General features: G+C 42.0%; 5 protein-coding genes across 11 annotated transcripts; 2 read left to right on the plus strand and 3 right to left on the minus strand.

Moving 5' to 3' along the window:
• Positions 1 to 6,510: 6,510 nt before the first annotated feature.
• On the minus strand, positions 6,511 to 17,973 carry LOC139562795 (IST1 homolog). The gene is made up of 10 exons (XM_071380847.1): positions 17,840 to 17,973; positions 17,085 to 17,181; positions 13,873 to 14,053; positions 11,909 to 11,996; positions 11,426 to 11,509; positions 10,286 to 10,396; positions 9,926 to 10,093; positions 9,471 to 9,596; positions 8,852 to 8,897; positions 6,511 to 8,719 (listed from the first exon to the last, which is right to left on the minus strand). Exons 2-10 carry the CDS (start codon positions 17,170 to 17,172, stop codon positions 8,547 to 8,549), a joined length of 1,065 nt encoding a protein of 354 aa, XP_071236948.1. The 5' UTR covers positions 17,173 to 17,181; positions 17,840 to 17,973; the 3' UTR covers positions 6,511 to 8,546.
• A 713-nt stretch (positions 17,974 to 18,686) lies between these two features.
• On the minus strand, positions 18,687 to 23,483 carry LOC139562793 (U3 small nucleolar ribonucleoprotein protein MPP10-like). Its single transcript, XM_071380842.1, has 11 exons — positions 23,345 to 23,483; positions 22,287 to 22,962; positions 22,011 to 22,171; positions 21,711 to 21,891; positions 21,433 to 21,574; positions 21,222 to 21,289; positions 20,481 to 20,618; positions 20,247 to 20,357; positions 19,616 to 19,723; positions 19,197 to 19,427; positions 18,687 to 18,970 (listed from the first exon to the last, which is right to left on the minus strand). The coding sequence occupies exons 1-11, from the start codon at positions 23,428 to 23,430 to the stop codon at positions 18,821 to 18,823; spliced, it is 2,052 nt and encodes a 683-aa protein (XP_071236943.1). The 5' UTR covers positions 23,431 to 23,483; the 3' UTR covers positions 18,687 to 18,820.
• LOC139562796 (methylmalonyl-CoA epimerase, mitochondrial-like) lies at positions 23,452 to 24,813 on the plus strand. 2 transcript variants are annotated; one of them, XM_071380848.1, is made up of 3 exons: positions 23,452 to 23,521; positions 23,973 to 24,316; positions 24,442 to 24,813. In XM_071380848.1, exons 1-3 carry the CDS (start codon positions 23,452 to 23,454, stop codon positions 24,592 to 24,594), a joined length of 567 nt encoding a protein of 188 aa, XP_071236949.1. In that variant the 3' UTR covers positions 24,595 to 24,813. The 2 variants fall into 2 exon arrangements, with proteins under 2 accessions (XP_071236949.1, XP_071236950.1); XM_071380849.1 differs by lacking the exon at positions 23,452 to 23,521 and adding an exon at positions 23,586 to 23,718.
• A 2,688-nt stretch (positions 24,814 to 27,501) lies between these two features.
• Positions 27,502 to 110,184, plus strand: LOC139562792 (amyloid-beta A4 precursor protein-binding family A member 2-like). Of its 4 annotated transcripts, none has more exons than XM_071380838.1 (14): positions 27,502 to 27,633; positions 52,461 to 52,509; positions 86,652 to 88,019; positions 89,906 to 89,986; positions 94,287 to 94,326; positions 95,267 to 95,412; positions 98,981 to 99,016; positions 100,256 to 100,342; positions 102,449 to 102,634; positions 104,029 to 104,208; positions 104,568 to 104,780; positions 104,971 to 105,090; positions 105,986 to 106,126; positions 106,398 to 110,184. In XM_071380838.1, exons 3-14 carry the CDS (start codon positions 86,673 to 86,675, stop codon positions 106,467 to 106,469), a joined length of 2,649 nt encoding a protein of 882 aa, XP_071236939.1. In that variant the 5' UTR covers positions 27,502 to 27,633; positions 52,461 to 52,509; positions 86,652 to 86,672; the 3' UTR covers positions 106,470 to 110,184. The 4 variants fall into 4 exon arrangements, with proteins under 4 accessions (XP_071236939.1, XP_071236942.1, XP_071236940.1 ...); XM_071380839.1 differs by lacking the exon at positions 27,502 to 27,633 and adding an exon at positions 27,730 to 27,842; XM_071380841.1 differs by lacking the exon at positions 98,981 to 99,016.
• Positions 110,185 to 110,272: 88 nt separating this feature from the next.
• Positions 110,273 to 116,870, minus strand: LOC139562794 (sorbitol dehydrogenase-like). Of its 3 annotated transcripts, none has more exons than XM_071380846.1 (10): positions 116,825 to 116,870; positions 116,553 to 116,602; positions 116,082 to 116,115; positions 115,801 to 115,965; positions 115,490 to 115,649; positions 115,244 to 115,362; positions 114,388 to 114,453; positions 114,010 to 114,188; positions 111,501 to 111,622; positions 110,273 to 111,006 (listed from the first exon to the last, which is right to left on the minus strand). In XM_071380846.1, the coding sequence occupies exons 4-10, from the start codon at positions 115,949 to 115,951 to the stop codon at positions 110,841 to 110,843; spliced, it is 963 nt and encodes a 320-aa protein (XP_071236947.1). In that variant the 5' UTR covers positions 115,952 to 115,965; positions 116,082 to 116,115; positions 116,553 to 116,602; positions 116,825 to 116,870; the 3' UTR covers positions 110,273 to 110,840. The 3 variants fall into 3 exon arrangements, with proteins under 3 accessions (XP_071236947.1, XP_071236946.1, XP_071236944.1); XM_071380845.1 differs by having other exon boundaries at positions 116,453 to 116,602; positions 116,825 to 116,853; XM_071380843.1 differs by lacking the exon at positions 116,825 to 116,870 and having other exon boundaries at positions 116,453 to 116,806.
• Positions 116,871 to 144,179: the final 27,309 nt, after the last annotated feature.

Here is a 144,179-nt window from a genome sequence, read left to right on the forward strand (position 1 = left end):
TACATTTTAGTCATTTAGCAGACACTCTTATCCAGAGCGACTTACAGTAGAGTGCATACATTTTATTACATTTTTTACATACTGAGACAAGGATATCCCTACCGGCCAAGAGCAGACGCTCTTATCCAGAGCGACTTACAGTAGAGTGCATACATTTTATTTTTTTACATACTGAGACAAGGATATCCCTACCGGCCAAACCCTCCCTACCGGCCAAACCCACCCAAACCCGGACGACGCTATGCCAATTGTGCGTCGCCCCACGGATCTCCCGGTTGCGGCCGGCTGCGACAGAGCCTGGGCGCGAACCCAGCACAGCCTGGGCGCGAACCCAGAGACTCTGGTGGCGCAGCTAGCACTGCGATGCAGTGCCCTAGACCACTGCGCCACCCGGGAGACCCAATTACAAAATTACATCAACCCAACTCTCAGTATTGATGAAGGGTTTTACAGAGAGAGAAGGGTTACAGTCAGTATCTTAATATGGGACTGTCGTAGAGAGAAAATGCAATTTTTTTCATGTCCATGCCTACTCTCGTGCAGATATACAACAAGCCTTGGATATGAATGGCTTCTGTCAAACTATTGAAACCTGTCTGTTCTGCAAAATTAATGGTATATGCATTTTAGACTGGAATAGAGCTGTAAGTCTGTTTTACTCTCAGATAGTAGGAGAAGCATAGTATTTTGATGCCATTTTGGCCAGGCCTCTAGTGTAAAATATATGTTTAATATCAATGAGACTAACCTGGTAAAATAAAGGTACAAATTTTTAAAACCTGTGTTAGTATGCCACACCATGTCAGGCTCACAGGGATTCTGTTGAGCTTCCCTTCTGAGATGTTGAAAAGAAAAGTCCTCACAAAGAGACCTGTCTTATCTGTTTTACAGAACAACAGGAGATGTGTAAATTGTACTCGGGTAGGGAGATACACTGAAGAAACACAATTTAGCTCTACATGCTGTCTCCAGAGGGTCGATGGGGTTGGAAGGCCTGATGCCCTACAACAGACATCCTCTGCTCTGCTGCACTGACTATCAATGTGGCAAACTGAGAATATAAGTTATTTGAAAATATAGTTGTTATGATTTTATTGAATACTTGTTACTCTTATCTTATAAGAAATGTATAAGGCATAATATGTATGAATGTACTGAAAACTACTGTATCATTGAAATTGTAATATTTAGTAATAAGCTGATAGTTAGAAACTTTTATTCTTGTGGATTGTATGAAGTTACTCAATGTATGGAATTACTCTGTTATATTTATTTAATCACAAACCGCTGATATATTATTTTACACTGTACATTTATATTTACTTTTAAGTAACATACAGTCACCTCCAAAATCATTGTCACCCTTGATAAAGATGAGCAAAAAAGACTGTATAAAATAAATAATAGAAAACCAGAGCTATATTGAATCTTTTCTGAGATTAAATAACACATTGGGAACGATCTTAGACCATTCCTCCATACATAATCTTTCCAGATCCTTTATATCCTTCGGTCTGTGCTTATGGACTGCCCTCTTCAATTCAAACCACAGGTTTTCAATGGGGTTCAAGTCCGGAGACTGAGATGGCCTTTGCAAAATGTAGATTTTCTTGGTCAATTAATAATTTCTTTGTGGATTTTTACGTGTGCTTGGGGTCATTGTCTTGCTGGAAGATCCACTTGTAGCCAAGTTTCAGCCTCTTAGTAGACCAGGTTTTGGCTAAAATGTCCTGGTACTTGGTACAGTTCATGATACCGTTCGTTGACCTTAACAAGGTCCCCAAGACCAGGAAGCAAAACCGCCTCATAAAATCAAAGATCCACCACCGTATTTTACAGTAGGCATGGGGTTATTTTCTGCATATGCATCTTTCTGTCAAAGCCAAACCCACCACCGGTATGCGTGGCAAAAGACCTCTATTTTCATCTCATCTGACCATAGCACCTGGTGGCAACCCTTCCAAATAGACTTTTGGCATGGAAGTGGCATATAATTGTAGATCTGGAGACTTGGTGACCCCAAGATGCGGTTATGTTCTGTCATTCTCCAACTGTGGCCCTTGGACATTTATTTTCGTCCCAAACCATCTTCATCACTGCGAGTAGGGACACGATACACTTGGGTCCTTTACCAGGCAAGTTCACCACTGCTCCAGTGGTTTTAAACTTCTTAATTGTTTCCCTAATAGTGATTAGTGGTATTTTTGTTTTTTTTGTACCCATTGCCTGATTTATGAAAGCCAACAGCCATTTGTCTTTTTTCATTTGTGAGTGCTTTGCCTTTCCCCACGGTGATGGATGACAAAGGGATTTTACATGTGTGTTACCTCTTTTTTATACCCCCGTGAAATGGGAAGCAATGGAAGATACAGTTCCTTAGACTGAGATTATAATTTTTTTAAGTAGAACGTTAATGCAAATTGATTTTATTGATAAGAATCTTTACGGGTGCCAATAATTTTGACACCTACAGTATCTTTTTTAGATTTTATTTTTACTTGGTAGCCCTTCCTGCAGTGAAATGATCTAGTGGCCTCATGGGTGGAATGTTATTCATATTTTATTATTCAAAATTTCATAAATAATAAAAAGCCGTCAAATCCGGTGTTTCTATGTCAAACGGTTTTGTTATATTTCAGTCTTCTGTGATGTATATTGGGATGCAAACACACAATGTAATACATTTCAACTCTATATCTCGCTATTTTAAGCCCATAACCATGTGTGTGTGGTGTATACTTTTGTTTAAAAGTAGATTTGTTTAAGACTACCAAGAAACACTGTGTGACCCTGATTTAGCCCACTGCAGTAAAAGGTTCAACAAAATCTCTTTCAACTGTATTAATATAAAATAATATCTATATTTTTTTAATATGAGCATACAATAAACCTCAGTATTTGTATTATTTATTTCATACAGTCTATTTTGCTCATCTTTGTCAAGGGTGCAAATACTTTTGGAGGTGACTGTATCTGTGGGTTCACTTAGTATTATATATTTATTGGAATACATTAAAAAAATTATTAAAACAAGGTATGTCTTTGAAACTGTTTTTCCCTAAATAAGGTTATATTCCAGTGTTCTCCCCTCATCATCACAACGTGAGTCCTATGTTCACTGTGCTCAGCAGATTGTTATGAAAGAAAGTGTAACACCCATTAGTAATACACTCATATCACCCCAGACAGTTATCTAAGTTACTGTATCTCAATGCCATGGCAGAGATTGTCTAAGAACTCCTCTGACTCATGTCCGTAACTCTGTGTGTCACTGCAAGCTATGGAGTTGATCACCAACAGCACATGTGAATAAACAGCTCTGTCCATGTCAGTTTAAATTGTTAGGTTCTAACTTTCTGGTACAAACTCCAGGCGGACACAAAGAATGCTCAAATTAGATTCATTTCACCCAATTGGACGCTTCGGCTGAATGACATAAGGACACATAGTTACAGTCTTTTAGCTACAGTACAGTAGATGTCACAGTAGGATGATCCAGTCTGGGTCAGATGGCGGTCTGGCTCTGTCCTTGAGATACGACTCCGCTATCTGCATCCGGTTGTCTTCACTCCACTCCCCTGCTACGACGTGGAAAGCCATCTTCCCACAGAAACTAGACAGTTGGATAGTAACTTAACCGTGATCTTATCATAAACCAGACAGGTGGTTTCTATAAATTTTTGCAAAACATGTTCTAACCCCAGACAAATGGCTCCTATCCAACCCTTATGGAATCATTCTTGCACTCAAGAGACAGGCCACTTTTGTACTTTCCCTATGCCTCAATACAATACACATAGATTATTCAACCTAACCCATAACAGAATAATTACTACTGATTTGCTAATTATACAAGAAAGGGTGCTTAGGTCATAACGATCTCCAAAAAACTCACTGGGCAAAGACATGTTGGAGTTGTCAACAAATGGTTATTCAGTTTAAAATCAAACTGTTGATTTTTGGATCACAATTCTTTGATGTTGGTATTGATAATGGTAACAATGTTGACTGGACCAATTGAGTCACTAACTCCTCATTCCCGACATCAGAACTGACAGCTGATAAGGAGCTGAAAAGGAGGTGACAGTTTAACAGTCTGATGTGACAAAGAACAGAACTCTCCTCTCCTCATCAGAAACCTATTAGAGTCTGTATAGTTGTCTTTCTCTCTCTCTCAGTCCACAATGTTAATATGTTTTTTCCTCTGCTAGTTAGCACGCACAGTGTAGTGCACAAACCCCCTGTAAGGAAAGTATGCAAGGTCACATTATCTCGAAGACTAAGAATGCTAAATAAAACAACAATCTATGTCCTTGCATGCCTCCCTGGGTAATGAGAAACAGGCAGCTCCACCAAAACATGACATTTCTGCTGAGTGCTTTGAGATCCATTGTGCAGTACATGCAGTTGATAATGTGTTCATTCATTTTGTGAGTCTCCATAGAACTGAAGGCTGAACCTGAGAAAATGTGTGTGTTTGTGTAATCCGTCATTTAATCTCTGCAAGGCTTCAGTATCAATGGAGATTGCCATAGAGGTAAATCCCACTGCAGCAACAATGGTGGTCCAATGGTCAGACAGAACGTTATCCATTCCAAACTAATATCTGACCCCAGTTAAAATGATTTGGGCCCTCCGCAGAATAGGTTTTTAATAAAAAGCACAAATTAATGAATACAAGTCTATGTGAGAAATTAATTTAGTACATTTCTTGGGGAATTGCCAGCTAATAAAATGTTGGAAGAGGGGATATTAATATTCTCGGAACCTAAATTGAGTCAGTCAGAGTTTGGCCATGAGCAGAAAGGAGAGGGCTTCAGGGCTTCAACCTCCGCTTGGGTGACTCATGGCAGGGAAGCAGCCTTCTCCAATTGGTTGTTGTCTTTTTATTCTTGCTATTTTAAAACCCTTCGCTAAACTCTCTCCCCTCAAACTCTATACTCTGCAGAGAGAGGGTTGTGTTGTCCTCAGGTAGAATGTAATAAGAATAATATTATATTGTGCACAGTAACTTAATTGTCTTAGTTGATCTTTGTTGTTAGGTCAAACCAACCTGAGAAACCAGGACTTATTCTGCTTAATTTCCCCTATGCGCTTTACTCAATACTCCAAACAGCGGAAAATCACTGAAAATGTAATTAAACTTGAAAGTGTTTTTCGACAGTAACCTCACTCATCACCAGGTGCGAATGTAATCGTATGTGGCATCAGAGGACCTTTTCACAGAACATTATTAAAATGGGGCCGGTGGAGAGCATTGGCTGAACCGGGGCCAAACCCCAAGACCCATCAAATGTTCTCTCAACATCAACAAAAAATCCAGCACTGAACAAATCCTAGTTCTCCAGTGCGCAAACATGTAAGCCTATGTAGTGAGCAGTTTGAGCAACTTTAGGCTTATGTTTACTGTGAACACTCGGGCTGTACCCCGCAGCCATTCCTACACCACCAGACATGTATGTGCCCCTGTCTCTCTATCCCCTATTCTGCCACATACAAACTGCATGACCCCTGTCTGTAAACAGCACCATGCAGAGCTGAACACCATTGGACTCTTAAAGACTATCCTCTGCCCTATCCCTATCTCAGAAGGGGGTAGCAGCCTTTATTGCCACCGGGGAGAGGAGACAGAGCTGTCAAAACAGCTCATCATCGTCCACAGTCAGAGACGTTTAGTGGCGATGCACAGTGACTCACCTAGCTGGGTCCGTTTGACACTCTCAGAATAAGCAAATTCATGCAGCTACAGACAACTTAGAATAGAACCTCTCAGACAGCCATCTGGACAGGACGCTCTGTGATGTGACCATGAATACAATAGGAGAGCCACAGATCAAAGACCACTCTGATGTAGCATCTCCTCTCTTTGAAGTTATAAGGACTCTGAGCACTGTAGGCCAGTGGCAACTTAATTGGGGAGGATAGGCTCATAGTAATACCTGGAACGGAGTTCATGGAATGGTATCGAACACATCAAACACATGGTTTCCAAAACACATCAGACAAAAGGTTATGTCAGCATTGACAAAAGCCTCAAGCTCCTGAGAGTTCCAGGAAAACACCCCATTGCGATGCTACAGATCTACACAAGACAATTGTCAAACAAGCCTCCCTCTGCAGGAACCTGGGTTGTGATCTGCAAGCACACATCTTGGGAAACTTCCTGAAAAGGAGCTTCCACTGAAGTACACTTATTTTTATTTCTGTTTGTTTCAAGGTATTTTCAAGGTCATTGAATGAAACCCTGCTCTCTTGGAGATGGGTCCCTCAACACTTAGGAGACACGTTTCTGTGTGTCCTTTGTTTAACACTTTATCTGCCACATCCACTGAGGCATCCATATCAGTCAAGCTTCACTGTTCATGTAGTAATTTACCCTCTCTAGTGGCAGTACTAGAATCTACACTGCACTACCAACTGAGTTCCTTTGATTACAGTAGAACTGCTTCACTTGACAAGATATGACAACACCGAAACAATTACATCTAAGAAAATTAGCCACCCCAGAACTTCAATTAGAAAGATGTCCTTTATTAGACAGAAAAAAACATAGGCTATTATCTGTTTTATGTGACAAGATATACGGTACACTTGCTAATCAAAGTTGGTATCAAACATTCTTCAAACAATCCTACATTACACCTTAGAGGATGATCAGTCAAAGCAGTGAGCGGGTCACTGTACACTAGTGTTAGTCTCATTTTAGGATGGTGGAGTAGACAGCCCTAACTTCCACCCATCATATATTAGTGAAAGCAAGCTATAAAACAAGAACAGCAAATCCACCCCCCTTTCTCACCCTCATCAAAACTACTTCTTCCATCACCAAGATTCAACACATTTTTATCAAACACAAAATCAAAACTTTGAACAACTTTTAAGAAAGATTATATATGTTACCAGTGATGTAAAGTACTTCAGTAAAAATACTTTATAGTACTACTTAAGTCTTTTTTGGGGGTATTTGTACTTCACTATTTATATTTTTGACAACTTTTACTTTACATCCCAAAAAAAAAAAAACAATGTTTTACTCCAAACATTTTCCCTGACACCCAAAAGTACTCATTACATTTTGAATGCTTAACAGGACAGGAAAATTGTCAAATTCACACACTTTTCAAGAGAACATCCCATGTCATCTCTACCGCCTCTGATCTGGAGGGCTCCCTTAACACAAGCTTATTTTGTAAATTATGTCTGAGTGTTGGAGTGTGCCCCTGGCTCTCCGTAAATTAAAAAAACACAAATATTGTGCTTTCTGGTTTGCTTAATATAATTAGAAATTTATACTTTTAATACTTAAGTATATTTAAAACCAAATACTTTGACTTTTACACAAGTAGTATTTTACTTAAGTAATTTTCTGTTCAGGCATCTTTACTTTTACTCAAGTATGACAATTGGGTACTTTTCCCACCACTGCATGTTACGTGTACATATTTGAATATACTTTAGAATGGGAAGGCCTCTGATGATGGTAAATGCAGTGTGGCACATATAGGACACACATACATAGATAACATACTGAATCACACTATAAACCTCTTTTACACAAAGAGGAAGAACCCATTACATTTTGAGGGCCGTATTTACATCAAACTTACATGGTCAAGTGGTTTTTCATATAGAGTATAATTTCTGTCACTAGTCAAATCTTGCATTCCATTTGTCAATTCACTGCATGGGTTATATTACACAAACACGGACAGTGCATGTATAGGGTTAAACTAAATACTCTTTAAAAAAAAAAAAGGATTTTATTATGAGAAAATATGTACAAAATAAACATATTTTCCAACTCTTGCCTTCAACCTACCAACATATTTTGGCTGTACAAATAAAACAATTCCTGTAAATAGCATTGTGTATTACATATTTAAATTTCCTACTTTATCAATCAAGTCTGATTGAATCCCTCCACCCCATGTAAAGTAACAGATCGGTCATAGAACTGGTTTCAGACGTCACCAAAGGTTTAGAGCCAGAGTACTGAGAGTAAAACCCAACATAGACAGGGTGCTACGGCCTTGAATATGTCCTAGGCCTGAATTTTGACACAATGGGTGTGCCAGAAAACAGTTTTTTCTAGTATGCGATTCAGTGACCGGTAAAAAATTGTTTCATGAAACCCACAACGACAAACTATTGAGATCCTGTATTACTCAATCCAGTCTCTGGACGAGAGACACTATTAGATTATTCGACTATTCGATTATTAACCAAATATTGGCTCATACTGTGAGTCAAGGGGATACGTGACAACCATAGCAGCGAGAAAGATTGAGGTGTTACATAGAGTACTAGTAACAATCAGGAAGGCCATTTTATATCCAAAGTGCTCATATAAAGATCACATCTATACGGCCCAGTTTTGATTGGACGTAGTCGATAATACAATATACTTCAAAATGTACTGTCAAATAGCCCTCTAAAGGGCCTTTACCTGTTTGAATGAGGTACAGTTAATGTTAACATCAGTGCCAATCCAAATATTTCCTGATACTGTAGCGACTGACAACACAGCATGATGGGATACTGGAGGACTAGGTCTTCTTCTTCAGATCCTCAAAGCGGCGTGACAGGTCATCAAAGTCGATGTCATCAGAGCTCGCAGTGTTTCGTCCAACTCCAAAGGAGGAAGTGGGAAGCGTGTCGGGAACTGAGGGCAGCTCAGGGAGAGCGTTGTTATCGTAGATCTGGGATGAAGGCCCGGGGCCTGTGGAAAGAACATAGGTTTAGAATGACATTACAAATACACCCCAATACAACCCTTATGCAAGAAGCAAGCAACAATATCGTTGAAGAGATTGACGTGTAGAAAATGAAATATTATTTGAAAACAACTTACCAGAGACCTGGGATCGATCAGAAGGTTTAATAGACAGCTCATCAATCTAAAAAATACACACACATATCATGATCTCTCTACCCTGCCTGCATGTTGACATGTTAAAGTTGTATAGATACATGAGAAGGCAGAGAAAAACAAAGTTTGGATGTTAGTATGTGATTGGGGGAGGAATAATCATTGAAGTAGTGCATTGCAGAGAAAGTCAACACCGCTGGGGTAAGAATTAGCTCTTGCTTTTTGCTCATAATATAACTAACCTCAAATTGCATTCACTTCACTATGAAGAACATTGCTTCCCTGCCACATCCAGTAACATACTAGTTTGACAGCAAGCAGATCTGTTTCCGCATATTATAAATCACTCAGAGCATTCAAAAGACAGTCGTATGCAGTTCAGCACAAGGTAAGTGATTAGCAGTTAATGTGGAAACGGCCATAGCTGGTATTCTATCTGTTCTTATCCAATCCCTATCACGTCCCTGAAGCATAGCACTGTGCTGCAGAGACAAGCGATGGCACAAGCAAACTATAATGAACTCCTCTTCCCTGAAAGGTGAACTGGCCGTCTGTCCATCTGTCTGGAGAAGCAGAAGGGGCAGGGGGCTCTGACACTTACAGACTGGTAGGTGGGAGGGCAGCTCGGCAGCTCAGGGGGCGGCCCTCCTCTCATTGGAGGCTGGAAGTTGTTAAAGGCATCATATGTGCCAACAGAGGGGCCGTTGAACCCTATGGGGCCGGGCATCTAAAGAAAAAAAACATACATGTATAAAAACATCACATTCACATCAACATCTCTACATTTCTTAAAGCTGGAATCCTTAATGGTGAAACAGCCATGTCTGTTGGCGGTATTACAACAACAACGAAGTTACTGCAAACAACTAAGACTGTTTTCTTCCGCTCTGACATCGTCGCACACGTGGAATAGAAAAGCACAATATGTACTGCTGCACGACCAATAGCGGTCAGCGGCGCTGTTTCCCCCCTACTGCGGACTCCATCTGTAAGCAACGATCTCGCCAAACAAGAGTGGTGTCATTCAAGACACTATTGGAAAAAAGATGGTCTTACGGCTCCTTTGGGTGTTGGGTAGCTGAACGCTGATGGGGGGCCCATGGGCATAGGCATGGCTCCAGCGGTGAAGCCGCCGCCGCCGCCGCCACCACCTCCTCCGCCTGGCTTCTTGAAGTCAGAATCCACGTCTATGAGGTCAGCCTCCTCGCCTCTACACACCTCTGGCTGCGGGGGTGTAATTAAAATTAAATGTTATTCATCACATGCCTAGTTAACTATTTAGCAGTCTTAACGCTTGGGGGGGGGGGGGGGGCTTTCAGGGTCCTGTTGGTTCCAGACTTGGTAGTATATAAATAGTAGAGTCAGTCAGGGGGTGGGCACAGGGAGACAGACAGGTTATCATCATCAGCTACTCACTCTGACCATGGCGTCTGACTCGTAGGGCACGTTGTAGTTCTTGGCAATCTCAATGAGGTAGCGTTCCACCAGGATCTTAGGAGGAGCCTCTACACTCAGTTTGTGCATGAGCTATGGGGTAAAGTAGGGAAATATACCAATCAAAAGTTTAGATAAATTTAGATTGTAGAATAATAGTGAAGACACCAAAACTATGAAATACCACACATGTAGTAACAAAAAAAAGTTAAACAAATCTAAATATATTTTAGATTCTTGGCATTCTCTCAAACAGCTTGATGAGGAATGCTTTTCCAACAGTCTTGAAGGAGCTCCCACTTTCCACCGGTCTAATGTCCAATGCTTGCGTTTCTTGTCCCAAGCAAGTCTCTTCTTATTATTGGTGTCCTTTAGTAGTGGTTTCTTTGCAGCAATTCGACCATGAAGGCCTGATTCACACAGTCTCCTCTGAACAGTTGATGTTGAGATGTGCCTGTTAAGCATTTATTTGGGCTGCATTTTCTGAGGCCGGTAATTCTAATGAACTTATCCTTTGCAGCAGAGGTAACTCTGGGTCTTCCTTTCCTGTGGCAGTCCTCATGAGAGCAAGTTTCATTATATTGCTTGATGGTTTTTGTGACTGCACAAAGTTCTTGAAATGTTCCGTATTGACTAACCTTCATGCCTTAAAGTAATGATGGGACTGTCATTTCTCTTTGCTTATTTGAACTGTTCTTGCCATAATATAGACTTGGTCTTTTACCAAATAGTGCCATCTTCTGTATACCACCACTACCTAGTCATAACACAACTGATTGGGATTTCTTTCCTTAATGCGTTTGAGACACAAATTAATTTTAAGGAACACCTGTTAATCGAAATGGATTTCAGGTGACTACCTCATGAAGCTGGTTGATAAAATGCCAAGCGTGTGCAAAGCTGTCATCAAGGCAAAGGGTGGCTACTTTGAAAGATCTCAAATAGAAAATATATTTAGATTTGTACACTTTTTTGGTTACCACATGATTCCATGTGTGTTATTTCATATTTTTGATCTACAATGTAGAAAATAGTACAAATAAAGAAAAACCCTTGAATGAGTAGGTGTCCAAACTTTTGACTGGTACTGTATCTTGAAGCAGACCATCTCAAAATGCATACCCTATCATTGACTGTCCCGATTTGGTTTGTCCTACAGAGCTTCCCATACTCCTTGCTGTATTTGGCACACAGCTGATCAGACACCTGTATGGAGAAAGCACAGTATCAAGGATCACAATACAGCAAAAAGTGTACAAACTGCATTACATTTTTTTTTACTGAGGACTAGTTTCAAGTTTTATTAGTCGTATGTAAGGGATACGCACTGTATATATGGTCCAACTAAATGCTTACTTGCAGGTTCCTTCAACAATGCAACAACAATAAATAATAAAAGATAAGAATACGAACATCAAGTAAATGGCTCAGTAGAATAGAATAATACATAGCATAAGTATAATACAGAAAGGCACAATTTATAGTCCAATAGTTACATGTGTATTGGGGAAGGGGCAGGGGTGGGATGCAAGGGTTTAAATTAGGCAGTATAATAAGACTAGTCCAAGCGACTAGACATGTTAACGCACATTGCATACTACTCACAATTTTAAGCTCGTTGACCTCAGACTGCAGACGTGGGGCTGCCCAGATGAGAGTGGACACAGCCTCCTGCAGGCCAGGGTCCAGCTCCCTGTCAAGAAACAGACAAATAGGTGTTAAGGACATGGCGTGACAGATCTTTTCACTCGTCTGAAAGCTCAAATGAAAAATGGTCTGTAACATCATGGGCCAAAAGGGAGACATAAAATTGTGTTGTATGATGCAAGGAACCACTTTACAAAATACCTTTATCATTACCATACAGAGAATCGTAAAAATGTAAGCCACCCTCCGCCTATTGACTTCTTTGCATATGTCTAAAAAAAATAGAACACAGCCCCTTAAAAAAAATACATGTTTTGTCACATACACCAGATAGGTGCAGTGAAATGTGTAGTTTTACAGGGTGAGCCATAGTAGTACTGCAGCCCCTGGAGCAAATTAGTGTTAAGTAACTTGCTCACGGGCCCGTCTACAGATTTTTCACCTTGTCGGCTCGGGTATTCCAACCAGCAACCTTTCGTTACTGGCTCAACGCTCTAACCTACAGGCTACCTGCCGCCCTTTTAAGGCTCTCCTGGAGAATGGTTGGCAATCCTTAAAATAGCGTAAATCATTTTTACACTTACAAACAAATACTATTTAATGAATAAGGGATCAAATGGCTTATGTCGGCTACTTCAAAGCAAGGTAAATTACTAACCATATGAAGGTTTTCGTGGAGAACTATTGACAGGATAGGAGTAATTTCAAAATTAGGCTACTCTTAGGGCCGGGGCGATACTCGTTAGTACCGTGGCATGGAAACAAAACACAAAGCGGATTTAACGTCTTTAGGAAAACAGCCCTGATGTTGGAAACAAACATTATGTTGTCATCCAGTCATTTATGTATTTTCTAAGCTACAGCACACAATATTTTACATACAGCAGGTTTTTAAAAAGGAACAAAGAATTGGATCCGCTTCGGGTTTTCATTTTTGCCATGGAAGAAATATTGCGCCACTGGTATCGTCCAGGCCCTAGCTATTCTAATAATATGTTTTAACACTGTCAGAATGACATGCCCAATGTTGAATAGAGGGGAATAGAGTCAACTCCCAATTGAGTGTTTGAGATGCGTTTTTTATAACAGGAGTAGGTTAACGCTTTCATCTGCGTGAAGGTAATTTATTCAAGAGCGCTAGACAACATAGGTCATCGGGACCTGACATTAATACATGCTATTAGCTAAATACTTAACTACCAAGATACCTAACTAAATAATAACTAATGTTTTGAATTGGCTAACTAGTCTGTTTGTTTGTCTATCATTATTTTATAGGCCATAGTCTAGCTGCTGCAATCTCTCCCCGCAGGCCCAATGACACTGGCATATACTCATGGGATGCACACATGACTTTTCCAGGATTTTCATGGCCGTATGATCTGTTTGTAAACCAAAAATGTACTGTCTCTGGGCAAATAACTCACTAACTAGCAAGGAATATCAACAAATACCCTGTCAATGCAATAATTCTGCTCCGATGCGCTTTGCAGAAATTGGGAGAACAGCGCGCAACACATTGCATGCGGAAGACACTGGTCCAATTCTGATCGGAGCAATTTTAGGATTTAATTTTTTTGCATGTCCATCCAGACAACTTACAGTAAATCTATATTCTTCTGGTCCAACTACTTGTTTTACATGTCCCGGACAAGCATTAAATGTCAAGCCCTGAAGGATAAATTCAAACACCGATAATAGGGCAAGGAGTTTTTCCTTGACCAGGAGAAATTGTCTCTTCTTTCAATTGCCTTTACTCGATCCTTGCATCCTCTCTCGTCTCGGTCTCAAAACGCATTGGAAGAGAAGTCCCAAGGCTTCTCCCCTCATCCAATGTGTTTTGAGGAGGCGGCAAGGGGGCAAGGAAATAAACAATTGAGAAAGAGCCTCCTTGTCCGAGTCCTCTAGGCTGGCTCATTTACTTCATGGACTGGATGAGGCCAAAGCGAGCCAGCAGCAGGTCACAGTACAGTTCTAGGATCTCCATGGCCTCTACCAAGTAGTCCTCTCTGATGATGTGCTCCACACGGATCCGTGCTCGCTCATCCTTCCCTGTTGACAGGTAGTCTGCAATTTCCTTCCGCGCCTTCTGAGCTAGCTCAGCTACAAAGAGACAGAAGATCCATTCTGTAAGCATTTATTTTAAAGACAACCCGAGATACAAAAATGTCAATTAACAGAGACGAGGCTACAGCTTGCACGTTGTTTGTGTGTATGTACAGTACCAGTCAAGAGTTTGGACACGCCTACTCATTCATGGGTTTTTCGTTATTTTAACTATTTTCTACATTGTAGAATAGTGAAGACATCAAAACTATGAAATAACACATGGAATCATCTGGCAACTAGAGGTCGACCGATTAATCGGCCGATCATAACAATCGGAAATCGGTATTTTTGGGCGCCGATTTAATTATTATTTTTTTTAACACCTTTATTTAATCTTTATTTAACTAGGCAAGTCAGTTAAGAACACATTCTTATTTTCAATGACGGATTAGGAACGAGGCAGAACGACAGATTTTTAACCTTGTCAGCCCGGGGGATCCAATCTTGCAACCTTACAGTTAACTAGTACAATGCTCTAACACCTGATTACATTGCACTCCACGAAGAGCCTGCCTGTTAGCGAATGCAGTAAGCTAAGGTAAGTTGCTAGCTAGCATTAAACTTATCTTATAAAAAAAAAATCAATCAATGACTGTCATTGCTCCAATGTGTACTTAACCATAAACATCAATGCCTTTCTTAAAATCAATACACAAGTATATATTTTTAAACCTGCATATTTAGCTAAAAGAAATCCAGGTTAGCAGGCAATATTAACCAGGTGAAATTGTGTCATTTCTCTTGCGTTCATTGCACGCAGAGTCAGGGTATATGCAACAGTTTGGGCCGTCTGGCTCTTTGCGAACTAATTTGCCAGAATCTTACGTAATTATGACAACATTGAAGGTTGTGCAATGTAACAGGAATATTTAGAGTCATGGATGCCACCCGTTAGATAAAATACGGAACGGAATAAACGTTTTGTTTTCGAGGTGATAGTTTCCGGATTAGTCAAAGGTATATGGTTTAGAGAGAAATAAAGAGAGACGCGTTATAATTCCTGTAATAACTTGCGGCTGAACTTGAAAGGGGTTCCTTAGTTATTTTACCGTTCATGTCTTCCATAGAGAATGTCTTGATCTACTTCAAATAAGGTCTTTGTTTTGTGCAGGCTTAAACCGCCTCGACGTTTTGATACCCGTGTAAATCTCACTAGGATAAGGTAATGTTTGTCAACATATTTTCATGAATCCACTCTACAAAACTTTTTATCTTCGCTTATATTTAGCCAATATTGATCAGAGTTACCTTGTCCTATGGATATCTACACAGTTATAAAATTGGCACGGTGGTGTAAGCCTACACGAAACACAGACCTTATTTTAAGTGAATCTAAAAATATCCTATGGAATAAATGAAGGAACTGCTTTTCAGAGTTTGCTAGAAGGTGTCATGAGAATTATGACTCGCACTTTGGTTGTCAATTCTTACCATGCCCATTATTAAAACAGGATTTCCTGCATATAGAAATTAAAGTTTTTGTTTTCAACATTCATCACAGGTAACTTAAACTCTATTTTTATTCAAACAGTTGAGAGTATTTGTCTCCTAAGCAGACTCTTCAGTATCATTGTCACTTCAGAGCTGTGTGTGTGTGTGTGTGTGTATTTATGTATTATATTAAGTTAAAATAAAAGTGTTCATTGTTCATTCAGTATTGTTGCAATTGTCATTATTACAAAAATGTGTGTGTGTGAGATATATATATAAAAAAAAAAATTCTAATAAATCGGCTGATTAATCGGTATCGGCTTTTTTTGTCCTCCAATAATCGGTATCGGCGTTGAAAAATCATAATCGGTCGACCTCTAGTGGTAACCCCCAAAAATGTTAAACAAATCAAAATATATTTTATAGTTGAGATTCTTCAAAGTAGCCACCCTTTGCCTTGATGACAGGTTTGCACAGTCTTGGCATTCTCTCAACCAGCTTCACCTGGAATGCTTTTCCAACTGTCTTGAAGGAGTTCCCACATATGCGGGGCACTGGTTGGTTGCTTTCCCTTCCCTCTGCGGTCCAACTCATCCCAAACCATCTCAATTGGGTTGAGGTCGGGTGATTGTAGAGGCCAGGTCATGTGGTGGGAACCACACATGCAGAGATCAGCCGTTCACCTACTCCGCGTCTCACAAAGACACGGCGGTTGGAACCAAAAATCTCAAATTTGGAGTCATCAGACCAAGGGACAGATGTCCACCGGTCTAATGTCCATTTGCTCATGTTTCTTGGCCCAAGCAAGTCTTCTTATTGGTGTCCTTTAGTAGTGGTTTCTTTGCAGCAATTTGACCATGAAGGCCTGAATCACACAGTTTCCTCTGAACAGTTGATGTTGAGATGTGTGTTACTTGAACTCTGAAGCATTTATTTTGGGCTGCAATTTCTGAGGTTGGTAACTCTGATGAACTTATCCTTTGCAGCAGAGGTAACTCTGGGTCTTCCATTCCTGTGGCGGTCCTCATGAGAGCCAGTTTCATCATAGCGCTTGATGGTTTTTGCGACTGTACTTAAAGAAACGTTCAAAGTTCTTGAAGGTTAGTCAATCCGGAAAATGTAATGTTTTAAAGTAATGATGGACTGTTGTTTCTCTTTGCTTATTTGAGCTGTTTTTGCCATAATATGGACTTGGTCTTTTACCAAATAGGGCTAAATTCTGTATACCACCCTTACGTTGTCACAACACAACTGACTGGCTCAAATGCATTAAAAAAGAAAGAAATTCCACAAATTAACTTAAGGCACACCTGTTAATTGAAATGCATTCCAGGTGACTACCTCATGAAGCTGGTTGAGAGAATGCCAAGAGTGTGCAAAGCTGTCATCAAGGCAAAGGGTGGCTACTTTGAAGAATTTCAAATATAAACTGTAGATTTTAACACTTTTTTGGTTACTTCATGATTCCATGTGTTATTTCATAGTTTGATGTCTTCACTATTCTACAATGTAGAAAATAGTAAAAAGAAAGAAAACCCTTGAAATGAGTAGGTGTGTCCAAACTTTTGACAGGTACTGTAGTTGCCAGACTCACTTTTCTTTTTCTCCAAGAGCTTCAGGCGATTGATCACCAGTCGGAGATTGACCCGGAGTCTTTCTGCTTTGAATCCTCCACCGAGCATGATGGCCAGCTAAGGAAACAAAATAAGTTGGTATTAAAAAGAGGAGCCAATACATACAGGCAAGTCTGACTATTTCTTTGCCACACTGACATCACCCACCATATTGTTTTCACCTATCCTTTGATCAGAGAACGTGAAGATGAAGGAGGTGAGGGAATAAGGAGAGGGAATAAGGAGAGGTTTCGACCCTAGTGAGTCATCACCATCGTATGAGCGTGTTGATGGCCACACCAGTAACTACAGGCAGGTAGGACTGAAGCGGGCATATAAAACAGACAGCCATTGAGCTAACAGTAGTATCCACCCTCTGAAACGAATAACTGGCTAACTTACATCGCCTCTATCAGCAATTCAGAAAGCATACACATTTTACTTAGTTTAATTAACTAAATCCACGTTCATGGATCACATAGTAAAGGAAATGGTTAGCTAACTAGCTAGTTTGCACAACAAGGATGAAGAAATCTAGTTAGCTAGCTACTAGTAGTTATGCTAGCAAGATAGCTAGCTAACGTCAGCTAGTTTGATAAACAAAGTAGTGATGTTAGAATCAAAACGTTTCCAGCTAGCTACAGTAATGTTACCTATAAAAAACGATCAACCAATAAAAGCATAGTATATATAATAATGTACATTTTATATCTAATACACAATTTGTTTACATTACCTGTTAGGATCGTTAGCTAGGTAAACAGCAACTTGGCGAGTTGCTTGACTTCCGTGAATGTGAGCCTTCCTATCCCACAAAGAAACAGATGACAGTGACGTCACGGGACATTTTCAAAACGTGGCCGGTTTACACCTGCTGTTTACACCACTAGAAGGCGATGGTGGATTGGAGAGGCATAAAATAGATTTCAAAGAAATTAGACCCAATGCCATAAATGTACAGTACACTAGCTACATAGCCAGATATGTTTTGAGAAAGACAACCACAATATAGCTGGTCAAACTGCACAGGGCAGCAAGACCGAGTTTCAAAACTACACCCCGCAGCTCTTTTTTCTTTAGATCATAAAAGCCCTTTAAATATTCACTCACATGAAAAAGAAGCTGCAAGTAGTAGTGGTGTGAACTTTGAACAAGAAGCACTAATTTAATCAATTATTTAGCTAAATAATAATAATACACGTTTTTAATCACGTACACCGGAAGTGCAGTAAAATGTGGTTTTACGGGATGTCTACTCATTCCGAATACCTGCGGGTTTTCGCTCCTCCCTTGTACTTGATTGATGAATTAAGATCACATTAGTAAGGAACTCCCTTCACCTGGTTGTCTAGGTCTTCATTGAAACAAAAAAAAAACAGCAGACCTTCCATGGAATGAGTTTGGCTCCAGTGTTACAGGGTCAGCCATAGTAGTATGGTGACCCTGGAGAAAATGATGGTTAAGTGCCTTGCCCAAGGGCACATCAGCAGATTTTTCACCTGATGCTCACAGATCGATTAGCTGAACAGATTAATAGTGTGAATCTAATTGGTCACAAAAAGTTAGAATAAATTACATTGTGACAAGTTTAGCTTTTTTTATTGCAAATTACAAACTTGCGAGCACTGGTTAACATAAATTGCAGCTTTCTCTTTAAAAATCTGTACAAAGAAATACGCATTACCATAACACATACATCATCATAACAATCTAAATGTTACAACTTGAGTTTGCTGGCTGAGACTTCTTTGTGTTTCTTCTTCTTGGAGCCCGGGTCCTTGGCTCCTTTGATCTGGCTCTTCACTTGGTCTTGTAGTTGGGAGAAGAAGGCGGAGGAGGAGCGGAGAGCTTTATCCTTCCCCTCATCCTTGAACAGAACAAATAAAAAAAAGCTCAACATCTATTTTTAAGAAACTATTTGCAACTGTGACAGCTGAATCCTAGCTATTGTAATAAATACAAATGAAAATGTGTGGAGTACACAATGGCCTTATCAGTCTATATTGATCACACAAATATAATGGAGGGGCTTTCATTTGAAAAACAATGTTAACTAAATATAAAAACGAGACATGCAGAAAGAAAACACTGACCTTTAATAATGTTGCTTTGCCTCCCTTTGTGAGTTTCTTGAGGTTTTCTGCCACCTCTGCTTTTGATTGTTTCTTATTCTCTCCAGTTCTGTTAGCCTCCTTCAGTTTCTGTCTCTTCTCCTTCTCGTGGATCTTGACGCGCTTCACCTTCTTCTTCTTGCGTCTCTCTCGTTTCTTGTCTGTGGGGGTCTTTTCAGAGTCACCCAGCACGTCTCCAGCCTTGTTCTTCCCCTAAGATCAGAAAGGAAACGGATGTTACCCTGGCCTCAGAAGCATCTCCTAAAAGGCTACTATGATGGAAAACATAGTAGTTCATTGGTTGTCTTCAACCCTTGAATGCTTTTGTACACGTCAGTATACTCCACTAGAATACGATTTCCCATAACATGAAACATTATGGAGAGGAATGCATGACAAACCTTGACTTCCTCTGGAGCCAATAGAGTGGCATTACTGGCACTGACTGGAGCAACTTCCTCCATAGCAATAGAAGGCAAATTGGAGACAACTTTCACTTCAGGAACAGGCTGCAGGACACAAAGAAAAGGTCAAACATATCAACACTGTGCAAAAGCGTTCCCTTCATTATAAACTGGGTGGTTCGAACTCCGAATGCTGATTTTCTGACAGCCCTGGTATAGCACTGTATTCAGGTATGACAAAACATTTATTTTTAAACCACGGCCCAGGGCTGTATTCAGGCAGTCCGCCATGCATAACAGCCCTTAGCCGTGGTATATTGGCCATATACCACATCCCCTTGAGCCTTATTGCTTAAATATAGCATCTTTAAAAGACAAGCATAAATTCTGGTTGTCATGCAAATGCTACAGTTTTCCACATAAAACATACAAATACATGACAAAGTACAGAACAATAATAGACAAGAACATCATAACATATTACATTAAATAAATAAGTTATATATAGGAAAGACAGAGACAACAAAAATACTACTTACGCACTATTCTTATATACAGTACAGTTAAATTAGATCTTTAAAAAGATTAGAGATGCTGTGATACAAGATGCTTTTTTAAAGCAACTCACCGGTTTGGGTGTGAAGTGGAAGTTAGAGAGAGCGTCAAGTTTAAGGAATAGAGAATCCATGAGCTTTTGAATTTCTGCATGGGCTGGGTTTTCTTCATCCTCTGTCTTTTGCTGAAATACAAGGGAAATAGATAGAAATAATATAAATAATTCATTCAACAAACAAAAAATGCTTTAATTGCAATATAGAAAAAAGCCAAGTATGTTCACACTAAAATATAATGGAATAACTACCTGATTCTGCTTGAGGTACTCTTGCTCATAAACCTCTGCAAGGCTCAGCTTGCTCTTCTCATGGTCCAGAGTCAGCCTCTTCTTGTACTCAAATACCTCTTCCTTAGGCTTCTCCTTGCGCACCACATCATCCCACACCTTCGAAAAAAAATACAAGACAGAAAATAAAATCACCTTTGAAATGTGCCAATGTGGTTACATCGGAACTAAATACTGGATAGACCTATACTTGTTCTACCCATTTACTCAATGAAACGATGATGACACATTCAGCTGGATCCAACTGAGAATAGTTGTTCAGTTTGTCAAGATTGAGTTATGTCTCTAGAGACGGGTTAGCTAACAACGTCACGAAAACGATGCACGCGATTCAATGGTGCAGACGTTCGTGTGATGTTGTGATTCTGAATGGCCAGATACAGTAGCTAGCAACAATGACTGACGCTGCCATGTGGAGAATCATAGGTGGCCCTTTTCAGCTAGTTTTATCTTGTTCTTGATACTATGTCTTGTTTTGAATGATGTCTATGCTAAAATGGCTCAAATTCACTAGCTAGCAAAAACTATAACAATGTACTTGAAAGACAAGTTCTCATTGTGCAAATGTATGTTTTCAATAAACAGTGGAGACGAAATATAGTTTACATGTTGTCAACAATCTAAGCCAACCCAGTCTGTTTTGCCCCCTAGTTGAGCATTGGTCAGTTTCGTTGCTAAACAACCGACCGTCTATACACTGACCTGGTCTTTAATCCTCTGCTTGATTATGTCCTCCAGCTGCAAAGTGGTTTCCTCTGTTACAGCAGGGGCTGAGAGAAAACAGAGCAAAATGTTACCTGACTGAACAAACACCCTCTCTAACACACACAAACTTGCAGTAAGTAAAATACTAAACCATCTCCAACGGGACTGACAGCTAAACTGAACAGACTGACAAGCATGTGGTACGTACCCATCCTGGAGGCTGAGTCAAATGCCACATCCACCTCAAGAAGGCTGTTCTCTGGACGAGTCTGAGCAGACACCTCTCCTGTTAGTTGCCATGGCTTTTCTCCCATGGCAGCCTTTTCCAAATCCTGTATCTTTTCAGCCATCTGTGTAAGGTAAGAATTTACCATTTCATTAGTCTGCTACATAAAGTTATATATACGGCAGATGAAAAAAATAGTAAATTAAATGACACCCAACCCAATTTAGATATTCTAAAACAGCCCCTGAGGAAAAGCTTGCCTTGTCTTGTCGTTTCTCAAAGGATGATTTGGGTTCAGGTTTTGTTGCATTTTGAGACTTTCCTCCAAAGATGTCCACCATGTCTTCTCCCTCACTGTCATCACTTTCTGCAGGTAAGTTAAAGGTCACCCGTTTCAAAGCCTCCTTGGCTTGTCTGCACTCTTCATCCTCAACGAAGTCCCTAAAACAGCAAAGGAACAAACAACTCTTATCTTAAGTACAAAATTAATATCCCTGCCCTATATTCCTTTTTGATTCCAACCATGACATTCATATGAGATTCCTGCATCAGCCACTTACTCATTTTCTTCTTCTTCGTCATTATCATCACCTTCTTCTTCTTGCATCCCATCTATACTGTTTTTCTCATCCTCTGCGTCTGATTGGTCAGCTGTTTGTGCAGGATCATCATCCACAGCATCAAAGAAGTCTTTGTACTTCAGATTCCTGGAACTTTTCAGCTACAGAAAGAACATAGTACATTAATAGGAATTCAGTGTGTTTGTCTACAATAATGACCAGAAACACCACAGAACAGTAGCCAGGCCTGGCAGAGAGAAAATCTATGATACATACTGTGCTTGTTTTTTTTGTTTTTTTGGAAGAAACATCTTCACAGAAGAGGCCTATGTCATCATCATCTCCAGAGGGCAAGTCCTGGAAGTAGTCTACATCACCGTCCCCCTCCTTCCCCTCCCTTCTGTCCATATCGTCCAGAAAGGACTCCATCTCTGAGAGCTTGAAGAACCTGTCATCAACCTCTGATGGAGGACCCAGTGGTTTTGACTCTCTCACCGCTGAGCATTTCTTCTGTTTAGCTTGTTTTTCTAATGCGTCCACATCAAAATCTAGATCAGAGTCCTCGTCTGTGTTATCCCCTCTCAAGGCATCCATAGCAGTTTTAAGCATGGGTGGTTCTTCTCCTTGCCCATCATCTTCCAAATCCCCATCTCTCGTCTCCTCTTCACCATCTTGTTCAACCCCTTCATCTGGCTCCTCATCAGCATCCTCTTCATCAAACAGGATACTCAGAGCTGTATCCAAGGCAGCCTGACTCACTGCTGTCTCAAAGTGCTTCAGCACTGCAGTATTCTGGAGCTCCAGCTCCTGCCATATCTGTTCCTCGTCAAAGTTCTCAACCACCAGCTGGTCCAGAGGGCTTCCCTTTGAGCCTGCTGGCTCGTGGGTTTTGTGTAAATCATACAGGGTCTTCGTGAGATACGTGAAGTCTGTTGCCACGGCACCCTGAAGACTATACACAAAGAAAAAATACAAATAGCAATGTTTGTTAGTATTCTTCAAGTAGTACAGCGGTTAGTAACGTTAGCAGTCTTCTTCAACCAACTCTGGCCTTGAAAACCCACGGGGTGTGCAGGGTTTTGTTCTAGCCCAGTACCCATACCTGGCTCAACTAATCAAGTGTAGCTAAATTACTAGAATCAAGTTTATCGGTGCTGCTGGGCTATCTTTAAGAATATTTGATGACGTGGTCTGGCTAACCAAACAGGGAATGCTTGCAGATGTTTGCTTGCTATATGCTAGCTAGCCTTAGCATTGTGTAACGATGGCAGCAAGTACATTAATTGATTTAAGTTAAACATATCTGGATATTATTATAAAAATGTTGCACTTACCTAAGAAAATGTTCTGGATGTGCAGTTTTTATGTTAAGTAGCGTTAGACAGCACTCCAACGTGTTACCTATGTCCCCGGTAGCCATCGTTGTTCCTCACATGTGGACATGTGTGTAACAAGAAGATATGCTCCCCCCGGAAACAATCTCTGTTGTGCTACAAAGATCCGGATAGCAGGTCAGGTTAAGATTTAGCAAGCTGGATAGACAACATTAATATCTAAAATAACTGTATTTACAAATGCAATGTACGGGTTTTAATTGAAAAGCAATATAAGTGTGCTCTATCCCATTGTCTTGACATTCAAAGCGATTCGCTATCCTAAGTTGCACGATTTTTCGAAAATATGGCGGCGTCCGTGTTGAAGGTTGCACGTAAGTATAGATAGCTGATATGTGATAAATATTGTTTCACATGTCAAAAACAGTCTCGTTAGACTTGATCTCAGGCTACACAACAAAGTAAGCTAAATCCTCCGTTGTTAGTGCAGATGTACTTTTAGCAAGTGTTCCCTGTTGCTAGCTGCTTGACTTATCCAGGTAGCATATTCAATCAAATATGACCCGTACTCCGGAAAACAAAACAGCATGGTATGGCTGTACTAAACACTTAATTAATTTTGTTACAGGTCTCTCAAAGTGTGTTCGTCACACTTATTCTCCAACCCTGAGGACACTTTCAACCTCAACACCACTCTGCCAAGGTATTCCAGGATCTGTCTGGAAACTGGGAAGGCTAAATCACATCGCTATAGCTGTACCAGACATGGAGAAAGCCACTGCTCTTTACAGAGATGTGCTGGGGGCTCAGGTCAGCGATAAAGTTCCCCTTCCTGAGCATGGAGTCTACACTGTCTTTGTGGAGCTGGGTAACACCAAGCTGGAACTGCTGCACCCACTCGGGGAGAAGAGCCCAATCACAGGCTTCCTACAGAAGAACAAATCTGGTGGGATGCACCATATCTGCATTGAGGTGAGTCAGTCTGAGCAATGGTGCATATGCTGTTCAGCCCACGTGAATGGGCTGTATTCACTCACTCTATCCTTGTCTCCTCATCTGTTCTCTAATGGAATTGTATGTTATTTTTGTGATTTCAGGTTGATGATATCAATGCAGCGATAGTGGATCTGAAGGCTAGGAACATAAGAACCCTGTCAGCTGAACCACGGATAGGCGCTCATGGGAAACCTGTCATGTTCCTCCACCCAAAAGACTGCGATGGAGTACTTGTGGAACTGGAGCAAGCCTGAATACCCACAGGTCTCAAAAACTCTGTAGTTCACAATTATGCGGTTTGGAAATTGATTCATTATAGCACTTTTTCAACCAGTAATAATGATAGCAAAGGTAGATTTTAAAAAATATGTTTAATACCAGGGTTTTGATCCATTTAAAAAAACATCTTTATCTTCATTAAAAGTAAGTGTCTATTTGCCTCTGCTGTGAATAAATTATATGATTGACTCTAAGCACTGTATGGTGTGTAAAAAATGTCAAATGTATTAATTAATTTCACGTGCAAGTCAAACGTGAAGTGTACATAGATAAATGTTTTTTATGTGAAACAACTCAACATTTATTTTCACACTGATTTTAACTGAGATTATAGAGCTGCTGGGAAATATTTATTAGGAGCAAATTCAATAATCATGCACCTTTCAGCTGGCTCTCAGAGGAATGCTCTCTCTCATTGTGAAGAAAAGCAAAATGGCCTTTTGATTTGCAACTTCTGATAATTTAATTTGAGCTTGCTATGCAACAGGGCAAATGTCTTAATATAAAAATGTATAAACAGATATGTTAAGCATATATTGAGTGTAATAAGGTTGTTTCAGTGTACTAAAAGCATTTAAGTTTAATTGCATGGACATTTTAAGCAGCCTGTCCAGTCTTATCTTTAGTGTTGCAGCAGGCTTTTCTTATTTCCTCAGTGCCGTAGTTCCCCAGGCTGTTGGGAATTGGAGTGAAGAAATGCAAAAGGAACTTCCTCACAGTTTCTGCATGAATATAAATTCATAGCCTTTAGCATATATTCCTAATGACATTAGTCAGGCTCTTGTTTTGGAACTACATTTCAGGCAATATGTTTATGTCGGTGACTTTCTGCAGTGTTAAACATGTAATCGTTTAATTTGCTGTGAAATAGGCACATTCAGTAGCTTTGCCCATCATTTGTCACCAGTCTGGTGCCTAGATCAACTCATCCTCTGCAGCAGAGATAACTCTGGGTCTTCCATTCCTGTGGCGGTCCTCATGAGAGCCAGTTTCATCATAGTGCTTGATGGATTTTGCGACTGCACTTGAAGAAACTTTCAAAGTTCTTGAAATGTTCCATATTGACTGACCTAAAATAATGATGGACTGTCGTTTCTCTTTGCTTATTTGAGCTGTTCATGCCATAATATGGATTTGGTCTTTTACCAAATTGGGCTATATTCTCTATACCCCCCTACCTTGTCACAACTGACTGGCTCAAACGCATTAAGAAGGAAAGAAATTCCACAAATTAACTTTTAAGAAGGCATACCTGTTAATTGAAATGCATTCCAGGTGACTACCTCATGAAGCTGGTTGAGAGAATGCAAAGGGTGGCTTTTTGAAGATACTCAAATATGAAATATATTTTGAATTAACACTTTTTGTTACTACATGATTCCATATGTGTTATTTCATAGTTTTGATGTCTTCACTATTATTCTATAGTGTAGAAAATAGTATAAAGAAAAACGCTTGAATTAGTAGGTGTTCTAAAACTTTTGACCGGTAGTGTATCTTGATTACATAACTATTCAACCCTCTGACAGTGATTACAGCTGTGAGTCCTTCTGGGTAAGTCTCTTAAGAGCTTTGCACACCTGGATTGTACAATATTTGCACATTATTCTTTAAAAAAATATTCAAGCTCTGTCAAGACATTTTCGTGTCTTGCCATAGACTTTCAAGCCGATTTAAGTCAAAACTGTAACTAGGCAACACAGGAACATTCAATGTTGTCTTGGTAAGCAACTCCAGTGCATATTTGGTCTTGTGTTTTAGGTTATTGCCCTGCTAAATGGTGAATTTGTCACTTAGTGTCTGTTGGAAAGCAGACTGAATCAGGTTTCCCTCTAGGATTTTTCCTGTGCTTAGCTCTATTCCGTTTATTTTTATTAAAAAAAAGTCCTTGCAACTTATTATGTGACTTGTTAAGCAAAGTTGTACTCCTGAATTTATTTAGGCATGCCATAACAAAGGGATTGAATTATTATTGACTCAAGACATCTCAGCTTTTCATTTTTTATTAATTTGTAAAAATGTCTAGGAACATAATGTCAAAGTGGAATTATGTGGTATTGTGTGTAGGCCTGTGACACAAAATCTCAATTTATTTCGTTTTAAATTCAGTCTGTAACACAACAAATAATGTGGAAAAAGTCAAGGGGTGTGAATACTTTCTGAAGGCAATGTAATTCTTTCATAACTTGCCACTGGAGCAAAGATTAATGGATTCTATTGCGTGATATGAAGTACGATGGTTTCCAATTTCGTCCTCATTCTGTTATGTAATGTCATTTTGCTAAATATGATCACTCAGTGAGCTGCACACGGATGCATTAGGAATTATTACTGGCTTATAGATACATTCACTCCCCATTCAGTGAAATTTCTTTAAATTCGTTTTTAAACAAAAATGTCACCCTGTTATATGACTGGTTATCTTAGGTAAAAATAATATAACCTCTCATATCCAATTATGCAACAATAACATTGTAGTTACTTTTGCCACTACCATAAAAGTGAAGAAAATATGATTGAGTTTTTTTTCTCCCATCTATGCATAATTTCTGTTAGGCTATAGATTGGCTATAGATTGGCTATAGATTTGCTATAGCCTATTAATTGTGACCAACACAAAATAAATAGGATGTCAAATTATGGTGTTTTGTATGGATCGCACTGCACTCTTTGTAAGCCTATTTTTTTTTCTCTCCATTACCTTTTCCGTCTCGGTGATCGGGTGGGGTTTGAGTCTAACGCCTCTGGATGCCGCCACTCCACCGTAACGACCAGAGAAACACCGATGTTTTACAAACTCAGTGGGAAACCCAATGGGGAGAACTGCAGTGGGGTCTTTATACACGTTCCGGGGCCGCTTCAACTGGTACTTATATTTTTCAGATTCCGGGGCTGGTCCGCTTTCTCTCGATGTAATCTGATCCCGTGCAAGTGTCTTGGAAGCATCATCAGCTTTTACAATTCTAAAAGGGAGGTGACTTGAGCGACCGAAGAACATACGTTGAATTCAGCAGGTAAGATAGTGTGGCCTTCATTTAACTACATAGAAATGTTTGATTTATCATTACCGGTGTGTCGAAAAGAAAGGTGCTTTTTGGTCCATTATTCCTAGAGCATCTTTTGAAGAGAGCGGACAGCAACCATGGCATAGGCTCATCATCTGCAACTAGCTCATTCACCAATATGGATTTTTAACCGCCTGTTCGACACACTTTTAATGCGGGTAAATGTGTCTAATTATTCAATACATGCTGCGTTCTCATTTGCTTAATTGCTGGGAATGTAAACCTAATCTGAACAAATTGATTGTCAAAATTGTATCTGTAATTTATGGTGTTATATGGAGAAAAACATTCCGTGGCCACATCTACCTCAGATGTTGTCAATATCGTAGCATAAAGTAGCCTAGCCATTGATAAATATTGAAAAAAATATATTTTGTTGACTTGTGTAATTGTAAGGTGATCTATGCCTTCTCTGTCTGTCTCTCTCACACACTCTGTCTTTCTTTCACACACACACACACACACACACACACACACACACACACACACACACACACACACACACACACACACACACACACACACACACACACACACACACCAGCTCCATAACCATGAACAAAAAATTGACTGCTAATGAGAACTGTCTACTTTTGATGCTCTTAGGGTTGATTTATTTTGTCTGTTGTGTACCACTCTGTTCCAGAGCTAGCCATACAAGAGGACAGAGCAGACAGCACACTCACTGTAATTATTTTTGGTGTGTTGTTCTATAGAAACTCAAGGAGACATGTCAGGGTTGGTAAGCTCAGTGGAGTCAACTCATGTCCGGTCTGTCTGATGCTGCTGCATATTGATAGAAATGTATTTGAAAGCCAACATAAAAGAAAGCCCAACTAAATCTGAAATTGGCCTTTAAATTAGACAAAACCATGTTCTGATTACATTTTGATTGTCCTTTAGTCAGGCTTGGTAGGAATTATAACTGCTTCAAGGCTGTAGAATTGTAAGATGACAGCTTAATGACAGCATGTTTGGAATTTTTGCCTTAGGGGTTTGATGTCAGTCTTAGCTCAATACAAATTTTAATGAAGGTCTTGATGTTTTTATTCATTTACACTATATATACACATATGTGGACACCCCTTGAAATTAGTGGTTTCGGCTATTTCAGCCTCACCCATTGCTGACAAGTGCATCAAATCGAGTACACAGCCATACAATCTCCATAGACAAACATTGGCAGTAGAATGGCCTTACTGAAAAGCTCAGTGACTTTCAACGTGGCAAGTCCGTTCGTCAAATGTCTGTCCTGCTAGAGCTGCCCCGGTCAACTGTAAGTGCTGTTATTGTGAAGCGGAAACGTCTAGGAGCAACAACTGCTCAGTCGCGAAGTGGTAGGCCACACAAGCTCACAGAACAGAACTGCCGAGTGCTGAAACGCCTAGCGCGTAAAAATCTTCTGTCCTCGGTTGCAACACTCATTGCCGAGTTCCAATTCCAAACTGCCTTTGGAAGCAACGTCTGCACAATAACTGTTGTGCTTCATGAAATGGGTTTCCATGACCGAGCAGGCGCACACAAACCTAAGATCACCATGCACAATGCCAAGAATCGTCTGGAGTGGTGTAAAGCTCGCTGCTATTGGACTCTGTAGCAGTGGAAACGCGTTCTCTGGATTGATGAATCACGCTTCACCATTTGGTAGTCCGACGGACGAATCTGGGTTTGGCAGATGCCAGGAGAACGCTACCTGCCCGAATGCATAGTGCCAAGTGTAAAGTTTGGTGGAGAAGGAATAAGGGTCTGGGGCTGTTTTTCATGGTTCAGACTAGGCCCCTTAGTTCCAGTGCGGGGAAATCTTAATGCTACAGCATACAATGACATTCTAGACCACATATGTCAGAGTCAAGGCCCGCGGGCCACATCCGGCCCGCGAGAAGGTTTTTTACGGCCCCTGGGATGATCTTGATTTATTATTAGAACCGGCCCGCAGACCGCAGCAAGCCGGCAGCCCGCAGATCTTTTACACGCACCAATACTACATTTCCCACAATGCAACGGTGACGCACCGAGCAGTAGGCTGCTTCATTTCAATATTTATTGGCACAGCAGTCGTCAGCATCACAGTCAAATTAACTTTCAGATACCCATCAAAAATGGCAAAACGGAAGGTGGACACTGAGAACCGGGGGTTTCAAACAAGGTGGGAGTCGGAGTATATGTTCACGGAGGTAGCTGGAAAACCTGTGTGTCTTCTGTGTGGAGAAAGTGTGGCGGTACTGAAAGAGTATAATCTGAGACGACATTATGAAACGAAACACGCGGACAAAAACAAGAATATGGACATGGAACAAAGGCTACAAAAGGCAGAGGAATTAAAACGAGGCCTCAAATCTCGACAGGCTCTGTTCAAAAAAGCCAAATCACAAGGCCAGGCTGCTGTCAAGGCCAGTTTTATTTTGGCAGAAGAGATCGCTAAATCAGCCCGGCCATTTACGGAGGGGGATTTCATCAAAAACTGCATGATTAAAGTTTGTGACGAAGTTTGCCCAGAAAAAAGGCAACTCTTTTTAAATGTGAGTCTGAGCAGAAACACCATTGCCGAGAGAGTAGACCAGTTGTCCATCAATCTAAAAGAGCAGCTTGTGAAAAAGGGAAAAGATTTCATTGCATATTCCTTGGCTGTGGATGAGAGCACCGACATTTCTGACATTGCCCAGTTGTCAATTTTCATCCGCGGAGTGGACTCCAGCCTAAGCGTGACAGAGGAGTTTTTGGCTTTACGTCCTATGCATGGCACAACTACGGGGCATGATTTGTATGAAGAGGTGTCAAGATGTGTAAATGAGATGGAGCTGCCTTGGGAAAAACTTGTGGGTTTGACAACCGACGGAGCACCTGCGATGTGTGGACACAGGAGCGGACTGGTGGCGAAGATACGGGAAAAGATGCAAGAGGAAAACGCGACAGGTGAGCTGACAGCTTATCATTGTATCATACACCAGGAAGCGTTGTGCGGTAAAGCCTTGAAAATGGAGCATGTAATGAGCATCATCACGCGCACAGTTAACTTTATCAGAGCCAAAGGTTTGAATCACCGCCAGTTCAAGGCATTTCTGACGGAGTTAGAAACGGAGCATGGTGATTTGCCTTATCACACAGAGGTGCGATGGCTAAGCCAGGGAAAGGTGCTTCAAAGATGTTTCGAGCTTCGTGAGGAGATTTGTCTGTTCTTGGACAGCAAAGGGAAAGACACAACACAACTCCGAGACGAAATGTTTCTGTGTGAAATGGCTTTTCTGTGTGACATTACGAGTCATCTGAATGCAATGAACTTGCAGCTGCAGGGTCGGGATCATGTCATCTCTGATATGTACAGTACAGTGAAGGCATTTAAAACCAAACTGACTCTGTGGGAGACGCAGATGCGGAAAGAAAATTTGAGCCACTTTCCCAGCTGCCAGACCATGAAAGAGAAGCTCTCTACCAGTGCGTTCCCGAGCGCACAGTTGGCTGATAAAATAGGTATGCTTGCCGCTGACTTTCGACGCCGATTTGCTGACTTTGAAGCACAAAAAAGCAGGTTGGAACTGCTCGGTAACCCATTTGCTGTTGACGTGGAAAGCTCACCACCAAACCTCCAAATGGAGTTGATTGACCTCCAATGCAATGATGCACTGAGGGCAAAATATGCGGCAGTGGGTGCTGCGGAGTTCGCCCGTTTCCTCCCCGACACAATGCCCCAGCTGCGCATCCAGGCTGCTCAAACGTTGTCTATGTTTGGCAGCACATACCTGTGTGAACAACTGTTTTCTTTGATGAACCTGAACAAAACATCACACAGAAGTCGACTTACTGCTGAACACCTCCACTCAATTCTGAGGATTTCCTCAGCTCAGAGCCTTACCCCGAACATTGATGAACTTGTGGAAAAGATGGGACACCACCAAGTATCACCCTCAACCTCAAACAAGTGAACATTACTGTGCAATCACATATTTAGAGTTTTTACTCAGTTCAAGTTTAAAAGTTAAAGTTTAATATTTGTTTTCACTGCATGTTACTTCTCCTTAAACAAAGTGTTGTTTTTGATTAATAGATTTTTGCACTTTATTTTATTGTATTTCAATCCAATTATATTTTAAAAATATTTCAGTTGAGTGGATGATAGAAAATTGCTATTATTGTTTTTTTCTTTGAAGTAAATTTAGCCCACTTTTGCTAAAATAGAAAATATAGGCTACTGATGGTGCCTTGAATACCGGTTTCTTTCATTTAATGTTCATGTTATGGGGATTTTTATATAAAGGAAATTTGTCTTTTGTGTCTGTTGAAAATTAAAGATTACTGACAGAGCCATAAGAAAATATTGCTTTATTTATCTGATCATATTGGAATATATTTGTTAGGTTTTCAGTAGGTTCAATTAGGTTCACTAGACTATATGCGTCATTTAAAAAATTTTCAATGAACATTCGAACAGTCCGGCCCTCGGCTTGTAGCTAAATTTTTTATTTGGCCCTCCGTCCATTTGACTTTGACACCCCTGTTCTAGACGATTCTGTGCTTCCAACTTTTTGGCAACAGTTTGGGGAAGGCCCTTTCCTGTTTCAGCATGACAATGCGCCTGTGCACAAAGCGAGATCCATACAAAAATGTTTTTTTGAGATTGGTGTGGAAGAACTTGACTGGCCTGCGCAGAGCCCCTACCTCTGTCTCATCGAACACCTTTGAGATGAATTGGAACGCTGACTGCGAGCCAGGCCTAATTGCCAAACATCCGTGCCCAACCACACTAAAGCTCTTTTGGCGGAATGGAAGCAAGTCCCCGAAGCAATGTTCCAACATCTAGTGGAAAGCCTTCCCAGAAAGTGGATGCTGTTATAGCAGCAAAGAGGGGACCAACTCCATGTTAATGGCCATTATATTGGAATAAGATGTTCAACGAGCAGGTGTCCACATACTTTTGGCCATGTAGTGTATCTTCCTTTCAGAATGACTGTAAATTAGATTACAGTAACATGATGACTGATTTTGAAGATGAATAAATACCGTTTTTTGGGTTGTTTTACATAATACATCATTTCAATTAAATTACGTTGAACCAACGTGGAATAAACATTAAATTGACGTCTGTGCCCAATGGGTAGTGTCATATCATGAGCAAGTTCATCACCAAATAACATTTGCGTGATAATACTTGCACTTTGTTGTGATTTTACATGCACATTTGGAAATTCTACTTAGTAAATGGGCATTCTGTCCTAGATTAGGTGTCTTGTTTAAAAAGGTCCCCCTGGGGAGCCTGGGGAAGGTGGGCAGCTCTGGAGGGACCTTGGTCCCCAGCAGGTGGGCTCACTCCATGGCCGAGACCTGCTTCACGTTCTGGCTGGCTGGCGCCTGGCGGCCTGCCTTCTCCTGACCCTCTCCCAGCTGTCAGAGAGGGTGCTTCTCTACTCGTTCCTGTTTTATGTGTGCCACAGGAGCTGAAGGACAAACACTGTGTCGCAGCAGCCTGCTGGGATGCTATTCATGCAGCAGCAGGAGAATTCTAAATTGGACTCTTGCGGATGAGAGAGAGAGCCAAGAGAGAGGTTGTACTTGGGGATCATGTTTCCCTTCTGCTCAGGCTGACCAAGGTGACGATTATTATGACTGGGACAAATTAATCAGCTAGGCTTGATCTCTGATTTAATAGATAAATAAAATCTCTGCTTTAATAGATACATGGCTATTACCTTATTTACAGCAGCATACTGTACACATTATCAAGATAATTCGATTCGGCTGTGGTCCTGTAAATGACAGAAGCAAGTGATGTCTCCATAGTTCACATATTATGTTTGAACAGAACTGTTTTCACCTCAAAAGCTACTGTCACGCATAGCTGTTTAGGATGTAGGATGCGTCCTTTCATTTCTTTGCAAGCCAGACATGTAGGCTACTGATGTCCAAGGCCAGTCAGTTGCCCTCTGGCGGTGGGTTGTGTACAAGATGAGATGTGTTGAAGGTTGGAGAACTCTCTCTACTGCCTCTTGTGGTGTTTGTAGACACGTCTCTCAGCCTGCAGCGATCCCAAGGAAATCAGTTTGACAGTTGATTAATGTAGGAACTCGTTTGAGAGATGACAATCACCACCCCAGTTATTGCATGGTATTACTGCCCGGAACATTAGTGTATTTTTGTAGCAGTACAAATGGAAACCTTTTATCAGTAGTCTTTCTATTTTCAGATCATTTAAATATCATATGCTATTTCAAAATAAAAAAAAACCTATGGTTCAGGAGTAATTTGGATAAAACAGTCTTTGTGATCAGATTTTTCGACCATTTTCGTGATTTGTAACCTGGCCCAGAAAGTAGCAAAAAATATGTTTTATATTTGACACACAGACACCTCTGTACGAAGTGTGTCTGTGAGCTGACGTTTTAAACCTGTGGTAATGTTCCTTTAGTACAGGATGTTAACCCTGCAGGAGAGCTGTCAGCCGTGTGCTATCACTGTGTTATGAATGATGTGAATTTGGGATGAGGAGAGTATAATCAGAGGCTACTCTTTGATCTCATGGCATTGGGACAACTTTTTACACTCTAAAACATCCCTGTATGGCCCCATGCATTTCCTTCCTTCAGAATAGCTTAACTGTTTAGGGGGAATCCATCACATGGCCACTTTGTGTTGTTGCTTGTCCACAGTTAAAAAATGCTCTTGAATTGGGATTGGTGTGAGTTTTCAATTTCCATGATGGTTGTAGTATGTCATCAGGATGTGTATGTTGGAAAGGGGATTTGCATGTCTTCTAGAAGTCGTTGCACCACAGAGACAAGCTGTGTGATTACAATCTTTCATGTTTTACATTTTCAATGCATTTTGCTGGGGAACTCAGCCAACATCCAGCCGTGTGATGGCTTCAGAATACTCTGCTCATCTACCTTCACTAAAGCGACATAACAAACTCCATCTCAGTCGAATGCTAAAAGTGAACAGAGAAATACAACTTTGGAACATCATTAAAGAACTCAACGTTGGATTATTTCCGTCTTTTTAAATCAGAATTGTTCATTCAAAAACTGTGGCTATATATTTGTCTTTTGAGGCACTTATGTTCATTAATATGAAAGCAAAGTTAAAAACAGAAAGTCAGCAGGTGTTTTAAATGCTCTAGTGGTTAGTGAGTGATGATGGCAGCCACCATTATGCCCTGCTAGGAAGATTAGGTAATTAGCAGGGCCACCCGACCTACCTGCTGTGGAGGGATGGGAGGGACGCTGGTTACGTATTTTTAGACACTGCATTTACCATTCCTTACCCACTAGGTGTTCAGTTAGCACAGTCTAGTCTAATGAATGATGGGGCTCTTCAAGGGGAAATCATTTCCCGGTCCACATAGAGGTTTGATTGTTCAATCAAAGTCATAGCAGGAAGGATGATTTAATACCAAGTCGTGATACCATTGACTAGAGCCCCCCCCCCCAGATCTTTTACTTTGTGTTGAGGACGGAGAGGGCCCAAGACAGTCAAGGCTGGTTTGGTTAGTGGCATATTGATTCAACACCCTTCTCGTTGATAATTTGTAACCATCATCCTTCAAAATCTAATGCCTTCTTTAAAGTGTGCTGTTTATCTGCAGGGATGAGAAATGAGGAGCACTCTGATATTCAGCCTTTTGAGGGTTTCATAGCTAGGGTGGAAAGCCTTTTGATGTGAGCTGAGCAGTTTCCTGGCAGAGGGAAAACACAGAGAGCCAGCCCCCCTGCCTGTGAATAACTCCCACAGTGTGTGTGACTCATATCTGTCTCTAGTAGAGAGGATGTTCCTCCTCATGCTCCTCTGTCAATAACTGCTTTACACTGCTTGCCTGCCACAGTTATTTCCCTTCCGTCTGTTGTTGGCGTCACACTGAACGTAATCACACCCACCTACTCTCCCCGACCCCCGGCCGAGTGTGAAGTATGAACCGAGTGTGCTGCTGGAGGAGAATGGTCTGTCTCGTCAGTGACCTCTAGCCCTGGTGGATGACCCAGATGAAATGGTTTTCAGCTATGAGAGATGTGGATGTCTGACAGTCCTCATATACCAGGAGGGCATTGGGTCATATAGGCTTTGCTGAGTGTGCTGAATGAATGCTGAGACATTTACTTTAGATTTAAGGGCCAAAGCTACCAGGACATGGCACTTTAATCTTTAGAGCAACAAGGGTATGCCATACAGCTGGAGAGAGTCACACACTGTGTGGAGTGAAAATATAGATGAGTGTCTAGGTATGTAGGCTTTGTATTGTAAGAATTTGAAACCCTTACTAGATATAATCTTAAAGAATTAGTCACTTGTTTTTGAGAAACTTACCCCAGCCGCAATGGACTTCCTCATTGCTCATTGTGCAGTGTGGGGGCGTGCAACAAAAAAAAAATGAACAAAAGCTTCAAAAACACCCAAGTACTGTTATAAACGGACACACTGTCTGTATATTGATGTAGGTCTTTAGATATTGTACACATGACATTGTTTCCTTCTGAACCTTATCCTCAAGGCTATATTCCATTTTGTGTGACTTGAACGGTTTCCCATACTCAGCTGGGTCATTCTCCGTGTAGCCTGCTACTAGAGTGGACGGGAGAGATATTTCAAACATACAACATGCAGATAAAGTTCAGAATGACCCAATTTTATGTGTACAACGTCTAAAGACCTGCCTCACTATAAAGTGTCTGTTTCTAAAAGAACGTATTTTGGTGGGTTTTTTTAAAAGCTTTTTTTCTTGTTTTTCAAAACCCCCACAATGCACAATGAGCAACAAGGAAGTCTATTGGGGTAAGCTGGGATAGTGTTTCTCAAAAACAAGTGAAATCGCCAAAAAAGTGTTTGTACCCTTCTATAACATGCCATTTAGTGAACCACTCATTTAACTCCATTTTACATGTTAACTACAGTACATTATAGGGCTGGCACAGTTACCGTATAACCGACAGTTATGGATGAAGACCGTCATGATTTCTGACCGCGTCACAACACCAGTACATTATATTATTTGCTGGTTTTATCGGCAGGTATATCCGTGTCATGTAGGCGGAACGAATGCTTCTGTTGAATTATCTGAGCTTTAAGGAGCCCTGATTCAAATCTCTAGACATTATGTTAATGGCGAGCTGGTGTCTCTCAGAATCAATGAGGTGATATCTGCATGTAATTTCCATATACATTAGCATTTAAATGAACTAAACCCAATTACACAGACTTTCAGAGGCTGAATGGAGCCACCTTTTGGAAAAATAAAAATTGGCAACAAAAAAAAACCTTGAAACCCCTAGAGAATGGCCCATTCAAGCCTGTATAAATCATGGGTGGCACTAAAGGAAAGCTTATTAACACCCCAAGAGGGAGGCAAGGAGAATTCTCCTGTGCCTTCAAAACACCTTCAATTGAGCAAAGCGTGGAACGAAAAGCATGCAGACCGACAATCCATATTACTCTTTCATCTCGGTTCGATTCATTCTTTTGTAAAGTAACGGGGGGCTGTAGCCTAGAGATGCATAATTTATCATTAGTAGTGACGGCAGCTTTGTGACAAGTCCGAGAGAAACTTTAGCTCCTGCCTACATTTTGTCTGAAAGTCCCTGTTATCTACATACTCTTGTTTCTCATAGTAGTTAGTATGTTTGTCTGCTTCTATTTGTCCTTGTGAATATGTAGGCCTACATTATGTAGTAGGGTTAAGCCTAGGCTACTACATTATGTGTAGGTGGGTATAGTGAGGTTGCAGGTGTGTGTGTGACCTTGCTATACCTATTACCAGTCATCCTTTACATTGCTGCAGTGTTGTGGGTAGTGGTGGAAAAAGTACCCAATTGTCATACTTGAGTAAAAGTAAAGATACCTTAATATATAATGACTAAAATAAAAGTGAACGTCACCCAGTAAAATACTACTTGAGTAAAAGTCTGAAAGTATTTGGTTTTAAATATACTTAAGTATCAAAAGTAAATGGCACTTCTAAAATATACTTAAGCATCAAAAGTAAAAGTATGATTCATTTCAGATTCCTTAAATAAAGCAAACCTGACTGCATCATTTTTAGGCAGGGGAATACTCCAACATTCAGACATAATTTACAAATGAAGCATCTGTGTTTAGTGAGTCCGACAGATGACCAGGGATGTTCTCTTGATAAGTGCGTGAATTGGACCATTTTCCTGTCCTGCTAAGCATTCAAAATGTATGGAAGCATTTTTGGTTGTCAGGGAAAATGTATGGAGTAAAAAGTACATACTTTTCTTTAGGAATGTAGTCAAGTAAAAGTTGTCACAAATATAAATAGTAGAGTAAAGTACACATACCCCAAAAACGACTTAAGTAGTACTTTCAAGTATTTTTACTTAAGTACTTTACACCACTGGTTGTGGGTCAACAAAGCCCACCTTCATCTTTGTGTGCTTCCTACGTTATATCATTATTCCTACTTTGGCTTGACTGTATTCAGTGGGCCTGCTCATTAGCCACTGTGTTTCTGGGAGGATTGCATGACATTAGCATTTAGATGTAGAGAGGAGAGAGGGCTCTGGCTATCTGCTACAATACAATGCTTACTGGCCACACAGCTGGATTGTTTTCTCTCTCTCTGCAAGAGATGGATATTATAAACGAAAACTACCATTTCTACAGCAGCCATGAAAACATTTACTTATTTTAAGTTGTGATTTAACATGATACATTACACTGCAAAGGGCTAGCCTGCAATCGAATTTTATGTGTATCAAAAAAAAAACATGTATTTTTATTCTGGTTGACATGTTGCAGTAGCTCTTGTGTCTTTGGCAGTTTGAGACATTTCAGATGATGGTTAATCAATGCCATGATGGAATTAATTTAGAAACACTAGCTGAGGGAGTATGATCGATGGCATACACTGAAAAAGCTCCAACAGCTTCTGCATGACGGACAGAGAGAGAAAGAAATGTCAAGCAAGCCATCACTTCCACTGTTACCTTAGGCAACCTCTTAAAATACAATATAAGAGTGCCCAAACAATCACAACTTTGTTTGCAAACAGCCACATGTCCCCTTCATTCTTAACCCCCAAAGGTTGATGTCCGCGGCCGCGCAGAAATTGAATTAGCACAATAAAAAATCGGCATTAAATTTCTGTCAGTTTAAGATAGAGATGTTTTTTGCATTTGGATGCGTCTCAATCCACCGCATCCTCCCATGTAACACTTCCGCATCTGTCTGTGAAAGGTGACAGAGCTAGAGCGTTGTTTGTAAGACCATGAGACGTTCCGAAAATCGGTTTTCTCACAAAATTGTCTGTAACGGTTTGGCCTACAAAACTATTACTGACCCCTCTATGGAAAGATGAGGATCACAAACACGATTGTATTCTCAGTTTTGCTCTACGACCATAAGCGTCTTGTGGCTCATCTGAAGTCGGTACAGCCGATATGCCCACTTCTGTTTGTAGTTTCCCAACAGTTTGGGTGACACACTAATATGACTCCTCTGTACAAAGGTGGGACTCTCACGTACATGTCGTTTGTTTTGCTCTAAGATGCGCACAGGCCTTACAAGACTCGTCTGAAGGTCCCAGGTACCAGTTTTAAAAATATGGAAGTACAGTGCATTCGGAAAGTATTCAGACCCCTTGACCTTTTCCACATTTACATTAGAGCCTTATTCTAAAATGGATTTTAGAAATATTTGCAAATGTAAAAAAAAAGTTTTTTTCATGAAATATCACATTTACATAAATATTCAGACCCTTTACTCAGAACTTTGTTGAAGCACCTTTGGCAGAGATTACAGCCTCGTGTCTTCTGGGGTATGATGCTACAAGCTTGGCACACCTGTATTTGGGGAGTTTCTCCCATTCTTCTCTGCAGGTCCTCTCAAGCTCTGTCAGGTTGGATGGGGAGCGTCACTGCACAGCTATTTTCACCCCCCCCTCCTACCCCGGCTTAGACAGGGCTTAGAGTCTTTTAATGGAGAAAGGATATAGATTTATATTTCATGTGAGGACTGCTGGGTGATGTAAAAAGGCTGCAAAACACTGTGCTGTTGCCTTCAAATGGAATCCAATTTAGTTTGATATCTTTAAAAACCATCAGAGAGAAAGCGAGGGTGGGAGAGAAAAAGAGAGGGATGAAGAAAGTGAGTAAGCGAGAGAGAGAAAGAAAAGGGGGGGGGGGGGCTAAGCCTTCATGAGACAGACTGCCAGTACAGCCTAAGCTCCTCAGACATCTAGCCCTTACATCCATCTGAATGTGATCTGTTCTATCTTTTGTTTGACCAAATATTTCAGAGAGATTTCACTTGAGCTAGGCATCGTAGGCATCATAGCACAAAACGTTATGAAACCTGAATGTACAATTTTACTTTGTCAATAGTCCTACTTATGAAGTGCACCATGTTATCCTTATGCTGTTCAGCACCTTGGACAGTTCCTTTCTGGAGTCAGTTGTAAACACATTGTGTTGTATCTGATATCCTGGTGGAACAGCTGCTTTGAACTACTGTCTTGTGAAATATCATTAGGTTCCTCACTGGGACGATGGGCAGATACCCCCTGAATTGTCACACAGATGGAGTGTCAAACAGCAGACACATCAAAACCCTAGACGCATCAGGGGTCCTGATATGGGAAAGGGAAAGGGGGATACCTAATCAGTTGTACAACTGAATGTATTCAACTGAAATGTGTCTTCCGCATTTAACCCAACCCCTCTGAATCAGAGAGGGGCGGAGGGCTGCCTTAATCGACATCCACGTCTTCAGATTCATTCGTTGTAATGACTGGGGTTAAAACACTCATATCAGGGTATATAATGATAAAGGGGATGTAATGGTAGAGTAGAAACAAAGATGGATATTACAAATAAGAACAAATGTTTTTTATGTCAACTCTGCATCACATCAAATTGATGTATTCCATCTCGGCGTTAAGGTTTGACTGAACAAATATTATGCATCATTATTTTTCTACTGTACGTATCTGACGCATCGCTGTGGTTGGGAATAAATTAATATAAATTGAAAAGTCTGACATGCCTCTGTCTTTCTCGCAGAAGTAATTATTTTGAACAACGTTAAAAAAAATATTGGATTGCACTTTAGAAGACAGTGGGGGTTTTAGGTCTGACTTAGAAGTGCTTCAGCCCATGTTATTCTCTCTCCTGCTCTGAAGTCTCACACTGAGAGGCAACACACAATGAAGGGGCGACGACTAAGGCATAGAACCCTGAGAAGTCTCAGCTTCACTTGCAGTGCTGTAATTTATATACCCTCCTACTGACTCGTCATGTATATCAGTTGTCAAACTCTGCTGACTAATATAGGGGGAGACAGGAGGGTAGAGCTGACACAGAACTGTCTGGGCGCTGAAGTAAGATAGTCAAAATATGAGGATGACACAGGATGGGTGTTGAACAAGAAGAGTGGCACTTCTTGACAGGGCATTCTTCTTAGTGCTTCTTAGTTTCAGAATCCGAACATCAGAATAACCTTGCTTTGTTTTCGTCATGGTGAAGATTCCACCTCATGCATTCTAATGAGGGAATTAAGTGAAGGCTTTTGAAGGGAAGAGATAGTGACTGAAATAATATTACAAGCTCTAGTGTCAGCACTTACAGTGTTGAACGTACCCGACCTGTATGTCACCCCTGGTTTAATTCTAATCACATTCACTGGAGCAAGATGTTAATAGCCAGCCTCTAACCTCTATAATGTATTACCTGGTGTCGCAGTCATACTGCCTGGCCATGTACAGTTGAAGTCGGAAGTTTACATACGCTTAGGTTGGAGTCATTAAAACTAGTTTTTCAACCACTCCACAAATTTCTTGTTAACAAACTATAGTTTTGGCAAGTCGCATGACACAAGTAATTTTCCAACAATTTTTTACAGATAGATTATTTCACTTATAATGCACTGTATCACAATTCCAGTGGGTCAGAAGTTTACATACACTAAGGTCAGTCACCTGCCTTTAAACAGCTTGGAAAATTCCAGAAGATGTCATGGCTTTAGAAGCTTCTGATAGGCTAATTGACATAATTTGAGTCAATTGGAGGTGTACCTGTGGATGTATTTCAAGGCCTACCTTCAAACTCAGTGCCTCTTTGCTTGACATCATCGGGAAAATCAAAAGAAATCAGCCAAGACTTCAGAAAACAATTGTAGAACTCCACAAGTCTGGTTCATCCTTGGGAGCAATTTCCAAACGCCTGAAGGTACCATGTTCATCTGTACAAACAATAGTACGCAAGTATAAACACCATGGGACCGCACAGCCATCATACCGCTCAGGAAGGAGATGCGTTCTGTCTCCTAGAGATGAACATACTTTGGTGCGAAAAGTGCAAATCAATCCCAGAACAGCAGCAAAGGACCTTGTGAAGATCCTGGAGGAAACCTCTACGAAAGTATCTATATCCACAGTAAAACGAGTCCTATATTAACACAACCTGAAAGGCCACTCAGCAAGGAAGAAGCCACTATGGTTTGCAACTGCACATGGGGACAAAGATCATACTTTTTGGAGAAATGTCCTCTGGTCTGATGAAACAAAAATAGAACTGTTTGGCCATAATGACCATCGTTATGTTTGGAGGAAGAAGGGGGAGGCTTGCAAGCCGAAGAACAACATCCCAACCGTGAAGCACGGGGGTGGCAGCATCATGTTGTGGGGGTGCTTTGCTGCAGGAGGGACTGGTCCACTTCACAAAATAGATGGCATCATGAGGTAGGGAAAATTATGTGGATATATTGAAGCAAAATCTCAAGACATCAGTCAGGAAGTTAAAGCTTGGTCGCAAATGGGTCTTCCAAATGGACAATGACCCCAAGCATATTTCCAAAGTTGTGGCAAAATGTCTTAAGGACAACAAAGTCAAGGTATTGGAGTGGCCATCACAAAGCCCTGACCTCAATCCTATAGAAAATGTGTGGGCAGAACTGAAAAAGCGTGTGTGAGCAAGGAGGCCTACAAACCTGACTCAGTTACACTAGCTCTGTCAGGAGGAATTGGCCCAAAATTCACCCAACTTATTGTGGGAAGCTTGTGGAAGGCTACCTGAAACGTTTGACCCAAGTGAAATAATTTCAAGGCAATGCTACCAAATACTAATTGAGTGTATGTAAACTTCTGACCCACTGGGAATGTGATGAAAGAAATAAAAGCTGAAATAAATAATTCTCTCTACTATTTTTCTGACATTTCACATTCGTTAAAATAAAGTGGTGATCCTAACTGACCTAAGACATGGAATTTTTACCATGATTAAATGTCAGGAATTGTGAAACTGAGTTTAAATGTATTTGGCTAAGGTGTATGTAAACTTCCGACTTCAACTGTATATACCGTAGACTCCAGGCTAAGGCAAATACATCTGGAGGTCAATGTGTACTATTTTATATTTTAATAACCATGTGTTTATCACAGTTCTTGCCTCAAAGCCCTTTAATTTCCTTTCCTGCTGATTGCTGCCGATATGTGTCTGCAATATAGAGGAGAGTCCAATGATTGCTTTGGGATGCAAGGGCATGGCATCACAGAGGTGGGAAACCTTGTAAAAGGTTGATGGGGTGTAAAGTGGCCTTGGAAAAGCTTAGCAAGCCTTTAAAATGAATTGTCTGCTGAAAAGGAGAGGGTAGAGGAGATCGATGGGAATAGATTTCCTTCTGGACCTCACCTGTTGGGGGGGGGGGGTGCGTGCGCATGCGTTCCTCAGGACTGCGGAGGTGTCCATGTGCTGAGTCAGGCCTTATGTAGAGGATAGTTGACTTTCACTTATTCACCCATTTAGAATGGAGAATATTTCTGTGCATGCAGAGCAATTGAAGCCCTGTGTGTGTAATTAATGATGGCTGATTGCATATATTCCTGTGATTTGTCTGATGAATCTAATGGAGTGGACCGAGTGTTACGGCAGAGATCAACGAGCGTCAGCTCCTGGCATAGTATGCAGCTAAGAGGAGTTATTGACAGACAGCAGTGTGCTCCTCAATGTCTTATCTCCTAGAGGTGTCGCCCACACCGCAGCCTATTCTAGGGTCTTAACATTGTCTGCAGAACACTGGGAGAAGATCAACACATAACCTGTCTGTCACCTTTCTCAAAACGGATAAGAAGGGCAAATACCCTACACTGTTAGCAGACACTGAGAAGCTACTACACTGACTCATACTACAGTCATCACTTCCTAAGGACAGTATATGATATGTTCAACCATGTACAGTTGTAGGATCTTCATTTGAGCCAGTTTGCTACAGCAGGAAAATAATCTGGCAGCAACAGGAAATGTTTAAACAGGTTAAACATAGGGAGATGAGCAGATGCGTGTTGTGTAAAGTGCTGTAAAATCTAAAAACTAATTATTGGCTCGTCATCTCAGCTAAGGCTGGAAATAGCTAATAAGAACCTTGATAGTGCTGCTGCAAGTATTTGTGTGTGTGTGTGTGTGTGTGTATGTATGTATGTATGTATATGTTTATATGTGTGCATGTACAGTGGGGAGAACAAGTATTTGATACACTGCCGATTTTGCAGGTTTTCCTACTTACAAAGCATGTAGAGGTCTGTCATTTTTATCATAGGTACACTTCAACTGTGAGAGACGGAATCTAAAACAAAAATCCAGAAAATCACATTGTATGATTTTTAAGTAATTAATTTGCATTTTATTGCATGACATAAGTATTTGATCACCTACCAACCAGTAAGAATTCCGGCTCTCACAGACCTGTTAGTTTTTCTTTAAGAAGCCCTCCTGTTCTCCACTCATTACCTGTATTAACTGCACCTGTTTGAACTCGTTACCTGTATAAAAGACACCTGTCCACACACTCAATCAAACAGACTCCAACCTCTCCACAATGGCCAAGACCAGAGAGCTGTGTAAGGACATCAGGGATAAATTGTAGACCTGTACAAGGCTGGGATGGGCTACAGGACAATAGCCAAGCAGCTTGGTGAGAAGGCAACAACTGTTGGCACAATTATTAGAAAATGGAAGAAGTTCAAGATGACGGTCAATCACCCTCGGTCTGGGGCTCCATGCAAGATCTCACCTCGTGGGGCATCAATGATCATGAGGAATGTGAGGGATCAGCCCAGAACTACACGGCAGGACCTGGTCAATGACCTGAAGAGAGCTGGGACCACAGTCTCAAAGAAAACCATTAGTAACACACTACGCCGTCTTGGATTAAAATCCTGCAGCGCACGCAAGGTCCCCCTGCTCAAGCCAGCGCATGTCCAGGCCCGTCTGAAGTTTGCCAATGACCATCTGGATGATCCAGAGGAGGAATGGGAGAAGGTCATGTGGTCTGATGAGACAAAAATAGAGCTTTTTGCTCTAAACTCCACTCGCCGTGTTTGGAGGAAGAAGAAGGATGAGTACAACCCCGAGAACCCATCCCAAACGTGAAGCATGGAGGTGGAAACATCATTCTTTGGGGATGCTTTTCTGCAAAGGGGACAGGACGACTGCACCGTATTGAGGGGAGGATGGATGGGGCCATGTATCGCGAGATCTTGACCAACAACCTCCTTCCCTCAGTAAGAGCATTGAAGATGGGTCGTGGCTGGGTCTTCCAGCATGACAACGACCCGAAACACACAGCCAGGGCAACTAAGGAGTGGCTCCGTAAGAAGCATCTCAAGGTCCTGGAGTGGCCTAGCCAGTCTCCAGACCTGAACCCAATAGAAAATCTTTGGAGGGAGCCGAAAGTCCGTATTGCCCAGCGACAGCCCCGAAACCTGAAGGATCTGGAGAAGGTCTGTATGGAGGAGTGGGCCAAAATCCCTGCTGCAGTGTGTGCAAACCTGGTCAAGAACTACAGGAAACGTATGATATCTGTAATTGCAAACTAAGGTTTCTGTACCAAATATTCAGTTCTGCTTTTCTGATGTATCAAATACTTATGTCATGCAATAAAATGCAAATTAATTACTTAAAAATCATACAATGTGATTTTCTGGATTTTTGTTTTAGATTCCTTCTCTCACAGTTGAAGTGTACCTATGATAAAAATTACAGACCTCTACATGCTTTGTAAGTAGGAAAACCTGCAAAATTGTCAGTGTATCAAATACTTGTTCTCCCCACTGTATATATATATATATATATAACAATTTTTTATTATTATTTTTTTTATTTTTTTTTATTGTCACATCTGTGAATGTGGAATGTGTTTGGTTGGTTGATTGAAAACTTAATAAAACTTTAAATTGAAAAAAAAACAGGTTAAACATAAGGCTGGGCAATATGGTCTAAAAATCTTATATAGATTTTTTCCAAAATGATGGGCAACTAATGATATGTATAAACAAAAATATATATAATAATCTCTAGAAGCGTTGTTGTACAATTAAAGTTAATATACACTGCATTTCAAACAGTCAGCAAGTCTAATGAATTCAGGGCTTGTAAAGTTACAGTGGGGAGAACAAGTATTTGATACACTGCCGATTTTGCAGGTTTTCCTACTTACAAAGCATGTAGAGGTCTGTAATTTTTATCATAGGTACACTTCAACTGTGAGAGACGGAATCTAAAACAAAAATCCAGAAAATCACATTGTATGATTTTTAAGTAAATAATTTGCATTTTATTGCATGACATAAGTATTTGATACATCAGAAAAGCAGAACTTAATATTTGGTACAGAAACCTTTGTTTGCAATTACAGAGATCATACGTTTCCTGTAGTTCTTGACCAGGTTTGCACACACTGCAGCAGGGATTTTGGCCCACTCCTCCATACAGACCTTCTCCAGATCCTTCAGGTTTCGGGGCTGTCGCTGGGCAATACGGACTTTCAGCTCCCTCCAAAGATTTTCTATTGGGTTCAGGTCTGGAGACTGGCTAGGCCACTCCAGGACCTTGAGATGCTTCTTATGGAGCCACTCCTTAGTTGCCCTGGCTGTGTGTTTCGGGTCGTTGTCATGCTGGAAGACCCAGCCACGACCCATCTTCAATGCTCTTACTGAGGGAAGGAGGTTGTTGGCCAAGATCTCGCGATACATGGCCCCATCCATCCTCCCCTCAATACGGTGCAGTCGTCCTGTCCCCTTTACAGAAAAGTATCCCCAAAGAATGATGTTTCCACCTCCATGCTTCACGGTTGGGATGGTGTTCTTGGGGTTGTACTCATCCTTCTTCTTCCTCCAAACACGGCGAGTGGAGTTTAGACCAAAAAGCTCTATTTTTGTCTCAACAGACCACATGACCTTCTCCCATTCCTCCTCTGGATCATCCAGATGGTCATTGGCAAACTTCAGACGGGCCTGGACATGCGCTGGCTTGAGCAGGGGGACCTTGCGTGCGCTGCAGGATTTTAATCCATGACGGCGTAGTGTGTTACTAATGGTTTTCTTTGAGACTGTGGTCCCAGCTCTCTTCAGGTCATTGACCAGGTCCTGCCGTGTAGTTCTGGCTGATCCCTCACCTTCCTCATGATCATTGATGCCCCACGAGGTGAGATCTTGCATGGAGCCCCAGACCGAGGGTGATTGACCATCATCTTGAACTTCTTCCATTTTCTAATAATTGCGCCAACAGTTGTTGCCTTCTCACCAAGCTGCTTGCCTATTGTCCTGTAGCCCATCCCAGCCTTGTGCAGGTCTACAATTTAACCCTGATATCCTTACACAGCTCTCTGGTCTTGGCCATTGTGGAGAGGTTGGAGTCTGTTTGATTGAGGTTGTGGACAGGTGTCTTTTATACAGGTAACGAGTTCAAACAGGTGCAGTTAATACAGGTAATGAGTGGAGAACAGGAGGGCTTCTTAAAGAAAAACTAACATGTCTGTGAGAGCCGGAATTCTTACTGGTTGGTAGGTGATCAAATACTTATGTCATGCAATAAAATGCAAATTAATTACTTAAAAATCATACAATGTGATTTTCTGGATTTTTGTTTTAGATTCCGTCTCTCACAGTTGAAGTGTACCTATGATAAAAATTACAGACCTCTACATGCTTTGTAAGTAGGAAAACCTGCAATATCGGCAGTGTATCAAATACTTGTTCTCCCCACTGTATATCTAGGCTAAATATAAGCCTTCCACAACCATAAGACCCACTAATAATTGCATTATTTTATCAAAATAGTTGAACCTGCTTTTTTTTGCAATAATCAATTATCTGGCTTTCAAGTCTGTCTATGAAAATGCCCTTTTTAGTTACAAATGTAACTAGAACCATGCATAATGCACATTAATTAATAATGACTAACATCTTGTAGCAGGCATTAGGCTATAGAGAATTTGCTAGCTAACAAGTTTGAACAGTTGAATTGTTATGAACTTTTGTTCTGTCTGTCTCCAATTGTTTGAAAAGCATGAGAGCCTGTCCACTTTGTTCAGATGTTGAAATCAAGTGGCCTACCTTATTTCTCAGGATGAGAATGAGTTGCCAATTCCTTATATAATTGTGTTTTATGCTTATTGCACATTTATAAAACACAGACTAGACAGCTAGTATAAGTTTTTGGCTAAAATGCTGCTAGCGGTACGTGGTACCTTAATGCCGCGCGCGACAAACTGATTCTGTAAAGTGTATGCTCAATGTTCATTGATACCCTTGTTTTAGTAGTGTCTGCCCTGCTTGCAATTTGATAGTTGAGACAAAAAGGGTATCGTTCGAAAAGTTATCTTCTCCTCTAGTACAGTAAAATGTCTCAATGTGTTTTGGTGTCCACATGACCGATTCTGCAAATGAAAGTAGCGAGTTGAAACCGCTTGTCAGAGAGGAAGACGAGATCTCTCAATTTTGTTGGTGTGAGAGGCAAGAGGGGCTTGATGTGTGTGTGTAAACCATAGAAGAAGAGTTTCACTCCCGCTAAAATCTGTCCAAAAATAAAGCCAACTGCGTGTCTATGGGTTTATTTTGGACCGAGTCTTGTCGCCTGCCTTCCCGCCTTTGGGATAACAACTCCCATTGTTAGGGCAGAGAGGTGCATCTCGTCATTATATACAGACCTCTGGTGTAAATGGGGAGGCGCACACATCACAGAAGGATCGAAAGAGACGAGACCAAAAATACAATACGGGAACAAGCGGACATAAACACTCATAAAAACGGAAAATAACAAAACCTAGATTTTTGCGATACAGGCGTTTGGAATATCGCGCAAAAACATAATTTAGAATTAATCCAATTAATTTGATATATCGCCCAGCTCTAGTAAAACAGGTTAACATCCACAAGGTCGCAGGGCTTGGTGGATTACCATGACGCCTACTCAGAGCGTGCGTTTACCAGCTGGCAAGTGTCTTCACTGACATTTTCAACATCTCCTGACTCAGTCTGTAAAACGCCAAGGTAACCTGTCTAAATGACCATCGCCCTGTAGCACTCACATCTGTAGCCATGAAATGCTGTGAAAGGCTGGTCAGGGCTCACATCAACACCATCATCCCAGACACCCTGGACCCATTCCAATTGCATACCACCCCAACAGATCCACAAATGACGCAATCTCTATTGCACTCCACACGACCCTTTCCCACCTGGACGAATGGAACACCTATGTGAGAATGCTGTTCATTGACTACAGCTCAGCGTTCAACACCATAGTGCCCTCCAAGCTCCTCACTAAGCTAAGGACCCTGGAATTGAACACTTCCCTCTGCAACTGGATCCTGGACTTTCTGATGGCACGCCCACAGGTGGTGAGGGCAGGCAACAACACATCTGCCATGCTGACCCTCAACACGGGGCCTCTCAGGGGTGCGTGCTAAGGCCCTTCCTGTACTCCTTGTTCACCTGGATTCAGCTGGTCAGTCTATGTCACGGAAAGAGCAGTTCTTAATGTTTTGTATATTGTTACTCATTGTGTGTCTATTATTACTATTATTATTATGTGTTTTACTTTTAAATTATGTCTCTATTTTCATTCTCTCTGCATTGTTGGAAAGGGCCTGTAAAGTAAGCATTTTACTGTTAGTCCACAACTGTTGTTTACGAAGCATGAGACAAATACAAATGTAGATATGTTTTTGTAGGGGTTGATACATTTTACATTAGGGCAAATCAAGTCTGAGATTTTTAAGTGGAAATTAGAAACTTTAAAAGCCTTTTAAAACCTTACACTGCAAGTTTGCATATCCTGCTATGCAGGACATTTTCATCAACAGAAGGGTGATACAATTAATATCCTACATATGTAGCTAGCTACTATATTAGGCTATATGTTCTCACCACATGTCAGATGTAACCATTTGACAGGCCTACTGATACTGTAAGTTTGGCACAGTATTTTGGTTTTTCATATTGCTGTAATGTACTGTAATTGGTTATTTCTAGATAATGCATGCAGATTGATTGTGAGTTGTTGCAGGTGTTGGTAACTTTCCTCCCATCAACAGAACAGGTGTCATTTGTTGGCGTCTCCTGTGACTGATCAGAATGGTCCTATGCAGAGAAGTAGCAGCTGCAGTGTACTGCAGTGTGAGTGGGGCCTCAGGGACCAAACGGAGCCCCAGGGCATGAGATGATACTGCAGCCAGAGCACAATGTGACTGCGTGGCTGAGCGGGAGAGACAGTGGTGTTGCTGACACTTTATCTGTCTGAGAAAAGGAGAGAGTGTGTCTGCATGCTTGCGTGTGTTTGTGTTGTATGTGTGTGAGAGCGCCGGACACATTTCAGTCGCCGGAGAAAACGTGCTGATTGTTTTGTGCCTTGAGAAGTTGAGCAAACCAGAGGAAATGTCCCAGATAAACGTCAAATACCTGAAGAGGAGGTGATAATATATTAATAACTGGCATAACTGGCACTGTGTTCTCAGTAACTAACACAGTTGGTTGGTTTCTGTGTCGTCCCCTGGGAGGATGAGTCACACAGCGCTGCTTACTATTGGTTCAAACAGTTTAATCGTCAGATGGAACGTGGGCATTGTTTGGTAGATAGTTCAGCTGTGTGCTACTTGCTCATATATTTATCACCTGGTAATGCTTCTTCTGGCTCTATCAGTTCTCCTAAGCATTTAGATATGCTGCGCTTATGTTATAGATTTTTCTTGATTCGATTTCTCTGTGTGCCACACATAACAATTATTTGTTTATACCCCGTCTTAAACCAAATGATGGTTGATAATTAAAATGGCTGAACAATGCCATTGAGCACAGGCATGGGGGCAGGGGGGCACAGAACAACACTTAGACTATTCCTAACCAGCACACCTGTCAGACTGCGCCAGGGGTTTTGACATAGGCTAATAGCAGGAGTGAGCCCACATGGCCCCTGAGAACCCGTGATGGCTGACAGTGAACATCAGCACTCTATAGTCATGGCATCTCCCACATGCTCGTTGAGTGACACTCAGGTCTCCATGCTGTCAGCAGGCTCTCCTCATCCCTCCTCTCCTCATCTCTCCTCTCCCCCTGACAGCTCCCCTGACAAACTAACTGTCCCTCTGAAGCTGGATGGATCCTCTCTAGGCTCTAATTGTGGAGTGGAACATTGAATGTGGATGTGGAAGCGTTCCTTCACAGAGAGGATGTGGGGCTGAGATTTACACTGGCTGGACTCTGCTACAGTAGCCTATCGGGCACAGCTTGTGACTCCAGCCATTTGTCAAGATTTGCGGGAGAATCTGCCCTGTTTCCACCCAGACTGATCTTAGCTGCCGATGGCAACCTCTCCTGGAAGGAAAAGTAGAATGCGACTTGTTAGAATGCAGTAAGCCTATGCCCTTATCCTTCTGTATCCGAGATGGAGGCAAACACCCCAGAAAACAATTCTCTCACTTCACACTGAGGGCCCAGGGGATCAGTCTTGTTTCCTCTGGTGTTGTTTTACTTTGAAGCACCTCTCCCCTTCAGTATCAGCTGATGTTGGTAAAGGGAGACAGGCTGTTTTAGAACATCAAAGAAGCAGCCCAGCTTTAATCAGCACTCCAGCCTGAGCACGAACAGAAGCTATCTCTGGATAGGAAGATGTGGTAAGATAACATTAGCGTCTCTGTGCTGTGGTGTTAGCCCTGATTAGTGTAAGGAATCTCTTCAGTGAGGTTGGCGTGTCCAAATTAGTCTTGGTAACAATACAATGTGCAAATCACTTCCAGTGCCACCTGAAGCCTTGAGGGGAGGAAGGATGTGTCGGCACAAGGCTTATCATGTCAGAGGGAGGTGTGTTCCTAAAAGAGATAGCATTATGTGTGTGTGTGTGTGTGAGTGAGAGAGAGTACAGTCAAGCAGCAGCATCCTCTTCCTGTGCTGCCTGTCTCAATTGGCAACCCTCTCTCCTTCTCTCCCTCCCTTTCTGCCTCTCTTCCTCCCTCCATCTCTGCTCCCTCTCCCCATTATGGCGGCAACAAAATAGAGCTACTTAATGAATCAGAATCTTTGTGAGCCCGTACTCAGTAATCATATCACACTAAACTGAGTGACAACTTTTTTTTCTTCTCTCTTAAATGTGTTAGTGCTTGGGTTTGTTGCTAATCTAATGACATACCAGTTCCTTTCAGGATGCTCCCCTCCAAGCCAGAGATAAGCTCAAAGTGCTCTTTGTTGAGTGCATTGGCATGAGGATCTGATCAGCTGTGACAGGAAGTACCCTGAGAGCATGTGATGTCTACATGTGCTCACTGCTCTAACTCTCCTGTTTAAAGATTGGGCTTTTTGAGCTTCTCGTCTTTATTTGTGCGGTGTTGCTTAAAAACCAATTAGGAAATCTTGCTGTGAGTGGCGCAGTAATGATGTTGTTTTGGCCCAAAAGCCAGACTACTTTATTACCAAGGGACCGAGGAAGGAGGGGGGTGATAGATCAAGGCTTTACTGTCTGAGCTGAACAAGTTGCCTCTTCACCATACTCAGCCTTGTACTCTTTTTGTTTCAGGAGTGCACCTGGGAAATAGACCACATCAGCCAGCAACCTACAGCTATTGGTGAGTACTTATTTTGGGGTTACTACTTTCCAGCATTAATGAGTTTCATTCTCATGGTTGTTATAGATGTGCTGCTGTTGTTTAAACTAGGTGGCTTTATTAGATGGGAAGGTGGGATCAGGGGCACATCTCAATGACAATGTGTGCTTTTAAAAAGGCTGTTAGTCATATCCTCTGTCATTGAATGTTCCGGTTAAGCTAATTAATCGGAGCTATGCACATCTCAACTCAAGGCTCCTCTGTGCTGTAGTCTTTTCTGTTTGAATGCTCATCACTGTCCTATGATCCTACTGTTTACCATGTGATGTGTTGCCGTTGTGAGAGAGACCTGTAGGGCACAGGGCATCCTCTGGGACCACCTGGGCTCTCTGTAGAGAAGTGTGATATTGACACGGAAGAACTGTGTGAGGGAGGGGTAGATGAGGATGCACAATGATCGAGGAGGAGGAGGGAGGTATCGTGGGAGAAGTCTTTGAAGACGTTGCAGGGCCGAGGAGAAAGAAGAAAACTAATATTTGATCAACCCAAAACGCTGTGAACCTCTTTAAGGCAACCCTCTCCTCGTCACCTATTCATCTTCAGCTGGAATATTTATACACAGCCATCCTTTGAGATAGACTGAGCAACAGTTACATTTTTTAGAGGAGAGGACCAAGCTGCCTGTCAGTAGCCTTGCAGGTCGCTTCACAGTGGGAGTCGTGGGTGACTGTGGTATTACAGCTGCTAGACCTTTAGCTTGGCAGTCAGACACTCAAACATCCAGTCATCATACTAGTATCTCATGGTGTGAGTAGGACCATAGCAGCATAAGGCTTTTGTATCATTAAACAGAATGTGCAATAACTGAACTGCTCAAGCAGTGAGGTAGACCGAGAACATGTCAGCTATACAATACTCTATATTTGCCTGGCTACCCAACCTCCTTGCTCCGGCCAAACGCTACGCCACGCCCATGGACGTTATTTTCTTCTCCGCAATGAGTCTGGATCTGAGTACCTCCCCGGCAATTTCAAGAACGCAAACACATTCTGACCATTCTGATTGGTCCCAGAAACCAGTGGGTTGGGCCAGAGCCAGAACACACATGGGTAAAGCGGCGTTTTGAAAATGTGTCGTTGGCTTTGATAATCTGATTGGTTAGAGAGTACAACACCCCTCATTGTGACGTCACCACAAACGACTTCAACGATGACAGTCTCAGACCTGAAGTATGTAGCGAACATAGAGCAGTGGAAAAATTCAGTTTGAGTCTTCAGGCGAAGTCAGCTGTCATTCTTCTTCTCATGATGTGACATTTCATTTCAAGAGTAGTTCCATATGGTATAGGAAGAAGAAGCACCATGTTGATGTGTACTCTGTTACTGTCAGAGCAGAGAAGTGACAATAGTAGGTGAGACACCTCCAGGAGGAGGAAATATGTTATTGTCATTGAAATCCTGTATGTTATTGTCATTTCATAAAATTGTAAATGGATACATTTGCATTGTAAAATATGTTATAGAAATGCTGATCAATATTTTATTTTCGCTTTTGTAACACGTCATTAACATTATTCAAACATACTGCACTCATACCCACAGAGGTGAAAAACAGAACAAACTATGATTGTGGTCCTGCTTGCAGATTGGCCGAGGAGTGTTCGAGCTGGAACAATATTGTGCCAAGGATGGAATGAAATGTTCACATCTGTTTCAGTATCACTTAGCTTTCGATTAACATGCCCTTGACAGAACGACGGTTAGCCAGTTTGGCTCTGCTTCGTGCCCCACAACATCCCTAGTCTTGCCATTAGTGATGACATACCATCAGAGTTGGGTAGTAATGGATTACATGTAATGTAATCCATTACATGCAACAACAAAAAAATCCATTACTTTACCAGCAAAAATATTGTAATCAGATTATAGATACTTTTGAAAAACGATGATTACTGCTAGGATTATTTACAAATTCATACAGGGTGTTTGCAAAAATAATCTTTGATACCTTGCTGTTTTCTCAATTCTGTCAAATCAGCATTGAAAAAAGGATTTAAAGTTTGTTCCGCTTGAGCGAATCTGACCACAAGTCAGAGACCACTAGGATGACACACCAAATGCATTTGATGGATCGCAGGAGAAGGGCAGGAATAGGCTTTTTTAGGCTACAGTCCAAGCTATGTCTTCTACAGGTGTGACTGCTGTCGGCATCCAAAGATTATCCAACTTGAATAAACGCTTGGAGGTAAGGATGACAGCAGTGCTGTAGCCTAGAGGGCGATACGGATATCACTTGTTATTGATATCTACATTGATGTGAATCACACTGCTGCTCACTCATTTAGCTATTTACACCTTACAGATTGTGGTTGTGGATGGCTGTGCACAAATGTATTCAGTTCCTTCGGAAAGTATTCAGACCCCTTGACTTCTTCCACATTTTGTTAGGTTACAGCCTTATTCTAAAATGTATTAAATTGTTTTTTCCCCCTCAGCAATCTACACACAAAATATCACATTTACATAAGTATTCAGACCCTTTGTAAAAGCACCTTTGGCAGTGATTACAGCCTTGAGTCTTCTTGAGTATGACGCTACAAGCTTGGCACACCTGTATTTGGGGTGTTTCTCCCATTATTCTCTGCTGATCAAGCTCTCTCAGGTTGGATGGGGAGCGTTGCTGGACAGCTATTTTCAGGCTTCTCCAGAGATGTTTGATTGGGTTCAAGTCCGGGCTCTGGTGAGCCACTCAAGGACTTTCAGAGACTCGTCCTGAAGCCACTCCTGCGTTGTCTTGGCTGTGTGCTTAGGGTCGTGGTTCTGTTGGAAAGTGAACCTTCGCCCCAGTCTGAGGTCCTGAGTGCTCTGGAGCAGGTTTTCATCAAGGATATCTCTGTATTTTGCTCTGTTTATCTTTGCCTCGATCCTGACTAGTCTCCCAGTCCCTGCCGCTGAAAAACATCCCCACAGCATGATGCTGCGTGCACCATGCTTCACCATAGGGACGCTTGGCATTCAGGCAAAAGTGTTCAATCTTGGTTTCATCAGACCAGAGAATCTTGTTTCTCATGGTCTGAGAGTCTTTAAGTGCCTTTTGGCAACCTCCAAGCGGGCTGTCATGTGCCTTTTACTGAGGAGTGGCTTCCTTCTGGTCACTCTACCATAAAGGCCTGATTGGTGCAGTGCTGCAGAGATGGTTGTCCTTCTGGAAGGTTCTCCCATCTCCACATAGGAACTCTGGAGCTCTGTCAGAGTAACCATCAGGTTCTTGGTCACCTCCCTGACCAAGACCCTTCTACCCCGATTGCTCAGTTTGGCCGGCTGGGCGGCCAGCTCTAGGAAGAGTCTTGGTGGTTCACCACTTCTTCCATTTAGTGATGGAGGCCAATGTGTTCTTGGGGACCTTCAATGCTGCAGAAATGTTTTGGTATCCTCCCCCAGATCTGTGCCTCGACATAATCCTGTCTCTTGAGTTTTACGGATAATCCCTTCAAACTCATGGCTTGCTCTGTCAACTGTGGAACCTTATATAGACAGGTGTGTGCCTTTCCAAATCATGTAAAATCAATTGAATTCTCCACAGGTGGACTCCAATCAAGTTGTAGAAACATCTTAAGGATGATCAATGGAAACAGGATGCACCTAAGCTCAATTTTGAGTCTCATAGCAAAGGGTCAGAATAATTACGTAAATAAGGTATTTCTAAAAACCTGTTTTCTCTTTGTCATTATGGGGTATTGTGTGTAGATTGCTGAGGATTTTTTACATTTTAATACATTTTAGAATAAGGCTGTAATGTAACAAAATGTGGAAAAAGTCAAGGGGTCCGAATACTTTCTGAAGGCACTGTATGTGTATTTTAACCCAATAATGGTTGAAATTAAGACGTTTAAGCTGCCTATCAATCATTGTTGTGACCAGTGGACAGCCAGTGAAAAATGCGCACTTCCAACAGCTGCATAGTGCGGATCCCAGCCTATAGAATAAAAGTTTGATTGTGTTCCTACCTTCTAAACTCCTCCATGGTATTGTGCTCCATACTTTCAACAACTAGCTTAATTTAAGAAGACCACGACTGGTGATTTTATTGCTCAATCTAATTTGTGCTGATTCAAAACAAAATATCCATATGCTCAAACTCGGACACTTTTGACAGATAAAGGGGCAATACGTAGTTGCTACATCCATTTTTAGACTTATAAATTAATGATATACTGTATACTCATTGATTCTTAAAGAATATAACTTATAAATGCCTCATTAGTTCAACTGTCACAACCCATGAGAACCCAAAATATAAGCTTGTTTTAATCCACTGTTTGTAAATGTAAACAAACACTATATAGCCTCAAAACATGGTTAAAACGATACTTTTGACATCATAGATGGTCAGACCTTGCATCCTTAGCTCTGTCTATTAGTTTGAGAGTGGTTACAGGCCCATCCCTCAGCTTTTTACCAAAACAGAGTCAGGGTGGCCCTTGGTTATTGTTTCAACTGTGGATTCTCCCATTAAACAGCTGTAAATTATCGAGATATCAAAGTGTCACCAACAACAACAAAAAATAAACAATAGGCCTATAGAAAATGCAGCATATGGCATTAATCTTTCACATGCAAATAGCACTTTTTGGTAGTGCTCAAGGCATGCCATTCCATGAGAGCAGCATTTATTTTTCAACTCGAAGCAATGAGCCTAATCAGTCCTCCATGACAACAAAATCATAAACAGTTTTTGGGTTATGCTCAGGTAAAACAGTTTGGCTAATCTATATTTCCATATTTCCAAGTGCTATTCTTGAAGATCAAGGGGCATAGCCATGGGAAGTAAGGGTGCTGAGGATGCTGCAGCATCCCCTGAAAAATCTGAATTCAAAAACAATGTTAATACAATTATTGTATTTTTTTCCTCATAAGAGCAGTGCACTGGGCCTTTACTAGTCCTGTATATTTACTAGTCCCCCCCATACCCCCGTCAGCGAAAAAAATCACTCCACCCCCAAACGTATTCCCACAGCTATGTCAAGGGGTATTACACTATTTGGAATGACTGGAAATCTGGCAGGCTTTGGTTTTTTAACCTGATCCTATTATTATCTGTAGTAAAATGAAGTGGGTTAGAAGCCTACATAACCAACCCATAAAGTCAAATCCATTTATGGCCAGCTATGTAAACTCTAACATTGATTTATCCTGCAATAGATGTTGTTCAATTGTTTATATTAATTTTTGTCTTCTAGTGCCTCTTAAGTGGAAAGTAATCAGATTACGTTACTGAGTTTGGGTAACCCAAAAGTTACGTTCCTGATTATAATTTTGTAAAGTTAACTAAACGGATTCCATTTAGAAGTAACCTACCCAACCCTGCAGACCATGGCCTCTTGTTTATTACCACATTAGGAGAATCAGATGCATACACAGGAAATTGAACTCTAATTGAAGAAAATGTAACTCTGCCAGAGAAAACATTTGGTCCCAGTCTAAAAAGAGTAAAAGGTACTCTGGCAACAGTGAGTTCTTTTTTCAGAGTTGTATATGCTCAATTTAGTGTTGATATTTAACTCTGCATCATTGCGTTTCACTCCGTACAGTATTAATTGAAAATAACTGTTACTTTTTTAATTCTCTGCTGTGTTGTTCAGTACTCTAGAGTAATGTTTACAATATAATCCAAGAGTTAATTCAACTCCTATGGAGTCAAACTCAACACTGTTTGGGGGTTTATATGGTCCCATTTAAGGTGTAATGAGTCATGAAATATTTCTTGTCATATTATGGGGGCTTACAATGTGACATCCAATCTCTATTGCAGGACTCATCAACTACATTCAGCCGCGGGACAATTTTTTTCTTGAGCAGATGGTCAGGCGGCCGGAACATGATTACAAATAATTTGTAGACTGCAAATTAACCACAATAAGACCAAACAGATATAATATTTGACTAAAATATAATCATTTCAAACTTTGCTTACATTTGTATATGGTCACATATATCTCTCTGTTATGCATGGGAATACTTTGGAACAGATGTCCAAATTCTAAATCACTTGTAGCTGATTTGCTGTTTGGATTTTTTACAGTATTTTATGTCCAACAATTAATAAAAAATACACTGAACAAAAATATAAATGCAACATGTAAAGTGTTGGTCCCATGTTTCATGAGCTGAAATAAAAGGTCACCGAAATGTTCCATATGCACAAAAAGCTTATTTTTCTGAAAAGCTTATTTTTCTGCAGGAATGTCCACCAGAGCTGTTGGAGGAGAATTTAATGTTCAGTTCTCTACCGTAAGCTGCCTCCAATGTCGTTTTAGAGAATTTGGCAGTACGTCCAACCAGCCTCACAACCGCAGACCACGTGTAACCACGCCAGCTCAGGACCTCTACATCCGGCTTCTTCACCTGCGGGATCATCTGAGACCAGCCACCCGGACAGCTGATGAAATTTAGGCATATTTCTGTCTGCCATGAAAGCTTTTTGTGAGGAAAAACAAATTCTGATTGGTTTGGCCTTTCTCCCCAGTGGGTGGGCCTATGCCCTCCCAGGCCCATCCATGGCTGCGCCCCTGCCCAGTCATGTGAAATCCATAGATTAGGGCCTAATGAATTTATTTCAATTAACTGATTTCCTTACATGAACTGTAACTCAGTAAAATCGTTGAAATTGTTGCATGTTGCGTTTATTTTTTTGTTCACTATAAATAAAAATAAATAAATACATTTTTTGGGGCTCAGAAAACTTGGGGGGACAAATAAAATCACAGGCCACCAGTTGGGGATCCTTGCTCTATTGGTATCAATTTAAGAGGGAGGATATCCAGCAATTGTACATCACCCACATCAGAATGTATGTCGGAACAGGGAGGAGAGTACTGTTGTTAGAGATGACCTACATCAGGCCTCCCAAGTGGCGCAGCGGACTAAGGCACTGCCTCGCAATGCTTGAGGCCTCACTACAGACCCGGGTTCGATCCCAGGCTGTGTCACAACTGGCCGTGACCGGTGCACAATTGGCCCAGCGTCGCCCGGGTTAGGGGGAGGGTTTGGCCGGGGGGGCTTTATTTGGTTCATCGCGCTCTAGTGACTCCTTGTGGTGGGCCTGGTGCCTGCAGGCTGACTACGGTCGTCAGTTGAACGTTGTTTCCTCCGACACATTGCTGCTGGCTTCCGGGTTGAGAGGGTGGGTGTTAAGAAGCGCGGTTTGGCGGGTCATGTTTCGGAGGACGCATGACTCTCCCGGGCCCGTTGGGGAGCGATGAGACACAATATCCTAATTGGATATCACGAAATTGGGGAGAAAAAGGGGGTGTAAAAAAAGATGACGATTGTTACGATTGCAAGAAATCCAACCGTTAATAGATTAGATTAATTTAGGAAAATACATGTTACATATAATTGTGTAGCATCAGATCAAAAACAATTAATGTACTTGCAAAAACACAGATATTGAATCAAACAATTTAAAAAATCTACCTGCAACAGAGCATGCTGGGAAATATGACAATTCTCCATAGTTTTAACTCCCTGTCTCTGATTACTCTTACACGGAACCCAAACCGGCTGTGCGTGTGCGCTATCATGCATACATTTATTTTGCCCTCCTACACCAAACGCGATCACGACACACAGGTTAAAATATCAAAACAAACTCTGAACCAATGAAATTAATTTGGGGTCATGTCGAAAAGCATTAAACATGTAAGTCAATTTAGCTAGTTAGCTAATTTGTCCTGGGATATAAACATTGAGGTGTTATTTTACCTGAAATGCACAAGGTCCTCTACTCCGACAATTAATCCACACATAAAACGGCCAACCGAATCATTTCTAGTCATCTCTCCTCCTTCCAGGCTTTTTCATCTTTGAACTTGGTGATTGGCATCTACACTTTTACCATGACAACCGGCAAAACATTTTGTCTTTCAATCACCCACGTGGGTATAACCAATGAGGAGATGGCAGGAAATCAGTCAATTTAAATAAATTCATTAGGCCCTATAAACCAATGAGGAGTTGGGAGAGGCAGGAGTTGCAGCGTGATCTGCGTCAGAAATAGAACGGACTTCTATTTTAGCCCGTGGCAACCCGCGAGCAGTGTGGGTGCAATAATTGAATAACATGGATTTCAAAATTTATTTTGCGACGCTAGCGCACGGTCTGGTCAGCATGTTAGGGCGTTTTCACACATTTGAGCTATAGTTTGAGTTCCACCATTTGTTGCATTATATATTTTTTAATTTTGTCCATTTGGTTTCACAGTGCCAAATGTAAAACAAACTAAAATTAATAAACAAAACATGTATGTCATTTTTTTATTGGACAAAAATGACGAAGTTAAATCCATTTATGATTAATTATCATGAAGGATCACTTGTGTGTCCCAATCTTAATATTACATTTTGCATGTCCCAATCTTCATATTATTTTATCTTTGGTCTTCTAACAACATGCGGGAGGAAACATCGCAAAAGCAGCTCTAACTGCGACATGGAAAGGCTTATATTCAGTAGGTTATATTCAGTAGTCTAAATCCCCGGTATAGCCCCCGTCTCCTCTAATCTGCATCGGATGTGCTCATAAATGTGCTGCTACTCACAGAATGTTTCAGATATATGAAGTTGCATCAAATGCTCGCAGTCAAACAAACAATAAAAAATAATATGCGACTCAGGTTCTTTTCCTGTGTTTGGTCCTGACAGCGTTCTTACCTACAGCAAATCGCACGGTACAAATTGAATGAGACCGAGACCACTCTTTTTGAGCGAACCACCGTGCGTTGTTTAGTCCGGACCCGAGTGCGGATAGAGTGTTCACACCAGTCCAAACGAACCAAACTAAGGGGATAAACTCATTAGAACTTCGGAAAAACCGAACCAAACCAATTTGGTGTGAAAGCCCCCATAATGTAGTTAAAAGTACTCAGTCCCAATCAACTCCAGTTATCAATACTAAATCCAGGGAGCATATCACTCTGTTGAGGGTTAAGATAACTCAACTCAAGTACAGTCAATTTAACTTTAACAATTTAACAAATGTAACTTTAATCTCTCCTTGATCTACAGTGTATCCAGATATTTGTGACATGTGACCATAAAGAACATAATCAGGACAAGTTCTCCTATTTACATGAACAATATGATTCGGGTGGTGAAAATCTGTCTCCCTATTTCCATCATCCATATTTCCGCTCGCTTTCAGCCAAAAAGCCCATGATTGATTGAGCACTAAAGAGGATTATTATTGGCTGAAAGGGAGAGGAGCTGTTGTGGGTTGCTTGCTGTACCCATGGAAGCAGAATGGCAGGCTGTGATGTGGCCCTCCAGAAGGCTGTGTTTCTGAGCCAGATAGCACTATGACGGGGCCCAAGACTCTGCCTGCCTGTCCACTCTCAGTTTCTTATCCTGTTGGCCTATAATCTCCTTTCAAATAGTTCCCATCCGTCTGCATGTCACTGATAGTGTATGGGAATTGCACGCGTGTTATGAGGCCCATGCTTCCATATAAGACACATTTTGGGCTGACTGCATTTGGCGACAGAGTCACTCGTGTGTTTGGAGTCTATCATCTGTTGAAACAGTGCTTTACAGATCATGATTAAAAGCTTGAATAACTGAGGAGATGGCTGACATCAACATCTAGCTAGTTTAATCTTTGAAGGCCATGAGACCCAAGTGTAAACTGATGATATGCTACTCACTATAATGATACGTTTCTAATCCTCTGTGCATTCGATGCCAAGGAATCGTATTGACTGTGAAGTGTGGAAAGAAAGTGCCCTGGCCTGTCATCATGTATGCTGTTGAATATGGAATCAACTCCTACCATTTTCCCAAGTGATATTTATTTGGGACTACTCTAAGGAGAAATAGACTTCTTGAATAGCCTACACCCCTCTTCATAGTCAGTTTTTCAAATTAACATTTTTCCTTGCTGACTATTTTAACTTTGTATAACATGATGTGTACAGCTTGAGTTGGCTGTTGTGTGAGTATTCACCCATTGTTGTGTGTGTGTGTGTTGTTTCTGCGTGTGCAATAGTGTGTGTGTGTGTCTGAGTATATGTGTGTGTGCTGTCTTGCATATCCTCTTGCTTTTAGTCATTTAGGCAATTTAGTCTCGCTGAGGACACAAATGTTGTATCTAAATGAATCAGATCCTCTGGGAGAAGCGTAAACAAACAGAAGGATAATTTAATATTTCAGACCATGCAAATCACGCCTGTTTTTCTGTTGAGGCGGAGGCAGTTCCAGTTCCATAGCCTGACCGCAGTCTGCAGACACTAATAGGAATAGTGATGCTCAGGGGCAGTTGCTAGTGTGGACATTAAAGTGTGTCTAAGTTTGCTCAACTGAATAGAGGGTTTATATACTAGTACAACCTTTCAGCTGTAGCCCCTTTATACTAGTTGTGAATCCCAAATAGATCTCTGATTTAAAAATGCAGTTATTCATTGTAATTTCGACCTGTTTCTAAGCAAGTATTTAACAAACACCCAAGCAAAGGTGCTCCCTCCTTCTTACAATGCTTGTAATGTCAAGGTCCTCTATTATTATGAAACATTTACCAGATGTGGTGATGGCACGACATACATGCCCAGAAGGGAGGATGGGTTTATAGAGGCAGACTGAGTGGAGCTGCAGAGCTTTGTGATATAAGGCGATTGCAATCAGAGCCCAGTAATCCATCCATCCAGACCTCCAGCATCATCAGTGGAACAGAGACAGAGCTACCGTACAGTATGTCTGGCCAGAGGGGTGAGGACGTCACTTGTTCCCACCAGGGACTCTGTAGTTTGTTGCGTTACAACAATCTTTAGCGCCAGGGGACCCAAATGCACACTCTGATGTGATGTTATGCCTTGAGATGGTTGGGCAATGTTAATATGCCACCATTTCCTCTGTTTAAGCACTGCTGCCTTCGCTCCTGTTTCCTTCCTCATCCGTCACCGCGCCTCGCCTTCCCTCGCATCGTTTTGTTCTTCTTTAATCTATTCTGTGTTTCATCCCAAGATGTATGACTCAGCCAATTTGAGATGCTGTGACTCTCGGAGAAGACGATGCGTTTTAAAGGCAATGGTGACAGAGTGAAACACAGGCTTCATCTCAGAAACAAGTGAAACCTTTCATCCAGAAACTCCAAACTGGTGACAGCAGCAGCACTGAGAGAAGCCAGATACTGAGCCATGTGCCTAAAGTGGATGGGCGGAGATCCTGTAGATAGATCTGGCTCTCAGTCTCTTTTCTGTCTCCGTGTCTTCGGTTTGGAAGCTATTGAATAGTCAGTGTTTGACTTACTCCTTTCACCCTGTCCTGTACAGTCTTGTCTTCATTCCTGATGGTCCCTGCCATCTTCATCTCTTCTTCATTGGTCCTTCTCTGTGTTTGTAGGTTGTAGTTATTGCAATGTAGTTAACACTGGCTATTGGCTACAGATGCTCATGCACACTGACAGCTCTGGGATCAGCCATTAGAGACTCCTGCTGCTAGCAATCTGGAGGAGAGCATGTAGTGTCTCTAGAACAGGCATCCAGAGTCTGCCATGTACATCAGAACAAAACAAAGCACGTCCAGCATGTCCAGACTGTCCTGGACATGCATTAGCACACCTTTGATTCAGGAATCTGGGTACTGTTGAATGACTGCCCATTAAAGTAAGGCATTCTGTTCCTTCTAGCACAGCTTGCAGGGAGTGATGGAGATTGGAGAGGTCCCAGAAGAACACAGGGCTTGCTAAACCACCACCCCTTTCTTAAAATAGCTTTGAATCATGCATTATTCGTACTGGGACTGCCAGTGCTGTCAAGCAGCATTTTTCGTGGTGCTTATTGTCTCCCCTTGATTACTTCAGGCCCTGCAATTTGAAAGGATTCCCTAAACTCATTTCCATAGCTTTGTGTTTGTTATTGGGGGATGTATCTACAGTGAAGAAACGTTAAAGGATGCTTATTACATTCTGTTTCTTCTCCTCCTCTGTGTTAGAATTGGTAGCTGACTGTGTTCTGTTGTTGTTGCTGGCTGTTGCCGTGCATTCAGAGAGAGAGAACGTGGCGACGACACTCCTCTAGAGATGGGGAAGTAGATTTCAATCTCCCAGCCTGCCTCTCTCTATGTCACGCTGTGTCCCCTGGGCCCACTAAAGCGTGAAGGATGCTGGGAGGGGGGGGGGGGGGGGGGGGCTGACAGGTCCTCCAGAACCTGCCACTTTGTCAGTAGTGACGCAACAGCCGCACACGCTAGTGCTACACGTGTCCCTCTTATCGATCAGGATCGATATCTTCAGCTAACAGGGCCACACCCAGAAACAGAAACACGCACTCAGACACACACGTGCATACGCACACATTCACAAGAATACAAAGCCACATAAAGACATGCACTCAAACTGATACACAAAAAGAACCAGACAACCATGGGCTGGGCTGATAATGGAATCCCTTCCTCCATTTTTCTTTTGTTCTTGTTGATAATGGACCATTCTCCTGGATGATGAATGGTTAAGCCTCAGCCTCTCTAATGTCCAGCGGTGAGAACTGGAAGGGCCAATTCACTCATCAAATGCACAGACGGTGTTTCGCGTAAGATGTCAGGGTTCATGAGCACTGTGTGTGTGTATGTGAAACATGATAAGATGTGTGTAGGAATGCTTATCTGAGTGTGTGTGTGTGTGCGTGCATGCATGCAGCATGTGTGTGTGTGTGTCTGTGTGTATGATGTGAAGGCTGATGAATAATTGATCCCTGGCTTTCCATGTGGAGGCTGTCAGTGACTGAAGTCAGGAGTTATTTCATGTGTGGATGGCTGCTACCAAACTGCAGTACTAGGCCCAGTCATTACTACTGTGGCTGTGGGTTTGATAAGGCAACATTTACTGTCCTCCCCCTCCTCATATCGCTGGGTATTGAGGTGTCATCGAATACAATGAACATCACTACTTTCAATTACTCTTATTAACATTATTTTCCTCATCCCTGTCAATTCTGTCTCTCCCATTCTTTCTCTCCCATTCCGGCTCTCTTCTGCATATGAAAGCTTTGTTCGTTCCAAACAAACCTCTGTATAAAGGAGAAACTACGGTGACAAGGCCCTCCATATACCATCAGGTCAAACATGTATTACGATTTATGTATTACATAAACATTCATTCCAATCGACACAAATCGCACAACAAATCCATGCCAGGTTACGCATACCTAGTACGCTATGAGATGTGCTGTGTACAGATGTAGGATCTTAATTTGAGCTAGTTTGCTACAGCAGAAAAATAATCCTGCAACAACAGGAAATGTGAATTATTATGTGGATTATAATTAATGGACATTTTTGTAGGGGTTGATACCTTTTTTCGTAAGGGAAAATCAAGTCTAAAATTTCTAAGTGGAAATTACAAACTTCAGAACACTTGCAAGAAATTTCTCCTGCAACAGGGTGATCAAATTAAGATCCTACACCTGTACTATAAATCCCCTAGCTAATGGTGTTTCAAACCTGTGTAATGCAATTTTCTTGAATAGCGTTCTCTAATTGGCAACAACTTAGTGTTAACTGCTGTTTTGGTTGTTTGTGTTGAACTATGTATTCTCCAGATGAGTGCTGCTGTCTCTCTCCTCTCTGTCTCACACCTCCTCCTCCTCCTCCTCCTTCAGTGCTCTCCAGGGTCTATTCCATTGGCTTCCCTAGTATGATTTATGACCATCCTTGCCTCTCATAGGCTAAAAGCATGGACCATGCCGTGGTGGAGGAAATATGTGAAATGGCACTGATCACCGGGGGATTATGATTAGAATGATAACGATGATTGTAATGCCACCTGTTTGTACATACAGTATAGCCTACGACTCCCCATAGTATCAATATGATCACAACCAGCGATACTATCACACGTCAAAACATGTTGATGTCACAGGTTAATGTACATAACCTTTTGGGCTATGAGGTTATGATTGTATGCCATATTGCTGTAGGCATACTAATTTGGTTCTCACTTTCCCGAGCAAATGTCGACAAGTTGGTACACAGTAAGAAACGCTCATCTGGCTGAAACTGTATGTTGTATTAGAGCTGAGAGGTCAGTGGCGGGTGGTGCAGGTGTCCTGTTTCATAGGACTGGGAATTGCCAGGGACCTCAAGATACAATATTATCACAATAATTAGGCGCCGATACGATATGTATTGCGATGCTCACGAATTTGAATGAGTCCTCTAACTTCAAGTCTGAAATTAAGAGTTAAGATCCAGACTGTTGGTTCTCTTCTCATTATTCTGCTGCTAACCCCTCTGTAACAAATCAAATCAAATGTTATTTGTCATATGCGCCAAATACAACAGCTGTAGACTTAGTGTCAAATGCTTACTTACAAGCCCTCAACCAACAATGCAGTTTTAAGAAAATGAGAGATAAGAGAATATTTACTAAATAAACTAAAGTAAAAAAAAAAAAAAGTTATATAATAACAATAACGAGGCTGTATACAGGGGGTACCGGTACCGAGTCAATGTGCAGGGGTACAGGTTAGTTGTGGTGAATGAGGTAATATGGACATGTACTGTAGGTAGGGGTAAAGTGACTATGCATAGATAATAAACAGCAAGTAGCAATAATGTAAGAAAAAAAAGAGGGGGGTCCAATGCAAATAGTCCAGGTAATAATTTGATTAATTGTTCAACAGTCTTATAGCTTGGGGGTAGAAGCTGTTAAGGAGCCTTTTGGACCTGCACTTGGCGCTCCGGTACCACTTGCCATGATGTAGCAGAGAGAACAGTCTATGACTTGGGTGACTGGAGTCTTTGAACATTTTTGGAGCTTTCCTCTGACACGGGCTAGTATATACAGTTGAAGTTGGAAGTTTACATACACCTAGGTGGGAGTCATTAAAACTTGTTTTTCAACCACTCCACAAATTTCTATAGTTTTGTCAAGTCAGTTAGGACATCTAATTTGTGCATGACACAAGTATTTTTTCCAACAATTGTTTACAGACAGATTATTTCCCTTATAATTCACTGTATCACAATTCCAGTGGGTCAGAAGTTTACATACACTAAGTTGACTGTTTCAATTAAGTCATGGCTTTAGAAGCTTCTGATAGGCTAATTGACATAATTTGAGTTAATTGGAGGTGTACCTGTGGATGTATTTTAAGGCCTACCTTCAAACTCCATGCCTCTGCTTTACATCATGGGAAAATCAAAAGAAATCAGCCAAGACCTCAGAAAAAAAATTGTTGACCTCCACAAGTCAGGTTCATCCTTGGGAGAGATTTCCAAACGCCTGAAGGTACCACGTTCATCTGTACAAACAATAGTACGCAAGAATAAACACCATGGGACCACGCAGCCGTCATACCGCTCAGGAAGGAGACGCATTCTGTCTCCTAAAGATGAACGTACTTTGGTGCGAAAAGTGCAAATCAATCCCAGAACAACAGCAAAGGACCTTGTGAAGATGCTGGAGGAAACAGGTAAAAAGTATCTATATCCACAGTTAAACGAGTCCTATATTGACGTAACCTGAAAGGCTGCTCAGCAAGGAACAAGCCACTGCTCCAAAACCGCCATAAAAAAGCCAGACTACGGTTTGCAACTGCACATGGGGACAAAGATCGTACTTTTTGGAGAAATGTCCTCTGGTCTGATGAAACAAAAATAGAACTGTTTGGCCATAATGCCCATCGTTATGTTTGGAGGAAAAAGGGGGAGGCTTGCAAGCCGAAGAACACCATCCCAACCGTGATGCACGTGGTTGGCAGCATCATGTTGTGGGGGTGCTTTGCTGCAGGAGGGACTGGTGCACTTCACAAAATAGATGCATCATGCGGATGGAAAATTATGTGGATATATTGAAGCAAAATCTCAAGACATCAATCAGGAAGTTAAAGCTTGGTCGCAAATGGGTCTTCCAAATTGACAATGACCCCAAGCATACTTCCAAAGTTGTGGCAAAATGGCTTATGGACAACAAAGTCAAGGTATTGGAGTGGCCATCACAGAGCCCTGACCTCAATCCAATAGAACATTTGTGAGCAGAACTGAAAAAGCGTGTGCGAGCAAGGAGGCCTAAAAACCTGACTCAGTTACATCAGCTCTGTCAGGAGGAATGGACCAAAATTCACCCAACTTATTGTGGGAAGCTTGTGGAAGGTTACCTGAAACGTTTGACCCAAGTTAAACAATTTAAAGGCAATGCTACCAAATACTAATTGAGTGTATGTGAACTTCTGACCAACTGGGAGTGTGATGAAATAAATAAAAGCTGAAATAATTCATTCTCTCTACTATTATTCTGACATTTCACATTGTTTAATAAAGTGGTGATCCTAACTGACCTAAAACACGTCATTTTTACTAGGATTATATTGCAGGAATTGTGAAAAACTGAGTTTAAATGTATTTGGCTAAGGTGTATGTAAACTTCTTACTTCAACTATAGGTCCTGTATGGCAGGAAGCTTGGCCCCAGTGATGTACTGGGCCGTACGCACAACCCTCTGTAGCACCTTACGGTTGGATACCGAGCAGTTGCCATACCAGGCGGTGATGCAACCGGTCAGGATACTCTCGATGGTGCAACTGTAGAACTTTTTGAGGATCTGGGAACCCATGCCAAATCTTTTCAGTGTCCTGCGGGAGAATAGGCATTGTCGTGCCCTCTTCACGACTGTCTTGGTGTGTTTGGACCATGATAGAATTTTTTTTCCTTTATCCCAAGATTTGGAAGCGCTCCCAAACACTGGCCGAATCCTCCATCAAATATGATTAAACTGAGGTTATCCTTTCTGAGTCCCAGCCACACGTTTTCATTTCCCACAAAAAAGCTAAGCAAACATCAAAGCAAAACTGTTTATTTATAGTTTGACCAAGCCTCTTTTCTTCTAAAACTCTTTTGCTGTGTCTATCCTTGGTACCATGGGCTCAGTGTCTCCAGCATGTTACGACCCACTCAGGGCAGCTGCTCAAACCCCAGATGGCTGACAGGAAAGACCAGATTAAAACATGCGACTGCAGTGACAGCTCTTTGTGTGTGTGTGTGTGTGTGTGTGTGTGTGTGTGTGTGTGTGTGTGTGTGTGTGTGTGTGTGTGTGTGTGTGTGTGTGTGTGTGTGTGTGTGTGTGTGTGTGTGTGTGTGTGTGTGTGTGTGTGTGTGTGCTTGCGTGATGCAAGTGACAAAGATGGAGTAACCAACAAAAAGCTTGAAAATAGAGAATAGCAAGAGTGAGACATACTGAGTAAAAAAGAGAGAGATGAACAGATCAAAACATAGCTGGAGACAGGGAGGAAGTATCTGGTGCCTGCCACTGTGATTTCCCTTTCATTCTCTGATCCTGCTCCCAATTGCTCATTCAGATACACACACATTCATTTTCTTGACAGTCAAGGCCACTGTCCTCATTGTTTTTCTTCCTTTTTACTCCTTTTGTCTTGAGTCATTTTGAGGCCATCTGTAGCATACATTGTGCCCAGTGTCAGCAGCCTGAGAGGGGGTGGTGGTGGTGGGCAGTGGGTAATGGGGGGTCCTGCCCAGGGCTCTGTGTGTTATTGTTGCCAAGTGGTCAGTGGTGTCGGGGGGCCGGGTTGCAGCAGGCTGCTGTTCACTGTGTGTTAGAGTGTGGGTGTGCGTGTCTGTGAGGTACAGGACAACAGATGTGTGTTTACGTATTGCTGAGATGATGATGGACCTCAGCTTTTACAACGGGCACTTCCTCTCTATGTAACGATGATGAGCGCAATAAACCAATAGCATGTGTGCTAATAACCCTGTACAGCCATAACACCTCAATGTTTCTCCTGTGTTCTCTCTGGCTCGTCTGCATGGAGGGGATCCAGCTGGCAGTAGCAGGCACCGATCAAACCTTCCGTGTTAGATGGTCCCCAGTACCTCTCCCTCAGGGGCCGAGCGCGCTCTGTTTTCAGCACCGTGGAGCGGAGCTGTCGTCAGGCAGACTTTGAAGAGCGCCGGAGTTCTGTACTGATAGGTAACAGAAAGACCCCCTTCAGAGGCACAGAGGGCTTCACGGTCACAAAATGACCACACCGTACCCTCAATGGTATAGGAGAAGCAGAATGTAGATGGGCTATATTATTATTATTATTATTATTATGTTAGTTTCAGCTCTTATCTTTGGCCAGCCTCCTCATCCGTACCCTCTGGGTCCTTTCCGTCTTATCTTACTCTGCAGACATTGAAAGGTATTCATGATACTGGTTGGCTCGCTGTCCATCCGGGAGATTAGCAGGTGCTGCAATGCCAACGGTTGGCTGTCAAGCACTGGAGGGAAAAAAACGCTGAAGACCTACCTCAACTGTGTGTCTGGCAGCAAGATGCGGGTCTTAGCCAAGACGTTTCAGTTGGTTAGTTGTGTCCTTCAGGGAATTAATTAAAACCATTGTACTCAAACCTACTTTCCTCTGAAAGGTTAATTCAACCTTTTCATTCTCCCTTCAGGCACCCAGTAACGAGTTGGCCACTCTGTCAACCATTTTGGTGTTAAGGTTGGAAAAAAGGCTGTTGAATATAAATACAATTAATCAGTGAAGTGTCTAGCACATCAATGAAGGAGCGATGCGTTTGAGGCTGCAGATCTAGACTGAGGGTAAAGCATGAGGGCTTTGTGGTGTGGCTGGGGTCTATCTCAGGGGTGACCTGACCCATGAAAACAGAGTTGCCGTGGTGACTGGAAGGGGGAAGGCATGCCAGGATCCTGGCGGTAGTGCCAGGAGGAGGGTTGGGCTGGGTGCTTGTGTTAGGGCCTGTCCTCTCTCCCTGTCTCCCTTTCTTTATATCTCTTTCTCTCTCTCTCTCTCTCTGTCTCTCACCCTCCTCTCTGTCTCTCTCCTTCTCTTTCTCTCTCCTCTCTCTCGCTCTTCCTCTCACTCCCTCTCCCTCTCTCCCCCTCACACTCTGCCTCTCTTTCTCTCTCTCTCTCTCTCTCTCTCTCTCTCTCTCTCTCTCTCTCTCTCTCTCTCTCTCTCTCTCTCTCTCTCTCTCTCTCCCTGCAGTATGTGGGAGGCTGGGGAGAGAACACACTGAATCTCAATAAAACTGAGAGATGTAGCCTTCCCTTTTCTCGCTCAGCACAGACGCAACGGCTTTCTTTCCTCGACCGCTTCTCATTCGCTTGCAGCATAACTATGTGATAACAATACATCACTGGTGATGTAAAACCTAAATTGAACCACAAATTGTTATGGTAGTTTAATGTAATGACACATCCTTTCCCGGATGGATAGAGAAGTGATTCATTAATCCAGCTACAGTTACTGGCACTAAGGAGGTGACTTTACCGTGGCTGTAATCAAGGACGGTGACAGAATAATAATGGCCATGGTGAGTTGGTAAAAGACCTTGAAGTCAGATTGGAGGCTCATTCGTTAGGGAAGGAGGAAGGGCTTGTGCATATCGTAAAGCTGTCGGAAGGGAGAGAATAAGAGTTCAGTTTCCCACTTTGAGCACTGACACAAAGCCCGAACTCTGTGTTAGATTTAGTGTCAGGTAGGTGGCTCACAACACTTAGTAGGGATGTAATGATACCAGTATCGTGATACTCAGGCCTAATGTTGGAAACAAGCATCCATATGTTGTCACCCCGAATCACGTTGATTTTCCAAGCTATAACACACAATATGTTACATACTGTAGGTTTTTAAAGGACCGAAGAGTTTAGTCTGCTTTGTGTTATCCTTTTTGTCATGGAAAATGAGGTATCGTAGTATCGCCATACTGGTATTGTGACGACATTAGCACTTAGATTGGACATATTTTCAGAACCTCAAGAAGATTGGGATGTGTGGTGTGGTGTGGCGTGGCGTAGAGAGAACAAAAGATAACCTTTGAGAGAAAACAGTCTGTTTTGTGAAAAAACATTATGGTCTTATTTCTCTGAAGTGTAGACTGTGCTGAATGCCCTTTACCAAAGCAGCCTTTAATACAAAGTACAATTTTACTCAGGAAGTGGCAAGCAGCAGGTAGCCAGGACTTCATCTTTAAAAGCAAAAGATTCCTTCCACTGCACTTTGTTCTCTCTGTGAGAACTCAGAGGCCTTTTTCACTGCCCATGAAAAGTTTCTTACTTCCTTTCAAGAAGACATTTAAATTCATCAGACCTAAAGCTATCCGTTGTGAGTGATACTGATACAGAAAACCAGCCTGTTTAAGACTTGGAGATGGGAGTGAAATGTGAAGTGTATATTCATTCAGAGCAGACCAGAGCATTACAAACACACAGCTAGGTCAGATACTTAACCCACCCAGTGTGCGTGCCGTGTGGACTATTGGCCTCAGACAAATGAACTTACTCCAGAGGAGCTTCTCCCTGAATTTCTCCTTTTAAAGTCTCATTTTTCCAGCTGACTACATTTCGTGACTTTAATTTAATCTTTAATGACTCTGGCATGCTTGATAAAGTAAGTCATTAAAATGTGTTGTAAGGCATCAGCTCACCACTGTCCAACAGAAGAAGGGGTACAGGCCCACTAGTGCTGCTCTCTTCTCTCCTCTCTGCTTTACATTTAGAGGACCAATAGCATCTAGAAATACCCATGTAACTGATTTTTCAAAACCGATTTGTTGCAGTTAAATACCATGATGATGTTTGCCATCCCATCCCCATGACATACTACTTTAATGATAATGAGCTTATTAGTGATGACATCAATATAGGGTACAATTTATATTCCAAGAAGTTTGTGATGTGACATGCCTTTTGACTATGCTCCGCTGCTTTAATTTCCAGTAGTTAAATCCATATGGCAGTACTTATCAGCCAACGATATGCTAGAGAGTTACTGTAGCTAGCGTTGTAAAGCACCCTGGAAAAACACTGTGGGCTCTGCTCTGTTCGGTTCCACCATTGTTTAAGCTGGTTGTTTGCTTTGCTGGAATAAACACAATGGGCAGCACTTAGGGCTTAAGGTACAGCCATTAGTATTCCTCAGGCCTCTGCTCCTCACACAGAGTGATGTGGTGGTCCCTGCCTTACTGAATGCCTCCCTGCCTCGCTTCCGTCTCCTCTGCCCTAAGGCACAGGAATCGGCAGGGACCCAGTCCAAGTCCCCTCACTCGTGGGCCACGGAGAAGAGGTAAATGGAGGCATTTGTCAGCCAAACAAGGAAGGCGTCACAGACTATTTTGAAGCTGTAGCTCTTCCACAGATATACTTTCAGTAAGTCTCTTCATACGAGGAAGCCAGTGAGTGCTCTTCCCCAGCTGAGTCTCTCTCAAATCACTCTATTGAGATGCGGCATGGAGTCTGAGCGCTGAGCGAACCGGGCTCTGCAGGAGAGGGATCATCTCACGGGGACCAACACCCCCCCTGCTTATCACGCTCTCCCTTGTTCAGTTCTCTGCTCATTACCACCTGATTGGCTTTTTTGTGTCCTTCATTCACCTGCAGGACTGTGTTCATTCTCTTTTAGTCATCTTGGTACTGGTAGCTTATACTGTACCAGGGAGAAGAGGTTCACAGTGGAATGGTGGTGCAAGGACTGATAATGACCGTATGGGTCCATGTATTATAATTATATTATGACTGAATCTCAATGTGCTATGCTTTAACCTTGATGGGCCAGTGGCAGGGTGAAATGAGTGTCTCAGTTTGTACCATCACCATGCCCTGAGGCTGCTGCAGTCATCATGTAGGTTCACCTCTGCACTGGGACCTCAGCTGGTTCACACTAATGACAGCTTTCTCTCTATCGCCTGCAGGAAGTTGTGTGCCTGACTGGAACTCAAGGGCCAGACAGAGAGCTCTAAATTTAACAACCCCCCCCCCCCCACACACACACACACACACTAGGGCTGCTGAAGAGGAAGACAAATCTTCCCTCAATACGCCTACCTTGCTTCCTGTGTATGTACAGTATATATGGGAATATTACACTGACTTAATTATAGTCTACTATAAATCTACATGTGTTTATTGATCAGTCAATCCAAGATTTCACCTGGAGTGAAAATATTTCAAGGAAAACCATGTGAACAATGTTCATAGTAAAGAAGTAAAACAATAACCATGGATGCTAACTGTAATGATGATGCAGGGAACATACAGTTTGTATTAGATATCTGTCTATAGATGCTGTCTGGGGATAATTGGCCTTCAAGGAGTTTTCGCCCAATCAGGTGCTGTGTGGAACCTATTGTTTTATTCATATCTCTTACCCAAACATATACAGTTCCAGTCAAAAGTTTGGACACACCTACTCATTCAAGGGTTTTTCTTTATTTAATACTATTTTCTAAATTGTAGAATAATAGTGAAGACATCACAACTATGAAATAACATATATAGAATCATGTAGTAACCAAAAAAGTGTTAAACAGATCAAAATATAATTTAGATTTTAGATTCTTCAAAGTAGCCACCATTTGCCTTGATGACAGCTTTGCACACTCTTGGCATTCTCTCAACCAGCTTCACCTGGAATGCTTTTTCAACAGTCTTGAAGGAGTTCCCACATATGCTGAGCACTTGTTGGCTGCTTTTCCTTCAATCTGCGGTCCAACTCATCCCAAACAATCTCAATTGGGTTGAGGTTTGTTGATTGTGGAGGCCAAGTCATCTAATGCAGCACTCCATCACTCTTCGTCTTGGTCAAATAGCCCTTACACAGGCTGGAGGTGTGTTTGGTTAATTTTCCTGTTGAAAAACTAATGATAGTCCAGAGTAAATCACAGACCATGTCACCAGCAAAGCACTCCCACACCATCACACCTCCCCCTCCATGCTTCACGGTGGGAACCACACATGCGGAGATCATCCTGTCACCTATTCTGCGTCTCACAAAGACACGGCGGTTGGAACCAAAAATCTCGAATTTGGACTCATCAGACCAAAGGACAGATTTCCACCAGTCTAATGTCCAATGCTTGTGTTTCTTGGCCCAAGCAAGTCTCTTCTTATTATTGGTGTCCTTTAGTAGTGGTTTCTTTGCAGCAATTCGACCATGAAGGCCTGATTCACGCAGTCTCCTCTGAACAGTTGATGTTGAGATGTGTCTGTTACTTGAACTCTGTGAAGCATTTATTTGGGCTGCAATTTCTGAGGCTGGTAACTCTAATGAACTTATCCTTTGCAGCAGAGGTAACTCTGGGTCTTCCTTTCCTGTGGCGGTCAAAATGAGAGCCAGTTTCATCATAGCGCTTGATGGTTTTTGCGACTGCACAAAACTCTTGACTGATCTTAATGTCTTAAAGTAATGATGGACTGTAGTTTCTCTTTGTTTATTTGAGCTGTTCTTGCCATAATATGGACTTGGTCTTTTACCAAAGAGGGCTATATTCTGTATACCCCCCTACCTTGCCACAACACAACTGATTGGCTCAAATGCATTTAGGAGGAAAGAAATTCTGCAAATTAACTTTTAACAAGGCACACCTGTTAATTGAAATGCATTCCAGGTGACTAACTCATGAAGCTGGTTGAGAGAATGCCAAGAGTGTGCAACGCGGTCATCAAGGCAAAGGGTGGCTACTTTGAAGAATCTCAAATATAAAGTATATTTTGATTTATTTAACACTTTTTTGCTTCCTACACAATTCCATGTGTTATTTCATAGTTTTGATGTCTTCACTTATATTCTACAATGTAGAATTTTTTTTTAAAAATAAAGAAAAACCCTTGAATGAGTAGGTGTGTCCAAACTTTTGACTGGTACTGTTTATTATCCTGCCTTAGGGAAGAGGGGGTGGGGGACAACAGTGTTCTTCTTCTCTCTGTCTCTCATTTACCTCTCCTCTCTCCTCCCTCGCTTCCGTAAAGAAGATGAAAGGAGTGCTGTGTTCCCATTCCACACAGGCATGGAGGTGCAGTAAATCCTCAGCAAATTGTATTACATCTCTGCCTGTTAAGTTGAAATCATGCATCATAGCACTGCAGTTTGATGTGTTGGTGATCTAAAGAAATGCATGTGCCTAGGAACAGGGCAACTTTTAACAAGGCACACCAAACGTAATGAAAGGCGTAATGATGCACCTACTCATTTAAGACTCTCAAGAGCAATTCCCCCATTGTTGATCCATTTTATGATCCATTTTCATCTTTGTTATTCTGCTCAAATTGTACAGTATGTAACATATTTTTGTAGGTGCACAAACACCTGCTTCTTTGTGCTGTAAGAGAGAGTGTGTGGGGGGGGGGGACCGCTGGGAATGAGACAATGTCTCTGCAGTGCACCATAGAGAATGGGTTAATAGATAGTTCACTGTGTTCTGTGCTCACACTGGCTTCTATACAGACTAGGGGCACTGTACTACTATGGTTGATCTCTGTAAAAGACCCCCCCACCCCCTGTTAATCTCCATCATATAGACCGTTTGGTTGTTTCGTTTTGTGCAACTATGAGGCAAAACAGACACCATGTAAACTATATTTTGTCTCCGATGCTTATTGAAAACAAGTACATTTGCACAATTAGCACTTGTCTCTCAAATCAAATCACATTTATTGGTAAATACACGTGTTTAGCAGATGTTATTGTGGGTGTAGCGAAATTATTGTAGATGTAAGCAAATACAAAGTTACGGTTGTTGGTTAGCTAGCTAGTGCATTTTTACAGTATTAGCATAGACGTGCCATCAGTTAAAACACCTCAAAACAAAACCGATGGGTATCAATTCACCACATGGCAGTTTCTTGTCATTGTTGCCAGCTATCTGGCCATCCAGAATCACAACAACACACTGCCTTCTGCCCCATTGAAGCGTGTGCATAGTTTTCCTGACTTGTCAGCTAACCCGTCTACAGACACTTACATTTCTTTGGGTGTCTGTTGGTCATACTTTACCCTATACAGAACAGTGGTATGTGAGACTGATCTTTGAACATGATCCTGTCATGTGTGGAGCGGAGTTTTCGACAGTGGATGTGGATCAGTAATCGGATAGGTTTTGCGATGTGAGCAAGATGCAGTGCCAGTTGAAAGGACAGAGAGCTGCAACGTTCAACGCATTGCAGCGATGGGAGCTGAAAGGACAGAGACAACACACTGCAGCTTGTTTGGAAAGGAAGTGATTAAAGCCATCCTATTGGGTTATACAAAGGAGGCGTTTTATATATCGAATCAAAAAAGCGCTAAAGTGCAATTACTAACGTGATTAGGGCCAATTAGTTGGGATCCATTTCACTGTTGTTGCCTGCAATACGAAATAAGGGCTGCCAATGTCACTGTCTCTCTGTTAACACCAGTTTTGTTTTAATTTTGTCGGCGCTGTACTTCCAGCAGACTATAGGCTCATTTACATATATCCTGTAGAATATAAACATAATTGTTTCCTTGTTGTCAAGTTAAGTGTTAGAATGGTTGGGCTGCTGTGAAGGAAACGGATAAACCTCCTTCACAGGTAGATCCAGTAAGTCATATTAAGAAAAGCATGGGCATGGACAGTAGTTGTGTTACACAAAGATACTGCATACGGTCGAATATCACGAGGGAACAGCCATAGAGAAGCCACTTTGATATTCCTCTCTTGACATACATATTAGAATGTCCTAATTATAGGAAGCACAAGGGGGGAAACTTCTCCATTGTACTGTCGTGCTGTTTTTATGCGCTTTCCAGTCATTTCCTCACTGTGACGCTCATTGTCACTATTCTAATTAAGGCTGCTTGTTTAAAAAGGACCAACAGTGATTTGTACCAGGGTTTAGTCGTCAGGCCTGTCACATGTTTTACTGCAATTAGATGAGGGGGACTTGTACACAATAGGCATGTGGACCTGGCTGGTGTCTGGATTCACATCGACACGGTTATGTGTCGTTCAGGGGATGACATCTCTGTGAGAGGAGTAGTCTATGGGGAAAAAGGTTGAACGGTATGTAGATCGTTCTGCGTTATATTTCATTTTGAATTAGGGGTATACCAGAGGACAGAATACAAATAGCCCTGAACAGGTAGGACGGATTTCTAATGTATTTGTTGTGATAGGCCGTCATTCACATGGTAATGTATTCAAATTCAATAAAAGCTGTCAAACGTCTGTAATTCATACGGCTCAGCCCAAACAAAGCAGAATTTGGGAAAGCTATTTGGGGACTGGGAGGATTGAAGGATTCACACCTCAGAAATTCTATTGAGAGGTAGGTAGACACACAGACACTCTGCACATACAAAATAGATCCAGGTAGACAGAATACATTGAAGGAGAGGAAAAACATACACACTCTTGGTAGAAACACTCAGTCAACAGATTTATCCAGGGGTCCTGTGGTGGATTTATTCAGAAGCAAACAAAGAGGAGGTGAAAGGTCATTGGTACCCATAGGAGGCAGTTACTCTTAGCTACCAATAATTGCCCATTGGGAGTGGCTGGGCTGGCTGCAAGAGGATGCTGGAAAGAATAGGGGGAGCAGGGAGGGAGGAGCGTAGAGGAGAGCAGCTGGTGGGGGACGGGGTAAGGCAGGGCTATACGCCTGTATCACTACACACCTGGCCCTCTTCAACACTACTACTGCTCAGGACCAGAGACAGAGGTAGGACATATTTACTATTATTATTATTAAATTGAACCTTTATTTAACTACGCCACTCGGGAGCCTAAAGTTAAATATAGTTCCTCCATGCCTTATTATTATTGCTCTTTATGAGTCTCTGCCAGTCAGATATATACAGAATGTGTCGTTATCACATCTCTTATTGTACCCACTATAACGATAGAACGCTGGGTTGAATGGGGAATCATGTGTTCCCCATGTGTTTGAACTTGCTCTCCCCATAGACTTTCCAGTGAACTGCCTCTTTGTCTAGCAACAGCATCAGCAGTATTACTCCGAGTCAGTCACCTGAATGAATGGCCATAATGTGGGTTGTGACTGTGAATGTGTGCTTCTGGAGCTATACCTTGTCCACCCCCCAGACACAGCCTCCTGACAAACAGGGAGATGGGGAGAGGGCTGGAGTGGGGGTAATTAGCCGTTGCAATCACCTGTGATGGAAAGCGTAATTATAGGCAGTGAGAGGGAGAAGAGGGGAAAGGAACAACAAAAGCCCCTCAGAGAGCAGCCAGTTGTTAGTGGCAACTGGTGGAGATGAGACAGGTGGAAGGAACATAGAGGAGAGGAGGAGAGAAAGTGGGACACCAGGTCACTCTCTCTTTAAATCGCAGTATTGTATTACTCATCTAATGTTTTGTGCCAGCACGCGTCTTCACAGCCTTGTGTGCGTGTGTCTGTGTGTGTGTGTGCGTCCTCTATTAATGGCTTCTCACGTGATTTATACCATCCCTTCGCTGTTTGATAGCTTTTTAATGAGATTGTTGAATTTGTTTAGTGCCCTACGTGCAGGAGCACCAGAAATACCCCAACATAATCTCTCCCCACTCGCCTCGTGGCCGCACCCTAACAATGATTCGAGCTATCTGAATTAGGAGAATGATCCCAATCTCCCAGGCGAGCCATTCTCCACCCTGCGGTGTGCAGATCAATACCAGTCCAGATACTCTGGGAGACTGAACATCTCGCCAGTCTCTCCCGATCTAGGAGTGAATATTCACAGGCCTCTGTGTAGAGATGACCTCCATTTGAGTATTGATTGTATGACTGTCAAAGTCCAATTAGCTTAAGGTAAAGGCAGGCTCCCTCTTTGTTTTATTCTCTTACCTCAGGCGTTTGTCCGCAGGCCAAACACAACTCAATGCAAAGCGCTGTATTGAGCAGAGTTCTGTATTGTGTCAAGCCTAATGCAGTAGTGCTAAGTAAGCACTTAATTGTGGGTGTGGGTAAGCTACTCGAGAACCTGTCTGCCTCAATAGCAGTAATTGATCAGGTCTTTCCGTGGTGAAGAGATCCTGTGTCCATTCGCAGGTTGAGAGAAAGAGAGAGAGGCATTTGTGTTCAGCAGGGGAATCAATGTGCATCAGCCATTTGTAAAGGCATTGATGCTATGTTAGGAGGAGTTAGACCTAACTTAGAGGTATGCACAGCCTGTTTGTTTTGTCAGACTAGTTCTCCTGATCTTTACCACAGTGAGGTGCCCATGATGGTTGTTTGGAGCTGTGTTCCCATACTGAGATCAATGCTTCTACAATGCTAGCTGTAATATGCTGGGGACTCCTGGAGCTAGATGTGGTTTCACATGAGGTGTGTATGTGGTTAAACGCTTTCATATTGCAGATAGATTGTGGCTTCCATCATTGTAATTGTCTCCATCATTTACAATCCCCCATATACTGTATATAGTTTTTGTAAATACTTACCAGTCAAAAGTTTGGACACGCCTACTCATTCAAGGGTTTTTCTTAATTTTTTACTATTTTCTACCTTGTAGAATAATAGTGAAGACATCAACACTTTGAAATAACACATATGGAATCATGTAGTATCCAAAAAAGTGTTAAATCTAAATATATTTTATCTTTGAGATTCTTCAAAGTAGCCACCCTTTGCCTTGATGACAGCTTTGCACACTCTTGGCATTCTCTCAACCAGCTTCACGAGGAATGGTTTTCCAACATTCTTGAAGGAGATCCCACATATGCTGAGCACTTGTTGGCCTCTTTTCCTTCAATCTGCGGTACAACTCATCCCAAACCATCTCATTTGGGTTGAAGTTGGGTGATCGTAGAGGGCAGGTCATCTGATGCAGCACTCCGTCACTCTCCTTCTTGGTCAAATAGCCCTTACACAGCCGGGAGGTGTGTTTTGGGTCATTTGGGTCATTGAAAAACAAATGCTAGTCCCACTAAGCGCAAACCAGATGGGATGGTGTATCGCTGCAGAATGCTGTGGTCGCCATGCTGGTTAAGTGTGCCTTGAATTCTAATAAATAACAGACAGTGTCACCAGCAAAGCACCCCCACACCATCACACCTCCTCTTCTATGCTTCACAGAGGGAACCACACATGCAGAGATCATCTGTTCACATACTCTCTCTCACTGCCCATAATTAATCATCCGTTCACCTACTCTCCAACTGTCTCACAAAGACAAAACGGTTGGAACCAAAAATCTCAAAGTTGGACTCATCAGACCAAAGGAAAGATTTCCACCTGTCTAATGTCCATTGCTTCTGTTTCTTGGCCCAAGCAAGTCTCTTCTTCTTATTGGTGTCCTTTAGTAGTGTTTTCTTTGCAGCAATTCGACCATGAAGGCCTGAACAGTTGATGTTGAGATGTGTCTGTTACTTGAACTCTGTGAAGCATTTATTTGGGCTGCAATCTGAGGTGCAGTTAACTTTATTGACTTATCCTCTGCAGCAGAGGTAACTCTGGATCTACCTTTCCTGTTGCGGTCCTCATGAGAGACAGTTTCATCATATCGCTTGCTGGTTTTTGCGACTGCACTTGAAGTAACTGTAAATGTTCTTGAAATGTTCCGTATTGACTGACCTTCATGTCTTGTAATGATGGACTGTTGTTTCTCTTTGCTTATTTGAGCTGTTCTTGCCATAATATGGACTTAAAATCTTCTTTATACCACCCCTACCTTGTCACGTCACAACACAATGGCTCAAACGCATTAAGAAGGAAAGAAATTCCACAAATTAACTTTTAAGGCACACCTGTTAATTGAAATGCATTCCAGGTGACTACCTCATGAAGCTGGTTGAGAGAATCCCAAGCGTGTGCAAAGCTGTCATCAAGGCAAAGGGTGTCTACTTTGAAGAATCTCAAATATAAAATATATTTCAAATTTTTTAACACTTTTTTGGTTACAACATGATTCCATGTGTTATTTCATAGTTTTGATGTCTTCACTTATATTCTACAATTGTCTTAAAAATTGAGAAAAACCCTTGAATGAGTAGGTGTGTCCACACTGTATATATATATACACAATGGGGAGAACAAGTATTGGATACACTGCCGATTTTGCAGGTTTTCCTACTTACAAAGCATGTAGAGGTCTGTAATTTTTTATCATAGGTACACTTCAACTGTGAGAGACGGAATCTAAAACAAAAATTCAGAAAATCACATTGTATGATTTTTAAGTAATTAATTTGCATTTTATTGCATGACATAAGTATTTGATACATCAGAAAAGCAGAACTTAATATTTGGTACAGAAACCTTTGTTTGCAATTACAGAGATCATATGTTTCCTGTAGTTCTTGACCAGGTTTGCACACACTGCAGCAGGGATTTTGGCCCACTCCTCCATACAGACCTTCTCCAGATCCTTCAGGTTTCGGGGCTGTCGCTGGGCAATACGGACTTTCAGCTCCCTCCAAAGATTTTCTATTGGGTTCAGGTCTGGAGACTGGCTAGGCCACTCCAGGACCTTGAGATGCTTCTTACGGAGCCACTCCTTAGTTGCCCTGGCTGTGTGTTTCGGGTCGTTGTCATGCTGGAAGACCCAGCCACGACCCATCTTCAATGCTCTTACTGAGGGAAGGAGGTTGTTGGCCAAGATCCCGCGATACATGGCCCCATCCATCCTCCCCTCAATACGGTGCAGTCGTCCTGTCCCCTTTGCAGAAAAGCATCCCCAAAGAATGATGTTTCCACCTCCATGCTTCACAGTTGGGATGGTGTTCTTGGGGTTGTACTCATCCTTCTTCTTCCTCCAAACACGGCGAGTGGAGTTTAGACCAAAATGCTCTATTTTTGTCTCATCAGACCACATGACCTTCTCCCATTCCTCCTCTGGATCATCCAGATGGTCATTGGCAAACTTCAGACGGGCCTGGACATGCGCTGGCTTGAGCAGGGGGACCTTGCGTGCGCTGCAGGATTTTAATCCATGACGGCGTAGTGTGTTACTAATGGTTTTCTTTGAGACTGTGGTCCCAGCTCTCTTCAGGTCATTGACCAGGTCCTGCCGTGTAGTTCTGGGCTGATCCCTCACCTTCCTCATGATTATTGATGCCCCACGAGGTGAGATCTTGCATGGAGCCCCAGACCGAGGGTGATTGACCGTCATCTTGAACTTCTTCCATTTTCTAATAATTGCGCCAACAGTTGTTGCCTTCTCACCAAGCTGCTTGCCTATTGTCCTGTAGCCCATCCCAGCCTTGTGCAGGTCTACAATTTTATCCCTGATGTCCTTACACAGCTCTCTGGTCTTGGCCATTGTGGAGAGGTTGGAGTCTGTTTGATTGAGTGTGTGGACAGGTGTCTTTTATACAGGTAACGAGTTCAAACAGGTGCAGTTAATACAGGTAATGAGTGGAGAACAGGAGGGCTTCTTAAAGAAAAACTAACAGGTCTGTGAGAGCCGGAATTCTTACTGGTTGGTAGGTGATCAAATACTTATGTCATGCAATAAAATGCAAATGAATTACTTAAAAATCATACAATGTGATTTTCTGGATTTTTGTTTTAGATTCCGTCTCTCACAGTTGAAGTGTACCTATGATAAAAATTACAGACTTCTACATGCTATGTAAGTAGGAAAACCTGCAAAATCGGCAGTGTATCAAATACTTGTTCTCCCCACTGTATATATATAAAATAACCCTACCACCCCTCCCCTAATTGGAGTAAACTAATGGACAACAACACTTAGGTTTCTACTTCCAGCTTATAAATACTATATCCATTTTACGGACACAGTATATATTACAATAGTTATCTTTGGTTTGTTTCTAGTCCCATCCTTCAGCTGCCCTCAACCCCTGCCATCTGTCTCTGAACACCATCCAGTTTTGATTTCTATTTGCAATATATTTTCAACTGTGCTGTGGTGTTTCACAAAAGTTCTGAACCTTTCTATTCTCATAGTGTCTACAGATTGTAAATTAAAGATAAACATTTTTGCTAAGAGTATTATTATATTATTGATCGATTGACTATGACTTTTCAAATCACCCAGCAGTGCTATTCGCATAGTTAGCTCCAGGTAAATGTTGCAATTCTTCAGCTATTCCTGAACCTGCGACCAAAAACAAGCTACAAAGGGACAGTACCAAAACAAATCATCTAATGATTCTGTCTCTTCGTAGAAAAATCTGCAGAGCTGGGATGGTTGTATCCCCCATTTACAGTGGGGAGAACAAGTATTTGATACACTGCCGATATTGCAGGTTTTCCTACTTACAAAGCATGTAGAGGTCTGTAATTTTTATCATAGGTACACTTCAACTGTGAGAGACGGAATCTAAAACAAAAATCCAGAAAATCACATTGTATGATTTTTAAGTAATTAATTTGCATTTTATTGCATGACATAAGTATTTGATCACCTACCAACCAGTAAGAATTCCGGCTCTCACAGACCTGTTAGTTTTTCTTTAAGAAGCCCTCCTGTTCTCCACTCATTACCTGTATTAACTGCACCTGTTTGAACTCGTTACCTGTATAAAAGACACCTGTCCACAACCTCAATCAAACAGACTCCAACCTCTCCACAATGGCCAAGACCAGAGAGCTGTGTAAGGATATCAGGGTTAAATTGTAGACCTGCACAAGGCTGGGATGGGCTACAGGACAATAGGCAAGCAGCTTGGTGAGAAGGCAACAACTGTTGGCGCAATTATTAGAAAATGGAAGAAGTTCAAGATGATGGTCAATCACCCTCGGTCTGGGGCTCCATGCAAGATCTCACCTCGTGGGGCATCAATGATCATGAGGAAGGTGAGGGATCAGCCAGAACTACACGGCAGGACCTGGTCAATGACCTGAAGAGAGCTGGGACCACAGTCTCAAAGAAAACCATTAGTAACACACTACGCCGTCATGGATTAAAATCCTGCAGCGCACGCAAGGTCCCCCTGCTCAAGCCAGCGCATGTCCAGGCCCGTCTGAAGTTTGCCAATGACCATCTGGATGATCCAGAGGAGGAATGGGAGAAGGTCATGTGGTCTGTTGAGACAAAATTAGAGCTTTTTGTTCTAAACTCCACTCGCCGTGTTTGGAGGAAGAAGAAGGATGAGTACAACCCCAAGATCACCATCCCAACCGTGAAGCATGGAGGTGGAAACATCATTCTTTGGGGATGCTTTTCTGTAAAGGGGACAGGACGACTGCACCGTATTGAGGGGAGGATGGATGGGGCCATGTATCGCGGGATCTTGGCCAACAACCTCCTTCCCTCAGTAAGAGCATTGAAGATGGGTCGTGGCTGGGTCTTCCAGCATGACAACGACCCGAAACACACAGCCAGGGCAACTAAGGAGTGGCTCCATAAGAAGCATCTCAAGGTCCTGGAGTGGCCTAGCCAGTCTCCAGACCTGAACCCAATAGAAAATCTTTGGAGGGAGCTGAAAGTCCGTATTGCCCAGCGACAGCCCCGAAACCTGAAGGATCTGGAGAAGGTCTGTATGGAGGAGTGGGCCAAAATCCCTGCTGCAGTGTGTGCAAACCTGGTCAAGAACTACAGGAAACGTATGATCTCTGTAATTGCAAACAAAGGTTTCTGTACCAAATATTAAGTTCTGCTTTTCTGATGTATCAAATACTTATGTCATGCAATAAAATGCAAATTAATTACTTAAAAATCATACAATGTGATTTTCTGGATTTTTGTTTTAGATTCCGTCTCTCACAGTTGAAGTGTACCTATGATAAAAATTACAGACCTCTACATGCTTTGTAAGTAGGAAAACCTGCAAAATCGGCAGTGTATCAAATACTTGTTCTCCCCACTGTATATAACATTATATTGATTGCAAGAATTTTGTATAATAATTTTAATTGAAAAACTCTAAGTTTTGAATCCGGCGTGGTTTTGTGTATCAGTTCTTAAACCATGTGCCAACTATTTTGCAATCTATATGGCGCAGCGGTCAATTTTTGGTCCTTAAATTAAACTGGTATACTTTTTTATTTATCACAATTTTCTTTAACCAATTTTGGTCTTTAACACCGACAGACAAATTCCTTACGTTCTCCCCCTTCCACTTGCCTCTTCCATTTTTGAGGTAATGATGCAATTAGTTGGTTGTAATTTTGCGTAGAGCGGTGGGTAAAAGCCTTTATTGGTTCCCTCACTTCCCTCACTATGTCTTGTTTTGAATGTGATGATGAAAAGTTAAACATCCGGGCCTTTCCTTCCTAGCTGTCAGTCATAGTGCATCTCTAATTGGCCCTAACAGGGTTTCACAGTAGGAAAACAAAGTGGTTAACTCTCTCACTCTGTCTAAAAGACTCACTCACTGGGGGGGTGCGTAACACTTCCAACACGTTTCATCTTTGTAGCTTCCTGCACTGTGTTTCATTGAAATGTTGTTTGTGATGATTGTACTGTGGCAGTATAGCTCTAATGGTGTGGTTCTGTCTTTCTGCGTTCTGTAGGACTGAGGACAGTTGAGATGCATGGCCTGTAAGCAGCCAGCGCCAGTGATGGCTCATAGGAAGAGGCCAGGGACCAGCGGCTCCAGCTGCAGCATGGTGGTGCCCCCCGTCCAGCCCCACTGCCCCGTCGCCTACCCCCCAGAGCAGCACGACCAGGAGCATGAGGAGGGGCCGGGAGAGGAGGAGGAGGAGGAGGAGGTTCACTACTGCCGCCAGCAGGGCCTGGAGCCAGAGCTGACGGACAGCCGGCCAGCCACACCTACTATACCTGTGCCGGAACACGAGCATGAACACAGCCTTGACCACGATCACCCAGACTGCCACGACCATGATGACCACAGTCACAGCGACGACCATGCAGAGTGCCATGGCCACGAGCATGCAGACTGTCACGGTCACGATCACGGTCACAGTCACGACGACGTAGACTGCCATAACCACGGCCACGTCCACAGTCACATCAATGACCACGACCATGCAGGCTGTCACGGCCACCGTCATGATCACGCTGACAGCCTGGACGGAGACTCCAGCTCTGACTATGTGAACAACACCTCAGAGGAGGAGGACTATGATGAAGGTCTGCCGGAGGAGGACGAGGGCGTCACCTACTACATCCGCTACTGCCCTGAGGATGACAGCTACCTGGAGGGCAGCATGGACTGCAACGAGGCCGAGGCTGACTACACCGCCAGCACCGTGCAGCACGTCCGGGCTGAGCCCCCGGGCGACACAGACGAGTGCCAGGAGGCGGTGGAGGAGTGGGCGGAGGGAGAAGGAGGGGTGGAGGTGGGGGAGGTGCGCTGTGAGGTGGTGGAGCAGGATCCAGATGAACAGATCTACAATGTCCTGGACCACCACCCCCACCCCGCCGCCGTCCTGCACGAGTCCCCCCCACCCACAGAGGAGGAAGAAGAGGAGGAGGAGGAGAGAGCTGGGGTTGCCTACACTGGGGACTACTATGGCCCAGAGGAGGACAATGGGAACTCCGTGGTTCACATACCGCGGTCTCCATACCGTGGCCGTAAGGTGGTAGTGGAGGGGGAGACGGGGGAGGAGGCGGAGGAGGACATTGACCAGATAGTGGCAGAGATCAAGATGAGTATGAGCATGGGTAGTCTGAGCAGCGGTGGCACTGACCAGAGCCCTGATGAGCTGGTGCAAGACAGTGTACCCAGTGATTACCACCCTCCTGAGGCCCACGCCAAGCCTGAGCCTGCACCCTACACCCCAACCCCACACCGCCACGACAGCAGACCCAAGTCCCTCAACCTCCCTTCCACACGGCACAACAACCCTGAGCTCCAGAGGGGCTTCAAGGTTCGCTCCCGCACCCCGGAGGAGCGACAGCAGTGGGCTCAAGAACAGGTGAGAGGGAGAGGCCATTTTGATGGCTATTTTCTATACACACTCATTGAATCTCCTCTATTGAAATGATGTGAATGACAAGTCAGACGTACAGTTAAGGTGATGTGTTGAGAAGGTTTTCAGAGTATACATCCGTTTAATCTCTCTTCCAAATTTTCCAGGGAGATGAAGGGCACAGTGATCAAAGTCATTTTCAGACTACATTTTTCCAATCCAAAATGTCTAATGCCTCTAACACTAATCTCCCGGATAAACATGACTTGGGTTTTTAATCGTCTAGATATTGGGGCATTTACAAAAGTATCAATTTTAGAAGGACTATAACCGACACTTAAACCATGGTCCTCCTTCTTTACATTTTACCTGAGTGGAGGGAGAGATCTGTATAGAGTAACGTTATACATTCAAGGTCAAATCGGGGCTGCTTATATTTGTCCTGTTTCACACGTGCACAAGTGTGTAACCTGTACAGTGTGTGGTGAAATGGAAATAGATTTTTTTTGCATATCCCTCTCCCCCTGAGACACCCTCGGAGAGTGAGGTCACGACGTGTTTAATACAGTTGGAGACCGCACACAAGATGTACGGCCAGGTTATGTTCAGATTCTGGAGCAGACCTATGCCATTGGAACTGATTAAAACAAGATTTGTGATAGGGCGATATTTATTATGTATGAGGTGGTTGACAGGCAGGTTATTGCACTGTAGCTATAGTGCAGCTAGTGAGGCCGTTCCCTTCCCCCTGCTGGAGACCCATCCCCCAGCCACAGCCAGACACCTTGAGCTCCCCTCTCCATCTCCCACGCCCACTGCCCTCATTCAGATCCAGCCGCGCACACACACACACACACACACACACACACACACACACACACACACACACACACACACACACACACACACACACACACACACACACACACACACACACACACACACACACGCCTCTTCCTGTCCTCCACCAAGCCCCTCTCTGTGTTCTACCATGCTCACCCCCAGCCCATGCAGATGGTGAGGTGAGGGGAGATCCTGTGTGTGTGCCCTGCGGTATGGGATGGCAGAATGCTGATACACACCTGCTCCACCGTGGTGTGCATGTGTGTTATGTGTCTATGCTTGTGGTTGTGTGTGTTCTCTTTACTGTGTTGTTGGAGAGAAATGGGACAGGCCACATAACTGGATTATATTGGAAGCAAGCACATATTGTGCAGAACAGTCACTGACAACAACAATAAAAAATCTAATGCCCATGTTAAATTGGGTGACTGTTTGTGATTTTACGCAGCAGTTGTAGATGTTTTGCAGAATGCTTTCAGTGTTCAGGTACTGTGATTAAGGCTCACTGAAGTGTTTGAAAACATCAGATTCAGGCTGGATACTTCCTCCTTCCTCGGTGCAGAGATTTGTTTTATCCTGTCAAACAAATGGATATAATTATTATTGAATTACTGTTTGCTCAAGCTGATGTGTAGATGTTCAATACTAATCAGGACTTATGATTGTGTTGTCGCTGTAAAAATAAGGATTGCTGAGTTATGAAATGAGAGCAATTTCATAATCTTTCATTTCATAATCCTTACCATGCTTTGCTAAGTAAATGTGAACTGTCAAGACTATAGTGGTACTCAAGACAACATGTTGTCCTGTGTGTATTTCACAGAACTCAATTAATGTCTAATAATAGCATGACCTTATTTTTTTCACGTTACAACTACTCCTTTCTCCGACCCATAGAGAAATGTATCGGACTGTATTACTAATGTATGTTGGCTGTAGCTCCCTAAGGAACCGGTCCTTTTTTTCATTTCTACTGTCTGCTTGGAAATGTTTTATTAACTCTCTGTTGCCCGCTGGTCCCTGTTTAACCCCTGGTTTAACCTCCACAGATGACCAACGGTGCGGAGCATCCCAGGAAACAGCAGCGTTCTGACCTCAACGTGCCGCTGGAGAACAACAATGTCCCGGAGGTAAACTGTCTCTGTCTGCAGTCCAAACTCATTGCGACAGATGATATCATGTGGAATACATAACAGTATTATTACTGTCCTGTGCTTGTCCTTCAGAGCCCGTGTCATGTGTGTGAAGAGATTTTCTTCAGATTATTTATCATCATATCAAATCAAGCTTAATTTATACATCAGATTTCAGACATGGAATGCAACACAATGTGCTTCACAGGAAAAACGAATAAAAACAATGAAAATAAAAGCTGTATCGCAGAGCTGTTTGCTTTGCTAGTTAGAGCCTAATGTTAGCTAGCTAACATTGAACCTGGTTGGTTAGCTCCCACCAGATTCATGCAGGGTAGTAACGACATGATTTGGCACTATGTTCATTGTTGTTTAACTAGCTAACTTTATCTGGCTGGCTTGTTAGCTAACGTTACGTGACGTGTGTGATCTTCCACGTTGTTTACCTAGCTAGGTTCATTGTTTACCTACAGTTGAAGTCAGAAGTTTACATACACCTTAGCCAAATACATTTAAACTCAGTTTTTCACAATTCCTGACATTTAATCAGAGTAAAAATTCCCTGTCTTAGGTCAATTAGGATCAGCACTTTATTTTAAGAATGTGAAATGTCAGAATAATAGCAGAGAGAATGATTTATTTCAGCTTTTATTTCTTTCATCACATTCCCAGTAGGTCAGAAGTTTACATGCACTCAATTAGTATTTGGTAGCATTGCCTTTAAATTGTTTAACTTGGGTCAAATGTTTCGGGAAGCCTTCCACAAGCTATCCCACAATAAGTTGGGTGAATTTTTGCCCATTCCGCCTGACAGAGCTGGTGTAACTGAGTCAGGTTTGTAGGCCTCCTTGCTCGCACACGCTTTTTCAGTTCTATAGGAATGAGGTCAGGGCTTTGTGATGGCCACTCCAATACCTTGACTTTGTTGTCCTTAAGCCATTTTACCACAACTTTGGAAGTATGCTTGGGGTCATTGTCCATTTGGAAGACTCATCTGCGACCAAGCTTTAACTTCCTGACTGATGTCTTGAGATGTTGCTTCAATATATCCACATAATTTTCCTACCTCATGATGCCATCTATTTTGTGAAGTGTACCAGTCCCTCCTGCAGCAAAGCACCCCCACAACATGATGCTGCCACCCCTGTGCTTCACGGTTGGGATGATCTTTGTCCCCATGTGCAGTTGCAAACCTGGCTTTTTTTCTGGCTTTTTTCTGGCAGTTTTGGAGCAGTGGCTTCTTCCTTGCTGAGCGGCCTTTCAGGTTATGTCGATATAGGACTCGTTTTACTGTGAATATAGATACTTTTGTACCTGTTTCCTCCAGCATCTTCACAAGGTCCTTTGCTGTTGTTCTGGGATTGATTTGCACTTTTTGCACCAAAGTATGTTTATCTCTAGGAGACACACGGTTGGGACGATCTTTGTCCCCATGTGCAGTTGCAAACCGTAGTCTGGCTTTTTTATGGCAGTTTTGGAGCAGTGGCTTCTTCCTTGCTGAGCGGCCTTTCAGGTTCGTTTTACTGTGGATATAGATACTTTTGTACCTGTTTCCTCCAGCATCTTCACAAGGTCCTTTGCTGTTGTTCTGGGATTGATTTGCACTTTTTGCACCAAAGTATGTTTATCTCTAGGAGACAGAACGCATCTCCTTCCTGAGCGGTATGACAGCTGCGTGGTCCCATGGTGTTTATACTTGCATACTATTGTTTGTACAGATGAACGTGGTACCTTCAGGCGTTTGGAAATTGCTCTCAAGGATGACCCAGACTTGTGGAGGTCTACAAATTGTTTTCTGCGTTCTTGGCTGATTTCTTTTGATTTTCCCGATGATGTCAAGCAAAGAGGCACTGAGTTTGAAGGTAGACCTTGAAATACATCCACAGGTACACCTCCAATTGACTCAAATGGTGTCAATTAGCCTATCAGAAGCTTCTAAAGCCATGACATAATTTTCTGGAATTTTCCAAGCTGTTTAAAGGCACAGTCAACTTAGTGTATTTCAACTTCTGACCCACTGGAATTGTGATACAGTGAATTATAAGGGAAATAATCTATCTGTAAACAATTGTTGTAAAAATTACTTGTGTCATGCACAAAGTAGATGTCCTAACCGACTTGCCAAAACTATAGTTTGTTAACAAGACATTTGTGGAGTGGTTGAAAAACGAGTTTTAATGACTCCAACCTAAGTGTATGTAAACTTCCGACATCAACTGTAGCTTGCTAGCTACATGTCTTAAGCTAAAGTGTACAACACCCGTTGAATACGGCCGGTGTCAGTAAACGTCGGCAAAAAAAGCGTAATGAAATTGTTGCCAGCAGAGCTGTTAGGCTGTTTTCATGTTATCCAGAGGTAAACAAATCATCCGCCAGAGCGTCAGGTGTGCTCTCTAAACTCTCCGAGAGTGAAACTAGATGGGTGGGGCTAAAGCTTAAGAGGGTGTGAACAATGCTGAATGGGTGTAGACAAAGAAGAACTCTTTACTAGATACCAAAACATTCAAAGGCCATTTTCTCAAAAGTGAGTTTACAAGTTTATCAACTTTCAAACCAGAATTACTTTCCCATTGTTTCTCAAATGCAGTGTATGATATATCATTTTGTAGCTGTGAGTCTCTACTTTTATCCAATGTAAAAAACACAATTTCAAATTTTGTTACGTAAGAACGAATACAGGTGGTGAGTCACATATTTACTACACAACAAACATAAGATATATCTTTTTTTAAATTATACAAACTGAACAACTAAAAGGAAAAGCAAAGCAAAGAATATGTGTTTCAAGATCTCTTTAAAATATGTCCACAGTTTTGGCCCCGTTCAGGTTCTCTGGCAGGCTATTCCAGAGCTTGTGGGTATAATAACTAAAGGCTGCCTCTCCATGCCTCGTTAAAAGGCCAGTGCCAGAGGATTTATGAGGATCAGTGAACTGTGTTTATGAATGAATGAAGTCCCTGTCTCCAGGTAACACAGTGTAGTTGTCCAGTTTTCTTAAGGAAATCACCACTGTTATTATTGTGGACATTTCTCTCAGGGACATTCTATACAAGGCTGCTATCCTCATTCCCCACTCCCATTGCTCTGAAAGGAAGGGGAATTGGCTGTGCCCTTTTTTGACTCTGCAGTCAAGCCACTGGTTGAGAGCAGCAAGCTGTGTGTTTACATCAGGGAAACCACTCAACCTTGACCTGACCGTTCAAGTGACGCTCAGAGACAAAGCCCTCTCTCCCCTGCCCAACCCAGTCTTATCATCCTAACACTGTTTTGTCTGGCCAGGCTTTCATTCACACACCAGCACTAAGGCTGGAGAGCACAGCCGAACTGCAGAGCGAGGCACATCTTCACTTTAAAGGTCATCTAGAATGATATGGTAGCATTTAAGTATTGTATATTTGCGGGAGGCCACTATGGCATAAGTGTACTAAGATATACTAGGAAGTTGTTTCCCTTTAAGTTATTAAGTGGTTTGATAGTGCTCCTGGGCCTTCCTAACAGACTGTAATGAACGGCCACACATATTTCAGCCTGGACCCTCCATTTGAGTGGCATGTCTTTAAAGTGATGCCCATTACTCAGAGTGCTTTAATGTGCGGCTCTCTCATTCAGAGCTTTGTGGAAGTATTGATATACAGTTGTGTTTCACATCTGAAGATGTAGGCATGTCATGACCCTGCATGTTAACACGGACCACTGTTTACAATCAGGTCGATGCCATGAAGTTGCACTTCCTTTGATCTGTACTATACACTCTTAGGAAAAAGGGCTCCAAAAGGGTTGTTCGGCTGTCCCCATAGGAGAACCCTTTTTGGTTCCAGGTAGAAGCGTTTTTGGTTCCAGGTAGGACCCTTTTGAGTTCCATGTAGAACACTCTGTGGGAAGGGTTCTACATGGAACCCAAAAGGGTTCTACCTGGAACCAAAAAAGGGTTCTTCAAAGGGTTCTGTTCTGAGGACAGCCAAATAACCCTTTTAGGTTCTAGATACCACATGCTTTTCTAAGAGTGGAGAACACGTCTATGTATTCAGTTCTTGCATCGTTTCTTACATTTTCTTCCTTATCTGTTCATTAATAGAGTTTGTATCGATATCATAGGCTACTTTGAACTGATGTTCAAAAATGTTTCATCTTCTTTGACAGACTGAAGCTTTTGGAGTTTGTTGGTCTGTTGTTTGTTGTGGAAGCCAAAGGCCTTGCAGAGAGGCGGGTTTTCCTTTCAGTTTCATGAAATGAGAATGCATATTTCATTCCGCTTTACTAATTCAGAGAGTTCAATCAAGACTTTCTGTTTTTTCAGGAAACAAAGAAGGCTGCATCTTTCCCCAGCTTTGTTGATGGTAAGGCACCTCTGCGTCTGTTTATCTTGAGGGTGAAATCAAAAGACAAAAATGAATCAAATTCACAACATCAAAAACAGATATTCCCTGTAAGAGACTTATATCACTTTGGGTGCAGGGATCTGCTCATTCCAAGAATATTAGATTTGTCTCTCTAATTCAAGCGCCTTAATAACCACTCAAAATCTAGTTGCAAGATGACAGATCATGGAGTATTAAGGAGAGAAAATAATGAGCTTGCAGCTGTTACATGAGATCAACATGTTGAGAGAGAGAGATCAACGAGTCTGCATTTGAAAATTAAGACAAACAAGAAAGTAAATATAAATGATAATGTACATTTTTCACTATCTTTATTTGGACAATTTACCTGAGAGCCATCATGTCAGACGTGTCAGTGAGTTAGTCGTCAATGTGGGAGGGCTCTATCTAAGCAGGCCAGACCCAGGCCTCTGAGTATGTTTGGTTCGAGATGTTTTCAAGGCATTCCTCGCCAGGCCCCTGTCACCACTGGGCAGCGAACAGCAGGGCTTCCTGGAGGCTGAGCTGGTTCTTTCTTTCACTCTCTCTGATATCATGACAGTGCATTGTATCCCTCAGAGGTTGTCACAGAGTCTACATCTACATATCACACGGCCACATGAATCCCCTGGTGCCTCTCTCAGCTCTCAGCTCCCTGCCCACCCGTGGCCATTTTACTGCTCAAGCCTCCGCCGTGATTGTTTCTCTGCATAATACCCAACAGCTACAGAATTTGAGTGTTTGATTTATTCAAATTGTGCATACAGAAGGCTACCAATACTCATACGTATGTGACCTTTCAGCTAGAACAACACAGTCTTTGTTTTGCAAGAGAAGTATGATCTAATAGCGTTTATCTTCTCCTTCTCCTGCTCCTTCGTTTCTCTGCCTATCCATTCTCCCTGTCCCTCTCTGTCAGTTCCGGGGCCCTGTGAGCCAGAAGATCTTATTGATGGCATCATCTTTGCTGCTAACTACCTGGGCTCCACCCAGCTGCTCTCTGAGAGGAACCCGTCCAAGAACATCCGCATGATGCAGGCCCAGGAGGCTGTCAGCCGGGTCAAGGTACGGACAGACAGCAGACAGGCCTTCCATCACACACACACACACACACACACACACACACACACACACACACACACACACACACACACACACACACACACACACACACACACACACACACACACACACACACACACACACACACACACACACACACACACACACACTGCACCACCCGTTTCAAATCCCGCAAACAGCTTCCCTTTCTTCGTTCCTTTTCATATGGATGTTGTTTTGATCTGGTATATTTTCACTGTGACTCTAGGAACCGTTTTGGAAGATTCAGAGTGAAGGGTGTCTGATGTGTTTGTTTACACCCCAGGAGACAGTGTCCAATCTAGTAGTATTATTGCTACTGTACTGTAGGACGCAGTGGTACTGTGTAATCATGTTCCTCTCCAGTGGGTTAGTTTACAGTCCTTTTAGCTCTGTTTACAACCCACTGTTTGATTTTTATACTGTCAGGATTTAATGATGCCCTGTAGAGGAAACAACACCTTAAGGTATTCATCAATCATTTTTCATATTTCTAGTTCTAGTATATCTTGAATAAACTTTATATTCGTGTTTCAGGCATATATAAAATCTGATTGAGACTTCAAAGCTTGTACAGTGTATTGGCATAACCGCTGGAAACCTTTTTAATTAGCACTCTAAGTGGAACCTCTTGCTGTAGATAGTCTGCAATCTGGCAGACAGAAATGCAGTTTTATAAATGGACTTCAAATGTGAGTGCAAGGTGCTGGTCTTTTTAATTCAAGTGAGGTCCAGATTGGCCTATTAAATCCACATGGACGTCAACGCTGTTTATCTCCCCAGTCAGAGCAGTTTGAGATTTGGCCAGAATTAGCAGTCCATTTGGGCTCCAGTTGGGCCAGATTGGGGTAATGTGTCACATGGTGTTGGTAATGGATTGCTGGCTCACAGAGGTTATGTTTCCCCTTCCATTTCAGTCCCATTTTCTACATGACTTCTCTGCTATGAATACTGATGGTGAGCAGCCAGAGAGGATGGCCATATTCAAAACAGACTCCGCCACTGTGCATTTCAATCACTTCACTACTGGTTGGCTCTCAACTAGCTCTGGAGTTATGATTGCTTTTGGCAGTCTAGCTTTTGAAAGGCCATTTATGCAAGGGCCGTTTTCCCCTCAGTCTGATCACCGAATGATCACAAATATAGTATTTGCACGGAATGTTCTTGAGTGAGTTCATGTGTGCTGACAATGTATTGTTGAGACCATAGACAAGGAGGCGCTGTACATGACTTTAGGAGCTATACCTATTGGATCAAAGAGAATACAACCCGAGATGATACACCAGATGTTCATGAGTTGTCCAGGCACCATACGTTTCCTCTCCCTCTCATGAAAATATGGGCTGGGCTGTATCATTAATATTTTATAACCTAACTCGGTGGTCCACTGGCACTTGGCTGGGATCTACTTTTAGAAACATCCACCTGTGGCAAGGCCAGCCAGTCACTGCCGAGCAGAGATGGGAGTGTATGTTAGCTCAGTGGGTCAAATTGACCCACAGCTCAGTGTGACACAGTGGCACGCTCTCTTGTCCAGCAGCAGTCTGTTTCAGCAGGCACAAGACTGGGGCAGGTGACCCTCTCATCTGAGACAGCTGCCAGCCTTTCCCAAAGGAAAGCTGGCAGCTCTTTTGGAGGGATATTAGAGTTTTGATGGGCCCTTGCCTCCCTTCCACTGCTGCTGGGATCTGGCTACATCCATCCCAGTGACAAAAAAAAATCCTTCCGTTCTCTCGCTACCATCAAAGGCCTTTGAAGATGATACCATGGCAACGCTTAACTGACCGTTTTTTTTCGTCATTATTTTTACGTTGGCTGTTCAGCTGTGGAGGAGGCCATCGGGAAGCATGCCACTTGTTCTCTGTTCTCATCTGAGGAGGAACTACAGATTATGTTTCTCTCCACAGATGAATTGGCATTATGTCACTCTGGAGGCAGGGGATCTGGCTCTGTTATGTGTTGGTAGCTACCAGTTCTCCACACACCAACCCCTGAACACTGGGACTGGGCAGGGTGCTCTGTGCTGCCTGCCTCCCTCAGTTTCATTTTATGGTTCTCATAAACCCACAACCCACACACAGATTAATTACACTGCTGTCCTCAATATTTAGTCCACTGCTACAGAGAACAAAAAAACGTAACATTGCAGGTAAATCGCATGCCGTCGTAGGTTTTATTTCTACAGATCTTCTTTGGCACGCTCCCCTCATTTTGATGTCAAATTTATGCAGCTTCATCGCCCACTCCTTTTTCTGCCTGCCTTGATTTGATGTAGTGGGTGTAGCTGGATGTAGCTGGAGGACTGCCTTGCATTAGGAGGGCTGAAGGTGGTGCAGTAAATGTGTAACAAACAACCCAGGATCATCCCTGAAGGCCGTTCTCTGCTCTGCTTCCCATACGAACACAAATAAACTGACTAGTTGCAGCACGCAAACATCCAACTTGCTCGACCGTCTGAGAGGCAAGATCCTGCCCTCTGCTCTGTCTCCCAGCAAAGGGTGAAGCGGTAGAGAGAGTGCTGACCCTTCCTCTGCTCCTGACTGGCTGGCTTGCAGAGAGCTGTGGTACCAACTCTCTCAGGCAGCCGTAGTAACGGAGTCTATCTGACTGATGATGGATGGGACTGGAACAGATGAACCAGCTTCAGCTCAGGGCTCACAAACAGAGGTCCTTTATGTGTCTGGACTTCAGCACACCCTCCTTCTGGTCCTGTGCAGTTGACCTACAGCGTTAAAGTCTTTTTGTGGGGCTCAGTGTTGGGAAAGGGGATACCTAGTCAGTTGCACAGGAGGTGTGAGATTAACTGAATCTGAATCTTAACTGAATCTGAATTAACTGAATATGTATCGTAACTGAAACTGAATCAACTGAATTAACTGAATCTGTATCTTAACTGAATCTGAATCAACTGAATTTACTGAATCAGTGATTTCTGGTCAGCCACCCTACAGTAGGTTTCTCAATGTGTTGTTTTTAGACCATTTGAAAACCACTCAGTCACCAACTGTCAGTTTTGACATCCCATTTCTCAGGGGGATGGTGACGGATGTCAATACAGGACTAAATCATTGTGTTGCCTTAAATTACATGTCAAGTCATCTCAGGATGCAGGGCTCTGCTGTAATTCCTCACCATTTTCTGAAAGACAGGACAGGAAAGGTATGCCGAGGATGTCTTGCCTTGACTTCACATTTGAACCTGAAGCCCTTTGATAGAGTATTTGTATATGCTACACTCAAGTTCCCTTTTACTTTGATATTAAGGTATCAACTCATTTTTGCATGTTTTTATGATTTTCTGTATTCGAAAGAAAAAGAGCAATTATGATCCTTTTAATTGCCGTTTTAATTAGTTTCTGCAGAACACAGCTGTGCCATCGCTCCTCTCCCTCTCAGAGCAATGATACACCTGCTGTTTGGTTTAGTTATTGTCTCTTACTTTCTTTTACTTTCTTTACCTCCTGCCCTCTGTTTTTGCCGCTCCTCCCGTCCCGTGTCTGACGACCCTGTTCTGTCCCAACGTCTTCTCCCAGAGGGTTCAGAAGGCTGCCAAAATCAAGAAAAAGGCGGTGTGTAAAAACAATCTGATCTGATAAGAACAGAGAGAAGGGCCACCTTGACTCCACCCTCACCCTCCGGCTCCCTGTTCCATCTGTCTGTCTGTCTCATTCTGACTCACTCTGAGCCGTGGAGTTTGAGGAGGTGACTTGAGTTATGATGAGAATCTCCATATCCCACTCCATCTGATTACCCTGCATGCATCACTGAGAGGCTGGACTGTGTGAACTCCGGGAACATCCCTGCAGCTTGTGCTCTGAAAATCAGAGCCAGCAAACATGAAATCCCTTGATGATATTGATGATGCAAAGAAATATTCTAGCCTACACAGAATTACTACAAATTATAATTTAATCTATTAGACATATCATCAAATAAATTGCTTCATTATGTATTGCATATTTTAAAAACATGTACATTATGCTGCTCATTATACACACATCAGTCCTTAGATAATTAACCTAAATCAAACGTGATTGAATTAACACGCAGGGCGTGGTGATTAGCGTGAATGCAAACCACATGCCTGGGGCTGGTATTCACACACATCCGGCAGCTTGTAATGGCTTAGCTGCCATGTTGTGCCTACTCTCATCTGTGCCAACTCTCAACACACCAACATCATGTCAGACCTATTGATGTAAAGCCCCAGAGCCAACCGGGTCCCTCTGTGACTATATGACCTGCCCTCATTCCCGCTGCCTCAAATCTGATCTGGATGCTGGCTCTGTCTCTCACAGAGATGGCTGTTTTTAATTCCATATGTATTCCATGCAGTCCTGCATGCGCAATCACATGACCATTTATCATGAAAATGAATATTATTAATCACCTAGTCCCCATTGTATAGATATAGTAGCCTTCAGAGACCCATTTTGTGTGGAACAATTTGAGCATGACCACCACTCAATAAACAACAACAACATCCTATGGCAATGCTACTAACCAATTCTTTCATAGATATCAATGTGTTACAATGTGTTATAATTCAGATTATGAAATGGAATATGAATGTACATTTTATGGCTGTTCTCTATGGGTGTAGCCTTAGTCCAGCACTGACTGAACACCTACTGTAGGCCAGGGTCCGCCGGGTGCCAACCTACATGATTTATGAAATAGCTTTAAAACTGTGTGCAGCCTGTTAACCGTGGGCCCTTGGTGAGCTCTCCTCAGCCCCCAACCCGGGCCGCTCTCTCCTGCCTCAGGGGGGACTCTGACACGCCTGTCTCTCTTTTGTCTCCGTCCAGAGCCCAGAGGGGGACGCACAGACACTGACAGAGGTGGACCTTTTCATCTCCACCCAGAGGATCAAAGTGCTCAACGCAGACACACAGGTGAGTAGAGGTCCTGACTCCAGCCCTGACAGGACCAATCAAATGCAGTGGGGCCATAGCCACACAACTCCTCTCGGTGACCTTTGTGACATATTTTGGGTGATAATTTATTTATTTAATATTTATTATCTGATCTCCCTCTGAGCGAGGATAAAAAATTTATGAAATGTTAAAGTCAGAAAGCCTCTATAGACAGCTGTCAATAAAGTGGGACGTAGCAGGAAGATGAAAGCTAGTTTTAAACACTGGGTTTCCCAACCCATTTGATTCCCAACCCATTTGTTTCCCAACCCATTTGATTCCCACTCCATTTGATTCCCAACCCATTTGATTCCCAACCCATTTGATTCCCAACCCATTTGATTCCCAACCCAGTCCATCTACAATAGTAATTAGTCAGAAATCATCTCGCCTCCAAAGCCAAATTGTTTAGGACATACATGCTTGACACATGGCTTTGAACAATAATGCAGTTATAAATGAGGTAGAGTGTAGCACTTTACTCTTGATGTCATGTCTTATGGGAAACAAGATTTTCCAATGTGAGAGGGTCAGCCGCAGTGTTAACAGTGATGTCTCTGGTGTAGAGACTAGAGTGCCAGCTGACTGACTGTGAACAGAATGTGTGTCCCTGTCGTTGAGTTGCAGTCCGACTGAACAGAACAGCAGTGTGTGGGCTGGCTGCCTGGCACAGCCTACTGTAATGTGCTGCAATGCAGTGTCTCTCCATTCCACTCCCTGCCTGGCACAAGGCTACCTGCTTCCCGCAACCATCAAGATGGAAAAAGTCTGGATTTATGGGGGTTGGTTAGTTGGTGAGAGATTGAAGTCAGAACTGCTCTTCCATAAATTGCAACATGATGGCATTTTCATGTGATTTTTCTTATTTACGATACCAATTCTACCACTTCCTAGATGGAATAATGTCATATTCCATACACACTCAGAACATTTGTGCCGCGAATGAAAATGTAAGAGCAATCCTATTGAATAATCTTTTTAAATAATCCCCAAACATGCCTCGGTTCAGCCCCTACTGTCTGTGTGTACCAGAGGGGATGAGAACATTGGAGAACCTCAGGTTGATTAGAGGTGTGATTCCCACGCCTTGGTCTGCTACGGAGCATATGGGCTGAGGGGACATGCATGGAGTTCTGCCACTCTGCTGAGGCTGCTCACCATGAGAAAGGTGAAAGGCTGTAGGCGCAGCATGAGAAAGGTGAAAGGCTGTAGGCGCAGCATGAGAAAGGTGAAAGGCTGTAGGCGCAGCATGAGAAAGGTGAAAGGCTGTAGGCGCAGCATGCACAGACTAATTGGATCATTAATTCTGCTGACGAACTGATGATGTTTCGCTGAAGAGCGTGCAGGACGGAGCTGAGCGTTCCCGCTCCTCCTACGGCGCTACCAGACACTCGTGTGAAGATAAGCACCTTGTCATACTTCGCCTGAAGCTTGCAAAACACACCGTGTGTTTATTTTACTCAAAGCGTCAATTGTAATACAGTTGTTAGGTTCTAATTCTCAGAGTAAAACACTCAACGGACATTTATGAAAGCTTAACCAAGTTTATTCTGCCCATACAGCTGCATTCAGAGAAAAACATTTTCACACAAGCACTGATATTTAACCGTTCCTCATAGGCTGAGTCTCCTCCTACCCATCTGTACAAACATCATTCTTTACTGCTAGGCAGGACACTAGTGATACAGGCCATAAACTTTTATTTCTCCCTTAAGCTATCCTGACCTCAACCCCCCTTCATCACTAATCTATGGCTCTCTCGCCTTATCAATCCCTGCCACATGTAATCGCTTCCCTTCACTCAACACATTCCAAGCTTAGTTGCCCCCACTATATACCTTCCTCCTATAACCATTAACTGGTGTAGACCCTCTAAACCTCAGCACTCAATCAATGACATGAATAAGTATATTTCATATTCTCAGAACCCAACACAGTATATATTTTAGTATTTTTATACTGTGTATTAGTACACCTGTTACGGTGTGTTCGGTCATCATGATACCCTGTTTGTTATTCACATGTATCTGTCTACGAGGGAAGGTACTAGTTGTTCAGTGTTTGTTGCTGTGGTGGCGTACACAGGAAACTATGATGGACAACGCCCTGCGCACCATCTCCTACATAGCTGACATTGGGAACATCGTGGTGCTGATGGCGAGGCGCCGCATGCCGCGCACAGCCTCCCAGGACTGCATCGAGACCACACCTGGAGCCCCAGAGGCCAAGAAACAGTACCGGATGATCTGCCACGTCTTTGAGTCTGAGGACGTAAGTGAATGTGTGTAAATGTCTGTGATCTGCCCCTTGAGGCTAATCGCAAATGGTAGAATGGATCAGGACCAGGTGAAAGGTTATGCACAGGACATGTTTCTGAATGTAGAGGTAATGCTTTGTGACTGATTCAGAGATTAGTCACAACAACACATTATGAACGACATGTTCACCAGTAACACCCTCTGATATGTTTAGCTGGGAGGATCCACCTCTGATAGGCCAGTCTCTCTGCCTGTCTCCTCCCCTAGCCAGCGTGCGTCTGCCCCTGCATTGCAGTTGCCCCTCTTAATCGCCATTTCTCCATGTCTAATTAGCTGGTGTGTTATAAAGGACGGTAAGTCTGAGTGTTGACACATGAGTCATTTAGCCTCAGCGCAGGAGGGACAATGATATATTTCAATGCCTCTCCCAACAGTGTCTTATTACTGTCTACCTATTACATGGTAGGACTGATCCTTGATCTACTGGTCTGGATAAGGGCAACGACTGGCTTTACTGTCCTCGTTCGTTATGGGCAGGATTGGCTGAGTTAGGGGTAGGGGATTCCTACAACTCAAATAGCAGGTTGTTTATATTGCCCTGACATTTCAATCACTGGTTAACTGCCCCCCTGCCCCTCGGGCCAGTGCAGAGACGTTGCCAATGTGTGATATGCTGTCTGTTACAGTAATACTGCCAATTTTCACCCACACCACAGTCCAGGATGTGCTTCATGTGTCTATCAAAGCCCAGCATGCAGTTGGATGTTTGTTAACAGGGCAACCACAGCTTGCTTCCTTTGAAAACATATTATTCCCTAAAACTGCCTGAGCAAAGGTAGGAGGTAAATATAGGGAAACTGGATGGGATAGACACATCCCTAATATCATATGATATGCAATTAGATGACTTTCCTTTTCTTCTCTTTAGATCAGCTTTTTACAATCAATACCTTTGCCATTTTATACGGAAAATGAAGCAATCATTGCACCAATGATCCAGGCTTCATGATGCTCACCACTTTAGCTGTGCGAACATGTTTTGGTCCATTTATATGTCAGTAATGAAGACATGACAAATAGGTTTTGACATTTAAATTCAATTTTTATTGGACCTCAAATAGTACTTGGCAACAGTGAAGCAATGCCTTATGTGCATTGATTCATACCACATAAATGAATATTGATCTGCATCCCCCAGTTGCTCTGTGATGTGATTCTCTACATTGCTGTCACTGTGACAGTGTATTGGAAGTGTATTGCTTCTGCCAAATGCATAGCTGGTTTTATTCATAGAAATATAATTACTAGAAGGGAAAAACCCTCTCAGACCACAGACATTTGACTCATAACACTCATGGGTAAATTCTATTTTCATGGCATTATCCTCTCTTCTCATTGGCTCTCCAGGCCCAGCTCATAGCCCAGTCGATTGGGCAGTCATTTAGCGTGGCTTACCAGGAGTTCCTGAGGGCTAACGGCATCAACCCAGAGGACCTGAGTCAGAAGGAGTACAGTGACATCATTAACACGCAGGAGATGTACAACGATGACCTCATCCACTTCTCAAACTCTGAGAACTGCAAAGAGGTTTGGCTCTCATTTAACTGTATGAGGTAACTGTATAATGGTGCCTCAGATGCACTGTACAATCCACTTCTCTGAGGACTTTTGGATGCTCAGTCTCTTGCTTAGTAGGAAAGAATCTCTGATGAGCAGTGAGGCAGTCTAGTTCTGTGGAAGTACTGCATATGGACTGAGCCAATTACCAGAGAAGCTGACAGTGGTCTTATACCCATCTGGCCCTCCTTCCGCACGTTGTTTCGGTTCTTCCGCTACACCATTATATTTCTCCCTGATTTATTTTTCTCTTGCCCACAATCGCTTTGACTAGAGGCACTCATCACTCTCTCTATCTCTCTTTCTCTCGCTATTGGCTGGCTCCACAGCTGCAGCTGGAGAAGCATAAGGGAGAGATCTTGGGCGTGGTCATAGTGGAGTCTGGCTGGGGCTCCATCCTACCCACGGTCATCCTGGCCAACATGATGAACGGTGGGCCGGCCGCCCGCTCCGGGAAGCTCAGCATCGGAGACCAGATCATGTCCATCAACAACACCAGCCTGGTGGGGCTGCCGCTTGCCACCTGTCAGGGAATCATCAAGGTACATGGACAGGGACAGAGTTCTCGGAAGAGTCACTAGTGGTTATTATGGTGACATTACATTAATTGTGTAAGACTACATAAATTCTGTAATTTGATCATAATTCTAATGTAAAATAATCCACTGACTAAACCCAGTGGAGGTTGCAGTACGCCCTCTGCTCTGTCTGACCACTGTGTTTGTCCATCAGGGCCTGAAGAACCAGGTGCAGGTGAAGCTGAACATTGTGAGCTGTCCCCCTGTCACCACCGTGCTCATCAAGAGGCCAGACCTCAAGTACCAGCTGGGCTTCAGCGTCCAGAATGGGATTGTAAGTACGATCAGATCAGTCACCACCGCTTAGCCCTGTAGGTTGAATAACACAGGCTGAGATAACAGTCTGTGACTGGTTGAAAAATACTTTTGATGAGATTCTGGACTTTATCGATGTCTTTGTCCAATGAAACTTCAGTTCCCTCAGAAGGATTTCAGCTGACATAAACTGAATAGGATAAGACAGCCCCGTAAATTATTAAAAACTTTTTTTGTTTTCTCCTCTCAGCTGGTACAGTCATATCTCTAAAGAAACCAATTCTGAGGAAAATAATATTGTATCAAACGATATGACAAGCTGTTAGCCTGTAGGTCTGTGCGTATGTGATTTGCATCATGAGCGTTACAAGCTTTGATGAAAAAAAACATGCTGCGCACACACACACGTATTTTAGTGTGTTCCTCATACCACTTTATTCAAGTCTCTGCTGTATTCAAGTTATCCTCTGTGACACATTGCTTCTATGACACAAATTGTCAACTCCTTAGAGCAATATTCATATAGTCTGACAATATCCCTTCAAAATCCTATAAAAAGAATAGATGTAATTACTGTTATATCTGTCGTTGCCCCGAGGCTGAAGCTAGGAGCTTTATTGCCTTAGGTTATCAGCTCGGTGTCAACTGCCATTTTCCTTGCTACTGCATACAGATTAACCTTACAATGTCATTCACAGAGCTCAAATCTCCCCCTGGCCTCTCCCTATCAGGATCACACGACGAAATCCATGAACTATCTTTGAAATTTTAGCAACACAACTGTTCCAGTAGATTTAACGGAACAACGTTGCATCATTGCTTTATTCCCCTATAGAATTACCCCTGTCTTGTTGCCAATGGAGGTGAGTGACTGCCATGAAGGATAACCTTCTGTTTGTCATCTTCACCCACAGATCTGCAGCCTGATGCGTGGGGGTATTGCTGAGCGGGGGGGTGTCCGGGTTGGCCACCGCATCATTGAGATCAATGGCCAAAGCGTGGTGGCTACAGCGCATGAGAAGATTGTCCAAGCCCTCTCAAACTCTGTGGGCGAGGTGAGGTTCAGTTCAGATATAATTCATAAAGGAGCTCAGAGGACACCACAATCAATTAGAATGAGAATTCACAAAACTAGATTACTGGCCAAGGCAGGTACCTCTTTGAAAGAGGAATGAGCATAATATGCATTCATCAATACAATCATTAGGCTGTACGTGTGTGCCTCTAAGCTTGATTATTTTCAATAAAGATATTGACAGATAAAATAACAAGCGATAGATGCAAGTGCCTAGCTAAATGTTTGTTTTCTGTCTTTTCCTAAACCAGATCCACATGAAGACAATGCCAGCGGCCATGTTCAGACTCTTAACAGGACAGGAGACTCCTATGTATATATAAACCAAGGACAGATCCCATTTTCCTCCACAGAGGAGCTGTAAGCAGCGGTTGTTTACAGTCCAGTTGGAGAGCTCTGGGTAGACAAGACTAGCAGACTAATGAGTGTATGAGGATGGCAAGTGAGCCAGAGTGATTACCTTTCTTACTTTTGTGTCAATGACTTATCCTTTTCTGAGCTAACATTCATCCAACTGATACTCCCGATATTTTGCTGATGTTAATACTAAAGAGGGTCATCTGGGCAGAAGGTGTTTACGTTATTTATTTGTGTTTGTGATGTTTTTTTGATGCATCACAATGTATTTTTTATATTCACATCAATGTAATATTGTACCTGCATATTGTTTCATTTACTTTTCTTTGTTTTTAATTTTCATGTAAATACATATTTTGCTAATGTGTCTGAAGTAATGGGGAAGGGTCATGGTTGCTTTGTAAATATTTATTGACTTTTCCTGCTGGTTTGATAGCAGGGAAGAGAGTCCTTGACCGCTAAAGGACGATTGAAATCCTGTTGTCAATATAGTTTAGATGGACAAGGGTATTTGGGAGTGACTTGGGTAATATAATTTAGTTTATCTACAGTACCAGTCAAAAGTTTGAACACACCTACTCATTCAAGGGTTTTTCTTTATTTTTGCTATTTTCTAAATTGTAGAATAACAGTGAAGACATCAAAACTATGAAATAACACATACGGAAGGAATCATGTTGTAACCAAAAAAGTGTTAAACAAATCAAAATACATTTTATATGTTATATTCTTCAAAGTAGCCACCCTCTGCCTTGATGACAGCTTTGCACACTTTTGGCATTCTCTCAACCAGCTTCACCCGGAATGCTTTTCCAACCATCTTGAAGGAGTTCCCACATATGCTGAGCACTTGTTGGCTGCTTTTCCTTCACTCTGCGGTCCAACTCATCCCAAACCATCTCAATTAGGTTGAGGTCGGTTGATTGTGGAGGGCAGGTCATCTGATACAGCACTCCATCACTCTCCTTCTTGGTCAAATAGCCCTTACACAGCCTGAAGGTGTGTTGGGTCATTGTCCTGTTGAAAAATAAATAATAGTCCCATTAAGCGCAAACCAGCTGGCATTGGCGTATCGCTGCAGAATGCTGTGGTAGCCATGCTGGTTAAGTGTGCCTTGGATTCTAAATAAATCACAGACAGTGTCACCAGCAAAGCACCCCCACACCATCACACCTCCTCCTCCATGCTTCACAGTGGGAGCCACACATGCGGAGATCATCCGTTCACCTACTCTGCGTCTCACAAACACACAGTGGTTGGAACCACAAATCTCAAATTTGTACACATCAGACCAAAGGACAGATTTACACCGGTCTAATGTCCATTGCTCGTGTTTCTTGTCCCAAGCAAGTCTCTTCTTCTTATTGGTGTCCTTTAGTAGTGGTTTCTTTGCAGCAATTCGACCAGGAAGGCCTAATTCACACAGTCTCCCCTGAACAGTTGATGTTGAGATGTGTCTGTTACTTGAACTCTGTGAAGCCTTTATTTGGGCTGCATTTTCTGAGGCTGGTAACTCTAATGAACTTATCCTTTGCAGCAGAGGTAACTCTGGGTCTTCCTTTCCTATGGCTGTCCTCATGAGAGCCAGTTTCATCATATCGCTTGAGGGTTTTTGCTACTGCAAATTTTCTTTACATTTTCTGTATTGACTAACCTTCATGTCTTAAAGTAATGATGGACTGTAGTTTCTCTTTGTTTATTTGAGCTGTTCTTGCCATAATATAGACTTGGTCTTTTACCAAAGAGGGCTATCTTCTGTATACCACCCCTACCTTGTCACAACACTACTGATTGGCTCAAATGCATTAAGAAGGAAAGAAATTCTGCAAATTAACTTTTAACAAGGCACACCTGTTAATTGAAATGCATTCCAGGTGACTACCTCGTGAAGCTGGTTGAGATAATGCCAAGAGTGTGCAAAGCTGTCATCAAGGCAAAGGGTGGCTACTTTGAAGAATCTCAAATGTTTGTTTAACAATTTTTTGGTTACTACATGATGTGTTATTTCATCGATTTGATGTCTTCATTATTATTCTAAACTCAGCAAAAAATGAAATGTCCCTTTTTCAGGACCCTGTCTTTCAAAGATAATTCGTAAAATTCCAAATAACTTCACAGATCTTCATTGTAAAGGGTTTAAGCACTGTTTCCCATGCTTGTTCAATAAACCATAAACAATTAATGAACATGCACCTGTGGAACGGTTGTTAAGACACTAACAGCTTACAGACGGTAGGCAATTAAGGTCACAGTTATGAAAACTTAGGACACTAAAGAGGCCTTTCTACCGACTCTGAAAAACACCAAAAGAAAGATGCCCAGGGTCCCTGCTCATCTGCGTGAACGTGCCTTAGGCATGCTGCAAGGAGGCATGAGGACTGCAGATGTGGCCAGGGCAATAAATTGCAATGTCTGTACTGTGAGACGCCTAAGACAGAGCTACAGGGAGACAGGACGGACAGCTGATCGTCCTCGCAGTGGCAGACCACGTTCTGTTCCCTACAAGACAGGAATGTCAGTGTTCTGGCATGGCCAGCGAAGAGCCCGGATCTCAATCCCATTGAGCACGTCTGGGACCTGTTGGATCGGAGGGTGAGGGCTACGGCCATTCCCACCCAGAAATGTCCGGGAACTTGCAGGTGCCTTGGTGGAAGAGTGGGGTAACATCTCACAGCAAGAACTGGCAAATCTGGTGCAGTCCATGAGGAGGAGGTGCACTGCAGTACTTAATGCAGCTGGTGGCCAAACCAGATACTGACTGTTACTTTTGATTTTGACCCCCTCATTGTTCAGGGACACATTATTCCATGTCTGTTAGTCACATGTCTATGGAACTTGTTCAGTTTATGTCTAAGTTGTTGAATCTTGTTATGTTCATACAAATATTTACACATGTTAAGTTTGCTGAAAATAAACACAGTTGCCAGCGAGAGGACGTTTCTTGTTTTGCAGAGTTTACAATGTAGAAAATAGTAAAAATAGAGAAATACCCTTGAATGAGTATGTGTGTCCAAACTTTTGACTGGTACTGTATATCAAGCCAATACTAGCAGCAGAGGTTGTACGTTTCATAACGCCATATCCCTTCAGATTTGAACTTTTTCATTTTACAGAAGTTCAATCTGGTCATGACAACAAGTCATGAGGTAAATGTTACTGACGAGTGTGCAGGTGTTTTTTTAACTTCCATATGTCAACACAATGTTTTGGACAGCACTGTCTCTCGCACATTTTAATAACAGTTAATTCAAAACTATAAGCAATGTATGAAACTTGAAAGGGTAGTTTCTATGTGTGCTATGTTCATCTTATGTGTTTCACCCCAGCAGAAACTCAGTTGAGTCGATTGTGAATGTATTGTGTTGTAAGAACTGTGTCCATTGCCATAAGCAGTATTAGAATGTCTGTACATAAAGATAACTTTGTTTAGGATTGTGCTCATAAGTGTCATGTTTAGCCACTGCAAATATCCCTCCTTCTGCTGTGTCGGGCTTCAGCCTTGAGAGAAAGATGAACAATGAATCCCACTGTGACTGAGGAAGCCTTACGACTGAGTAATGCTTTTAACATGCATTGTACTAAAAATTACATTTGAAAAATTTACATTTATCTGTGTGCATGCCTCATGATAGTATCAAATCATTATGTCAAGATAACAATAAAATCTCAAATAAACCCCAATTTCTGTTTGGCTGGCTCATTGGAATATATTTGTTTTACTATGAATTGTGTCATTAGGTTTTATCAGTCAACAGTTTCACATAAATCATTTAAATGTTTTAAGTATTTATTGTATGGACAGGATTTTGATTGTCTCTATTACAGTATGTGCAACACACTGGACTTGAAATACAGTGTGTGAATTAGTCTCTACCTCCTCCTGGTGGCAGCAGCTAGGTACTGACTAGAGGACTAGACAAAAAACAACAGCTAAAATATTTCAATACTTTCTGGTTTATAACAAGATTCAAAGGCTGTATTTAACAGTTTTGCGTCATCTTATAAAAATATGGTAATCAAGTAATTACAGTCAAAAGTAACTTGAAATCACATGATGAAAGAGAAAGCTCCTGTGAGCACAACGTTTTGTCAAATCATATACCTAGTTTCATAGCGTCTCCAAATATCACATTTCAAGAGTGAAAATGTCTGTTTGGGCAACAGGTAACCTGATTAAGATGTATGCCTGAACATAATCAGACATTGAAATCCAAACATTGAAAGTGTACAATAACATGGGGCAACATAGACAAATAAGAGAATAATCAACTGTTAGATCTAGAACGCTGTGGTTGTCTATACTGACTCTCTTATTGGTCCTGGTGTTCCCAGTCCTCTCAGGGGTTCTGGTCAGTCTTGTCACACTTGAGCATGATCTTGACCCCTTGTCCCTGGCGTGTGGTCTCGAAGGCCTGCACAGCCTGCTCTAGGGGGAACCGGTGGGTCACCAGGGGCGCCACATTCACCTTCTTAGAGGCCAGCATCGCTATAGCTATTGGCCAGCTAGAATAAGAAGACAAAAACACATTAACAGTTGAGTTATAAGACAACCGATAAACACAACTTGTCGTAATTGTTGGAACATTAGGGACCATATTCCTGAAGACCTCTCATTGTTGGGAAGGGCCTGTAAGTAAGCATTTCACTGTTAGTCTGGGGCGGCGTGTAGCCTAGTGGTTAGATCATTGGGCCAGTAACCGAAAGGTTGCTAGATCGAATCCCCAAGCTGAAAAGGTAAACATCTGTCGTTCTGCCCCTGAACAAGGCAGTTAACCCACTGTCCCTAGACCGTCATTGTAAATAAGAATTTGTTCTTAATTGACTTGCCTAGTTAAATAAAAGTCTACACCTGTTGATTATGAAACAAGTAACATTTGATTTGAAGACCTACGTCCTGAGCTGGCTTCAGGGCTCTGTTGTGTGAGATGAATGGCAGTGTAAAAGACAACAACTTATTTTCTGTACCTGGTTAACGTGAGAGAAGGAGGTTCACTTACGTGTTGCAGTAGCGGAAGACCCCTCTGATGTCCACCTCTCTGAGAGCAGCATTAAGCAATGGGACAGTGGTCATCGCTGCACCCAACCCCACTAGAACCACCACTCCTCCAGGACGTGTAGCCTGGCAGCAAGCATATATACAGTGGGGAGAACAAGTATTTGATACACTGCCGATTTTGCAGGTTTTCCTACTTACAAAGCATGTAGAGGTCTGTAATTTTTATCATAGGTACACTTCAACTGTGAGAGGCGGAATCTAAAACAAAAATCCAGAAAATCACATTGTATGATTTTTAAGTAATTAATTTGCATTTTATTGCATGACATAAGTATTTGATCACCTACCAACCAGTAAGAATTCCGGCTCTCACAGACCTGTTAGTTTTACTTTAAGAAGCCCTCCTGTTCTCCACTCATTACCTGTATTAACTGCACCTGTTTGAACTCATTACCTGTATAAAAGACACCTGTCCACACACTCAATCAAACAGACTCCAACCTCTCCACAATGGCCAAGACCAGAAAGCTGTGTAAGGACATCAGGGATAAAATTGTAGACCTGCACAAGGCTGGGATGGGCTACAGGACAATAGGCAAGCAGCTTGGTGAGAAGGCAACAACTGTTGGCGCAATTATTAGAAAATGGAAGAAGTTCAAGATGACGGTCAATCACCCTCGGTCTGGGGCTCCATGCAAGATCTCACCTCGTGGGGCATCAATGATCATGAGGAAGGTGAGGGATCAGCCCAGAACTACACGGCAGGACCTGGTCAATGACCTGAAGAGAGCTGGGACCACAGTCTCAAAGAAAACCATTAGTAACACATTACGCCGTCATGGATTAAAATACTGCAGCGCACGCAAGGTCCCCCTGCTCAAGCCAGCGCATGTCCAGGCCCGTCTGAAGTTTGCCAATGACCATCTGGATGATCCAGAGGAGGAATGGGTGAAGGTCATGTGGTCTGATGAGACAAAAATAGAGCTTTTTGGTCTAAACTCCACTCGCCGTGTTTGGAGGAAGAAGAAGGATGAGTACAGCCCCAAGAACACCATCCCAATCGTGAAGCATGGAGGTGGAAACATCATTCTTTGGGGATGCTTTTCTGCAAAGGGGACAGGACGACTGCACCGTATTGAGGGGAGGATGGATGGGGCCATGTATCGCGAGATCTTGGCCAACAACCTCCTTCCCTCAGTAAGAGCATTGAAGATGGGTCGTGGCTGGGTCTTCCAGCATGACAACGACCCGCAACACACAGCCAGGGCAACTAAGGAGTGGCTCCGTAAGAAGCATCTCAAGGTCCCGGAGTGGCCTAGCCAGTCTCCAGACCTGAACCCAATAGAAAATCTTTGGAGGGAGCTGAAAGTCCGTATTGCCCAGCGACAGCCCCGAAACCTGAAGGATCTGGAGAAGGTCTGTATGGAGGAGTGGGCCAAAATCCCTGCTGCAGTGTGTGCAAACCTGGTCAAGAACTACAGGAAACGTATGATCTCTGTAATTGCAAACAAAGGTTTCTGTACTAAATATTAAGTTCTGCTTTTCTGATGTATCAATTACTTATGTCATGCAATAAAATGCTAATTAATTACTTAAAAATCATACAATGTGATTTTCTGGATTTTTGTTTTAGATTCCGTCTCTCATAGTTGAAGTGTACCTATGATAAAAATTACAGACCTCTACATGCTTTGTAATTAGGAAAACCTGCAAAATCGGCAGTGTATCAAATACTTGTTCTCCCCACTGTATATACACACAGTACCAGTCAAAAGTTTGGACACACCTACCCATTCAAGGTTTTTCTTTATTTTACTATTTTCTACATTGTAGAATACTAGTGAAGACATCAAAACTATGAAATAACACATATGGAATCATGTAGATAGCAAAAAAGTGTTAAACAAATCAAAATATATTTTATATTTCAGATTCTTCAAAGTAGCAAGCCTTTGCCTTGATGACAGTTTTGCACTCTTGGCATTCTCTCTACCAGCTTCATGAGATAGTCACCTGGAATGCATTTCAATTAACAGGTGTTCTTTATTAAAAGTTAATTTGTGGAATTTCTTTCCTTCTCAATGCGTTTCTCACCCCTCCCCCATATGCCATGTCTTGAAATATGCAGACAGACGGATTAAAAGTATGTTTACATTCTAATACTTCTGACAGCCAACCTTCTCCACCCATAACTTTGGACTTTATAGCATTCCCAGAAAGCATAAATCATTATTATTTTTACACTTAAGACATGACTCTGTTGCTGTGCTGTAGGATTTGTGAATTGTCTCTTATATAATAAATTCTATGCATTAGTTTATACTGGATTAAGCGTACATTTTAGTTAACTGTAGTTTCTTTAGTTATGCTCCAACATTCCCTCCATCTTGTGCCAACATCAGTTCTTTGTCTTGGTTGCATTAGTTAGGTTTTTTTCTGGGAGAAAACTGCAACATTTCACGGTACAGCATTTCCATGGGCTCTAATATCACTCTTGTGGCTGTACTTACATAAATGGCAGTCTGGACACTGCTCTCCACACCGGTGCATTCAATGGTGATATGAGGCTGTGCTCCCAGCAGTCCTTCAACTCTCTTAGCCAGCTCCTCAGGCCCATCCTCTCTCTTCACAGTCAGAGGGAAATCTGCTCCCAGCTCCTTGGCCATGACCAGGCGATCTGCTGACAGGTCTGAAACAGGAAGGACAAACATAGTACTGTGGCAGTCCCTACTATACTGGGCCAGCACACAGTATTACTCATGTACCCAGATGAAAACCTTTTCACTTCAAAGCCCTTTCAAAAGAAGGAAGTCCCTGGTAGACAATTTAGATTTGAGAGAAACAAAACGGATCCCATAAAGAGTGTATTATTACACCCTGTGCCTTACCAGTTATGACCACCTGTGAGGCACCCATAGCCTTGGCCACCAGCAGACAGACCAGGCCAATTGGTCCTGTGATAGGGAAAAGAGAAATGCTTAGTTTGAATGTGCACATGTTAATTGGAAGTTTGGACACTGCTCTCCATGCCGATGCACTCGATGGGGATATGAGGCTGTGCTAGTAACCTTACAGGATATTTTTCAACTTAGCTGGTCATTGTGAAACTGTGTGCATGAGGGCTAGAAGTGATGACATGAGGGGTTGGTATAGGAAATAGTACGTAAGCCTTGTCTGAGCCAGAAGGGCCCATTGGGCAGGAGCCTATCGCCTGATGTAGTAGCTTGAGGCACCTTGATGTAAAAGTACACTCCCTGGACAGGGCACTAGTCTATCGGCAGGTCTATATAAAAATACAGGGAAATACATCTATCATTAACTAAAAAGCAAGAGCTGATCTTTATTTACATGTGTTAATTGTTTATAAAGCACGCTCGCTTACCAGCAGAGTGGATTTGTTAAATATCAAGTCTGTTACTACAGGTGTTTAAGTTGACTGGGTTTCCCCACTGTTATTATGCTGTGTCAACATGATTCTCACTTTTGTAACTAAACCACATTCTTTAATTTCCGAACTTGCATGGGCATGTTAGTGGAGTGTAATAACCACCATACTTCTTATTGGCTGTATGTTCAGCAAAGTTACATTGATTTTTATTTCATTTCATCATGTCTTGTAGTAGTTGAATGACTGGACATAAAACCTGAATAGCTGCAACTGCAAAATTGTGTCACACTTCATGGGTACAAGCTGCAGTAACAGTAAATAACAGTAACAATTATTGACAGCTGAGCTTTACCTACCTGCCCCACAGATCAGTACACTGCTGCCCAGGGTCACTCCAGCTCTGCGGCAGGCATGAATAGCCACAGACAGGGGCTCAATCAGAGCCCCCTCCTCATATGTCACATTGTCAGGCAGCCTGTTCATACACAGAAACAGAGAGAACTTAAGCAATGTAGGTTTGTCATGTTACCCCCAATGTTCTACAATGGCAGTATGTTGACAGTTATCTGTCCTTGTAGATAAAGTAGAAACAATGAACTCACTTGTAACAGAAGTTGGCACTGTGTTTGTAAAATCTGCACAAATTCCCATCATCAGGGGGTGTGGCACAGAAGAAGATGGTGGGGGAAAGATTGTAGTTTCCTGATTTGAAGAATTCATCTATCTCGCGAGGGACACCTGGCTCTACAGCGACTCTATCCCCTAATTATCCAACACATATGAATAATTGACAGACAATCCAAAGTTACATTATCTTTTCAGTTTTTATAACTGGTGAACTTTAACCTGCAATAAAAGCAAAACAACATTGAATAAAATGAGTACTTCCTTCTCACATGCTTGCAGTTCTTACCTTCTTTGAGGTTCTTCACTGCTGAGCCCACCTTCACCACCCGACCAGAGGCCTCATGCCCCAGCACCATGGGCTTTTTTACCACATAGTCACCTATGCGTCCATTTTGCCAGAAGTGCACATCCGACCCACAGATCCCAACTGAATGCATCTGAAGCAACACCTCTGAATAAAGGAAAGACAAGCAATTGCGCCACAGGATACACAAACTGTACACAATTGAAAATCAAATGCAGAAATATACTGTACAAGCTGTCTGGATACTACATTGTTTCTTATACCATTTGGACCTGGTTCAGGGATGGGTCGTTGTTCCTGTAAGAAATCAATCGTCACAATTAGTCTGACCATTCGGATAATCAATCGCAATTATTTCTCCTTTAGCGTCCCGCAACCAGGCATTTAAATGACAATTTCTATTAAAACATTTGACTTTTAATGTTTGATTACATTTATGTTCAAAAGTAAGTCAAAATTGTTAATATTATTTTTGGTAATTTAAATGGCTAGCTCCGGGACGAAGCTATGCCATGAGCAGATGAGCTAACTAACGTTGGTTAGCAACTTTGTGATATTGACCGAAAGCTGCAGTTATCATTAAATCTCGATCTGCTTATATCATCATGACAAAGTTTAGAGACTACTTTATTACCAGTCTGAGGTCGCCCTGGGAATGCAACACCACGGATAGGTTTTCTTTTTCCATGTTGTATTTACTCAAAGACAACTACAGTGTGAATAAAATCAAAAACCTTGTAAAATGCTTGTTCGCTCTGTGCAGGGCTCAAAGTTCACGGTCCAGCTGCTTGGTGGGCAGTCGACAAAACAAAACATGTGATTGGAGTATCGTTAGAGAGAACATTCCATTATAGCAAAGAGAGGGTCAAATTGAGCTATTCTTAAAATTATACGAAAAGTGTATTGCTATTTGTATTAATCTAATGTTAGTTATTTTATGATTTATACGTTAATGGTGTAAGGCTATGAAATGAATGCTACAATTTTTATGTTGTTCCTGTCTCACCTGCTGCGTCGCATTTGAGCTAACCCGTTGTGGTAGTCACATGATTGCAGTGCGTGGTAAATGAACCAATCACAGGTCTTGTTTCCGGGGCGGGAATGAGGTTGAGGACACACAGGAAATGTTTCTATGGAGACATATATATATATATATATATATATATATATATATACTATACTACATATATATATGTATATATATATATATATATATACCACAACGGGTTAGCTCAAATGCGACGCAGCAGGTGAGACAGGAACAACATAAAAATTGTAGCATTCATTCAAATATATATATATATATTTAAATATATATATATATATTTAAATATATATACACTGCTCAAAAAAATAAAGGGAACACTTAAACAACACAATGTAACTCCAAGTCAATCACACTTCTGTGAAATCAAACTGTCCACTTAGGAAGCAACACTGATTGACAATACATTTCACATGCTGTTGTGCAAATGGAATAGACAACAGGTGGAAATTATAGGCAATTAGCAAGACACCCCCAATAAAGGAGTGGTTCTGCAGGTGGTGACCACAGACCACTTCTCAGTTCCTATGCTTCCTGGCTGATGTTTTGGTCACTTTTGAATGCTGGCGGTGCTTTCACTCTAGTGGTAGCATGAGACGGAGTCTACAACCCACACAAGTGGCTCAGGTAGTGCAGCTCATCCAGGATGGCACATCAATGCGAGCTGTGGCAAGAAGGTTTGCTGTGTCTGTCAGCGTAGTGTCCAGAGCATGGAGGCGCTACCAGGAGACAGGCCAGTACATCAGGAGACGTGGAGGAGGCCGTAGGAGGGCAACAACCCAGCAGCAGGACCGCTACCTCCGCCTTTGTGCAAAGAGGAGCAGGAGGAGCACTGCCAGAGCCCTGCAAAATGACCTCCAGCAGGCCACAAATGTGCATGTGTCTGCTCAAACGGTCAGAAACAGACTCCATGAGGGTGGTATGAGGGCCCGACGTCCACAGGTGGGGGTTGTGCTTACAGCCCAACACTGTGCAGGACGTTTGGCATTTGCCAGAGAACACCAAGATTGGCAAATTCGCCACTGGCGCCCTGTGCTCTTCACAGATGAAAGCAGGTTCACACTGAGCACATGTGACAGACGTGACAGAGTCTGGAGACGCCGTGGAGAACGTTCTGCTGCCTGCAACATCCTCCAGCATGACCGGTTTGGCGGTGGGTCAGTCATGGTGTGGGGTGGCATTTCTTTGGGGGGCCGCACAGCCCTCCATGTGCTCCCCAGAGGTAGCCTGACTGCCATTAGGTACCGAGATGAGATCCTCAGACCCCTTGTGAGACCATATGCTGGTGCGGTTGGCCCTGGGTTCCTCCTAATGCAAGACAATGCTAGACCTCATGTGGCTGGAGTGTGTCAGCAGTTCCTGCAAGAGGAAGGCATTGATGCTATGGACTGGCCCGCCCGTTCCCCAGACCTGAATCCAATTGAGCACATCTGGGACATCATGTCTCGCTCCATCCACCAACGCCACGTTGCACCACAGACTGTCCAGGAGTTGGCGGATGTCTGGTAGGAGATCCCTCAGGAGACCATCCGCCATCTCATCAGGAGCATGCCCAGAGGTTGTAGGGAGGTCATACAGGCACGTGGAGGCCACACACTACTGAGCCTCATTTTGACTTGTTTTAAGGACATTACATCAAAGTTGGATCAGCCTGTAGTGTGGTTTTCCACTTTAATTTTGAGTGTGACTCCAAATCCAGACCTCCATGGGTTGATAAATTTGATTTCCATTCAAATCAAATCAAATCAAATTTTATTTGTCACATACACATGGTTAGCAGATGTTAATGCGAGTGTAGCGAAATGCTTGTGCTTCTAGTTCCGACAATGCAGTAATAACCAACAAGTTATCTAACCTAACAATTTCACAACAACTACCTTATACACACACACAAGTGTAAAGGGATAAAGAATATGTACATAAAGATATATGAATGAGTGGTGGTACAGAACGGCATAGGCAAGATCATTGATCATTTTTGTGTGATTTTGTTGTCAGCACATTCAACTATGTAAAGAAAAAAGTATTTAATAAGAATATTTCATTCATTCAGATCTAGGATGTGTTATTTTAGTGTTGCCTTTATTTTTTTGAGCAGTGTATATATATATATTTTTTTTTTTTACAGTAACATGCTAAACATAAACATAACAGCCAGCTGGATTCCACAAAGAAATTAGAAAATAAATAAATAAAACTAATCCACATTATATCAATTCAAATACAGACATGTAGCGAATACATTGTTGTTTACATTTAGTTTTGTATACGTTTTAAAGAGTCTAAATAGTTTTCCAAATCAGATAAAAAAATTAAGGAAAGGGTATTTTTCTTCATAAATTTTGATTTGTGTATGAAAAATGTTCCTAATACAATAAAGAGATTTATGACATACTCACTTTCAATTGTGGAATCAGTGTAGTAAAATAATATGTCAAACATAGACATTTCAATGGTTGTATGCAATTTGAGGCCAAGATATTCTTTTACATCAGTTCAGAACACTTATAAACAATGACAGAATAAGTGTTCAATAGATTCAGTTTCTAGTTCACAAAAACTGCATTCACTGGTAACATCAGGTATATATTTAGAAATCAAGCTATTACACGGATAGAATCTATGGATAATCTGAAAGGAGATCTCCTTTACTTTATTGGTCACCATACATTTGTGTGGAGTGAGTCAAGCACGGCGCCAGTTTACATCAAACGATGAAGCCCAACAAAATATCGCAGACGGAATAGACTTCCTGTCGAAAATATCCCTTAATAAATGATTGTTGAATTTCATATCTAGTAGACCTATGCCATTAACCTGGATATCGCTTACAATCGGAGATATTCCAAAATATGCATTGTTCTGAAGTAACGTTTTTATCCCACTATGTATAGCTTTAATAACAGTGTCATATTCCTTGCTTGAAACCTCAAAGTTGTATCTTTCCATAAATTCTCTCCGCATAAATAGATTCCCACTAATATTAACTAATTGGCTGACAAGGACAATGTTTTTCGAGAACCATTTATGGTAAAATAACATCTTGTTTCTATGTAATATCAACCCATTGTTCCATATAAAACATTTATGAGGTGAAAAGTTGTGGTTATACAACAAATCCCAGCACATTAAAGCCTGCTTGTGAAAAGCTGCCAGTTTCACAGGAAGGTTACCCACAATATATGGACATTGTAGTAAAAAATTAAGCCCTTCGAACTTCTGAAAAACAAAATGAGGTATAATATTCCAGAAACTATGAGAATTTTTTATGTACCTTTTAACCCAGTTGACCTTTGATATCTGATTGAAGAGAGTGAATTCTAATACATTTAGACCGCCGTCACAAACCCTGTTGGTGATAACATCTCTTTTTTATCTTATGTGGCTTGTTTTTCCAAATTAAGTTGTACAATAGCCTAAGGTACAGCAAGTGGATTTGGGAATGTCAATAGATGAAAAAAAGATAGGATGCACGAGATAGCCCCTCAGCTTTGGATAAAAGCACCCTTCCTTGAAGACTTAAAACCCTAACTAACCCATGAGGATATTTTTTGTTGTTGACAGATTCAGTTACAGGGTTCAAATTAAGATCATTCACAGCCTTAAGATTTTGGGTGATTTTTACACCGAGGTAGGTTACAGTATCTTTTTCAGAGATGTTACAATCTGCTGGATTGACAGCTCCTTTCAGAACAAACATTTACATTTACACATTTTAGTCATTTAGCAGATGCTCTTATCCAGAGCGACTTACAGTAGAGTGCATACATTTTATAACATTTTTTTTTTTTTTTTTTTTACATACTGAGACAAGGATATCCCTACCGGCCAAACCCTCCCTACCGGCCAAACCCTCCCTAACCCGGACGACGCTATGCCAATTGTGCGTCGCCCCACGGATCTCCCGGTTGCGGCCGGCTGCGACATAGCCTGGGCGCGAACCCAGCCCAGCCTGGGCGCGAACCCAGAGACTCTGGTGGCACAGCTAGCACTGCGATGCAGTGCCCTAGACCACTGCGCCACCCGGGAAACATCTCACATTTGGAAAGATTTAATACCAAACCTGAGATTTTGGGGAACTGCTTCACAATATCCAATGCTAATCTATCTTGTGACACATTTTTCAAAAGTGTGGTGTCATCCGCCAGTTGGAATATCTTGATCTCTCTGGCCTGGAATGTAATGCCTTCAAATGGACTTTTATGAACTAATGAGCATAAAATTTGAGATACTAACAAAAATAAAAAAGGTGAAATTGGGCAACCTTGTCGTATTCCTTTGTAAATGTTTAACCATGAGGATGTCCCATGACAGAGTTTGATACAGCTATTGCCACCATTATACAGAGTTCTAATAGCATCAACAACAAAAAAGACCAAACTTCAAATGCTTAAGACAATCAAAGATAAAATTGGGACTTACTGTCACAATACTCAACCGAGTCTAACACCAGCCTCAGATTATTAGATATATGGCGCCCTTTCATAAACCCTGATTGACATTCATCAATCAGATCATTCAAGCAAGACTTTAACCTTTTTGCAAAGATTAAGGCTATAATTTTGTAGTCGTTATTTAGGAGTGTGATTGGACGCCAATTATCAATATTTAAGAGATCCTTGTGTGGTTTAGGTATAAGAGTAATAACCCCTTGCTTCAGAGAGGCAGGTAGTTCTCCCTCCTTTATAGCCTCCTTAAAGTTTTAAAGTAAAAATGGTGCTATTTCTTCAGAGAAGGTTTTGTAAAAATTCAGAGGTTATTTTTTAACTAAGCAACCCCATACTGGATGTCCATAATGGATAAATCTTGACAACAAGACCGATTGAATTCTTCACTAACTGAATTAACATTCTCTATAGAATCAAGGAGATCCTTTTTTTTTTTTAGCTTTCTCATTAAGATCAAGATGCTCAATCTCTGTGATATCCGCAATTGTCTTAGAGAGCTCAGCTACCTCACATCTCCTTCTTAAAGCAAGCCGTTTCCCATAAGTAATACAGGCTGAGAGGATTTTAATTTTCAGCAGTTCCCAATATTTCCCAAATTCTGCATTAGATGTAGCTAAAATCCAGTAAACAGAAATTAGATTCCTAATCACATTTTTAAAATCATCATGCAATAACAATTAGTTATTTAATTTCCAATAACCACCAGAGTATTTCTTACCATCATTACTGCACATTCTTACAGTCAACCATCAAACTTTATGATCCGTCAGGACTGCAGGCAGTATTTTTACCTCTACAGTGTTGGGCTCAAGACTAGAGGTTATCACCCACAAATCAATTCTTGATTGTAGAGAACGAAAAAAGTGTTTCTCTTCAACAGGTTTCGTATCCCCCTGGCATTGATTGACATAAACTTCAAGTCCATATCTACAGAATAGAAAGAAAAATTCTATGCAATCTCAACTCTACCCTCTCTATAAAAAGTTGCTTCATATATGTATTAACAGAAGTCATAACTTGTAAACATTAACACCATAATTCAAAACTAGAATGCTCAGTTTGCAGTGAGGAAGGACTACTACCTTGTAAACATACCGACAGAACAAATCACCCCGGTCGTATTTCTTTTCCGTCAGTGAAAAAGGATCTGATTCCCCTGTAGTATCCACCCTTTCCTTGATTTCGGGCCTGTTGTACAACAGGCCACAATTTTGCCTTTGCTGCCTTGTCTGCTGCGGTCAGGTCCTCACCGAATCTACATTTTCTCTCTTTCAGAAAGGCGCTTTCCTTTGCTTTCTTCCAAACTGCATCTCTCGCTGTGTGAAAAGCAAACTGGATGATGATCGTGCGGCTGACGAAGGCATCTTGCTTCTTCCCAATACGATGAGCGACATCCACAGCCATATCAATTTATCCATCGGGGAAGTCCGGTGCCACACGGTTACAGATGTCTCTTACTAAGCGCTTCACATTCTCATCCTGGTCCTCGGGGACACCGTAAAGCCGTAGCCCCCAACTTCCCCGGTATCGCTCTGCTTCCGATAAGCACTCTTGCATGGATGATGGTCTTCTCCTGTGCAGTGAATTTCTCAGAAGTAGCAGTGTTTGCAAGTTTAAGCTCTTCGATACTCTTGTATGCATGATTCAGAGAAGTCTCGAGGTCAACGATTTTTTATGTGTTTTCGCATATCATTTTCTCCAGACCATCGGCTCTTTCGTTTATCTTTGCAGAGACAGCATCGATTATGTTGACCTGTAGTTCGCGCGAAGACAATTCTTTCTGTGTCTGACTGGATTTTCAGAATCAACCGAATGTCCAGATTCCTCCATTTCTTCTCCTGAGGAGTCAGGTGGCGATTTTTCTCCAATGTATGAGTGCTCAGCTAGCAACTGCCTTCTCCTCCCTTTGCTCTTTCGCACATTTTTTACTTCCATTTCTCAAAGTTTCAGATCAAATTAGTGGTCAACTAAGCGTTGTTCTCTATTGTGTTTACTATAAGCCAAGTTCTGTTACATTTAAGTAAGTTTGAGAGGGATAAAAGTTGCTCAGAGCAAGCTAAAATCTCGTCTGCACTCGCCGCCATCTTCAGCCTGATGGGGGGGACATTATGGAGACAAATATTAAACATGTCGGAATCAGTGGTCTGAATAAGTGGCGAAAAACACACACAAAGCCCCCGTCCTCGTCTGGGGCTAAGACCTGAGGTTTGAAACATTTCTGAATCGGACGCAACTAGCTGACAGCTGAGGATGCGGCGAGGTGGTAAAAATGGATTCCCTAGAGAAAGCAAGAATAAGATGGTTGTCAGGAGTAGTGCAGTTTTATCAGGAGACATATACTTGGAAAACGGAGGAGGAATGGAGGGAAAAAGAGAGGGAGAGGAGGTCGAAGAGACAGGGAAGAAGAGGGTGAGCTTGAGTCGGATAAAAATTGTGGGAAAAAGGGTGACGGTTTGGAAGTGTAAGCAGTGGGAGCTGAAGACAGGGGGAGAAATGGAAGTAAATGAGGGTGAAGTATCAGGTGGTAAGTGTGGTGAAGTTATCGGAGACCGAGTTATGCACTGAGGGTTATTGTGAATTTTTCAGTACATATGTGGCAATTATTTATTTCAGAAGGAGCCAGCAAAACTAGTGCACTAGTTTTGTGCTCTGGGTCATTAGACACCATTAGACCTGGTTACACCTCTTGGGTTTTTTCCAGAACGGGTGTCCCTTTCAGAGGAGTCAGCAGGAGGACATGTATTGGTTATTCCTGTAAAGTGCCAAGGTCCGTTGCTATGGTCCTACATGCATGAAACTATTTCTGTGACTCTACAGGTTGCATGTCCTAATATGAAGGCAAATACATGAACAATATAGTAACTTCGTAATAAATGTCGAGACGATATTAGCGAGTGGCCGGTGAGACCGTTAAAAAATTGCATACTGCAAAGTGGATGAATATTCAGTCTATAGAAATTGGAACATTTGAAATAAGAATTTACTCAAAAAGAGAGAACAATTATAAAAACCGAGAAACAGGGGATCATTAAAGTTTTTAGTCCTGGATCTATAGGGAGTAATATAAGAACAAGATAAAGTGGTTTAGCACAAAAATGAAAATAGGAAGTAAAGAATAAATACGTATATCACAGAAAGCTAAAGGAATAAATACAAAATAAACCCAGAAACACGAATATCCATAGCGTTAGAATAAATAAGGAAATTACTTAAAAGATCAGCAATTATAAAAATACAAACGGTCTATAGACTAATATTAAAGAAAATACTAGTACTTCGTAGATCTAACACAGAAAAAGGAATAAAACTGAGACTGACGGTAGGAAGACCCAAAACGATGCAGGCCGCAATAATGAGTAAAAGGGCAGTAGACATTCTGAGCGTTAGACATCCCCTATGCAAAAAAAGAACGAAAAGAAATGTCTAAGAAATGGGAAAAAAGCACCAGGAAAATGGGTACTAAATGGCCGAAAGAGGGAACATTTGATGTCTAAGTGTGTGAGGAAATGGAAACTCTAATAAAAAACCATAAAGCAAAAGACACAGGAAAGAAAAGGAAAAATAAAAGAGCTAGAGAAAGCAAGGTGATGAAAATGTTCAAAGTAGAAGGAGAGGGATTGTTAAAAAGTATAATGACAACTAGAAGAATGTTAGAGAAAGACAATAAAAAGTCAGACAGGAAGAAGGTGGAATGGTTTACAGGACCTCCACCATACGCCAATGGACAATTCCTGCTGGTGTCTGGAATAGTGGAAATAAAAGGGGCAGTGGAATTAGAAGATGGGGGGGTTGTTTCCTCTACACTTGCTTTAGAGAGAAGAAAGGACTTGGAAAGGATAGGGGAGATTGAGCAAGGTGCAGGAAGGAACCCAGAAAATGTGAATTGTTATGAAGGATTAAGTAAGGCCTTAGCTAAAATGAAGGTTCAAAGGGATGTAGATGAAGATTCACTGGATAAAGACATCATAACTGAAATAGAAGCAAGAAGCAGGAGGGTGGATGGAGAAATAAGAAAGATAGAAAAACGCTTAAGTGAACAGAGGGAGAGAGCAAATGAAAAGAAACGGAGAGAACAGGCATGTAGGATACAAGAGCGGGAAAGTGAAGAAGATATAGCCAGTTTTAAGAACATGGTCTATGATGATGAAAGAGAGAAAAGAAGAAGGAAGAAGAAGATGAAAGAACCTGAAAGATATGGTACACAATTCCAGATTTTGATTAAAGGGACCCAAGGGCATTACGTTCCATGGGGGTCACAGGACCTGGAATGGTTGGTTACCCGTCTACCTGACCTCCATGACAGCGCTGGAAAATGGATCAGAACGTTTGAAGAGCAAACCATGGGGAAACTACTGGCTGTGGGGTATCTGAAGGCACTGTTGGCGAGAGTAGTAGGAGTGGCAAAAATGGAGGATGTACTGGATGTGGCCTGAGAACGGCAATAGGGGATCCAATGAGGGATGGAGTGGACTTTGATACATGCCGTCCAGGAGTCTGGAGAGCCCTAAGAGATGAGTACCCTGCACGGATGGACACAAAGTCACTAAAAGGAGAGCTACTGGGGGTGACATAGAAATCCGGCTGTGTATTTACACGGACAGCTGAAACAATGGAGGCAGGAAACAGAACGGGATCCAGAGGGAGACCCACTGATGACAACTCTGTTCCGAAACTCAGTGATAGAAGCAATGCCCCTGCCAGTGAGAAGCAAGCTGGAGGATGTAGTGGGACTGACTTCAAAATCACACAAAGAATTCTGTGACCGTGTCATCCATGCAGTGGGAAAACACAGAAAGGATGAACAGAAACTCACAGAACAAGAAAAAAAACATTCAGAGAAAAGTAACTCAGCTTCAGCTGGAAGAATTGACCTAACAAAACAAAAAAGAAAATCCAGGCTCCAGTGACAACACCTGTGCCGGAAGTAGGGACTATGGCTGCAGTCTCCGCAGGAGGGCCGCAACTGCCTCCCGTCCAGCAAGCTCAAGTGCAACCCACACCACCAGTAGTGAATGTGTATGCACAACAACCCCAACAATGGAATAATGACAATGGGCAACATAGACATCCACAGAACAATCAGAGAAAAGGATTTAGGAGGCCACAGGGGCCACCTGGGACCTGTTGGGGATGTCACCAGCTAAAACACTTCAAAATAAACTGCCCTACAAATCCTTGGAAGATACAAGGAAACAGGAACCAAAATGAACCACAAAGAAATGGGTAACAAAATAATTGGAACCAAGAAGGAGGCTGGCAAAATAATCAGAGACAACCACAGGGCCCTGTGAACCCATGGGCGGGGCCTAATCAGTGATACTAGGGGTGCCCAGAGAATTCTACAGGGGAGGGTCAGTTTCCAATAATAACCACAAGAGCTGATCAAGAACCTATGCTGCAGTTTCAAATAGAGAACAGAGGCACACCTATGATGATCGATTCTGGAGCCACTTACACATGTATAAATCCAAATTATGCCTCTCATCTCCCCATGTTTGGCAAATATGCCAAAACTATAGGATTCTCGGGACAACAGCAGCTAATTCCAATGACAGCTCCTGTACATCTGACGGCTGATGGTAGATCAGCAACACACCCTATACTAGTGTCAGAACAAACTCTGATTAATTTACAGGGTAGGGATGCTCTAAAATGAGAATACAAATGAAGTGCTCACCTGAAGGGGTAATTATTGATAGAACAGGAGTAATTCTACAAAGGGTAATGACAGGAGAGACAGCAAATGTGTATTGGTTAGGGGACATTGAGTCAGAAATAAATAAAACCATAGAGAAATAGGGAAAGTTTATTCAGGCCCAGATACCTGAAGCTGGTAGAGAAAATTCTGAGTATCACTGCACAATGCAGTATGATCCTTACCAAGACCATTTGTTAGAACAGCTTTGGATAATGAACGCAAATGGGAAATCAGTACCAATTATGTCTCAGTGCATAATTATAGGGAAACAGGGAGCAGCAGTGGATGTAATGGATAGGGTTGGATCTAGCTTTGTAGAGGAATGGTATAATGTCTCTGATTCTGTCCCTCACATTACATTGTTGGTAAACAAAGGGTTCAAAGCTAAATAATTGGGGCCCATGGTGAAGAAAGCCAAGAATTGTAAATGGAATAAAACAGACAATCCATTGATTTTCCACTCTAAAGATAAAGCGTTTATAAAAATACTGACCACAACAGTAATGAATGGGGATCCAAGGGTATTCGAGGTTACAGCTAATCAACAAATACAATCAGGAGATAATATTGAATCAATAAGTGAACAGAGACAGGAAATGGAAAATAATGTACCTGAAGGGGTATGGTCGCAACATGACACAGACTTAGGATTGGTTAAATCAGCAAATCCTGTATGCATCAAAGTAAAACCGGATGCTAAACCCCCTTGGAAAGCTCAATATATTATATGAAGCCTGAAGCTGAGGAAGACATAAGCATGACAATTGAGGGACTAATCGCACTAGTGGTGGTGGGTGTTATATGCTGTTGTGTTTTACCTTTACTGAAATCTATCCTCATCCAAACCACAGTAAAACAGATGTCTGTACAAATTGTCATTACCAACCCAGTTGTTGAGGTGTACCCTGTTTTTGGAGCTCCTGGACAATACACTGACAAAATTGGAAAACCATGCAATACTAAAGGTGGACCGTTAGACTTTCCATTTGGAAATCCTGAATGCCTATGGGGTGTAGCTCCAGGGAGAGGATGGGGTTGTCGTACCTATCAAGAACGACGTCAATTGTTATAGAATGTAATAGATGTTGAACTTCCTGACATACTGTATATTCAATTCCGGACTATGTCAGGATAATGAGGATCCTAATCCTGATTGCAGGTTTTAACCAAGGTTAGTGGTGTTCAAAAGACTGAAGAGAAGGAGATGGACATTATCATCATATTGAATCTTTGAATGTGCGTTGTATCAAAGGGGTGTTTGCCCATTGTGTTGGGGTTAAGAGTGTGTTGAGTGAATTTGGATGATACAATTAATGAAGTTAGACCTTCTGATGATATGTTCTCCTAGATATATAAGTGACATAGGGTTTTCCGGATACGAGTGTCCACGGACTACGTCCTTAATCCTCTAACAGGTTTATTCATTATTGACTAAATAGTTGTTATAAAGGTGTCTGTGAGAGGGATGGGGCATATGTTTAGGTGGCATATTCAGAACGAATGTATAATATATTTTGTGGTTTGGTTTATTAGTTATGATGTTTCTGTTTTTATTTAACTTTATTTAGACTCTTGGGCTAGGCTGGGATGTGCATGCATATATTTTTCAACTGTTTGTAGAAGGATAATTGGCTTGAGAAGGAATCAAGTTTATGGGCATGTGGAGGAGTGTGTAGGAGGGAGGGTCCAAGGTGTGAGAAGTGTGCATAAGGGCATGAGACAAAGGAATGTGTAGTATTGGGGAAAGTAGTGGAATGTGTTAATTGTAGGGATGCCCATGGAGCTGGGGATCAGAAATGTTCCGTGCGAGAGAGCCAGGTTGAGGTTTCCAGGGTTAGAGTAGTGCAGAAGTTGTCATATGCTGAGGCAGTGAAGAAAGTAGAAGAAGATGGGTTAAGGGGGAGGAGTGGTGAGAGTAGTAGAGATATACCAGTACAGAGGGATAGACCAAAAAGTTATATACATTTCAGTAAGATTGGATTTTTAGCATTTATAGCAATGGTTATCATCTGTACTGCAGGGATGGAACGCAAGTCGCAGAAAATGGAGGTTGTGGTGGCAGCTGCAGAGAGGTATTTGGGTGTGCGAGACTTGACATCAGAAGAGTTACAGGGTGTGTTAAGTGGTGATGTCCCATCCTTTCAGGATGATGGCATGAGGTTGGAATAAATACATTTAATTAGAGAGGTAGGGTGGTGTTAATTTTATTTTATATAATTTTGAAATTAGTGAGTGTAGTGTTAGATGGTAGGGTATTTATTTATTACAATTTTATTTTTCAAGCAAAGTATAAGGGAGTTGTACTCAAGTCTAGTAGGTGGCGGTAATGCAACAAATTGGATGCCAACCACCGTTAAACCTCCTAGAAGAAGGTCTGAATAAGACTCAACCACAGATAGAACAATGAGACAGATATTTCACCAGATGTATAAATGTGAAGCACCTTTGACTCAACGGTCTGTCCGTCTGCTTTGTACAGAGTATTTTGCTTATTTTTTTCATATTTTTTTTAAACTTAGCTACAAATAACGCCAAGAAATAATGAACATCGATGATATGGTTGTTGAATGTGTTTGCAAACATTTGGAAAAGTGAAATATTAGTCACCGATGTCTAGCCAAAATAAAAATAAAAAGCTGTCTTTGAATGACAACGGTCTTCTCTTCTGTCCAAACTAGGTAAGCAAGACTGTAAAATAACTTTCATTGAAGATGTTACCCTAATTTTCCACATTATCCATAGGCCGGCCTACAGAGCACCACTTTCGGGAAAAGTTGTACAATTGCCTTGCATTAACATCTTGTCGATTAGAAATATGACTTCCTCTCTTTTCTTGTGACGATTCTGCATTTAGAACCTGTTGACCTCAGAGAAAACCCACTCAGACACAAACCACATCATTGGTCCTCAATGATGTCACCATTGCCATTGATTCTAAGCAGTGTTATGCTGCTATTTTTATTGACTTGGCCAAAGCTTTTGATACGGTAGACCATTCCATTCTTGTGGGCCGGCTAAGGAGTATTGGTGTCTCTGAGGGGTCTTTGGCCTGATTTGCTAACTACCTCTCTCAAAGAGTGCGGTGTATAAAGTCAGAACATCTGCTGCATCAGCCACCGCCTGTCGCCAAGGGAGTACCACAAGGCTCGATCCTAGGCCCCACGCTCTTCTCAATGTACATCAACAACATAGCTCAGGCAGTAGGAAGCTCTCTCATCCATTTATATGCAGATGATCCAGTCTTATACTCAGCTGGCCCCTCCCCGGATTTTGTGTTAAACGCTCTACAACAAAACTTTCTTAGTGTCCAACAAGCTTTCTCTGACCTTAACCTTGTTCTGAACACCACCAAAACAAAGGTCATGTGGTTTGGTAAGAAGACTGCTCCTCCCCCCACAGGTGTGATTACTACCTCTGAGGGTTTAGAGCTTGAGGTAGTCACCTCATACAAGTACTTGGGAGTATGGCTAGACGGTACACTGTCCTTCTCTCAGCACATATCAAAGTTGCAGGCTAAAGTTAAATCTAGACTTGGTTTCCTCTATCGTAATCGCTCCTCTTTCACCCCAGCTGCCAAACTAACCCTGATTCAGATGACCATCCTACCCATGCTAGATTAAGGAGATGTAATTTATAGATCGACAGGTAAGGGTGCTCTCGAGCAGCTAGATGTTCTTTAGCATTCGGCCAGCAGATTTGCCATCAATGCCCCTTATAGGACACATCACTGCACTCTATACTCCTCTGTAAACTGGTCATCTCTGTGTACCCGGTGCAAGACAGACTGGTTGATGCTTATTTATAAAAACCCTCTTAGGCCTCACTCCCCCCTATCTGAGATATTTACTGTAGCCCTCATCCTCCACATACAACACCCGTTCTGCCAGTCACATTCTGTTAAAGGTCCCCAAAGCACACACATCCCTGGGTCGCTCGTCTTTTCAGTTCGCTGCAGCTAGCGACTGGAATGAGCTGCAACAAACTCAAACTGGACAGTTTTATCTCAATCTCTTCATTCAAAGACTCAGTCATGGACACTATTACTGACAGTTGTGACTGCTTTGTGTGTTGTATTGTTCTCTCTACCTTCTTGCCCTTTGTGCTGTTGTCTGTGCCCAATAATATTTGTACCATGTTTTGTGCTACTACCATGTTGTGCTGCTGTCATGTTGTGTTACTACCATGTTGTTGTCCTGTTGTGTTGCTACCATGCTGTGTTGTCATGCGTTTACTGCCATGCTATGTTGTTGTCTTAGGTCTCTCTTTATGTAGTGTTGTCTCTCTTGTCTTGATGTGTTTTGTTCTATATTTTTCTTTTTAATCCCAGCCCCCGTCCCCGCTGGAGGCCTTTTGCCTGTCCGTAGGCCGTCATTGTAAATAAGAAATTGTTCTTAACTGACTTGCCTAGTTAAATAAAGGTTAAATCAAATTTAAATAATATAATTTGGAAGGTAAGAAGCAAAAGGCTGTGTCAAAATATCTACTGATTCAAGTATGGAACTTGTGTTTGTTCTTCAATGTGTTGATTAAGTACTGACTGCACCCAGTCTGGTTCAGGTTGCTATATGTAGGTATTGGTAACCATTTAGTTTTGTTTTTCTATGCTCTATGCAGGGTTTGGACTTCATTTTGCTGGGAAAGGTGAATGAAGCCGTGACAGATATTTCTGATTCATAACACCCTGTATATCTCATCATGTCTGTGTAAATAAAAATATTTGTAAGTAAACTCTTTAATTCAATAATAAAAAATAAAATAAAAATCAACAACAAACGATGGTGAATAGTGAAAAAGGGACAACACTGTCTAGCGATCCTGTTAAATCTTCCGTTTAACATTCCATAGTGTATTTGTTCTTCTCCAATAAAAAGTGTTACTCTTAATTATCCCTGTGATCTGTATCCTTGTAATATGACATTAAGCAATATCTACTGTGGAGCGCCTTTTTTTAGAGACTGAAGAACCACAATGGCCTGGTAGGAAGTCTTGAAGTCCTCCTGAGTAAGTCCTCAGTTCATCAATACTGACATACCCTTCAAATAGAATAAATATTGTTACCATATAAATGTTTCCATTATTCTAGAAAGTGTGTATTTCTATAATTGATAATACATTCATATGGAACGCACATGATAAGGATAGTTGTAAGAATGCTGGGTGATAAGTATTTGTTTTACCTGTAACCATGTTATTAACTGGGTGATGTTGTACTTCACAACACAAAGCCCCCTCTCTTTGCGGAGTATGCAGAAAGGGTACCTCATGGCTATTTCATAAAAATTGTATATTGTGTAGTGTGAGTACATTTTGCTGAATAGTTGTAACCATTGCATAGGAAAATATGACCCCTAGTGGTAGAAATGTAAAAAAAGAAAAGAAGCATGCTCTGTTCTGGACCAATTATTTATATACTGAGTGTACAAAACATTAAGGACACCTGCTCTTTCCATGACATAGGTGAATCCAGGTGAAAGCTATAGTTGTGTTCAAATACCCATACTAACATACTGTATACTACATACTTAATGAGTATATACACTACATACTATATATTATTAGTTCATTTTAGTATACTGTAAACGAACAGTATGCTTTCAGTTGAGCGTACTAGCTCTTCGCATGTCTACCGGAAGTTGATGCTGTTGCTATGCAACCTCTTATTAGCTAGTTAACATAACAAATTACTAGGTAGACATTTTACGACTTCGGGTGTGTTCTTAAATTCAATCTGGAGTGCCAGAGTGTGCTCGTAAATTCAGAGCGTTGTCAAATTGTCCGTTTGTAAATTCAGAGCGTTTCGCTCTCGGAGCGCACACTGGACGCTCGGGCCGAGGAGTAGGGTTGATTTGAGCGTTCTGACCTTACAATGGCAGTCAAGCACCCAAGCTAACGTTGGCTAGCTTGCTAGCTACTTCCAGACACAAATGAGACCACTCTGACCATTTTACTCGCCCTAACAGAGCTGGTTAGTCAGTTTTCATGTTATCCAGAGCGTTGGTGACTAACTGTGCTGCTGGCAACAATTTAATTATGCTTTTTTGCTGACGTTTACTGACACCGGCCATATTCAACAGGTGCTGAGCCCTTGTAAATTAATTATTCTGCACTCTGGTACACTCAGACGAGAGTCCTCTGAAATCGGAGTAGATAGCGAATTTACGAAAGCACCCGAATGTCCATTGAGAACGCACGACTATACCATTTAGCTAAGCTAAGAATGACGTGAATAATCAAGTCAATAAACGTTGGGTAGTTAGTTAGATAGCCTATAGTTAATATACTGGCAAGTTTGATGTATAAGTAGCCAACTAACGTTAGGTAGCTAGCTAACAACATACCAGTACATACTGCGATAATGATATGCTATGTGGTTCGTAAGAACAGCGTAGCTAACAAATTGTCAGCCAATCTAAATTGTAAGGTAACTTATTTGAAAAGTCATTAATTTATTACATTTCTCAACATTTTCTTAACATTTGTCATAATTAGTTAAAGCAATGAATTTGTATCTGCCCTCGTTGTACTTCGACGGCATATTTTCCGCCATTTTCTTCAAATCTGGAAACGATGTGAAGCCACTCCCATTTCCTGAGGAATTGCATTATGGGCCCTAAAGTACGGAAATAGTGTCATTGCGTGTATACTTCATAATTTGGCGAATTTAGTACGACATCCGGGAACTTTTGGCATACTACCTATATCCATACTATGACCAATAAGCATACTACATACTCAATTCACGTCACAAATAGTACGGTTAGTGCGGTTAGTATGAGTATTCGAACACAGCTTATGATCCCTTATTGATGTCACTTGTTAATTCCACTTAAATCAGTGTAGATGAAGGGGCAAAGAAGGATTTTTAAACCTTGAGACAATTGAGACATGGATTGTGTATTTGTGCCACTCAGAAGGTGAATGGGCAAAACAAAAGATTTAAGTGCCTTTGAACAGGGTATGTTAGTAGGTGCCAGGCGCACCGGTTTGTGTGAAGAACTGCAATGCTGCTGGGTTTTCCAAACTCAACATTTTCCTGTGTGTATCAATAATGGTCCACCACCTAAGGGACATCCAGCCAACTTGACACAACTGTGGGAAGCATTGGAGTCAACATGGGCCAGGATCCCTGTGGAACACTTTCGACACCTTGTAGAGTCCATGCCGCGATGAGTGTTCTGGGGGGGGCAACTCAATATTAGGAAGGCGTTCCTGATGTTTGGTATGCTCAGTGAATATACGTAATTGTTCTGAACCCCTCAAAATTAGTAGCTGTGCAGTACATGCAGTACATACCAACTACTGATGTCCGTGTGATCACAGCAACCTCCACTGTAGTCCTCTTCCTTCTGCCTATTGCCCAATGCCAGTCTGTCATCTGAATCCTTACAATAGAAATACAATACATACACAAATGAATTGTGCTTAAAGTGAACAAATTATGACTTTCACTAAATTGAAACTAAGATGAAGAAGAGCATGTTTTACCTCTGTATCAACAGCCTTTGCATTATCCTCCTGCTCCCAAAAGTGTCACGCTCTGATCTGTTTCACCTGTCTTTGTGATTGTCTCCACCCACCTCCAGGTATTTATCCCTGTGTTTCCTGTCTCTCTGTGCCAGTTTGTCTTGTTTTGCCAAGTCAACCAGTGTTTCTCCTAGCTCCTATTTTTCCCAGTCTCAGGTTTTTTCCTAGTCCTCCTGGTTTTGACCCTTGTCTGTCCTGACGCTGAATCTGCCTGCCTGACCACTCTGCCTGTTCTGACCTTGAGCCTGCCTATCTCTTTGTACTGTTTGGACTCGGACCTGTTCACTGAACCCCTGCCTGTCCTGACCTCGAGCCTGCCTATCCCCTGGTACTGTTTGGACTCTGACCTGGTTAATAAACTCTCGCCTGTCCCCGACCTGTCTTTTGCCTACCCCTTTTGTTATCATGAATTTCGGAACTCAACCATCTGCTTCCTGTGTCTACATTTGGGTCTTGCCTTGTACCCTTATACACTGCCCACGATGGTCACACCAGTATTGTATGAAAACCATCCGATCATTGGAGGATTATGTCTGTGCTGCCTGTCAGGACGAGGTTAGGCTTGAGTTCCAGGCGACAGTATCACCTGGAAAACTTTCCATAAAAAGTGGACAAAATGTTTAGTGGAGCTGTTGCAGCTTTCCAATATTTGTTTGTTATTTATTCTCTTTTTATTTGATTTATTGTCATTTTATATCTTCTTATGCAAAGATTGAAATTTGTCTTTCTTATTTAATGTTTGTGATGTTGTTGTGATGTTATTGTGTGATAATATTTGTGTATTATCTTTTATTTTAGAAACATTTTGTAATGTTTAAGATAATAATGTTTGTTTCTTTATACTCTAACTTTGCTTTCTGTGGCACACACTGCTGGTCAACATGAGCTACCAAAATGATTCTGAAGTGTGCCAGGCCTTGCAGTCCCAAGATAGAAGGGGGGGAGGGGATTTGGGAGGAAAGAAATTAGTCTTGCCGAAATCCCCCCCCCCCCCCCCCCTTCTAATTTCCAATAAACAAATATGCAGTGCCCAGACTGATTTTATAGAGACTATAGACGGATTTTAAATAGACAAGTATTGTGATTAGGCTACTAGGTCTGTTATAACAAAGCCAAATAGTAAATTGGTCTGAGTGCTGTATTTTCTTGTTGAGCAGTTTGTGAAGGTCTAAACAGAGTATGATAATCCTCTTAACAACATAAGCACCAAGCTAATTTTTTGTCCATGTCCAGACTGTCGACCTTCCTGTCCAGACGTATTATGTCTGGTGGAAACATAGTCCGCATTATGGAAATATTTGGCATGGCAACCTCCACAGTTGTAGAATATGTGCAACCGTCCAATTGACTTTTGCTAAGAGAGAGGTGTTGTTAATGAAAATTTATTTTTATCCAACCTCAAAATGTTGGGCAGTGATACTCGGAATTGGTTTGTGAAGAAGCAGATGAGCGGCCGGGGACCATCTGGCAAGAAGAAGAAAACGTGGACTGCCAAAATCCTGAGGCACCATAGGGAGCGGTTACTGAAGGAGCTGGATATCAACAAGGTGCTGCCATACCTTGTGTATGACAGGGTGTTCTCTCTAGTGGAATGCAAGGACATCCTGGGTTATGACACCAATAGGAAAAGGACAGAGATATTTCTGGACAAGTTGTCTTTGAAGGGCCCTGGGGCCTTCTGTTCTTTCTGCTCTGTTCTAGAGGAGGTGTGTCCACACTTGCTAACCTGTTTTCTGCTGGATATTGAAGGTACAGGTAAATTACATTCTTTAAATCACAAAATATGTTATTTTTGTCAGTTTCATTGGAAAATGTGTGATGTGTTAATGTTAGTAGCAGGAGGTTTTAACCTGTTCTAAACTACCTGAGAACTGGGATAAAATAGCAACTGTAAGCCACAGCAGTGAGGAGATTATTGTCTGTCCAGTGGGATACGTTTTAACACATGGCCCCTGCATCAGTGCCAGACAGTCCATTGTCCCAATTAGTTAAATGACAAAAAAACAATAGAGACAGGGTAATCAGCATTCTGTACTGTCTTCAATTTTGTTTGTATTTTTGTTTACATGTTGTTGTTTTTTTCAATTTCTGGTGTTTAGACCTAAACAAAGGAATGAAGGATGAAGTGGCATATTGTAACATGATTTAATTCATCATCTGGGGAAAATGAAGTGTGTTGTCACACCAGTATTTCTTCATCTGATGGTATAATTTGTTTGAATATTATGGATGCTTTCACTCATTGTTATTATTGTATTATCTCTTACAGATCAGCCTGCGTTGAGGAGCTGTCACAAGCAGGAGGGGGGAGTCATGGCTCCTCACAACCAGGGTGTGTTTCTATCTCAGGAGCGTACAGTGATGCACCCTCTATTCATCTATAATGACCCTCTCTTCAACACCAGGTGAGCAATAATATCTACCAAGAAAACTGCATTCTTCAGCAACCTTACCATCGCCTACAATGGGCTGTAGATGTAGTACCTACTTATAACCACACGATGGTGATATGAGCTGACTTTATTGGGGGTCAAGTGGTCTTCTGGCCCTGATACTGGGACACAACTGAATTAATCGGTGTGTTTTCCACCTTAACCTTTAATGATCAATATGTTGTGTCTTACAACCAATTTAACGGATGTTTGGCAATTCTAACTCTCTAGAGACCTCACACATGCCGTTACCTTCAGACGGCAAGTACTTGTGTCTACAGTGGTGCTGAGCAATTAACTGAAATGTCGGTTATTTGTCGTTTTTTAACTAAGTCATTGACCGTCATCGGTTCAATTATGTGAATTCCATTGAATTCTGTTTTTGTCTGTGAGCTCAATGTGCACAATGTGCAGCTTTTCTAGAGATAAATCAGATCAAACCCGAACTGTGCGATGTAGTAGGGAGTTGTAGTTTCCAACAGGCCAATATTCAACATAGTTTAGCGCAGAAAACGTGTTAATGAACTACAATGACCATAATCCATTGCACGCCTACTTGTCCGGTCCGTGTTTCTTTTATGCCTGCTATATAAAAGAGAAAAGAATGCGCGATTGAGAGAGAGAGAGACTCGAGAGCAGTTGCTTCACGAGGTACATCTACCTGATATACATTAGCTAAGTGATTGATAGTTGGTATTGAAGAACTACTAAAATAGTGATTTTGTCAGACAGCATAGGCAGCAGCTCTATAGAGATGAGATGACTTAGAATGAAGTAATAAAGTTATCAAATAAAACAAATGTAATATACACAACAACTGAAATATTTTATTTAAGTAAAGTGAATAAATTATGGTTAATAGGTGATAAGCAGTAATGGGCAGTCACTACCATTATGGGACTTGTAGTAATTGTTTTATTCTGTGTTGTTACAGCATTCAACCCACATAGTGCATTTAATGTTTAAAAAAATTAACAAAACCAAAATCGAAAACCGTGATTATTTTTTGATCGAATCGAAACCGAACCGACCGCAAAAAGCACTAATCGCTCAGCACTAGTCTACAGTGTCCGCTCTATTGAACAAAGTGGTCCTCTGATCTATTAGCAGTGGGTGTACAGCATTCGATGGAAGATTCCTAAGTGATGCACTGAATGTGGGGTTAAAACAGGAAAATATTGGCTTCTCAAGCAACCCTAGTATCCACACTTGGTGATTAGAGACTGATATAATGACTTAATACCTTTCTGTACAAAATGTTTGTATTTGCATATTTTTATTTGTCTGGTCTGGTGTCACATGATGGACATGTTAAATATTTTGTCCTCATCGTCAGTGAGGACTTGCTTGCAGGTCAGGAGCTTATAGACTAGCTGACACAGATGTGAATTTGTGATACCAATTTGGTATCATCTCTCTGAAGGCAGTAATGTCATGTAGCCTTATATTTTACATCTTGAGGAGACTATTAAAAAATATATTACTGTGCGGGCAGTGGACAGTGTGCTATCTGCTGTGAAATTGATGGGGAATGCTTCTGTGAGCTCTTGATGCCAGCATGGCTGTCACAGTGGGCTGTGTAGTATAAATCAAGCCCTGATGATGCTCAGCTTAGAATCTGGTTAGAGAAAGGGAAAGGGGGATACCTAGTCAGTTGTACAACTGAATGCCTTCAACTGAAATGTGTCTAGGTGTCAATGTGTATGTTGATATGTTTATATATTATCTACTTACTGTCCTATTAGGTGCAGTATATTGTCTGTATGAGAGAGAGGAATATAATATTGGCTAATCCTTATAGGAAATCTAGCTGGTACTAAGTGAATTAGTGAAATAAAGTTTAAATTTAAAAAATAAATAAAATTGGAGACACCGAGTCAAAGGGGAAAGTGGACAAGAGACCTCTCGTATTGGATAGAACATTCTCGCTCATTTACAGTGTTCAAGTACTATGGCAAGAATGTTGCTAACCAACGGTCAAAATCAAATCTATAAGCACATAACCATTCTGTGTTTGAGTCCCTCCATGACAACAGTAAGGCCAGAGTATTTTGTCGCACAAACCCCTTTGGATGGTGCAGTGGAATGTGGAGCCGTTTTTTAGGTCTTGTTTGTTATATCACAACAGTTATGTAATTGTTTTCTATAGTTTCTAGCATTGTCTTTAAAAAATATCCCAACTGGTGATGACCAGTACAGTTCGGGTTGGAAGCATTTCTTTAAAATATACATGTTTATTCATGAGGTTTATTTCCCATTACAGCTGTAAGCACGCTTTGTTGATATAGCGTTCTGTTTCAGCCATAATGTGAAAAGTCAGCAAGTCTGCTGCTTTCTTATTTAGGAACACAATAATGCTTTCTGTGCACAATGTTTTAAGCATAAAGTAGTGTTCTCTGGTTTGAGTTGGTACGATACTGAGGGGAGTTATACAATAGCTCTGTTATCTGGGAGTTTAGACGCTTTTTCTCAAAGCGAGATTCACAGCAGAATTCCAGAGCCTGCATCAGAATTATAATTTTTTATCCGAAAAAATAACAGTTGCTCTGTCATCAGTTGTGGATTCACTGGAACAGATAAATCATGATCAACATAATGAGATGTCATGATGAAATTATGAAACGGGAGATGGAGAAAAGGACGTCGTGGTAATGAGGATTCCATGGCGATTGGCTGGGAAGGCCAGTTAAGACAGGGTATGGGGCGGGGTCAAGGCGAGGGACTGAGGTACAAATGTGGACCAACGAGGATAAACAGGGTGAAACAGCTACTTTAAGACATCATGAGATGGCCAGCCAGTGTTCTGTCTGTCTTTACTGTACATTCTATAGGCTAACAGCACTGGACTGTACAGCACTGAGTCTGACTGTATACATACGTTCATGGTGTCGGTCAGCTTTTGGTTTTCTATGCTTTTTCTTATGAATGGCTCTTTGATTCCAAGTCAGCACTCTACACAACAGCCTATAATAAAGTGGGAATAACATGGTAGGAGGATGGTAACAAGGTATACCTATAGGTCTGTACATTTCCAATGGATAGGCTATGAAAAGGTTCCTTTCTCGAAAACGGTCTCTCAAGTTTCTCTTTTCACTCTGAGCCTTACACAGAACATTAAAGGATTGTGTTTTATCGCAGGTATTCTGGGATTTAGGCCACCGCAGGATGGTGTTCTTTCAGCTCCCTCCACCTTTTAAAGTGTCATCTCATTCACCTGCTTGCCTTTCTGTATAACATATTTTGGTAGGCCAGAACCATCAGTCCCAAAATAGAAGTCCTATTTCTACATTTCCAAATGTAGACAAGAGAGCTAACACAGAACATTGCTAATAAATTACAAAGTGCCTCCACACAGACGGCAAAAGTCATTGTCGGATGAAAACGTCTTATATTCAAAACAGAAACTTCTCAGGAAATGGAACGTTTTCCCATTAATGAACATACAATTATAAAACTTCAAAACCTACTTGGAATATATTTTCTTCATCCTAGAGTCATGAAATGTTCAGAGTATATTGAGGGGTTACTGCTTTCAATACATGTAAAAAAAAATGTATTATAATGGTAAAATTTTTTACAAGGTTTTCATCCGACAGCGACGGAATATATGTCAAACCATATTGTCAGACCATATTGTCCGATCATATTAATTGAACATACAGTAGAAGAGAATAACACTGAAGAATAGAAATGTTCCTAGTGTTCCAACACAAAATACTAGGACTTTTTCCATGTGTTATCTTCGATTCAGTCAGGAAACACCATGTATTTCGTTTAAACATTTATTAGAAAATGATTTACAATACGTTAGTCTTGGCGTTAGGCTCTGCTCCTTCGCGGTAGCTCACTGCCAGAGCGTGCATCATGTTAAGATAATTATAATAACAAGCAGTGAGCAAGGTACGCTGTACAAATCCCCTTGTCCCAAAGCAGAGCCCAAACAAGTGGAGGCTGGGAAAGCAGAAAACAAACATGGTGATTAACACGTTACAGCAATAGCATGCCACCAGGAACATCAGCTTAAGCTTGCGCACGGCAGCCAACAAAGAATGTGTGTGCAGAACCTGATTGATTCAATAGACCGCCATATTCAAGTAGTGATGCATCTAATTGGTGCAATATCAGCTGATGCTATTTCAAAGCACTTAAGATGCTATTGCAAACCCCTTGAATTTATGTTGCAAATTTGCCACATGTTATTGTTGATGTTGATGATTTTTTGCTCTATTTATATCTTATTTAGATGGAAACTAGAATACGAGAAGGCAGCTGCCCCAGAAAGTTAGCAGCAGAGAGGCTGTAGCTGGTGTTATCTCACCACGGGAGTTTGGACTCTGTGTCAGGCCTTGTGCACACTGTGCCATTTCTCAGGGTGATTTTTGGGCCATGTGAGGAACCCTGGCAAGCAGGTCCCGTTTTCCCGTCGAGGAGGGACAGCGGGAGGCATTGCTTCCCAGACCGTTAAGGGGCCGTGGAGGAGTGTGTGCGCAGAGTCTGACAGTGAGGTCAGAGTGGACAAAGTAGCCTCTACACAACATGCTCCCCCTGAGGTAAAGGGCTGTGTATTAAGGACAGGAAGTTGAAGACAGGAAGGTACACATACATAGACACCCACACAGACACACACAAAAACATAAGTGCAGTAATTGTATCATAAGAGGAGACATGAAATAAGTTGACTATTTTTATGGTCCATGATCCTCTATTGTCAAGGTACATTTGTGGGTAACTTGTTGAGGTCTTCCATGACATGAGACCATTGAGAAGTTTTAAGGTGCTCTTATGTCCATAACGTACATACAGTAAAATAACACTCACAGCATAAACAACAGACTTGGCTGAAGTGTGTAGGATGTAATTGGGGAGTCTGGTTTCACTCCACATGCAGTGTAGCCTAATGCTGAGGCCTGTTCCTCCTCCTCTGTATTAACAACACAGGATGCCGTGTCTAAACACAGACTCACTGTTCTCTTCATTTACACGTCCCCTGAGCTTGTGGCTGACAAGGCTGCTGTCTGGACCCTGGTAGTTATACTGAATCACACTTCGTTCTGCATTCCATACAACACCACTGTTTAGGTTCCTGTCACGACAGGAGCAATGTAGCATCTCAGTTTCAGAAATAGTCCTTTGTCATGTCCACTTTGTCATTAGTTGGGTGTGAAATGTTTATACTGTGTCTTCCTTCTTGGTTTCACCTCACAAAACCTAGATTACTACAGTACTATTCAGATGTACACTATCGCCAACTCCATACAACATATTTTTATACCGAATATTTCTGAACTGACTTTGCTGAATCTATCTGGGAATGAGTTCATGGGCTCATGCTTCGGATCAAAGTTTTTTGTAGTAAGGAGCTGCTCATCGATGGCACAGTTTCATGACATGCCCTCTCAGAACGAAGACAGTGGTATCGCCGTGCAAGACCAAAACAAGTAGTTATTTTGCTAGATAATAGCTACATACATCATGTCCAGGTCATATTTCAGTCACAGCCAGGTGCAGTGTGGTTATAACTGTTAATAGCATAATATTTATATAATTTTAAGGCATTTTGTCAGCTAAGTGCCCAAATGTGAGTTTGAAAGCTTCTACACCCTAAAAGGGTTATTCAGCTGTCCCTATAGGAGAACCCTTTGAAGAACCCTTTTTGGTTGCAGTTAGATCCCTTTTGGGTTTCATCTAGAAACCTTTCCACACATGGTTCTACATGAAACCAAAAAGGGTTCTACCTGGAACCAAAAAGTGTTCTCCTATGGGGACCACAGAAGAACCATTTTGGAACCCTTTTTTTCCAAGAGTGTACTTTTCACAAAATTGTTCCTGGTTCCATGATGCATCACAGTATGTTTCTACTCATGGCAGATCCTCCTTAGTCAGCCAGGGCCTTGTGGAGGTCCCCTGACCCACTACTGCCATAGTAGAGTTTCTGGAGACCTACTTACTGCAGAGAGCACAATATGGATGCTGTAGCTATACCCACTGTCTGTCAGACACACATCACATCACACCACCATCCATTAGGCCCAGACATTCCACTCACTAAGTTTGAGCTGAACTCTTTTGATGGCCATTTTTAGCAACAACTGAAGGTAGGACTCAGGCTGACATCAGGGAACTGTAGCAGTTCAAATTCTAAAGCGTGAAAAGTAAACTGTCAACTTTCGTTATCGTGTTAGAGAAGGGAACAAGCTGATAGGTGTTTTTAAAGCACCTTTAGGCTAAACAGGTCCCTACATTGGTACAGTGGCCTGTCTCTGTGGGGCCTAGTTTCAGAGCAGAGTGCAAATGACTCAGATCAAAGATACTGTAGAACCCCAGGAAAAGCTCCAGAAGATGCTCAGGGACATTTATGATTGGATCAGTGACCTGTCCGTCAAAGCTTTTACATCTTGTTAATGAAAAGACGTTGATTAAGGGGTGAGGATGAAGAATCTGTTGCCCTCCAGTAGGGTTCTATACGTGTTGTGAACTCTGGTTAATGGCGGATGCTAGGTCCTATCTAGGCGCTATATGTGAAACGTCAGATAGCATATGGATAGATGAGTGACGGCTCTGAGGCTCCCTCCCCTGGGCTGTGTCTTCAGCTCACAACAGCAGCAGATGGAGGAGGCTTTTCCGCAATACATAGGCTAGCTCACTGAAATGATCATTTAGCAGCACTATATAATTCATTTAGTTTCAGACTTTTAATTTTTAATTTTACATTTTAATTTAGCCTTTATTATATTATTTCACTTCAACCTGCCAGGGATGTTTATGTTCAGTGCTTCATTCCATCCATTGACTTCTCTTCTCTATGTCCTTGATTAACTCCACACACCTCCCTTGGATCCGCTCAATGTATTAAGACCATTTATTTCTCCATGTAGTTCAACTCTAAATGTACCTTCCGCCCAAAGACGCCACAAGAGCTTTTAATCAACTTCATAGATGGAACCGGCGGTGTCAGAGGAAGGCCCTAAAAATTGTCAACGACTCCAGCCAGCCAAGTCATAGACTGTTCTCTCTGCTACCGCACGGCAAGCAGTACCAGAGCACCAAGTCTAGGTCCAAGAGGCTTCTAAACAGCTTCTACCCCCAATCCATTAAACACCTGAACATCTAGTCAAATGGCTACCCAGACTATTTGCAGTCTGGTCTCTTTACACCACTGCTACTCTCTGTTGTCATCTATGCATAGTCCCTTTAATAACTCTACCTACATGTAC

This window comes from Salvelinus alpinus, chromosome 33 (genome assembly GCF_045679555.1).
Source record: "Salvelinus alpinus chromosome 33, SLU_Salpinus.1, whole genome shotgun sequence".
NCBI classification, from domain to species: Eukaryota; Metazoa; Chordata; class Actinopteri; order Salmoniformes; family Salmonidae; genus Salvelinus; species Salvelinus alpinus.

What these genes read in the sequence shown, in the direction of transcription:
- LOC139562795 (XM_071380847.1), bottom strand. Translation starts at nt 17,172, where the DNA reads ATGCTCGGTGGAGGATTCAAAGCAGAAAGACTCCGGGTCAATCTCCGA. An exon ending in GGCCTCATCCAGTCCATGAA is followed by an intron (nt 11,997 to 13,872) that starts GTAAATGAGCCA and finishes GTTTCTTGACAG; the next exon opens with GGAGCTGGACCCTGGCCTGC. An exon ending in ACCCAACACCCAAAGGAGCC is followed by an intron (nt 9,597 to 9,925) that starts GTAAGACCATCT and finishes TTTTTTCTTTAG; the next exon opens with ATGCCCGGCCCCATAGGGTT.
- LOC139562793 (XM_071380842.1), bottom strand. Translation starts at nt 23,430, where the DNA reads ATGGCTACCGGGGACATAGGTAACACGTTGGAGTGCTGTCTAACGCTA. An exon ending in TTGAGAAACGACAAGACAAG is followed by an intron (nt 21,575 to 21,710) that starts GCAAGCTTTTCC and finishes TACCTTACACAG; the next exon opens with ATGGCTGAAAAGATACAGGA. An exon ending in TCCACTTCACACCCAAACCG is followed by an intron (nt 19,724 to 20,246) that starts GTGAGTTGCTTT and finishes TGTGTCCTGCAG; the next exon opens with CCTGTTCCTGAAGTGAAAGT.
- LOC139562796 (XM_071380848.1), top strand. Translation starts at nt 23,452, where the DNA reads ATGTGTGTAACAAGAAGATATGCTCCCCCCGGAAACAATCTCTGTTGT. An exon ending in TACAAAGATCCGGATAGCAG is followed by an intron (nt 23,522 to 23,972) that starts GTCAGGTTAAGA and finishes ATTTTGTTACAG; the next exon opens with GTCTCTCAAAGTGTGTTCGT. An exon ending in TGCACCATATCTGCATTGAG is followed by an intron (nt 24,317 to 24,441) that starts GTGAGTCAGTCT and finishes TTGTGATTTCAG; the next exon opens with GTTGATGATATCAATGCAGC.
- LOC139562792 (XM_071380838.1), top strand. Translation starts at nt 86,673, where the DNA reads ATGGCCTGTAAGCAGCCAGCGCCAGTGATGGCTCATAGGAAGAGGCCA. An exon ending in AGAACAACAATGTCCCGGAG is followed by an intron (nt 89,987 to 94,286) that starts GTAAACTGTCTC and finishes CTGTTTTTTCAG; the next exon opens with GAAACAAAGAAGGCTGCATC. An exon ending in TCAGCGTCCAGAATGGGATT is followed by an intron (nt 105,091 to 105,985) that starts GTAAGTACGATC and finishes CTTCACCCACAG; the next exon opens with ATCTGCAGCCTGATGCGTGG.
- LOC139562794 (XM_071380845.1), bottom strand. Translation starts at nt 116,506, where the DNA reads ATGGAAAAAGAAAACCTATCCGTGGTGTTGCATTCCCAGGGCGACCTC. An exon ending in GTGTCCAGACTGCCATTTAT is followed by an intron (nt 111,623 to 114,009) that starts GTAAGTACAGCC and finishes GCTTGCTGCCAG; the next exon opens with GCTACACGTCCTGGAGGAGT. An exon ending in GTCTTCCGCTACTGCAACAC is followed by an intron (nt 111,007 to 111,500) that starts GTAAGTGAACCT and finishes TTCTTATTCTAG; the next exon opens with CTGGCCAATAGCTATAGCGA.